Source organism: Aquila chrysaetos, chromosome 1, assembly GCF_900496995.4.
Source record: "Aquila chrysaetos chrysaetos chromosome 1, bAquChr1.4, whole genome shotgun sequence".
NCBI classification, from domain to species: Eukaryota; Metazoa; Chordata; class Aves; order Accipitriformes; family Accipitridae; genus Aquila; species Aquila chrysaetos.
The window spans coordinates 44,632,918-44,777,096 of NC_044004.1; the positions used below are offsets into that span (position 1 = coordinate 44,632,918).

A 144,179-nucleotide genomic window follows, 5' to 3' on the forward strand; every position below is an offset into this window, starting at 1 on the left:
GGTTTCCTTTTTGGAAATAGAATCACATAATTCTAAAAAAATCCTTATGGGAAGGCTTTGAACTTAAAGGAAGGGAACTACATCACCAACCAACCCAAAGACTTGATGGGCCAGTGTAAATCCAACCTAAACAGAAAACAAATACATGCTACTGCAACCATCACCACAGTCTGACTATATGTCTAACTTATAGCAAAGCAAAAAAAGAGAAAATTCACATCAGATTTGTTACGTTTCACATAACAAACTGTAAATAGCAACAAAATGAAAACAAAATTTCAGCTGGAAATTGCAAAGCAGTAATGGGCTGAGATTCAGTAACTGCCACAGAGCCTGAGCTGACACTCCACTGCAAAACAGTTATTTCAGCATTTCAGTCATCCGTGACTTACTAAATACTTCTTAATTTTGATTTATGTTGGGGAATTTGTGATCAAAGAGGGACACGTGCAAGTTTTCATTTTTTATCTCAACAAGTCAGTCATTCTGGAATCAAATCAGTTTACCACTGAAACAAAATTTAATTTTTTATTTTCCTCTTGCTTGAGGAAGCCACTCTGCAGAATTTGCTAGTAAGAACTGTGAAAATTACTTATATGGAAGACTTATGTCTTGAGGCTAAACCAATTACGCTGACCTTTCACTCCTTACCTAATACACATTCTTTATATGTTAAAATAAAATAACATATGGAATGGCTCCTGCTTTCTTCCAACACTTGGAACTGTGCAGTACCTTATAAAGCATGGAAATTATCTGATATATAATATTCTGAGGACATAAGACTATAGCCCCAAAATTATAGAGTGAAACAATATGTCTGCACAAGTTGCCTTGCTTTTCTACACTCAAGTGAAGACTGCTCCTCGCTTGTGTAAAAAAGTTAATTGTATAAAATTAATTGCTTTACTATATTAATCTCTTGCTCTATATGCAGGTGTGAAGCCATCTTTCACCCAAGGCTATTAACCTTATACTTCAAAGGAATCTCTCACTCAGAAACCAAAAGGACAAATGTCTTTGTGTCAAAGTGTCAAATCGAAACATAAATCAAACAATAGATGTTAAAATACATTTTCTAACCAGCTGTGGTTAAAGTACAGGTATTTTTAATATATATTTAATAGGCTTTAAAAATCTGTATTTTTAACTTGCTGACAATATGACATAATAAAATGTCTCAAGTATGTAAGATGCCCCATGGTATGTGTGGCATTAGGAATGGAGACATTTATGCTGTGACCCCTCCAGCAATTAAAAGCACCAAAAGGATTTCATGGAGAATTTTCAACTGACTTTTATCTAAGGCCATACTACCCGGTTAGGGAAGGCATTTTCCATAAATTAATGACTTAATTCTGGTTTCACTTTTGCTTTCTGTTTCACTTTAAAAGAAAACCCTGAGGCTAGCAATACTGCAGTACAATGCAAACCCATGCTGGTTTGTAATAGAGGGCTGTGTTCAAGGATAGCTCCACTGTTGACCTCAATGGCAAGAGCAGGTTCTTGCTAGAAAAGAGGCTAAGGAAGGAAGCATAGTGCAGGAGCTTTCATCACATTAGAAGACAAGAAGGAAGAGGTACAGTCAGGATAAATACATGACAGCAATTAGTCATTGAAATGCAGTGTTAAGCATTCCTAATTAATTGATCTTATGACAGGGTCAAAGCATGGGTATAAAGAAATAGTAATACCAAACCAGCCAGGAGAAAACAAATCTAACTATTTCTGTTAATTCTCTGCAAGCCAATGTATATGCTCCTCTTCCCTGTGAGTATGTTCTACACAGAAGCCAGGCGGGAGGAAGGAAAAGGTAGCTGAAAAAAGCAGATGGGTGGACAGTACGGAAATAATAAACAGAGAGAGAGAGGGACTGCTCTAGTGGGGGAAATACTAGAAGAATTAATTGGGAGGTAGAAAATGAAGACCTGAGAAACAAAGTTGAGCAGCTATATGGGATGTAGAAAGATATTTGACAGGGTGGGTTCTTGAGGAACATGTAGCATTACTGGTTACCGCTGCTCTTCATACCTAGACCCCAGAAATACTGAAGAATACCATCTGGAGCGTCCCACTAATCCTTCATTGACTAAAAACAAAAATGAGAATTTCACTAACTAAGGAGCATTTCATTCTGATTACACAATAAAGAAAGCTGCGAGGGGGATGAATTGAATCAAAACTTAGATTAAAAGTTCAACATGGTATAACTGCAATATTAAATTTTTGGTTTATAATTCAAAAGCTTCAATGCAGTGATTTCCCCGTTTGATTCTTGATGACAGCAGCACTAAGAAAGAATTAATTAGAACCTCTGCTATAACTCAGGACAGCAGATCTTCCTTAAATTTTATTTGAATAGTATACGAAACAAATAAATAGTAATATTTTTAAAAAACCAAGACAGTAGAGGAAAAAGCTTCTCAGAATATTACGCAACCTTACTGAACATTCAGATGTATTAAACCTTTTTATACTGGCTATATTTGAATGAGACAATCACCTAAACCTATGAAAAAGTAAAGTACAGTACAGTGTATGTTAAATCAAATATTATCACAGGCTTATCTATGCCTGGGCTAAATCCAGAAAGCCACAGCAAAGCCTGAGAAAGAGGTGGACCAGAAATATACATGCAATAGAGCTTCCTTGTGTCCCAGAAACATTATTGAGCTATTACACAGGCTTTTGCTCATCGGAAAAAGAGGAAATGAAAAGGGAACATCTGCAATGTCTAAAGTATTCTAAAGGGAATATACAGGAAGGATGTTTCAAAGCTATTTGAGCTAGTGTCAAACAGGGATAAGAGATGCAAAACCTCATGAAGGACATTAAATTACATACTAGCAGAGTCTACCTTATGAAATAATTATTAAGCTGTGTGATAAATATGTACACAGTTCTGAAAATTATTAAACAAATGGGAACAAGCAAGAATCAAACTCAGTGGACCTCTACTGATCTAAACTGGTCCTGTGTTTTTCCCTTGTGCTAGAATATTTGATCACAATAAGAGTAAAACAGTTGAGGTAAAGCTATTACTTTGCAAGAGCTTGTAGTACCTACCTGAAAGCACTTTTTGTTGAACTCAGTGGTAACCTCTTTATGCAGGTATTACATTGCCATCTAGTGTATGCAGTATATATTGTAAAACCCAAGAAACAGACTCATGGAATTACATTGCATAAAGCAGCTGAATTTTCCCATTAGCTGGCTTTCCTCAATGCGTCTTATCTTGCAGAAAGACAGATTTCCTCCAGGCTACTCAATCCCAAGAAACATACGACCGGTGCTCCTGAGAAATTCGGCACCGTAAAGAAAGCACTACTCTAGAAGCAGCCACTCTGATGAATACCACCAGTCTGTTGCATTTAGCGGGTACGTCCGCTGACAGTTTTAGGCATCTCTACTGTTCTCATGCAGCAAAGCGTGCTTTGGATTCAACGGTCCTCCCCTGGAGGGGACGTGAGCCCTCAGCCCAGACAGCAACACAACCACCCCGCTCTGGAGTGACACGGGGTTGAGGAGAGGGGAACGATCCCAGTCTTTCTCATGCCACTTTCTATAACTAATCGAACTGTTATCAAGAAAAGGACAGTGCCTAAGCTGCACTGACAAGTTCCCGGGTGGCAAGGAGGCACAGTCCTCCTTGTGCCGGCAAAAGACCGATTGCTCCACGCAGGAGCCGCGGAGTGTTCCCACCCTGCTCCCCGAGCCCTGAGCCCCCACCCCAGACACCCACGTGGGAGCCTCCCAATCCTGTTCCAAGAGGGTAGGTTTGGGAGACTGGGGTTTCCCCCAAGCATGCCACCCCGAGCGGACTGCTAGCAGTTACGTGTCCCACCCCTGAGAGCTATCCTTCCCCGCCTTACTTGGTAAGAGTCCCCAAATTCACTAGCTGCGAACACTGCTAGAGGCACGGCAGGCCCAAGTTAAGAACAGGAGATATTTGGGCACTTGCAAAAGTGGACCTCGGCCATTTTGATGTCTCGCAACACCGAGAGCTGAGCAATGCCCTACCACGCGTTTAAACACACAGGCCTCACTCCAGTTTACGAATTTGAGCTTTTAAACCAAGACCTCTGAAGCACCTGTTTCTCCAATCTTTATGGTAAGATTTATCTTTTTTTGGAAGAGTCCTTTCAAAACACAAATGGGCCCATATCCAGAATGCAAAGGTTCACTTACAACATAGCTAAGGCTACAAAGGAACAAGTAAACGCACTAGCACTGTATTCGAGAGGCCCTGGCCACGAGGTTCACAGAGAGGCCACTCTGGCACTGAGCACTCCCACCTTCCCACCCAGTCCTTCCTCGGGCTCCCGTGTGCTGCAGTGAACGCCGACTGAAAGAGAAAAAAAATGGTTTCCTACTCACCCCATCTGCCAGTTCACCTGAGAGAGGAACAGGCTCTCCACTGGAAAGGGAGAACAGGGAAGAATCCTTACTATGATCAGAAAGGGAAATGGTACCTCAAAAACATGCCTCTGCTTTCAAAATCCAGCTTCCCAGTTATGGAACTGAAGAAGCTCCTTTAAGCCCCAACATCAGTTACAAATACCATGTTTTACAAGAACTGGTTACAGCTGTTCTTTTCAGTGCCTCACCATTTTAACAATATATCAAGGGCCTAATGTTATGCATACCCAGCAGATTTTACCTTCTTTTTGCTAGCTGTTGGGGCTTGAATTACTGGTTGTCCTTGTTAACGCATTTGCTTACTTTACTGTTCTTATCATATGATAGATTGCATAGGGTGTAGTAACAATAAATGTATTTAATAGCCTGTAGCCTTTTATTTAGCCACTACATTACATACATGTATCTGTTATTACTACAATTAATATTCAAAATACATCCTTTATCAAATTCAGTCTTGGTTTGTTATTGACCTGCATATATTACTTACATTGTGCTTCAGGACGCAAACACACGTGCAGCCCATAAACAGCTGAGCTAGAGGAGGAGGCTAGCTAGTGCCGTAATTAATTTCAGTCTAAAAGAGCCAAGTTAGCAAAAAACAACTATTTAAGTTAACCAATGTCGTCTTAAATGAAACACTACACTGGCTCTGTCAGCAGATCAGAGAGGCCAGTCCCTTCCAGCAGGGAGGGAGGTGAAGGACAATTAGGGCTGGTAACTTCTCTCGTTAGTGCAGCTGTTGGGCATTATGCCAAGAGAAAAGGTAGCAAGTGTAAACAGAGTTCCAGGGTGATTATAATTCCTTTTTTTCTAAATATGTTGAACACTAATTCAGCAAGATACCGATACACGTACCTACCACCAATCATGTAAATATTCCCATTCCCTTTAATAGGACAGCAACTCAGATACGAAAGTGAAGCAAGTACTTAAGCAGCTTGCTGAATTAAGTCTTTAATGTAGTAATCTACAGATACAGAACTAGTGAGGGATTTAGTATACCTCTTCCATCCCCTCCTGTGGATGTCTCCCTCATTCTGTCACTATCCTTAAACTTCTTCCAGCCTTAAATTCACAACTTTTCAGAGGCAGACACAGCATCATCTAAGCTAGTTCAGGTATATCTGTAGCCTTTTGGCATGTAGTCAGAAAAAGCTGCCATTGCTGTAACTGGAGCTTGGTACTTTCCCATTTACTAATATAAAAGCACTTACAAATTATTACCTGATCACCAGTTTACTACATGATTAGTTAATAGAATAAATTAATGTTTTCTTCAGAGAGCAAGATATAAAAAGAAAGTAATTCTCTCTGTAAGTGGAAGCATCTGCCTTGTTTTTCTAAAAGAAAAATGATTTTTTTGTGAAATAAAGAAAAAACTGTTCCAAACAGAAGAGATTATATGTAACTGGATCCTTTTCTAATGCTTTTTAATGGGTTGGGGTTTTTTTTAATCCAAAGTGGAAATAGCAAGATGTTTACAGTAAAATTCAGAGGAGAAAGAACTCCTCTGGTTAGATGCCTAATAACACAGAGATTTCAACAGCATCCTATTAATGAGCCTCAGTTTGTTTGCTAGCTCTAGCAAGGCTATTCAGCATTTGAGTTAGCAGCCAGTCTTTCATTTGAACTCTACTAGCATGGGAAAGACGTTTTTCTAAGGAAGTAGAAGAGGGCCAAGAAACTTCTGAAGACACTCTCCTATTAATTCTTAAGCTAGAGCAGAAGATGAAGCTTGTACTAAGCGCACTTCTGTGTGCCAGTTTGATGTCAAGCATCAGTAGCTGCCTGAAATCAAACAAGAGATTTCTCAAGCTGTTCACACTACAACTTTACAAGAAAATGTTTGCTGATCATATGGTGACACACAATTTTTCAAAGCAAAAGTATACGGAAAAACATGATTGCTAGCCATTCAGCTACAGAACTGTTTCCCAAAGGCCATAGCCTGTTACTGAGCATTCACCACAGTGGATGGCAAAAGTTACACTGAATTTAGCTGTGAGAGATGAATGTCCTCACCTGGAAGAAGAGGATTTTACATTCTTGTCCTAAGAAGTGACATCTTCCACTTAAGCTGCTGCAGTGTTTTGCATGGTTACTATAATATTTCTTTGTTAAAAAAGGAAGGAGTAAAATAGTGGAGGCAAAATTATAATATTGAAGGGGAAATCTTAGTGGAATTTCCTATGGTAGTGTGAGGATTTTATTCACAAAAAGGGCAGCCATCTCTAATCTAATAACCAGATGTGTCCAGAACTCAGTGCTTCCAAATATTTCAGGTATGTGAGGTTTCAGAACATGACACGTTATGCCAAAAATGCACACAGGAGAGGAAACAGGTAATTGGGAGGGAAATGTGCAGTAGTAGCACATGCCAAACTGCCCTTGCTCAACGTGTGAAAGCTGGGAAAGAGGATCTTTGTGGTGGAAAGAAAAGGGACACAAGGTCATTTTCTAGTCCCAAGGATGGCATTTGTAATCCAGAGTAATTCCACTGAAGTCAATGGTTTTAAATATAGAGTGGAAAATAGACTCTGGCTGTTATCCCTTTTTAAACACAACGGGAGGTGGAGAGTCAGTTCAGCACATCTTTACACCTAGGAAAAGGTACCTAAATACCTGGATTTGCTTACTCACAAAAAGTGTTGGATTAGGGGGTGATACAGATGGTCACCTCATCAGCCAAAATTTGTTTGTCCCATCTCTCTAACAGAGGATGCTACCCAGCAGCAGGGATGGTTTGAGTCACAACGCATTTCCCACCTCACATAATTTCAAGGTGGAAACAATAATGTAGTCTTGGCAGGAATAGGTAGCATAGATGTCCAGATCCTGTTTTAAGTTTGGGTCATCAAGTAATAATTAAAGTGTATTTAGGGCATTTACATAGTTCTTAATTTTATGCTTAGATTTTCCAGATACTTAGAATCCAAGGTTTTTGTAGCTTTTTTTTTTTAGCTTTTCCAAGCAAGTTTTCCAAATATTAAAGACTTTGGGGGAAAAAAAAGCTGCAACAGGAAATGTTTGCACAACTTGATTTTTATCTTTTGGTTATTTTGATCTGCAATTTTCTAAAGGGAAAACATTCTTTGGACAAGTATGACATGGGGATTTTTTTTCCCCCATTTTAAGTTTCTGAGTGCATTCTAGACACACACACACACACACACACACAAAAGAGAGAGTTTATATTTAAGTATCTATTGATTCCTCAGATAAATAACCATGTTGTAGCTTTCCTGTCATTTTTTTGTCCCAGATTGCTGTTTTGTTCTTTTTCCATCCCCTAGGTAGAAAGACAAAATATTTGAATAGCTAAAGAAAACTACAGATTTTACTCTATATGGTCATAGCTTAGACCTCTGTTTATATCTTATTCTGATTCTGCACGTGGGAAATAATTGAGATAAACTCCTTAAATTTACAACACAGATGAGAGTTGCAAGATTGTATGGGAAAGGCTTCCACACAGCTAGTTCCCATCATGTCTCCTCATGTCCCCTCTTTGTAACCTCATTGTAAACAAACCATTGTAGGCATATACATTATGAAGAGGTAGAAAAGACATTGTTGGGATAAGCAAAATGAATGTGAGCTATTGCCTCAAAATATTCCAGCAAGTTACTGCTTGGTTGCACACAGCACAGATTCACTGCTGGTAAATATTGGTACGCCTCCACTAGCTTCCCTGCAGCAATGCCGGTGACAGCCGCTGTGGACCTTCAACCTAACCTCAGCATCCTAAAGTTTCAAGGCATAGTCAAGTTTCAAGGTTTCTAACATAATATCTAGAAGAAATATCTGGGAAACATCAAAGGGAAATATATGCTGATATTGACAGAATCTCAGTAAAGGTAATTGTGACTCTGATGTTAAGAGGAACAATTGCTAAGGAATATTAGTTATTTACCTCATAACAGGGAAGTGTAGAGAAGAAGAGTAAATCAAACAGAATCCCCTTTTTAAGCTTCCCCTCCTCTCCCCCAATAATCTACTTAGGTGTGAAAATCCATAGTGCAATTGTGTGATGCCACGGAAAAGAACTGGTTTAAAATTAAAAGTGTGGTGGTGCGACTTTGTTATTTTCTTTCATTGTACATTCAGCACTGGGTGTGCTCCTGGATGTTTGTGCTCTTAGCTGCTTGCCTACCGTTAATGAAGCTCATCCTGATATTTCTTCTCATTGCTAAATGTGGTTTTGATTCTAATACCCAGGTCCTAATCCAAGACTATCAAGCAATAAAACAGCAGCTCAAACTATTTGGATGAAGAAGTTTTTCAAGTATTGAAATTGTTGTGGGAGGGATTAGGATAGGTCAAAGCAAGCCATTTCATGGGCCATCCTCTCTTGGAGGAAAAATATGCCCTGCAAGGCAAAACAAGAAGTAGAATATGAATAAAACCATGAGATAGTCCTGAAGTCTGAGTCACCTACGGCTGACCATAATATGCTAAGGAAAGTTCTGGGCCTTGTGCCCCCCACTAGTTTAGTGAGAGAAAAGGCTGTTAATTTATTATTGGCCAACAAATACAGAGGTCTGACATAACCCCTACTGTTGATGTTTTATGAAAGACTAGGTGAAGAAAATTAAGTGAAGCATTGAAATTCAGAGAAGACTAAATATATGTGTATATTTAAATATATATAGATGTATATAGATGTGTATATATATGTATATGGATATATATAGATGTATAGATGTTTATGTATATAAATAAAACATTCGTAATCTTTGTTTCCTTTTGTGAGTGCTTTTTTATGGTTTGCGCAATATCCACCTAAGTATCCATTTGTCTAAAAGAAAGTGCAAGTTGCCATGGAGTAGTTTGTTCTAATGTAAGAGACTTAATGGTACAAGGAACTGAGAGTAAAAGGAAGCAGAAAAAGAACTGAACTGCAGTTTATGATCACACCTTTCCAGCCCCATCTTCAAGGAGAAGAATTCCTGAGTGAAGATCTGGCAGGACATGAAGTATAAAGACTACTCATTGCCTTCAACAATTTCTCTCCAGAGGCCCAGAATTACAAGGTTGTGCATTAGAAACGATAAAGCAGTGCACGTTCTGTGACTATATGACCTTCTATTACCAGCAGCAGCTTAGTTTCACCTTTTAGATAATAAATTTCATCGTATCGCAATCTCTTTCACATTTACTGGCCTGGAAACCAGCACCTTCTGCAGCGCACAACCCATATCAGGATTTTAGCATGCATCTCGGGGATGTTGGAATGAAAAAGGGAGGTTGTGGAGAAAGAACAATTACAAACTGCTGAAGGGGGGGAGAAAAATTGTATGGCTTTGACATCCCATCCCTCCCCTTGGAAGTAGATGGATTTGAGAGGAATGGAGGCTTGCAATACAAACAATTTTCTTGGATGTTATGGGAGCTGAAGCTGCTGACATTATAAATATCATGCAAGCAAACCAGTCTTTAATTAGTAAATTCTAGGAATAGTGTAATTCCAAGAAAATTCAGAAACATATAAGACTGAAGGTGGAGAGAAAGCCCTTTTAAGCATTTAGATTGATCTTAAAATCAAACGCATTCCTACAACATTTCAGCAGGTTCTGTTATATTTGAAAATTCAGTTCAGAATCAAAGCTAAAAAATCTCAGTTGGCTTCATTCAGAGCACAGATAGTAAGGGAACCAACCCAGAAGCAAACGTGTAAAATCTATACCCAGATATTTGTAATGGCATACAGATACTGCCCACAGAATCCAAGCCTGAATTCTCAGAATCCCGTAATTAATGCATCCAAAAATGCTCTTAGATTGATGAAGCAGAAGCTCAAAGGGGTGTATGATTGTCTAAAGCCTCAGGAAACAATTAAACCAGATGGGACAATCAACTGAAAGGGCGTACCCTTGGTTCAGCCAAGGAACACAAACAGCATTTAAACAGTCTTTCAAAAGGACAACAGTCTTATTTAAAAAAATTTATGTGATGAAAAATCTATTGTACAGCTACGTGAACTATTGCAAAGGTGAATTAGCCTCACTAAGAAAATACTGAACATTAGTTCTGCTTCTGGATTTGCCTAGTTTCAGCTGCCAACTATTTGATCTTGTTCAGTCTTTCTTTGCTAGACTCTGGGTTCAATTATGTGGCTACATTAATAAAAACTATGAAACTAGTAAAAATGCTTTTAAGTATAAGCATTATACCATAAAATATAAAAATCTGAATTGACATTTTTATAAATGAAAGATTCAAGTGGAAGCAGAATAGTGTGTTTTGCAAAATTTTACTGTTTACCTTTCAATAACCCTTTTTTAAAATTATTTTTCAACCTACAGTTTTCAAAGGCACATAAGGCATCGTGAACACATCTCCACGTTTAATTACTTTGCTGAAGCAAAATTCCACTGCGTAGAAATTTCATTCTTCTGTGACACTTGTTCAAGTGTATTATATGTAGTTATTATTTTTTCATTTGGACTTTTTTCCTGGCAACTATTTATCTGAGAATTCTTAACATAATGCTCCAGCAACTTACATAAACCCACAACCAATAGTACTGAATATTTTTCATGTTAATTTGAATTTATCTTGGCATCTTGTAATACCATCCAGTGCATTGGCAAACAAATATTGAATGACTTAACATAGAATGTCCTCCAAATTTTGTTTCTTTTCAGTGGAAATCCCCTGCAAGCTATGTCTAACTTTTGAGACATTACAAAAATGATCAGAAGATTTTGCAGATGTTTAACATCTTGCATATTACCACATACATTAACAGGCATCTGATGTTGAGGTCTGTCAGACATATGTGGAAATAGAGAGCTGAAGACAGAATCTATACTTCTTTGGAAGGGCACGTATCATGTCCTGGTATAACAAAGTTCAGAACCAGTTTCTTTTCATTAGGCTTTCAGTTTCCTGAAGAAGGCACAAGAAAGCATTCCCTTCAGAAGTTTCTTTTGCAAAAGCCCTACTAAAACAGCTAATAATAGGATTTTTAGGTCAAAATGCCTTTTACTAGGATTCAGGTCTACACGCTTCAGCATAGTGCATGAAGGACACCTGGTGCATCAGACGTGATGCAGGGCAGCCTGCATGCTGAGCCAGCAGCCGCCGTTGTCGTTTTGACAGTCACGGGCTACATTAGAGCTGTATGTTACATATTTTAAAATACTCCTGTAAACAGTAACAGGACCTCAGGCTTCCCTGGCCTCTTTGGTAAGGTGCTGCCTGGCCCTCCCCGCTGAGGGGCACCTTCTTTGCCCTCTGGGGGCACCCAGTCCCGTAACAGAAGGGTCTGCCTGGGATCCACTTGTCTCACATAGGCATCTAATTTAGATGTGATTCGTAAAATCAGGAGTTTGTGGTCCCTTTATGGCAAACAGAATAGGTGCCTTCAAAGATTTCTGAGCAATTAAGTGCCTAAAATAGCCTAGAGAAGATGAAGTACATTCTTTCCCTGCTCCTTCTCTCCCACACACATTTATATACGTATGCACACAGTGAATCCAAAAGATAAACTTTGCAGCAAGATCTTTCTGGGGCCTAAGTTTTTATACACTAAACATCTGCAAAAACTGCCTCCCAACAGTTTTTATTACATCTGTTAAATCCTAGTAACACCGGGACTGGAGTGAATGCCCCTCATTTGCCACACAGTAATAAATGCTGTGCAGCACAAGCCAGTTAATGGTGTTTCAGTGTGCTTCTGCCCCCAACGCTGCTTCTCTATTTTACCCAAAACTTCTTTAAACTAAAAAGCATTCCAGCCCCCATAGGAAACACAAAGTAGATGTGCTGATATATGCATATACAGGGATAAATATCACTATCATGATAAACCTTCAAATAAATTACCTGAATCTGAAGGGGAAAGAAAGCGGTATTAGGTTTACCGCTATTCCTTTTCAGACTGAGTTTCTAAGACCATGTCTCAGAAACCATGTCTCAGACCATGTCTAACCTATGGGATCCAGGAGCACTTCCCAGCCTCCAAGTCTTAATGTATGCCGGCCACCCTCTGATGTGGAGTCAGAGGCATAGGCCACATCTTTCCTCCGATACCAGCAGGGAGGTGTAGCAGCTGTCTTCTACCTCCACTGGAAGAAACTTAAGCATGCAGGCCAAAAGCAAGCTACTGGTGGGGTCTCCATTCTGGAACCCTGAAGATTCAGGATGCCAGGCCATGCCAGGGGACCTGCCTCACAGTGCAAGTGCAAATTTAGGATCTTTAAACACAAGAAAGCCCTGTAATCCACTCCTGATGGGTCTTGGCAAAAGTGATCTTTGAGCTGCTCAGGCTGGGCTAGTTTTTGACACACCCAGAAAGAGAACTGGAAGCAGCCAAGGAAAGCAACATGAGCAGATATTTAGTGAGCTGAAGGGAGGTAATTTCGTACTGCTCTTGGCAGCCAAGTCCTCTCTTGAATCTTGTCTATAGTTTCTGAAAGGTGTTTCATCTACCTTTTGTGTGAGAGGTGCTGGAATGCGGATGAGGGATGTTGGTTCTGCACCCTTGGACACCAGCACACGCACCATGGCAGAGCGCAGGACAGATGCTCCTCCGAGTCCATGAACTGGAATCTCACGTTACTGGATGGTATTACAATGCTGTGAACCCCTCTATTGCTGCCATGATGCAGTCAGGTGAGTTCATCTAGCTCTATATTTTGTCTCTAAATTATGGCCCTGACCACATCCTCAGTGGGTGAATGTAACAAAAATGGCACCCTGATTTACCCTCTTATCTTCCACTGAGCAGCAGTTCAGAGGCTCAGTGAGCTGTAGGTTGCCACTGGTCCAGCTAATCTCCATTATTTCTACTTTAGGTCTTGCAATGGCTCTTAACAAGTTCCATGACCAATTCTGCACTTTGTGAAAGTGGATTTCATTTCTTTTTTATTATTTTGCTTCTTTCTCCTGGAAAAGATGAAGAACTATTACTGCTAATGCAAAATGAGCAGCCTTGGCACCAGATAGTCCTGACTACTCAGATTCCAGGCTTGAGGGTCTGATAAAAACCTTAGCGAAACTAATGGGAAACTTTCCAGAGTAGCTTTACCTAAAGTCTAAAGGCATGGACATACTGCACTCCTAGAATCCCATAGGCACATAATCCTATTCATCCCTTTACTAAAGAATGATTAGCAAAAAGGTCTACAAAATCTACTTATTTCACAATTCTAAACTGCTTCCAGTGCATTCCCAGATGTCAAATTCCCTCTACATTCCCAGTGCAGGAGCCAAACTCTTCAGCTTCGCTCTTTGACAATTTCCACTGTGCATAGAGGGATGTGTGATTACAAAAATCTGTGGTGGTTTAACTGAATATGAAAGTAGGACAAAGATAAAATAACATGAAGTATTAACCATTAATTCAGGGAAAATCTAGCACTGTGATAAATGGTGCCTAATCGTGGATGTGTTTAAGTCATTGCTGAAATATCATGCCTGGGGCATGGAGAGGCAAGATAAGGAAGGCTGAAGAAAGATCAGCATTGCAAGGCCATTTAACTCAATTACTATACTCCTATTATCACAGTTAGTAAAAGTAAACAGCAGTTGTTTCTAAATATCTCACTTTTATACTGCCTATTCCAATACTTGCTATACTGCTCAAAACCTTAGCCCCTGGAGGCATAGGATTACATCAACTTCTCAGTTGTCATTTTCTTCTCCCCCTAAAGCAGGCTTTACAAATGCAAACTTGAAGGAAGCTCACGCAAAACCCTCAGAAGCCAGGAGACAAACCAACCCACTGGGTTTTTTTATGCCATGACTTTCAGAAAATCTCCTGAGTGTTTTTGGTTTCTGGGTTTAATTTTAGAAGTCAGAAATACTGGAACAGAGGCTGTGTCAATGCCTGAGCTTATAAGTCAAATTAACAAGCAGTAAATTATTCACAACAGATGTAGCTCTACATAAACAGAAATGTACAGGGGGAATAAAATACCTGCAAGGAGATGATCAGAATGAGCTCTTTGCAAGATTCAGGAAGGCAGAAAGCAAGCACTGCAGCGATGTTTCTGGGTCCTGTGTTTCCAGTGCTAACTACAAGTAGGAAGCAGGGCACTCCTCTGGTGGAGCAGCTTTACTGAGAAGCTCTAGACGGCTGCTCGAACTCTTAGAGAGGCAGTCATTAAACTGCTGCTATTCTACAGCCTCCACAGGCCTGAGTGAATCTAAGCTCAGAGGTGGGAGAGAATCAGGCTCATGGGAACTGCGCCTTCTAACTTTAAATTCCAGCTCCTCTAAACCTACCTGTCATCCTTCTCTGAATCCTATTCCTTTCATGGGCTAGTAATAAAGTGTTTCTAACACACCTGTTAGATCTGTTAAAAAACCTTAGAGAAAGAAACTTGGTAGCAATTCTTTCTCACATACCATCTCAGGTTTAATTTACACTTTAATGTATGTTATTACCAGCTCAGGAATAGCCAGGAGTATATGTGAATTCACATATATCGACGTGACCACCACAACCTAGGAAAAGGGAAACATAATTCAGACGCAGTGATTTTATTTGACTGACTTCGTTATTATAAGCCTGACCATTGTAGTTATAAGGAATGCAGAGTATCACAGGTTTGCAAGCACACAGTGCTTTCTAGTCCTAAGGATTGATATGGAAAAAGAATAGATCTGTAAATACTGTGGAGTGGAAAGATACGCCGAAGTGTATGCCCTGTCCCCACCAACCGTGCATAGATGAAGAGCATCTCATTCTTATCCATGACCTTACTTGAAAACCTGCATGGGAAAAGCGCTCAAAGATGTATATTCCAAAAGGAGGACATACTGGCACAAAATTAAGGGGCTACGGATGGCTTTCAATGGCATAATGGCACTAATCCCAGCCTCATTTCTCTGTTCAAACAGCAAATTAACTGGCACATGCACCTCACTAAGGATGTTTATGGCATACTTTGCAGACATGCACAGCCAAAGAGGTCATGTTTTGAACCTGTAAATTACTCACACATTTTACATTTTAAATAAACCTGTAGATTTATTTTACAATAGTACAGCATGTGCCTTTTTAACCAAAAGCTCAGCATCACACAACACTTTAATCTTCCATTTAAACAATCACAGTCCTACAACACAGCTCAGTTCAGCTAGGAAAGCTACATAATGAATGAATTTATTGAGAGTCCTGCCTACACTGTTCTTAAGGATGTTTACCTACAGCAAGAACAGTGGCAGTGGTTCTGGTGGTGCAGCATTTAATCACTTTAACCTGTTCTCAGCACAATAATAGCAAGCAGTCATCTAGAGCTAAATGAAGAGATCATTTAAGGGACACCACATTTAATTGCAAATGCATGAAACAGTAGACCAGAGGATGTCACACATGTAATACAAGTACGGATTAGAAATCTGTTATGAGATCACTTTGATGTAATGTCTGCACTAACTATGCCACACAATCCACCACACAGGAAGACCTGATGCATGACAGGCATCACATCATGTAGTAATATTGTTTGGACTGAAATTGTTAGGTTTGGAAGGGGCAGAGCAGAGTGTTCTGTACAAATGTACACTTGCCTTATTACATTAGTTTACAGGTCAGAAACACTCCTGTAGCCATTTGCCCACATGCCAGCAGTCTCTTGTTATAACTAATTTTTAGACTGTTTGCTTTGATTTTACCTGGTTCAGCTGAAAACAGTATTGTTACCTCCAGACACAGAGTGTGTTTTGTGCTACATGTCTTAGCCTTTCAAATTGTCATAAACACCCGAGCTGGTGTAACTGAGCATCCTTTATGCATACTCTTGTGCACAGCTAGCCACAAGCTGTTATAAAGACATGTTCAGATAAGATTCTTCGTTTGCCACAGGGGTTCCTCATTGCAATGGAGATTCTAAGTTCATCACCGCATAATGACTTACAGCAAGTGAAGTTCCCCTGAAGTTTGTAGTTAAATATCTACTACCCAAATGAGCTACAGGTTACATAGCAAACTCTTGATCAGAGAGAGAAAGTTTATGCCTTTTTATTGCTGTTCAATTTATCAATGTGTGTCAAACCTTAAGCCTGTTACTTTAAAGGATCAAATGCTATTTTTATTAAAGAATTTCAAATTCTCAGAAAACAGTATTTTCAGCAGATTTTTAAATACCCAAAGGAGGTAAATTTGGGTCCTACACCTGAACATGTGATTTTTCACTTATGGCAGGAGCATGATAGTGCATTGTTGGTTGGTTCTGAACAGTACTGAACTCCTACAGCATCAACTAAAATACTATGTTAATCAAAACACAGACAGTGATACTAATGAAACAGAGGAAGGAAGTCTATATCGAACATCTGATCTTGAATTAAAGTAGACCAGCAATAGTGTGTAAGCTTTCAAACAGATGAGATGCTTAGCTGCTATCAAGTAGCATACCAGCAGTGGTTTCAGAACAATTATACCAAATTGCACACACTATGGTTCATGTATATTGTCTGACTCTGCAAATTTCACTCGTCTTAGACAAAATACTAAAGCAAGCTAATTCAAGTATACTAAAAAAAAAGAGGAGGAAGAAGGATCTTTTTAAATCAAAGTTGCTTTTTGTATCATCTTCAAGTATTTTGAGAAAACTTCACCACACTGAAAAAAATTTCACTTATCTGTCTTGCTTCTACTTTTAGATAAGACTAACCAGCAGAAGAAACAAAGTTGGGAACAAAACCATTCTTGGCTTGTAAGACTAAATGCGCGTCCTCAGTAGACTTCCAGTTCATTGTCTAAACTGTAAAGTTTTGGTAGCTTTCAGTGAACATATGAACTTTTGGCTGATTATCTAGACACCACTGACACATGTAAAGATTGTTGAAAAGGTAGTTATCTAATTAAAATAAACATCACCTGAAATGTTTTTTTTTTCTTGCTGTAAAACAAACACAAGCAGCATATTAACAAGATGCACAAGCTCTTCTTCACCCATTCAGAATTTTTAATTTGCTTAATAAGTAATAAGAAATAATTAAAACCTGATCTTGAAATATCATTAACAGTTTAAGGAATAAAGCTCCCCTATTTCCTGAATTCATTCCATGCCATCTTTAATAAAAGAGCTTACGCAGATTCCTTCTGCTTACTAAAATGAAGTCAGCTTATGTTTCTTACATTTTTAAATAGCCCCAACACCGAAGACATACAAAATGTTATACTGAATTTTAATCCTTGTAAAACATTACACCACACACTGTTATTATAAATCTTTTCAATAACATCCATTATAGAACTCAGTAAAGAGCACTGCCTACTACTATGCACTGTCAAATATTTCTGGCAGTATTGGGAATTGACTACGGCATATTTCTTTTTTAAGATCAAGAGTTAACCTACATATTCTGAACTTGCAAATAATACACAACAGATTGTACTTCCATATAGGCTGCATTCACTCATTTTTTTCTGATTTGTATATAAGAGTAAATTTTCTATAACAATATGAAAGAAAATTAATAACTTATTTATCTAGCTAGGAGGCTAGTAGTTATCTGTAATCATTTTAATCAAAAGATGACTGAAAAATTCAAAGTTAATTATTGTGAAGTGCACAAAATCTAGAATATAGGGACTCTCCACAGTACATTATACTAAGTCAACATATAATAGATTAAAAGCTGTAAAGCCAAAATCTTCATTTAAAAATTTAGTGTTTCTGACATCATCTTCCACCATTCCATCAACTCTTCTTTCTCTTCTTCTTTTCTTTCAGACAGTGACTCCAGTTCAAAATCAACCTGAGTAAGAGACACAATCAAAAACATCAGTAAGACTTGTAGAAAGAGAGAAGTGTAGGCTTTTAACAGTAATTTATTGAAATAAGTTGTTTAACACAGACATGGGGCTTAGGGAGGTACCTTCCATTTTAGGCTAGGTTTATTCCAAACTGTCTTAAAGCTAATTTAAATATGTGCAATACTAGTATATCAGTACAATAAACTTATCTAAAAATGCACATAGGTGAGCAAAATTTCCAAACGAAGCCAGACATATGTCCAGTCTTTGACTTGCCTAAAAATTTGGGCCAATGAAATTTAAATTGAATAATAGCCAGCCACATAAATTATCTAGCATATAATAAAAAGTATAGTCAGCATATTGCTGTCTAACACCCAGCAATGCAGACCCCCAGCATATCAAAACACATATTCAATTTTATGCCATGAATAAGATCCAGGGAGCTTTTCTGACACACAGCTCATTAATGTAGATATGATGTGCTAGTGTTGTATATCCTAGTATATGATACACACTAGAGAAATAAGCATTTATTTAAATTATTAAGAGTGGAATCCACACACCTGTATAGAGGATGAATTAAAAATGCTTCTGAACTCTTAGATGCAGCCTAGGTCTTATTCACCATACCTGCTGGGTATCTACACAAAGAAGCGCTCCATCACTATCTTTCTGCACCGAGCTGAACACTGGATTTAACCTCTGCAGGTAGTCACTTGACAATTTAAATTAAAAGTATCAGGTCTCAATGAAAACCTCAACATCTCTTACTTTTTATGTAGCACTATTTAAAGATATTCTGTAATCTTCTGATTGGCTATTTACACATCAACCAATAAAAAAAAGTTTAAGTATCACAATATCACCCTTCTCTGTGTCTTTTCATTTTAAATAATACCAGCAGGACATGAAATGAGTTTACTATGAGATTACTCTCTGTGGCTTGTGCAGCAAGTACTAGAAAAGTAGATTTCCAGACTGTCTTCTAAATTAGCATATTCTGAAATATTCTGAAAAATCACCTCCTGCTTACATGTATACATGAAGGAAAAAAAGAAAGACACTTTTTTATATATATAATAGACGATAAACTAACACACACGTGGGCACTTACCACAACCGCAGGGCTAAAGGGCACAGCCACTTTTTTAGTTATTGCTAGATAGCCTGGTGCTGAGGCTGTAACTTTGTAATTTCCAGGCACAAGCAATCTCCAGTAATCACCATCCTTGGCTGTAGAGAAGAAGAAAAAAATCCACATAAATATGTATAAAACTAATCACACAGCTAAGTAGAAGGGACCGTATATCTTGTCAGTCTTTTGTATTCCTGTCAGCCCTTTCCTTTTGTCTGTCTGAAAGAATTCTTCTGTAAGGGCTGTACAAATATATTATTACAGATTTTCTTCCCTTCTGGTAACCAAAACACAGATTTAAAATCCGAAGTTGTGCTGTAGTCTCCATGAAAGATTTTGCCTGCTGAGGCTGAAGGCTCTCCTGCACACTGAAGAAAAGGACAATATGGGACATTATTCTACTTTAGAAGCAACCCCTGGCCAATGTACAGCTCCTGTTAAGTGTCTGAGTTTCAGTTTGCAATTCAATGTGAATTTTTAATGTCCCTCAGTATTCTGAAAATCCAAATGTAAATACATTTGATTCTCATCAAATTTAAATAAATAGGACCACCTTTCTCAACTTATCTTGCAGAGAAAGCTATAAATCATCATTTCCTAGAATATTCCATGTGTATCACCCCTGAAGCATCACTATCTAAATGTTTCAGTATCCAGGCAATGTCTGGGTCTTTTTTCTTCTGTTTAGCTAAACAGAGAAATGAAAGTTTGATCCACTCAGGCCAAAGAAAGGCTCCTACTGCACTAAGTGTTACTGCAGATCATCTTTTTCAGTCATAGAATAAAAACACATCATCCTCTTCTCTAGAAATTACCATCTCCCATTTTGACAAAGACTCAGATCCTCCGTCCACCAGCAGTGGGCAATTATCTAATTTGTCACAGGCTAATACTCTGAATTTCTCTATCTCCAGAAAACATTGCAAGGCTGTTCTAAAGGCCAGTTAGCAGTGCCATTTAAAAGACTTGGCCACACTCTTACTGCCAATTCCTTAAATGCTTTTTCAGCCCAACTTCAGCTACACAGCGCACAGAGGGAAACATTACTTAAATGTCTGCAATTCGCATAGTCAGAAAATGTCAGTAGTCAGTCCAGTTGTTCCCAAACTTTTCTCTTCATAAGACAGAAAGGAAAAAAGTACTGCTGCAGAACTATGATAATGATCTATTCTAATTCCTGGCACTGGAACAAAGCTGAATTTTAACTCATGAACAAAGGAGCAGGGGAAAAAAAGCCAAAGAATATTTATCCTTCTTTTTGAATGTGCTAAAATTCAAGTGCTTGCTTTCCTCACTGTTTTGACAATAGATGACTTCCATGCTTATACACACACAATGTGAGAGGAATCATGATTACATGCTTTTTTGTACCGTAGAAGCATGAGCTGTAGTACCGTATGCATCACTCTCTCATACCTCAAAATACCTCTTTGCACGGCTTATTCCCTTTTTATTATCCCTGAAAAATTATTTCCAGCCTCTATACTTTTTCTCTTCTTATATACAGTGAAAGAAGGTGGCTAATGCTATCACAGACTGTTCTGCTTGGGAGAAATACTGGCCTCTTTGCAGGTGATGTGAGAACAAACACAAATCGAAGCCAACTGAAGGGTCTACCGGTCCTGTTTCATAGTATTCTGCACCTCTGTAACAGTATAGTGAGACATATCATTGAGAAAACGACCATAATGTAAGCTCATGCATAAAGCAATGACATTTTACTATTGTTTTTCTAATTAGTATCTTGTGCAAACAAAAAAAAAAATGTCATTCAGAATAAGAAAGCATAGGTCTACAGGGAAGACTGCAAGTTGGCACTGTGCGAGCTACCTTTGAATTCATTCATTTATTCAAAAAGCACAACACCATCGAAGAAGTGACATGCAATTTTCTATGAACACCAACACGATACTTTCCTCTTTTAGAACCGCTCTTCTCAAAAAAGTCACAGAATTGTAAACAGTGGAGAGAATTTATCTTCACAGGAGGAAGTTATGTAAACTGAAAATCTGGCAAGAATCTACATACCAAAAGATATGGTCACATCATAAGCAATATAACACTTTTGGACCACAATTTAGCCTTCAAACTCAAAACAGCACTGCCGACAGGACTTTAAATCCTGGCAGAGCTGTGAAACACTGCTTGCACTGCAAATCAGAAGATAAACTAAGCATGAATAACCAAGACCCACCAGAACCAATTCACGCCAGAGATCCATGAAGTCCCAACAACCAGTCTCCAGCTACTTTGAGAGCAAAACACAAGAGAAAAATTCATGAAATCCTGCAGGCAACAAGGTTCTTGAGGCACAACATGCTTTCCTGGCTTCAAACTTTTGCTCCCTTAAACCTTCAGCTAATAAGATCTGAAATGGCTCCAGGCTGCCAAGCAGAGGGGGAAGCAACGTATTCCAGCACTTCCTGTTTTGCTGAAGTACAACACTCACCTGATGTAATATCATGGCTTATCCCCTCCACAGAAATTGTGGCATTTGCTATTGGATTGCCCTGAAGATCTTTGACAAACCCCTTCACTCCTCGATGAATCTAAAATAAATAAATAAAGTCAGCAACACATGGGAAATCACCGGAAAATTCTTAAGAAAAGATGGCGTTTACGTCAGTGAAATATCTGTTGATATATCTAACAATGCATGTCATGGATCCCACCATCTACATGCTGACAACTATCAAGGATAATTACCAAACAACATAATGGAACAAACAGTGAAGAAGAAAAATAATTCAGCTGGTAGTTATACTAATTTATCTGTGCAGTGCAAGCATTTCTCAGAAATATGCAGCAATTCGTAACATGTGAACACTGACTTGAAAGTCTTTGTCACTGGGGATTAGTGAATGTGCTGAAAAGCTTTGAAAAACAGCCTAAAAAAATCCCCCTTTTTTTTTTTTAAAAAAAAGTTTCATCAACTGTAAGAATTTAGGGCTCATAATGGGCATAACTGCTTAAAAGTGAAACATTAACAAGGTTAATTGCAGCCACTTGGACTTTGATGGGCAATCCCTGTGTGAGATGCTTGAGCTCTCTGTTGTGCACCCAAAACCTCCAGGTCTTTGAGCTGGGACCACACAGAGTTACAACACTCCCCACATGGCCTGTGAGAGAAAGGCGATGGGGGGGTCGTGTCCTAGTTCCTTCTTCCCTCTCAGGCAACATACTCCTGGCAACAGCACCAGCAGTGCCTAATCTGTCTGTTCCCAGCATGTATGAAATTAAAGCACTGATTTGACTGCAGTGTGGTGAAGAGACCAGTCCTGCTGGTACTTCTTGAGCATGGTCTGAAAGCAGACTGAGTTCCTCAGAGGCAGGAGACTGAGGGTCAGCTACCTTTTCACAGCCTGAGATAGGGAGCTCTCAGCGCTGGGGAGAATGGGATGTTTTGAACCTGTGCAGAGATGCATCTCATTGGGAGCCTGGAAATTAAGCGGGGAAGTACTGTGGAGTTCATGCTTCATTCTAATTCTGTGATATTTGAAAAGACTTGTGGATCACAAATTCTGTTTTGAGATTTTGCTGTTCCCCTTTATGTATAAGTGTATAGTGTATTCAGGTGCTATAATTTAATTCACCAGATTCCTCTAACCTACACTGTGGGAGAAGCCTGACACAGATCGGTTTAGAAAAGCAGAAAGCTCATATTTGCACTGTCCTCAGCAATCACGGGGGAGCTGGAGCACAGACCTGGACCTCTTATGCTGTAGGAGGATAAAAACCAGTGCCAGATAGACCATCTGAACTTCAGGGGTAAAGCCAGAAGCCCTGCAGGAGCAAAGGAAGTTGGCAAAATAATCTCTTCCACGTTAGTAACTTTGAAAATGCAGTGACACCATAGTTTTCCATGAGTCAGAGAAAATTAACCCATGTGCAAAGGAGCTGAACAATTTGAGATGGATCCCATAATAAATGGGTAAAAACCTGCAGGGTGGGTACAGCTTTTTCCTCAGCCCACATAGAACTGACTAATAGAATGGTATAACTCAAACATTTGAATTATTCAAATATTTCAGATTTCTGGCTAAGTAAAGCATTTCTGCACAAATAAGATCTTAAAGAAATGAATGTATTAATTGACCAGCTCTGCTAACAAAGTATGTTTCTGACTTTGCAATCCCAGGTGTGCAGCCACTAATGATATCAGATAAATTTCTGATTTTTAACTACAGTATCCAGGTTTCAGAAATTTGATACTCCCACACTGCTTGGAACCACCATTTCAGTGCAGCCTGTTACACTGGCATGAAATGATTAAAAAGCCCCAAAACCAAAAACAAACAGACAAACAAAAACAAAACAAAATAAAAACAAATAAACAAAAAACCACAAACACACACATAGACCTGTTTCAGGAATCTTAACTTCTAGCAACCCATTAGCACAAGATTATCTCAACCCATGACTATGCTTTACACTTTTAACCAGATTTTGTATATTTTTTAATGGAATCATCACACTGACAGCTCTACATTGACTATCAGCAGCTCATGCAATTAGAAAGCAGCGGAGTATCTACAAAACCAGGATTAAAGATGTCCCCCGATGTTACACTGCACTGCCAGGCAGCTACAGTCTAATCCAGCTGTCTAGGCTCCCTGTGCATCCAGAGTGATTCATTCCACATCTGTACACACACTTTCATATCTGTAGAGGGCAATCCATCTCTCTTAGTATACACATCAGCGCTGGAGACATGAATTATACACTCTGGTGATGTGTATTTCTTTTCATTGATTTCTTTTCATTGAGGAAGCCGGCACAATTTCAAATTAAATGTCTGTAACAGCTTAAATTAGGTGAGATGAATTCCATACTATAACATCTTCTTTCTTTTCCCCTCCTCCTCCACATATTTAGAAAGATCACACAGGATTTGCCACCTTAGAGACATACAAGAACTATGGAGCACCAATTGGATTAATATGAAATTTTGAATTCAATGTTCACACAGCACAAAGTTTAGAAGTTTTACGTGCAACAACTAGAGTTTTGCCATCCTCTTTTTTGTTACCTGCTCGATGTAATTGATAAGGGAGTTCTTGTTGTCTTCCCAGTAGCCCTTCAGAGTTTCTTCAGGTGGGAATTTTTCACAGCTAAGCTCCACTGTGATTTCAAAGCAGTTGCTGCTGAGGTAATTAAAATCCTGCATTCCTGCAATGCCAGAAAAGATAGTGATGCATTTTGCGTTGTTCTGAAGTAAATACAGTAAAGGGGGGGCATGTGAGATGCTGGGGCTGTTAAGGAAAGAATAGCTATTAATACAGTTGGTGCAGTTCCATTTCATCAGCTTAGTTCTGAAATCAGAGGCATTAAATCAGAGAAACCAGCAAGACAATTAATTCCCAAAAATATTTTCTTCCCAAGAAAAGTTTAGCAAAGACTTAACACCTGGCCTATATACTTCTACCTGATATTGCACCTGGCCTGTATACTGCTCCTACCTGACATGTGTTTTTCAATAGTTGACATATACTTTTTTTTCTGTTCAGGAACAGAAAATTATTTCCAATTATAGATAAAATATTTTCAGATGAAAGTAAAAGTGATCACTTCGTAAACCAAGAAGAGTGACAACTAATTATAAAGCAAATGAAACATGAAAAAGTGCCTTTGAAAAAGAGGTTTATAAAGACTGGTCAAAAACGTGGTGTTTTTTTCCTGAAATTATAGGGTTTCAACTTAGTAACATTTTACAAGAAAAGCATCTGTTTTCTAAGGAATATTCTTTGTCAAGCTTCTCAGCATAGATTCCAAGTATTTTTGCTTTTCCACCAAAAAAAAAAAAAAAATACAAAAGCAAACTTCCTATCAACTTCATTTACATGGAATTTTTTCCATAGATGGGGTGTTTCCCACCCACTCAATGCCTCTGCAATATCAATAATCAATACATTAAGAGAAATATCATTATTAATACAACTTTAATGATAGGAATTTACAAATATATACAGTGGCATTATCACTAGGAATACAAACTTTATGGGAAATATGTACTCTCTTAGACTTCTGAGCGTCTCCTCCTACTACATGGAAATATTGGCTATTTTCTCAAATCAGTCAACCAATAATCAAAGTGGTTTCCATTTTTGTAACTGGATCAACCAGCTGGAGAGGGACTGTGACTGTCCCCAGGAGGGTTATAAATATATTCTTTACAGAAGCTGATGTAGAATTAGCTCTTGCCTTCCCAGTCTATCTAGCCAGCAAAGTCAGTGGATTCTCAAATGGAGGACTGAAAAGAAAAAGGCTACCAAGCTTTTTGAGCATCCCCATGGAGGTCACCGAGGGATTTAAAAGTGCTTCAAACACAGCTAATTCATTCAGCCCTGTGATCCCCCACACAACCTATACATAGGAGACCTAATGCAGTCTCTTTACCAAAGCACCACTGTTCTGCACCTGTCCAGAAATGTCCAGAGAGCTGGTGTCCCATCCAAAAGGGAATACCAAGGGCAGCAAACAGATTGAGTCAGGTGGGATTTTGCCAACACATTAGGGTGAATCTATTTTCTGCCAACCAGGCAACGAGACTCCTAACTACTGATGGGAACAGGGACTTTTCAGATTCCCAAAGGAACACTTTCATTTCTAAGCCTTTTTTAGATGGCTGAAAGATGAGGACACAGAAGGCAAAGGTCTTCCTGGGAGGGACGGCTCTGATGTCCCACCAGGCAGAATGCAAGATAGACCATTCAGCAGTACACAGCAAGAGAGCAGTGGAGTCATGAGTAAAATGCTGACAGCGGTGCTGACTGCCAGGCATCTGTTCCAGACACTAGATAATGTTGTTTTTCTTGATTTTTGCCTTTCTTCTACAAGAAAGAAAGAATCCATGAAGAGGAGAACTGGGAGCCGAAGGGCATGATGTAATTTTACTGTGGTGCCAACAACTCTTGACCGTTACTGCCCCAATTCTCTGGAAGTTTCTCCCTCCCCGCCACCTCCCAAAGCAAGGTGATACTCAGGATTGCCATAGTTTCTCAAGGACAGAATAAAGAAGCAATATATTTTCCAGTTTTGTGCACAATGTCCATATCCTAGAGTTTGCTTCCCAGCTCCTTGCCTAGGCCACAGTTTATATGTGTGGCTTCTGAAAAAATTCAGCTTGAATCACTGAGCTGCAGGTGATGCTCTGACTTTCTGGGACAGACAATAGGGTGAAGACAGCTTAGATCTAAACTATGGCCTACTACATCTGTAATCTAGAGAGCATCAGGCTGGCTACATACAATTTGCACTATTTACCTGCCTGTTCAATGTGGCAATTAGGTGCAATATCCAAGAAACCAATACATGTCAAAAGATTTATTCAACATTGTGGCGACTTTGCTGCCACTGGTCAAGCTCCCTAACTGCCCTATTCCTTCTTGTTATGCACATGCCATACATCACATGCATGCACACCACCACACTCCCAAAGCCTCTCGTTTTAACAAAGGATAGCACAAAACTAACTTTCCTATACTTTAACACGGACCACTCTCTGAATATTGGAAAGTTTTAGCAGACCTCAGGTATAACTGGGATTTCATGCCCTTCACTGCTGACCATGAGTAGGACTTTTCTTTGAAAATGAGCAACACAAACACTCCTCTGTTGCACTGCTCTACTGTCCTGAAGGACTACAGTGTCTCTATGTTAGTACTCACATAAATAAGCTTAGAATATGGGACAAAATTAATTTCTTTAGCTTTTAAGAAAAGGAACTCCAACCTTCACAAAGAAAGTGGAGTGCAGGGTGTGCCCCTGGAGTCCAGGCATCAGAATTACTTAGTCTTTGAGTTACAAGCTACAGCACTAAGCTAGTTCAGCTTCTACACATATAAAGATGGTAACTTTTAGCAGGACTGGATGAGCTTGAGCCTTGGGTGTAACAGGGAGAACATGTGCCTCCTACACATGTTCTATAAAATCCTAAAAAAATTTACCTAACATTGCTTCCAAAACTGGTAACATGAAAGGTAATTCAAGTTAGGAATGAATGAATGGAGTGCCAAGAATTATTTGAGAGTATCTGAAAATAAAAAGACAGTTAAACAATACCCTAATGGTACAGCAATGTAAGCTGCTTTGAAATGCTATTTTTGTAATGACTCAAATCTGATTAGACTCAGGTGACTTTGTAATGACAGAACAAGCAGAATGGACATGTGGCTAGCTAGTAATTCATTGCTATCTGCTCTTCTCATTTATATTTCCAAATAGAAATTCCACACAAAAGGTACATTAAAAAAACATTATTGATGTTGAAAAGTTATGCATTCAACAGCTAAAAAAATGCCAAAATTAAAGCTGTCTGTGCAAATTTAATTTGGCTTTCTTGAGAATAAGTGAAATTATTAATTACATACTGATAAGGAGAAGTCCAGTGTTCAAAATAGCATGGATTTTGTGTTTTTTCCCCAGGGCCTGGTGGCTAAAAGGCCATTTCCTGAATACAGAACGACCTCTTTGCCTTTGCTTACTGCTCTCTGAAAAACCTACAAGGATCAACTAATTACAGATGACAACTAATACAAAGCAAGGGTAACAGGCATCATGGTCTCAGATTTAGCACAAAGATGCTGTTGGGGGAGCTATTTTCTCTGTGCCCCTGCTCCATAGAAGAAAATAACTACTAAGAAGGTAACAGTGAGAAAAACCTCACAGCAAAGTGTATTAAGTGACAGAAGCAAGTGTCAAATATTCCTGTACATCATCTGCTCTCTCCACCCCAAAACTTGAATGGAGAATTGCCACCTTGCCTGAGGTTAATGAGGAAATCCTGAGGTTTGACAAGAGGGAAGGACAGAACATGAATGCAATGGAGGGTTCATCTTTACTTGCAGTTTGAGACAAGGGCTGCTACCAGACTTTTCAGCCACCAGACGTTCAGCCTTCCAACAGAAAGAACCCAGGTATTCAGAAAAACATATGCAAAAGCAACCCATACTCACAGGAGAGAGCCACCCATGTATTATCCCCGCATACTAAGGAACCAGCCAAGACTGCTGCTGGCCCACCATGTAGTGCTGTCTTTTACAGAAGGTAGAAGTTCCTGTGGGCGAATGATACGGGCAACGAAATTGATGCAGCACAACTGGGGCACCATAATGTGCTCTATAGGGCAACACCAACTTTAGTAATTTATTAGAAAGAAAAATCAGCCCTTCCTAGGTCAGAGCTCTTGGTCTGATGAGGAACTGTCCAAGGCAGCATCTAGGAGAGCACAGCCTCTCTCACTTAGCACAGCTGTCCTCCACTCTCTCCTTTTTCCTTCCCTCACCACTGCTCTGCTAAAGCGATGCACTCCTTTCTACACCAAACACAGCTCCAGTACCCACCCTCACCTATTTTCTCTCTATTCCCAGTCACTTTGCTCCAGTTCTCCTCCTTTCTCCATAAACTTGTGGCAAGTCCTCTTTTATTTTGCCTCCATTCAACCCAGGGAGATCAGACAGGGATGCAAGCCTAACCTCTAGATGCCCACAGGACACCGAGCTACTCTCACACCCCCTCGGAGGACCGAGAACAGCCCGCAGCAACCCAAAGGTGCAAAGGCAGAGAAGCACCACGTTAGCTCCAAACTGGCGCAGATGCCATGCAGACAAGGTCTTGGGAGAGTTTCTCTTGATAAATTCTGAACTCTGGTAAGGATATACAATGCAATACTTTTCCTAAAGCAATACAAATGGCTTTTCAATAGCTTATATCACTGCTAACTTTGAGTGCGTTATCATAGGAATAGCAAAAGATCACTGATACAACAGATAACTTACGTGCCACATTTCAGTTTCCAGACACAGCTTTTCGGACTAAAGCTTCCAAGAAAATTCGCACTTGAACTAAGCAATGTTTAGTTATTTTCCTTAACACTAGACATGGAAACAACAGAACTGTTCTCGCTGAATTATTTTTGTTTTTTTAACTCAGCCTGTGGCAAACATTACCGTGGAGGTTGCGTTCAAAAGTCACAGCTTGCCAGCTGATTTCTACACTTGGAAAAAAAACCAGATTCATGTATGGGCCAAAGTATATTGTCACCTTTCTATTTTTTATTAGTTGTACCATATTAGGATCATAGATCCTGGTTAGAACTAGGATTCCTGTCTACTAACTTCTGTACAAATACATGAGAAAAAGAAAGGGCTCACTTGGGGAATTTGCTGTCTAACTTAAAATAAGATCCAAAAGGAGGAAATAATTCAAACTTTCCAACAAGTTTTTCCAATGGAAAAATGTGCCTTTGGCATGTGCAGTTTAGTCAGAATCAAAGCATTTCATCAAAACAATGGCAAGACTTTTTTTGTAGCATTTTCCTAAGGAAAAAGAAACTGAAGTTAAATTTGTCCATGTTTTTATAGTTAATATTTCATTAAGATAATTTTTGGACTGAATTGAAAGAAAAATTAACTATTGAACCTCTCAATATTTTATTTATATTCAGGTTTTTTCAAATTACGCAAACTCTGTTTTGTCAAGGGTGTTTTAATGGTTCCAATTCAAAGTCTGTGGAAAGCTTCATACAAAGGGAAATTTTTGCTTTTCAGTTATATTCCAAAATGTCAACATTGTACCTTACACCCAGTCTGTGGTACCTGTGGTACCACAGCAGAGGAAACGTGCTGCTCCTGTGAAGATTGGGAATAACAACTCTAAGTTTAAGCAGGTAATCATGGGCTGTGTGAGCGCTACCAGTCATTGTTCTGCTTCTAATTTCTTCACACAAGCTTAATTATTTTCCTTTTCTAGTGTCCTGGTTTCAGCTGGGATAGAGTTAATTGTCTTCCTAGTAGCTGGTATAGTGCTATGTTTTGAGTTCAGTATGAGAAGAATGTTGATAACACTGATGTTTTCAGTTGTTGCTAAGTAGTGTTTAGACTAATGTCAAGGATTTTTCAGCTTCTCATGCCCAGCCAGCGAGAAAGCTGGAGGGGCACAAGAAGTTGGCACAGGACACAGCCAGGGCACCTGACCCAAACTGGCCAACGGGGTATTCCATACCATGGGACGTCCCATCTAGTGTATAAACTGGGGGGAGTGGGGGCGGGGAATCGCCGCCTGGGGACTAACTGGGTGCCGGTCGGCGGGTGGTGAGCAATTGGACTGTGCACCATTTGTACGTTCCAATCCTTTTATTATTGCTGTTGTCATTTTATTAGTGTTATCATTATCATTATTAGTTTCTTCCTTTCTGTTCTATTAAACCATTCTTGTCTCAACCCACGAGTTTCACTTCTTTTCCTGATTTTCTCCCCCATCCCACTGGGTGGGGGGGAGTGAGTGAGCGGCTGCGTGGTGCTTAATTGCTGGCTGGGGTTAAACCACGACATCTAGTACCCCCTTTACTGTAACAGGAGCAGAGTTAGGCTACCACCTAAGCTGTCCTAATGTTTTGAGAGATTCTTACTCATTCCAGGTAAAAATTTAAAATTCATTCAGAGACTCTAATTGAGTATTAAGAGGAAAGCAAACAATAAAACTGGTACGTGTGTTTGAGGTTGTCTGGTACAACTCAACAAAGCCAATGCACAGGCAAATCACTCCAACACAAGCTGAGTTTCTAGCTCAGAAATCCCCAGCTCAGTTTTCACTCCAAAGTTTTGTCTGAGTATAGCAGACGCAGAAGACTCAAAGATTTAGTTATCCCAACACCTTTTTGCCTCAGTTTACAAAGAAAATGACATAAAAATTCTTAGTAAAAACAAACGAAATGTCTCATTTCAGGCTACTCTTATAAGACTTCTCCTGGAAAACTAGCACTGAAGTGGCCGCAGTATCTCTGCTGTTCCTCTCTGCACAGCAGGCTCTACCAAAGTCTAGGGGAACACTACCTGGGCAGGAATCAGGCACTAATTAAGACACAAAGTATGGAGACGGAAGTATCTTCATGGCTGGATTTTGTTCCTGTGGAAATCGAAGGCCAAACTCCCATTGTCAATAACATTGTAAAATCAGGCTTCTCCACTTCTTTCAAGGTTGGATGCTTTCATTACTGAGGTTAAAATGAACAGTCAGTAGCCTGCTGTCTCGCATCAGGGTTTGCTAGGGGATTTTTCTTACTCTTTTTTTAATTAAAAAAACCCCTTAAGCTCTCACGGTAGCATAGCAATCACTCACCCACTGTAGAACTATTGCAAATTTGCAAAGTAAATTTGCAAATCTTGGGTGGAGAAACACTGTATAAAAAGCAATAAAAGAGGAATATTTTAATAGGCATTATGGGATTGTGTAGATGTACTGTGGTGAGTGATCTTTTGCTGATTTAGCCTTAACCACACCAAAAGTTGTGAATAACCTGGTGGTATTCCAGCCTGTAATTAAACCAGTGAAAACCCAAGCTTAAAACAACCACCAGTGACACCAAACCCCCACGCAGTGGGGCTCACCTCCCGGGACGCTGTACCATGCACCGCCATTAGTTGTTCCATCCACAAAGCTGCTGTCATCGTCATTTTTGCGACATGGTGGTCTGTTTGGATCAGACATAGCAGGATTAAAAGAAGAATAACTTCGAGCCAGGCTTTGAAAAATAGCATCATCGGGACAGGAGCTGTATTCGTGAGCACTGCCTAGGGAAGAAAAAGAGTTCAGGAACAAGGATTATTAAAAGGGCAGTCATATTGACTGGTTTACAACCTAGATTACCAGCACTGCACAGCAGGACTGTGCCTGGAAATTCTCTGGACACAGGTAAGTCTCCTACCGCACCACAGACTAATACAGCATTACCTTAATAACATTAACATTTCCCCAATACTTCATCAATTGCCTGTACCAGGTTGCCCCATTATTAAGGTGACTATTTATATCAGTCCTAATATTTGTGAAAATATTAATTTAAAAGTGCACCACAAAACACACAGTACATGGGCAAAAGTGTCTCCCTAGAGAGTTTTATAGTCTGATATTAAAAGTGTTTGCAATTCAAATGTGATCAAGTAGATTGAAGGAAGGCAATCAATCACCAACAATACCATCATCTCATGACCATTTCAGTCATGTGCACATCCTGTACTGGCAGAAAAAACAAACAAATATTGCTGTGTGTTAAATGGTAACATCTCTGCCATCATCTCTGTGATCCTTTTTATATGGGACCAATACTGAGAAAGTGGAAACAATGATAGTTGTTTCTATTAGCACAGTACCGCTTTCAGAAATTCATTTTTTAAAGGTGCAAGTAGAGAAACCTTAGATCATACAGGCAGTCTAGACACATCTCTCTTGCTTCAGTTAACAGGGCACAAACAGCCCCAGCTAATTTAAGTGCTAAGTTGCCTCGATTAAAATATGTGAGGGACCATGATTCCCTCAGGTATTACATCATTTTTATGACATAACTCTACTGAAACAAGCTATCTATTTTCAAAGCTAGAAAACATGGCCATACACTGACTAGCTTTAAATGTCATTAATATGCTAAAATAAGTCATTACAAAGCCATGACATGATGTTTACAGAGTGGATCTTAGGTAGCAGTGAAATAAGTATAGAATGTAATTTATATCTCCTACTATTTCATGTTAACTTCTATTACATACCACTCCGAGTCTCATCATAAGGATAGTTTGCAACAAGGTCTCCTCCATGAAGATTGGCAGAGAGCACAAAGGGAATATCCATAATCCAGTGAATGACACCTTTCGTTTCAGGAGCAAGCTACAACAAATACCATTACCAGCAGTTACAAATTGATAATTCAATGTAGAAACTTATTCAGTTATATATAGTGGGCTTAATTATTCTCACATACATTGACAAGCCATTTAAATGAACAGCAATTTTATTTTGGCTTCAGAGAGAACTGAATCAGTCCTTTACATCAGAACCAGTCTAAATAGATTAATATAAGTCTAAAACTGGTGTAAATTAGTTCAGAATGAGACCACAAATAAAGCAATCTTTTACTTCTTCCCATTACAGCTAAAAAAAAGCCTACCAAATTTAAAACCATGGAAAATAAACTAATTCAGAATAAATGTTGGTAAGATGCAGTCTATTCTCTGCACAGAAAGTAAAATTAATTCATTTAATAATTTGAATTTGAAGACAGAATATGGCTATTAAGGCCAGAACCCTATGGGACTGCAGTCACAACACTATACCTCCTGTGAGCATAAACACAAGAAGACAGAAATCCCTCCAGATATATGTCTGTATATTTAAGGCTTAAGCTTAACAAAAATGCATATGCGAGAATAGCTATCTAGCCAGCAATGTAATTAAGTACAATACACAACTGAATTTGTGTCAATGGTAAAAATGCAGAGTATCTGCAAGAATAGCTTCAAACCAAAGGAGAAGGCTACGCAATCTCTGGCCTTAAAAATAAAACTTGCTTTGAATAAGGAATTGTCTAAGGATTAAGCAATATGGATCAAAAGGGTTTACTACAGCAAGCCATTTTGAGAAGAACTTCAGGAAGCATCAGACAGATAAATACAATAAAATGAACAAAATATTTAGAAGAATGTGAATTGTAAAGACCATACACACAGCTCTTAGAGGTTGCTACAGGTCTGCTTGCGTAAAAGAGAAGAGATGGGCAGGTAAGTGACCTGATATTCAGTCCCTACTTACCTTAGGATTCTGGTCCACAGCTTTTTTCATGTTTTTCAGCAGATGGTTGTTTGGGCCACCTTCTTTCTCATTAACATAGACTATTCTATCAAGATCTGGGAAATTTCGGTTTAGATCTATCCCTTGGGCATTACTTCGACCAACAAACCAGTCTTTAAGTTCACCAGGCTAGATAAGGAAGGGGAACAGAAAGAGAAGGGAGATGGGTAGATTCAGGAGATTACATATCAAGCTTTATATGGATATATTTAGCCACGTAAATTCAAATCATGGGTTTACTTCTCATGTTCTCGAGAATAAGAAGGGATCATGTGGGAGTAAATAATTCTGAAGCACTAAGAGCTGAGTCACCCCTATTTCTTCCTAGAGCTCTGTTGGAGCAAAACCAACCTCTACTTCACTGAGGGTCTTGGAGGAGAGGATCATTCTCATAGTGGCACATCTGGACTAAGGATGGGCAAAATTACCAGCAGCATCAGATTTTTCAGTGCCTGCTGAGTCTTCCCCCGAGACCCGGCTTTTCCCCGTTGCCTCATGCCCATGGTCGTGAATTACAGACCTCATTTTAGTGAGCCTCAGAGCAGCTGTAGATTTATCAGCCAGCCACAAGGAACGTTTGCACTTGTTTCAAAGTTCCTCTGAATAGCTTCAGGGTAAAGAAGGACCTTAATCCTTATTTACCTGAGATTTTTATTTTTATGGTGTCTGTCAGCTTTGTTCACTGAAAAGGTAGCACTGAATAAAGACGCAATGAGGATTTTTGCAAAATCTTTTCTTTAAGCTGAGTCTCTAAAATACGTTTTGGGTTGCATTAAGGAAATGCCTTCAGAGCGCATAGTTTTCCCTAGCTTGTCTCTGTAACCTTTCAGTACTCTTTAAAGTAGGTTTAGTTTGATTACTGGCTTTAATCTTGGGGTATAGTGAATCTGTCACACGGGCTGCGTACAGAATCAAGATACTTGTAAATTAGAATAACAGTGGCACTAAAGCAACTTGTATTATAAATCATATGTAAGTTGTACGGCAACCATGTAAAAGCAAGTGTACTTTGACTAAAAAGCAAAAGTTTCAAATAATGTTATTACAGAATCTCTACAGAGAGAGATTTCAGAGAAAAATACTGCACCAATTTGAGGACAGCTTCTGCTTCATTGCCACGAGAGGGAGACATACTACCGAATATGATTTAAAAGAGGTCTGTGGTTTGGGGGGGGGGTTTATAGCCTTCATGAGAATCAGTTTAATGAAGATCTTAATGAGGTTTGACTTATTTAATCATAAATAAATAGTCACATAAAAAGATTCAACATTTCCATGTTCATTTAAAAATAAATACACCTTGTAAAACAAGAAAATTCTTATTTTTGTTTAGAACATAATACACACGAGAAGCTGTATATAACACGGTCCTATTTGCCTTCTGCTAATTATGCATTAACACATTACATGTTTCTTGACTGAGTCATCATCCTAAAATACATGCTAAATTATCTTGACTAATAGCTTAATTAAAGTACCTCATGCCTGAAATTTAGAATCAAAGTTATTCATATTAAAGAGATGGCTCACAAAGTTTACTTGTTTTGGGATAAAGCTCTGATGAATGTGAATAATTCATGTAAGAGCACTTACATGAGAATATTCTTAAAGGAAACCTCAAGTTTCCCTTTTCTAACACTTTTGAAACATCATGTTTCACTAGAAGTTACTTGTTTAGGAAACAGTTTGGTCAGTGAACTTAGATGAAAGAACGTGCATAAACCATAAACATCATTATATTTTAAAATACAGTAAACTCACTTACAAGAGAGACAGCTATTTGTTGAAAACCCAAGCATAAAATCCACTTTGTTAAACAGAACAAGCCTACTGTACTATTAGGAAATACTTCAGTTATGTTGTTCCATTCAACAATCACCACCAAGAGTTCATGTGTCTGTAAAACTGCTAGTCCAAATGTCATTATATTCCTAAGGTTGATACAGAAATTGATAACTATTCTTATACACATAGCCTTACAAACCTGGGATGCTGCCTTCTCAAAGCCATCTGGGTTCAAAGATGGCATGATATGGATACGCGTGCTATGGATCAAGTTGATAATAGTTTCATTTCCTTTCTGGTATTCGTTACACAAGTACTGAGCCAAGAAGATGAGCAACTCCCTTCCAACAGCTTCATTTCCATGCATATTCCCAACATATTTAAATTCCGGTTCTCCTGCAAGAAAAAGGAAGAACATGTCTTAGACCAACATATAAAAATCACTCATGGACTGGATCACACAGCCCACCTGAGATGCGGGTATCACTATTACTACAACTGGTCACAGTATCCCCAGGAAGCTACGAGCCTCCTTCAGAAAAGTGGATTTAGGTTTTTTTCTAAACTCTGGCTAAACAAATAGTAATTCATATTCAGCTGTTTGCCAAAGGCAGAGAAAGAAAACTGGAGGACAACACAGTAATGCCAAAATAAATGCTAAGCACTGCCATTAACATTGCTACTGTTGAGATCTAATACAATTGATGCCTCAATACTACAAAAGAGTGTCTTGATTAAGTAGTTTTTAAATATATATACTGACACTAACAGAGCTTCTTATCTTTAATGTTCTCTCCAAGATTAGGTTAAGCTTATCGCACTACACAGGCATTAAACTGCAATTCTTCTACCAAAGCATTGCCAGTGAACAGCTGTTGATCCTAGTGATCTGAAAAATCTTATGCAGCAGATGCTTTGGATATTCAGCTCAGACTTTATGAAGCAAGTGTAATAACCTAACTCATAAAATGAATCATTCCCATTTAACATTCCAATAAACAGTCCAGTATTAAATATATGCTTAAACATTCCATATATATATTCATTAATATGTATGGAATGTTTATGTACATATTTAATGATGATTTAATATATATTGTATAGTCATATATAATATTCAATGTGTAATATGTATTCAGTATATATTCTCTATATATAGAATACATATAAATAAGACGTCCAATATTCCCAATTGCTCATTAGTCTCATTCTCATGACTGTAGACATAAAACCCATGCAAGATATGTCTTACAGAGCTCTGAAGGATTTACCTTTTAAAAGACTACATGTTGGGCCCTGATTCCAGAGATTTTTTAGTATGTATGTAAATACCTGAATGAGATTAAAAGGATTGTCCTGGAACTAAAATGAAGAATATGCTGTTTTCTGAGTTGAAGCCCCTTTTTCCTTATCCTTTTCCTTTTTAAATGCAGTTCCTCTGTTGTAACAGTTTTAATTGAACATTCTGCTGATTATATGCTCTGAGTAGTCTTTGAGCATACTTTGTGATAGCCTTTAGCACTATCCCAGGGGCAAATTCAAGCCAGGAAGAGTGTTACACAAAGGAGGTCTAAATAATTGCTAATCAAGCACACAGTCCTATCTACTTATGACTCTTCAGTCTGTGCTTGTTAACCTTAATCCAGTGAGTGATAAGATCCTAGCAGACACAGTGCTATTAATACCGTGACTTCTTTCCTTCCAGCTAACATGGTTTTGTACATACGGATTTGTCCCTGAAATTTTTTGCCAGGTAGGTTATGAAGTTTTCTAGTTTCAGTGAAATAGCTTCATTTTATCTCATAGACACAATGCCATGACTGTGACTAAAAACCTCCATTTTCTCTTTTGGCACTGAGCTGCTATTTACGGTTTCTTCCTACCTGTTAATACCAGGCAATGCAAGAGGTCTAATCATCAAGAGTAATCAGACCGTGCAATCAACTGGATCCCATTAAAACAGATGGCTACTATTTAATAAAATACACAGCACTGCACATCACATATACTCAGAATACTCATGCACATGTATATTGGCATGTTACTTATGGGAAGAGTGCTTCACAAGCTAAGAGGTGAATTTGTTACTGTGGTAAATATGAACACGGTTGCATTTTGCATTTGTGGTTTTCCCTAGGACATCACTAAAGAAGCCTGAAAGAGAAATATTTTCTCCCAATTCCCAGCCCTGTGCATTAATCACCTACCTTTCTCTCCTACTTGAATTTTACAGGCCTGGTTCAAATGAAGAAACAGAAACATATATTTCCCATAGGATACTGCTTGGCCCCCTCCCCAGAGAATTGTTAACAGTGTTTAGAAGGGTTCGTGAAAACAGTCATGGGGTCTATAGTGAACCAAGAGTACAGCCTCATCTACAGTGTGTCTTCAGTGGTAATGACCTATCTCAAATGAGCATTAAAAGCTAAAAGGAGTTCAGGAAGAGGTAGAGTCATTGGAAATATGGAAAGTCTTTCCTATGAAAAGTGATTGCAGATATCAGCCCCACTTTCCCTAGGAAGAATAATAAGGGACAGTCAAATATACCAAACGTTATGGCATGGAGGAATCGGTCTGGAAAGCAGCAGTTCCCTACACCACAAAACAAGAGACAGTGATTTTCAGTGAAAGGGAACAATGACCATTTTTAGATGGATAAAGAAAACATTACTTATAATACAAAGTGTGAAACCAGTATTCAAAGAATCCTGTTGGCAGCGAGATGTCAGCAGATCTCCAAGTTTTGCTAACAAACCAAGACTTAAAAAAATGATCTAAATGCAAATGCAAAAGAATGAAAAGGGAGAGAGAACAGTGAGATGAATAACAGCCCTGTTTCAAAACTTAACTTTGTGTTCATATATTACCTCCCCTGGGCATTTTCTTACACCTTTCTCTGAAGCAAAGAAATCCATCTCCTATCGATCCTCTGGCTGCGGAGAACAAGGCAGCGCAGTCCACACGCATGGGAACTGTTCTCTGCCAGCCTCCAGCCCTGCCCGTTTTCTTACTTCTGGGCACAGCAACCAAAGAAATACTGGGTTTCTGCTCAATATCAGAATACATTGAATGTCAGACTGTATCTGACAATCTTAGGAAAACTTGTCATCATTTCAACAGCGTAATTTACATCTAAATGAACAATGAAAAGAATGGGTCTTTCTCATACCTAAACTTTGCAGCTGCTCCAAGGGAAACAAACTCGATTTTTACTGTTTATTTCAGCAGAAACAAATTAATGCTACAAGCTGGCTGTGGGGAAATTAGCAGTTCGTTCATTAGTTGTCCAAGCCATCATGGGCAAAGTCAGGGAGTCCATTCTAGAAAAAGGGACAATGCTGCTAAAGTCATTAGTTATCATCACAGTGCCCAAAAAGCCGAGGGAGCTTCCACAAGCTACGATCTGCTGATACAACTTTGCAGTTAATGAAGCCCTTAATTTGCATTTGCATTTCTGCCTTTCTTGTTAGAGTAAAAACTGCAACTCAGGGTGTACTTCCTGGAAACCTTTTTTTTTTTTTTTTTTTTTTTTTTTTTGAGTCACTTTTACCTAAATTCTTTCCTAATTGTCTTTTTCTCTAGGTCAGTGAACTCCAAGCTGGAGGGCAGACTGCTAGCTGAGGCCAACAAAAAACCACCCATCACTCTGTTGGCTGAGTTAAGCAAGCTCAGCTGCCCGAGTTTTAGTGAATGACTCTGCGATGCAGCCAGCATCCCAGGCCCACTATGGCTCCGGAAGGAACCAGCTCCTTCTTCTCCACTGCATGGGCTGACACAGATACCTCAAACGCTGAGGATGCCAGCCATCTGGTCCTTAAGCCTTAATGCTTCATGGGTTCCCTGGTCTATTTGTTGAATATGTCCTGCCACACCATTTCTACACGCTCGAGGCTTCTCTGGAAAACAGCCCAAACCATGGGGAAAACAGCCTTCGGTCACTTGTTGCTAGCATGCTACTTAGCTAGAGGAAGAGCTGCCCTTCCCATTAATCCTTCATGACCCATTTAATGCAGACCTTAATCACCCTTCATAGGATTCTGTAACTGTAATTGCCTCACAGAATTTTTTTTTTTTTATTAAAAGACTCTAAATGTCAATTTGATGAAGAACTTCTAAACGGTTTCTTCAAACCAGTAGAAACACTTCTGTTCCACAGCCGAATGGGAAGTAGCTTTAAGGGAGAAGAAACTTGAAGAAATATAACTGGCTTTTCTCATTTACTTCACCCCCGCAAAAAAGTAAAATTGTTTTAATGGATTCCCGTGGTCCAAGATATGATAAACACAAAGGAACATTTCTGTTGGTTGAATATTTAAAATACTTATTTAATGAATTTTATTAATTTTCTGATTATATATCTTGACAAATTATAATCTCTCATTCACAATAGCAAAGGTATATCTATCTTGTGTAACAATGTGAGTATGACATTTATAAATGCTTACATGTAATTTCAGCTCAGATACGGAGGTTTGTGGTAATGAATGAATGAGTGGATACTAACATCTTTCAGGGCAAGTCATAAGAAATGAAATGCAGCAATCAAGTTTATAAATATCTTCGTATCTCTGGTGAAACCTAAGCCATCACATCATTATGGCTTTTAGAAGGCTTTTACATCCCTCTTAGACTGACTGCATGGTACATTACAACCTGATAAACGATTGAGGAAAAAGTATTTTAAAATGTCGTGCCTTTCTGGTGCCTGACAAACATTGTGAAATGTCACCATTCGTTTCTGTAGTTACTGTCAGCTAAGGTCTTCTGCAGTTTCCTAGGAACAGCATGCACATCGTTAATATTAGACAGATCGTCCAATTAAAGATGACTAACCACTGCCATGTTCAGGTCAGGCTGTATTTGTACAGTATAGACAGTAATTTTCTAAAATGTAGGGACAAAAAGTCTAGCACCTACTAATTATATATCCTATGAGTCAAGGTAATGTCATGCCACTAGTCATGGTCTAATGTCAAGCAGTCAACTTTAAAATGTACAGTATTTCACTCATGAAAGTGCAAGCCATATGGAAGAAAAAAAATTAACTACTGGAAAGTTTAAGTGCTTAATGAACTGTTTTGCAAATCAGCCTCAAATACCCTTAAAAACTAGAGTCCTTCTTATGCTTTCCTGTATTTCTTATGGAAAAGCCAGCAACGTTCCTGAAATAACAGACTTAGTGTTTTTGATTACTTACAGTTGCTTGTCATTTTTAATATGGCAACCAGTAGACTTTTCTTGTAGATAAATGGCATGGAAAATCTCAGAACCCCTGCTGGCAAGAAATTCATTCATTAAATGTGATTGAAGACTTTCTTATGCTCCACATTTTTGTCAGTAGTTTAAAGAGAAAGAAATTCTCTGGAGATCAGATAAATGGAAAACTGAAGATTATAAAATGTGTGTCTCCTTTGAATATGAAAAAGTAAGAGAGGGAAAGAAGACAATAAATGAGGAGGTGAGATAGGAAAGTGAAAGAATTATAAAATCTAGTTTTCTAACACCCTGTTAACTGTCTGCAGCATGCCTCGACAGCATTTCAATAGAAATGTTGATCTCCACAACTTATGTGAAAACGACATTGAAAGATAGAACCACAATGCAGTATTAGTTTCTAAATCATTGTATAGGCCTTATATAGCTGTAGGGCAACATTTACTAAGATGTAACATTGGTCTAACCTTGCTGAAAGAGAAACTACTGGAAGATTCACAGGTGGCTTACATGAAAACAGAAACAGATCAACACTGAAGGCCTTTGAAAAATCCAATCTTTCACCCTCTTGCCATTAGCTGCTAGAAAATACACTGAGAAGAAAACAAGGGGAAAAAAAAATCAAGGATCTTTTGGCAATCTTCTGCTTTGAAAAAATGCATGCATTTTTTTAACAGCTATGATTCAAGAGTGGTCCCAAGCCCTTCCTGGAAATTTTCATAATTGTTTGAACACTACTGCTTAAAATTAAAGTTAACAACAAAGTCTGTACAGCACATTAAACTCAGAGTGAAAGCTCACAAAGAACAGCCATGTTTCTGCTGGCCTTGACACGTGCAAATTAAGATGCGATCTCCGTTCTACTGAGTACAAAGTCTGTCAGTAGGGCTTCAAACTAGGATCTTACATGTCTTTGCGTTGGAAATTAAATTCTCCAGACAGATTACCACATGCTCAAGACAGTTATTTCCACCAAAAAGGTTCTGCGTGACTCGATGCTTTCTCCAGGTTTCCAACAGCCCACTCTCACCCCTGCAGCTATGGGACTTGGCACAGCCTCCCACAAGAAGTGGGCAGAGCATCTGCTCGGCTCCTGCAGTCCCCACCTACAGCTCTTTGCTGGCACAACCCTATGGTGATCTTTCCATAACACCCTGCGCTTACACTGAAGTTCAGTATTCAGTTCAAGCCCACTTGCTTTACCAGAGAGTAGAACAGGTTTTGCCTACTAGATTTGTGTTGCTGCCCATGAACTGATGGTGCTATCCAATAGAATTGATTCTTTAAATCATAAATCATTTGTAAAGCAAAACAAGTTTACTTATTTAATCAAAACTTTTAACTTCATAAGAAACACTGAAATGTGATATGCACAAAACCCTTGTTTTGTGTAAATGTGTTAAAAAGCCCTCACTTGAAGTTCAAAGCAGATTTAAAAAATCACCAGCATTTTAGAAGTAACAAGTAACCATCTATATATACAACAAATTAACCAGATTAGTTTTACAAACAATTGAATTTTTCATGCTCTAGGAAAACTGAATAGGACTTTGCATTTACAGAATTAATTACAGTGTTACAGCAGCAAGTATCATTAGCTCGGCATTGAAGATGAGGTTCCTAAGAAACCAAACATGAAATGAACTCTCCTGAACCACCCTTACCAGTCTGTGGCACAGTATGAGACAGGTACAGTTTTTTCACCTCCCAGTTTTTGCTCTCACTGCTAGGAAAAAACCTGGACCAAAACATACGCTGGGGTTTGTGAAGAACACTGGCAGTATGCAGATGTCATGAGTAACTCCCTCTCTGTCCGCTGTGATGCTGGCTGTGGAATATAACAGATTCAATTCATCTTTTCCACTGTGCTCAGTAAGAGGGGGGGCTTTTCCATTTATAACTATGTGTGACCAAGTGAATTTTCATTTCAAAGGCACTCGCTGTATCCCTCAAGTTTTGGTTGGCACATAGAGCAAAGATATTTTTTTTTTAATCCATCAATTCATCATCAAAATAGACCTTCTGATGAAGAGAAAGTTGATACATAATTTAAACGTATATTTATGGTGGTTCCTCATCAAGTTCACTTAACAAGCTTTCTCTCTTCAGCAAACTCTAGAATTGGCTTTTTCACTTCAACTACGAAAGTACTTGCCAGCCATCAGAGCACTTCAAAAGGACTGAGCTCGTCTATCTCATTCCTTTTGCATGCAAAAAATATATGGGAAATTTCAAAGCTAAACTAGTTCAAACGCCTGCTGCCAGCAGGAGATACATTTGGGCTCTGCTTTTCCTCATCCTCATTTCATGAAGAGAAGAAATAAAAGTCGGAAACAACCCATTTATATCCAGATCCCAGACTCTAAAGTCAAAGAGGTAGGCAGAAATGCTGGACAAATAAGCTGAAGAAACAAAGGCTCTCCCCTTTTACTGGCAACAAAAAGTCAATGAAAAGATGTACATAATTCTTTTTTAATAAGTTATACAGGCCCAATTCAACATTGCCATGTGGCTTCCCTCTCCCAAATGGGTGGCCAAAAACATGGAAGTGCAGACACGAGCTCGCTCGGATGCTATTTCCAGGCTGGAAATGACGGGCGCTGTGATTTCCCCAGCAGCGTCCAGAGCAGAAAGCAAATCTGAAGAGGGCTGAGAGAGTGAAGTCAGGCCAGGGTTCCTCCTCTGTAGCATCGAGTCCCAGTACTCGCTGCAAGGCCATGTTTCAGGAGGAAAGCAAGCTAGGGCAGCTTTCGGGGCTGCGCTACCTTGGGGCGCGGGCTGCACCAGCGTGTGCAAGGGAAGCGCACTCACAGAGTTCATCTTCACCGAGCAAAACTCTTTGCACTTTTCTCTCCGTAGGGGAGAGCTATTTCTGACTGAAAAGGATTACAATTCCCACCAAGAGGACATTCTGGGTCCTTGGGAAATACACTTTCTGTGCTTAAGGTAAGCCCTCAGTCTTCCTCCCTTGATTTCCAGGAGCATTTCTGAGGCATCGCAATGGCACTTGTTACTCCACCAAGGCTACACATACTGGATGATCCTTCTTTATTGGTAACTGGAACATTATTTTATTCCACTGCTGTTTTGTCACAGTCTAACACTGTGTGAAAAACCTGTGGGCTGCAGATCTGTGATTCAGACAGATCATGATGAAGTGCATTGGTCATTGCTAACAGATGGAGAGGGATAAAATATCCCCATAAATGCACATCTGTAACAACTCCTTCGGGTAGACAGCATGTTACAGAATAAGAGTTTATTTTGCGCTGGCATATTTATTTAGCTTCCCTTGCTTAGATGAGCCCTAATATTTATTGACCATAGCTTCTGTGATTATTGGCCATGGAGTTTACAGAAAGAGTTATAAAGCACCCTTTTAAAATAAATTACAGTAAGAAAGACATAGGCAAACTGCAAAAGCTAATTATGCTGTTACCTTGCTCCTTTGTGGAAAAAAAATATGGAAGATTGACCCGTGATGACTAACAGAGGACACCATTTACATCAGAACATAAACAACCTGACTTATGTTAATATCCTCAGAAACCAACAAATACCCAGGTAGCTTCTTTTAGTCCTAACACTGTTTTAGCATCACCCTTTTGGTATAAATAATTTTAAAAAACAGAATTCCATCATTTTAGAAGTTAGGGGGTTTTTTGCCCAAAAAACTACAGCTGCATTGTGGGCTTAAAAACCTGGCAAGCTGTCTGAAACCCTGATGAAAAGGTGGCTTACTGAGATCTGTTCTGCTGCTGTACTTCACCTCCAGCCTGATTTTAGCAGCTAATACTCTCTCAAGTTTCTGCATTTAAGGTATGAATGCTATGTGTTAACCAGCAGTAAATCTTGATTGTATTTGTTCTTGAGATAGCAATGATTAAATCAGGTCAGTATGAAGCAGAAGAAAATAAAGGTTAAGTGGGTAGAGAGTGATCAAGATTGGTAGTGCAACACTACCTCTCCAAACATTGCAACACTTGGCTTCAGAATTTTTCAATGGTATGTAAAATTTTATTTAAAATTGGTATTGTACCTTAATGATTTATTTATAGCCAGTTTAGGTAGAAATGCAAACCTGGATGCTTGGAGGGGGTCTATCTCTTCACACTCACATATGTTTGAAATATAGATACCCTTTAGAAAATGCCCCCCATATCACCTTAAACATTAAAAAAAATGAAAAAAGGTGATGATCCCTAGCAAGACAGTATAAGGAGAGGAAGCTAAACTGGTGCAGAGGCTAATAAAATCAAGCTTGGTGCGTAAGAGGAAGAAGTGAATCATATAACAGCTTGTTGACTCAAGAATAATGATGGAGATGATTGAACCAGACAAATCCTTTGTTTCAATAGCAGATGGGAGTGGATCCAGAAGGCTTTCAAGAGATTTTTGCCTTTAGATGAGGGAGCTTCAGACAAAAAATCCCCTATGGATACTGACCCTGACACTGCAAGCCAGAGCACAGCTGTATAGCTGCGAGACACAGAACACCCTTCATAAGATAGAAACAAATGCTTAACAAAAAAATCTGTAATGGCTTTTAGGTCTGTTCAGGGGCACACATGCTAGTTTCCTAAAAACAGATTTTTTTCCTCATTTAGGGAACAAACTTGAAAGCTAGGTACCTTCTCAGCTTTCCTCAGAGCTTCCACTGGGTTTTCACTCCAAAGAGTAATAAGACAGTTCTGCGCTAAGAGAAAGGAGAGAGGGATACCTGTTGTCCATATGATCTATAGTCAAGGACAACAGAAATCGCAATCCTGTCCTTGAATAGCACCTATAAGTGCAGAAAGTTAACTGGTGGCTAAGCAACTAGCTATTTCATAATGAGCTCTATGTATGGCAATAGAGCTTTGCGCAATTTGATATAAAAACCTACCTAGGGTTTATTCTAAGTGCAAGCAGAAAGGTTAGTTCAAAGCAACAAGGCATGTTCCTCGCAAAAGGGCGAATAATTGCCATTTCCTACAATTATACCCACTATGCCTCCAATATGCCAAGCACATTAAAGTGCAATGACCAGCAGGATCAGAACCCAAGTAGCTCTTCCTAGCACTGTCTAATTATTGTTTCCTCTGAGCAATACAAAAAGCTACAGCAAAACCATCTTTTGTGGTTCTTTTCATCTCACGTGAAACTTTCTGTCTCTTTTATGCTACTACCAGTACATCAGAGAGGCTCCTTCCTGCCAATGCAGGAGGAAATGTCATATTAGTGAAAATGTATCTGTTATCCAAGGGCAAATTCCTTTACTAATAAGAGTCCAAAGGGCTTTTGTTACTTTTATCAGTGGTATCTGGTATGGTCTGAGTGTATTCACCACAATTCCTGTGTAGTCATTTATATTTTTTAGTAAGTGTAATAAAACTGAATAGGAGCTGAAATATTTTGCCATACTTCTGTAATTCAGACTAATATTAAAGCAGTGAAAGTGAGAGGAAAACTGTGTCCTACCTTCCCGATTTATTGCATTTTATTTCAATTTTATGCAGGTGTAGAAGGCTGGTGAGGTATAATGAAAAGGTGTAATAAAGTCTGGCACTTTTTAAAAGCTGATTTCATGCATTTTGTACCTTTATTTATTAACAAACATTCTGAGACTGCTGAAATTACTTTTCTCATACATACTGTCATTCTTCATGGCTAAAGACCCCATGAAGTAGCTAACTAGCCAGCCCACAGAGGAGAGCACAATACAGCCAAAAGGCACCTGCTGAGAAGCCCTACAGCAATAGTGTCACTTTGAGGTTTCAGGCATCTGAGGCTTTTTGAGAAGAAAAAGTTCTCTAACGAAGAGAAAAGGGAATTTAGGAAGTAATGATTCCAATCGGATAGGGAGAAGATGTGGTACCTGATCCAATATGCGTTTGACAAGCTTTTAATTCAACAAACAACAGGGGAACAGTACCGAGTAGTGTGGATGCAAAATCTTTTCTGACTGTATACAAGCACTTCTCTACTGTTGTGTGTGTATGTGGACATGTACATCTTACAGACACGCACTAACGTCCCTCATCGAGAGACTCAGGCATCAAGGAGGTCATCCCCAGGTCATGAACATATTTTTCATGTTTCTGTTTGCCAACATCTTCTTAGATCTAAAGCACACTTCTAATTTTAACTAAAGAAATTGCATTTGCAGATATTCAAAATCATATGAAAAGACAGATTTGGCACAGTTCACAAACAAAATCAAAAACACATGACTCCAAGGGAGAAAGAAACTGAACCCTTTAGGAAGCGACCCAGTATTCCCTGTCTTTATTAACCCTCTTACAACTTATGATTCAGTAGTTCATTCTTATTTAATCAAACAATATGAAAGAAAAGTATTTTCTTATAAAATGATTATATTTTTGCATTAAAAGATAAACTTAAAGCTGCTTGGATTGTTTCATAAACTATTAGCTATCCAGTCTTTGCCATATTTTCTACTTCTCTTTTTTTATATGGATTTTACTTAACTTTCTCTTTCAGCCTGGGTTTAACTTTTATGATCACAGTGTGATGACTGCCAAAGGCATGTTTCAGTATGTTTTTTCCAGAGGTCTGCTAAGCTATAAAGAAAAAAAAAAATACTTACAAAATGTAAAATAATCTAAAAAATTGTGTTCAGATTATAGGAACACAGAAATGGAAAGGCAAAGAGATTGAAGATTACCACATTGTCCATTAAAGACTGCACCTAATGAAAGACAACAAATTTGGGAAAGAGCAGCCAGTGCATAAAACTCACCAAGACACGCTACTAACCCAGCAGGTAGGAACAATACTTTTCTCTAAAATACATCCCAGTGATATTTGACCTGATACGGCTCTTCTTCTAACCATAAAGACTTCTATATTTATATAATAAAGAATTTTCCCTTTTAACTTTGCTAGCAGCAAAAACTACCATTGAAATATGCATTGAGAGCTCAGTTTTATCGTCTGTTCCCTTCATTTAAGACTTGAACCAGTGAACACATAAAACATATGCTTACCTTCAGCATATTAGCATCAGAGGGGTTAGTCTGGAACACCAAATCAAGCACATGCTCAGGATTTTGCCAGAATAAGGCATTACGGTCTCATGCAAAAGCAAAAACTTTGAGATTTTCCAGTGACTGCTGTAAATTCTGGATCAAGTCTTTATTTCTGAAAAACTTCTTTCTGGATGCAATTTTTCCATATTTGGTTTCTGTCCACACTTAACTACTTTTTTTTTTTTTTTTTAAGCAAAAGCTTTTCACCTATTTATAAATTAGCTGGGGGTAAAAAAATATAGGCGCTATTAAGACAACATTTTTTTGCAAAGATATTTTCTTTGCACTTGTGTAACCCAGGAAACAATTTAATTTTTCATGTTAAAATTCTCCAGGTGGCTTGTTTTCACTCAGACCTTCCCTTCAAACCAGGCATGAACCAATAGATTTATAAAAGCTTGAAAACTCCATCTTGCAGTAGGCAATATGAAATTTAGAATCATGACACTATCTGAACAGCTACTAGAAAAGGTACATGTAAAGTATCATTGCTAGGCACACAGTTGTAGTGGGGTGTTGATGCTTAACTGCCTACTGTGCAGACTCCAACTGTAGAAAAGCACACTGAGATTAGTACAACATTAAGCCTTTTTTCTCTTACTTTGCTTTAAAAGGGAGACAGAACGTAAAATTACATCTATATTTTACTATTGCTATGCTAAGACAACTATTTCAAACCCTTCAGTGTTAGAGAATGACACTTTTTTGCAGAAGGAAAACAAAGCAGCCGTTAGTGATAGAGCTATGCTGGGAAAAACATGTGCTAGGCTCTCAGGGTAATCTTTATTTCCCACATTGGACATGGTAGTCCACTACTGTAACCCCATGAAAGCGACAAATTCAAAACCGAGGTTTGCTCATAAAATATTTCACATTGGGAACACTGCCATTATCACATCTCGCTCTATTCAGAAGGCCCCATCAGATTCAAATAATCAACTCAACGTGTCAAAGGAAGCAGGATACGAGGGCAAGCCTGTCTTTCATGGCAAGAAGAAAAAAAAACAGCAGGAAAAAAAAAAAACAACCCCCAAAAAACAAGAGAGAATTTCAGGAACTGTAAGAGTTTCCTGACTAGGAACAGCTCCAAGACTTCCATCAAGATGTTGTTCTGTCACAGCTACATAACTTACAAACTACCTAGGTAAAACCGAACACTGTGCAATGTAGGAAGTCAGAATTTATCAGGCTTTCTGAGCTATGTGTTATACATGCCTGTTATGAGCAGTTCATGCTTTGGCTTACAGCTCTTTCCAACCAAGCAAAAATAGTCTAACCATGACATTTTTTCCCAGAAAAAGAAAGACTCCTATTTTAGATTGCTTGTCAATGGTGAGTGGCTTGAGTCGTGTATCGAAAAACAAAAAAAAATCTATATAGTTTACTGTATTGATCACTAAACAGCAGGCTTTTTTTTTTTTAAAAAAACCCATCGGTCAGAGCCAACAGCCCTCTTTCCCAACACGTATGCAAGCACGATTACAAGGGATAGTCACAGTGCAGAAAGCCACGAGGGAACCTTAACCGTGGGTTACTCAAAGCTGCCACTCCAACAGTGCGAGACTTTCCATACAAGTATTAATACTATTGTCACAAAACCTTAACAGTCTCCACGGCAGGAGAGACATCACTGTGCTGTCACTGGACAAACAAAGATTGTACCTGCTCTCAGAGCATTTGCTATCTAAGCAAAAGAAGAAAAGAGAATAGAAGCATATGGCAAACACAGGGTGGGCGATGATCTTACCGTAGATCTCATTAACCCCTTTTCCTCCCTTACCTTCAGGAACTGCTGTGACAAAAGTAAATATTACAGAGAGATCTGAAGAAGGGCATCAGATCATGGCCTCTGATGCTGGTGTGGGGAAGTTGTTTGCTACCACAGATGTCACCACAGGATTGCTCCTGTGGTGACAAGTGCAAGGAAGGTGGTTTGAAAATTTGCTCAGTGGACAACAGAAGTGATCATTAATGGCTCAGAAGTACAAATTAATATTTTAATGTTTACTAATATTTTGGCAGTTAATGTCTCAACAGCTACAAAATCAAGTACCAATCCTAAATGATGCTCCAAGCCTTTGGACTCAAAGAAACCTCCAAAATAGGCACAATAAGCAACATTTAGCTCAAATAGACAACTGAATATGAGTACATTTTTTCTTAAGGAACAGTTTACTTTCCTATGTAATGAAAAAAATGAAACAGACAAGTTTGTGTAAGAAAAGCAAGAGTGTACAAAATGAAAATCAGTTCACTGCTCAATTAGTATAAAAGAAAGTGAATACTAGCGGAGGAAAAAAATACATAGCACTCATTTCTCATTACATTGCAATTGTTCCTGAGTACATTGTTAATATGTTTCCACTAAACAAAAATTCAAGGGTGGTGGTATAACATTTTTGAAAGTCTGGACAGCTGTACTGCAGAGCTCTTTCTTCATGGATTTTCACTACAGAAATACCCTAACAGATGTCATTTCAGTATCACATCGATGCGCATGAGAGAAGGCAGGATGACGTGTGATGTTCAGCTGTTATTTGCTTATCATTGGGCTTTAGAGCTATATGTTTCTATTTAAATGAAGGAAGGAAATGTGCTATCTTATGGTTTTATCTTAGGATTGATGAATTGGGATTACACCCACACAAATCCACCTACAAAGGAAAACGCAAGGTTTGTGAAAAGAAATGTCACACCTGGTGAATATAACATTTTTCAGGTAAATTAGACAAAACTAGGGAAGAGACCATGTTTTTGTTATGCCCTTCATGTGTAGTTTCATTTAAATCCCATGAATATTCTAAAACTCAACATACAAGAGTGAAAGACAACTATTTTTTTTTTTTTTAACCAGGTAAGTGAAGAAGCCAGAGAAGCTGGCAAGGTCTACAGGGATATTGTGTATTCTCTGTCTGCCAGATTTTGCTCTAAAGCATCCTTTATTTACCTATTTATTTTTAAATAACTAGCTCCTGGCACCCTTTGTAGACTATTCCCCAGTCTGATGAACCTTCCAGGAAATTTTTCTTTATCACTTTGACCACTATAACAATTCCTTGGACTGAGCTACTTGATACTCCTGTCAGTTGATGTAGGTTTCTCACTTCCATTTTCTTTTACTTCTCCTTTAAGTCATAATCTGCAAAACATCTTCCAGTTCTACAGAAGCACCCCGTCTTGGGGGAAAAAAGGGGGACACGAGAGCATGAAAACGACGTCTGCACTGCCTTTCAGCACTGACTCCAAGCATGAACCAAGGTTTCACGATGAGGCTGTTTGAGCCAGGAATGGCCACGTCGCTCAAAGGGGCACCACTCAAGTGTGACACTACAGACAGCCTGAATTAGCTGTCCTGCCCCAGAGGGGTCTCAGAAAGGCGGCAATCACAAACAGGTGAAATTCTGCAGCTGGACAACACAGCACCATCAGCAGAAAAAAGTGGACTTGCTGTTCACAGTCTCCCCCTGTGGTTTATATGGATTGAAACCCTCCTCCCACACAGGGTTTTTAGGCCTTTTCCCTCAACTCCATCTGTCTTACGGAGTGGAAATCCTAGCTAGAACTAGAGTAAGTCTCTTTTTCCTATGAGTGAACGATTTAAGAGACTGCAAGCATCCTAGAGAGCCAGTATCCAAGCACCTGTCAAAGGAAAAGGTCCATGCCGCAACAGTTTTATTTTTAAACCAAATCTGCCTGTTAAATTAATCAGTAAGAGAGTAAATGCTGATATTCAAATTTATTGCAGTCACATCTTTCTTAATATGGAAATTAGAGTCTGTTATGGTTACTGTTTGAGTCTGCAAACTCAAAAAGCAGTTCTGGCTTTTTTGAAGGGATGGAAACATTAATTCATGAAAAAAATTAACATTCTACAGAATATGCAAGTGTTTTAGCACATCTGAGATTTGACAAAACAGTGTCAAACCAGGTTACTTCAAATCCTGTGCTAAATTATCTATTAATTAAAGAAGGATCATTGCCTGAAGTAATTAGACTTCCGTTCAATACCGCACTTAAACCTGTTTCTGATAGTGAGTAGAAAAAGTAGCCCAAACTAAGTTTAGAGAAGAGCTGTCATAGAAATCACCATACTGGTTCACAATACTGATTTATTTAGTTTGTTTGTTTGTTTGTTTTTTCAGTGCCCACTTTTTAATAAAAGGAAGGCCCAGATATTTGAAAGTGCAAAACCTCTACCTTTCAAATGTATAAGCACATATATAAGAAGTATGGGGGTAAGACCTGGTTAAGTAACATTTCCCATTTTTTAATGTGGTTTTTTTTCATTACATGTGGTGCTAGCTGTATTATTTCATATAGAAAGCGGATTTTGTTCTTTGTAAGTTTGCCATGCTGGACTTTTTGTTATGGTTTAGTTTGGTGGTTTTACTCTTTCAGTTTTGTGGTATGGGCTTGCTCTATTACTCCGAGATCTGAATGCAACTTGTTGTCAGTTATAAAGGAATAACAGACCTAAAGATGATGGACACGGCTGAATATGGGTGGCAGCAAACCACAGAAGTAGCGCGCTACTGGTCTAATGAGCCCCCATGTAACACAGATGTGACTTCTGTAAATAATTCACTCTGAAGATACACTGTTTTCAGTGACACTGTACATTTCAGAGCACTAAAGAGGCAAGACAGATTCTGCTCAGAACACATTTTCTATGTTAGATGTATTTTTCTGTCAAATACAGGAAATTTAGATTTTACTTTGGCATCAATATTCTATGCCTGGGGATACTGGATACTGAACCTGCCACACTTTGCTGGCACAAACTCCTAATGCTATTTCTTTCTTACACAATCCCTGATGTAGGTAATTTCACTGAATTATTCTGGAAGCAGAATACTTGGTAGCAGACCAAGCTAAACTCCACTTCTTCTTAAGAAGGCCTGTTCAATGCAAGTTGCTACACTGTCATACTAGCAACAGGCATTTAAGGATCCTGACAGTTTGTCCCCCTACTATGCAGGGGAGGCTAGCTATGGGATTTGGGATCTATTCTAATCTCCATTACATGGTGCCCTTCAATTGCCTTCGAGAGGAATTGCACTATACCTTCATTTTTTAGGGTAACGAACACTGACATACAGCAGAGAGAAGACAGAATTTATTCATATATACCCTATAGCATATATGGTTATGTCCCAGAAAAGCAAAGATCTAGACACTAGGAAGAGAATCTATGACTTGTTATCACCATGCCTAATGTACTACGCCTAATTTGCTCTCAAATCTCTCCACTAGATCTATATGTTGCAGAAACTACCCACAAAGCGGTGAAGCAAGTATGAGACAGTTCAGCAAGCCCAAAGCATCCTATCAAGGTTTACATTGTAGCTATAAATCCTACTTTACATGGCAGTGCACACAAACTTCATTTCACATATAATGGGCTTGAAGCAGGTATAGAAAAATATGCTTTTTCTTTTTTAAAAATTGTAAGGCTATGGTATTATAATTATTTTCATCAACCATTTCAGATATATATATGGTGTTGCATTAGACAAAGTATGTTTCTTCCAAGAACTTCCAAGCACTCATCTTCCTTCAGAAACACTTGTGGGTTTTTAATTTACCTTACCCTTTACAGAATGCTAGAAATGGAAGAGAAAGAGGCATATTTAAACTGCTAACCTGGAGGAGAAGCAAAGAACGCACTGATAAGAAATTCTTAAAACAAAGAAAATATTTAATATATGCTAAGATTTTTCTCTGGAAATCACTGTGGAAATACCAATGCTGCTGTGCTCCTGTAGCACTTGCACGTCCTTCATTTTGGGGAACAGGAGGGTGGGATTTCCTGAGCTTAAAATACAATGCAGAAGATCATCACACTGGACTTTTTCCACCAAGTCAAAATATTTCAGAAGTTATTGTGGACTTCAGGGAGAGTTAAGCTAAGCTGCCATAAGAGGTCGATTAATAAAGGCAATTATAGTGAAGAATACAAGACCAGGATAAGCTAACCCCTGCAGACAATAAGATGAAATCAGAAATAACATACCATGTCAGCCTCTGAAAGTCGTGAGTTCAATTCTGCTGCAAGGCTTGTAAGCGAACAAAGGGAGTAGTCTCACAGCATCACAGCGGCTGGAAAACAGCACTTTGAAATTCAGTCACTTACCCAGAAGGCTATTCCATGATTCAAGCTGATGTTTTTGAGAACAGCAAAGGAATCCTTTGAAGAAATTGGAGGTCCTCTGAAGTAAAGGGGGAGGGAGAAGGAAGTTACCCTGCATGGGACCCAAAAAGAGGGAGGACAACAGGCAGAAGGTGCAAACCCGAGAGCCTGCGCTCAAACAGGGGTCTCTTCTGAAGCCAGAGAAATAGAGGTGCCAGGTGCTGAGCGACCCGGGCGCAGGGCCCTCAGACGAGCGGTGCCTCAGCGTCCCACGCTCCTGGAGATGGTACGCTGGCCGGCCCTGGCTGAGTCCCGCGCTCAGGCTCAGCGACAGGCTGCACCGGGCCACAAAGTTAATGTTTCCATCACCTCGTTATAACCTAGTGACCACAGCACCGGCTTTCCATCATCATTCACCCTGTGAGGTCACACCAGCCGGAGCACCCTGCTGCTTTCACATCATCTAAAATTGCAAAGAACTGTTATGCTGGTAATCAGAAGGAAAAAAAAGGGGGGCAAAAAAAAAGTCTTTGTTGGCTTCTCATGCCACAGACCTAACAAGACCAACAGGCACTGCCCTTAGAACAAACGGGGAGGGAACACTTCTGGGAATTTGCTCATATTTGTTTTCATAATTTAATTTCCTATCTTGAGTATTACTAGATGTTTTTCCCATCTTTTTTTACACGACTATTTTCTTAATTCATGTTTTTACCTTTTTCTCACAAACCGTCTCCTCACTACTAAGTTTACACAGTTTATTACTTTCTCTCTGATGAGGTATTCCACACTGAAAAGTAGTTTCTGTATGTGACCTCACCACTGCTTAATCCTAATCCTTACCCTTTGGTTTCTGTCCATCCACCCTGAAAAATATTCCATTTGGCACAGTAATTAGCATCTATTCACTGGAGACCTGTTGGACACCCGGGACAGCAGCAGCTAAATCTCCCAAGCGTTACTGCCAAACTAATGTATTTGCATTTATTCACTTGATGGCCTTGGCAAGTGGTAAAGTAAAACTAGGGCTTAGCCTCCCAGAGGACCATAATGTTAGGTTTTTTTCAAGCGCTAGGAACTGATGGAACACCACGTGCATTGAGACAATGATGGGACATGCATTGTCCCAGTTTACGTGTCAAAAGGTGAAATTATTCTAGCTGCTACCTCTACAGGCTTAGTGCTTTAAAATTACACACTGTTCTTTCTGAACCATTTTAAACCTTCCTCTCCTACATTTTTACATTATATCCATCATCACAGTATTCCCACCCCTGAAAAAAATCTTGCAACCAATTTCTACTTCCACTTAAGTAGCTGTGCAGTGTGTAACTGTTTGTACAAAAGCCAGCTCATTTTTCCACTGTTGTGTTGACTTTACTACCCAGGAACAACGCGCCCATCTTTGTTATGAGTAGAATAAATGCCAATTAAGGAAAAAGTATCCTTAATAGTGATGTTTTGGTCCACAATATGGACCAAAACTATATTTCAGTTACAGATCACTCTCAAAAGTGAAATTAATCAAAAAATCATATATACTGTGATTTCACTTTTACTACGGTTATGAAGAGTTTTGCACAGTTCTTTCTCTTCTGATCATTCTAAAGAAGACAATGCTTAATAGTTAACTAAAAACACTTCTTAATTCATTGTTTGCATTCCACTTATCAGTGAAATATAATTCCACAGAATGTATCTACAAACACTGCTTATGATTCCCGGTTCCTGAGGAAATCCTACAGAGACACAGGTTTGAAACCATAGTCATGACATTGTGACAACTTTATGAGTTGACAAGTCAAATGCAGTTCAGCACTTACATGGGAAAAATCAAAAGGTCAGGAATTTCCTTCCAGAGTTCTGATTAAAAAAAAAAACATAATAACAATGTAAAGAAGGAAGGAACAGAGAAAAACCTTTAAACTTACAGTTAAGTTTTACACTAATTGCCAAAGTTTTCTTTGAAGAAAGAAAATGTGAACTAAACCATAATAAGTATAATTATATTCAATTTGACTACTTTAATAAATTATATTTATTTTAATTATCAGCAAAATGTGAAAAAATCCATTTTAAGATGTTTAATAATGTAGCGGCATCAACAAGACAATGAGAACATTCAACACCATCTTTGTCATATCAGCTGGGGACATTACTTCACACAAAAATATCAAGGAAAAACCTAATAACAACGATGTTATCGGCATTGACAAAGCAAGACATTTCAACAAAGACGACTTCTTGCCTTGCCTATTTTCACAGAATACCTGGATATTACAATATCTCCAATCCCATTGGAAATTAATGCCTCACATTGTTAAAGATCACCTCTTTCTGAGGGTATCAACCTCCAGGTTATTAGGAAATATAATAAATTCATATCTGTCCTCGTTAAAAATTCTGTGACACTTCCTTAATGAATGGGTTGCTCATCCTGGTCCTCCCTCCAGATTTCAATTTCAACAACCATCCTGCATGAGGAAACCTTGTAAATGAAGGTGTGACAGCAGCACGGACAAGTTTAACCTACCTAAGTCGGTGACCACAGTGATGAAGATGCAGGTTTAAGCACAGGCTAGCAATAGAGTAAGCACCCCAAAATCTCAGTCAGCTCAAAACACCCTCAGGAAAAGCTTATTAACATACAGGAAAACCTCTATCAGCATATTTTCATCAATACCATTGGATTCAGCCACTTGAAAAAGTATAAGTATACTTTCTAGTACAACTGCACTTTTATTTATTTGGTAGATGCCCCACAAAGTGATGGGTTTGTGCATCTCTCTTCTGAATAAATTTGACCTCCACACATAAATATTACCCATATATCAATAATTAAAAATAATGAAATTGTCCTTGAATGTCTTCTTAACTCTTCAGCAATTTTAGAGTCTGTTTGAGTCTTGGTAAATAGGCTTGCCGTGATTCTTCAGAGTAAACATAACTGAACAAATCTCACAACATGGACAGATCTTTTTAACTGGCATCAAAACACTTCTTTCCCTTTTGATATAGCCCACACAAAATCCTTCCTAGAATAGTGGGCTCTCAGTAAACATTTTCTGCTACTGCATTATAATTGTTCACATAGCAACACACTAACACTCTTGGGAGAATTTTGTTTCTTTTTATCTAAAGAGCTTTCACAGACTTTAACATTAGGTAGATTCTTTTATTTCTTTTCTCAATTTGTAGAGAAATAAATAAAACAGTTATTCAAGATGCACCATATGCCTCTAACCTATCTGCTCTTACCCCTTCAATACATGAGAAAGTTTTAGAAAGTTACCTTTGATATTTTTGTTCCCATTCTCTAAGACCACTTCCTTTCTAAAGTTATTTATGTTTTTCCCCTTTGAAATCACTGAATTGCAAACAAAGCAAGCTCTTGACTTGAGCACAGTTTAGGCTTAGGAGATCTTAAAGGCTTTTGAGCCCACTGTGAACATTTGAAATTCTGTTTTCTGGGGATATCTTTCATTCTGCCACCTACCAATGGTATTCTGGTTTGCCTTGATCCCCTGGTGAGACAGGACTACTGTGTCTGCAGTGTTACAGACACTGGCCTCACTCTTGCAAGTCGAGCAAGCACGCTGACCTGAGAAACCTCCCCCGAGTACACTGTAACATTTACAGAGTTGCCACAAAGTTCAAAAGATCTTTTTCTACAACATATAATAATGCTTGAAGTTCTGAAAGATGGGTCAACATATGCCAGGAAATCACCTGCAAAAAGAATAAACAACTGGAGAATTTTGATGCACTATGCAAGCATGGCAAACTGAGACTTGAATTTCAACTGTACCTTCATGCTTCAAACTCTGATTCATAGTTGGGTAATTTTACATGTTTATTCATTTTTATTAAAACCTATTTAACCAAACTGTATTAGGAAAAAAAAAAAAATCTCTTTCTTCAAGGTGGAACCTTGCCACTGGAGAATTACGACCACTCCAGGAAAGACCACTCCACAGAGTCTCGACTGATCCAGGAAATCAAGGAATACAAATAAAGACACAAGACTTGTGATTTTTGACATTTCAAAATCCAAAATAATTTTTTTTAAAAAAACCCACAAGACTGTCATGATTTTTATGTGGATAATATTATTCCTCTTTTCCTCTTCTGGTAATTTTTCACACAGCAAAATCCAAAGGAATTAAAAAAAAATACATTTTTGTTTTGTGAGGCTTTAAAAATAAAAAGTAGCTTTGGAAAGAGTGTCTTGTTTGGTTGGTTTTGGTGTTTGGGATTTTTGGATTTGGTTTTTTTTAATTCCCCCAAGAGCTTAGTGAAAAAGACTGGTTTTTGAAGTAATCTAAAATAATAATTGCTACTAGGGATAGTCAAGCAAACAGGAAAGAAAAATCAATCAATGTTGCACACACTGAAGACACGAAAGCTTTGCTAATAACATCAGGAAAGGCAGAACGTCACAAATTAGCTATGTAACTGACTAGAAACAAGGGAAGAGCATGAGCTTCATGTATTGTATCTGTTGTTAAACCTTTGACTGTGCACACTGTTAGCAATATATAAACCAACTTACAACACAAGATCAGGCATAATTGTGTGTTAATTTGTACCTGCATATTATCTTTGGATGATCCGGGATTCATTTGCTTATTGAACAGAAGAATTAACAAAATCTCAAAACCACTGGCTGCTTCTCGGCTTGCCCTGCCCATAATAATTCAGAAGTCTCCATGAGACTTCCCTGCTGTGGCCAATGAATGTCATCAGTGCTATTTTACTAATGTTGAAATAGAACATTTGCCATGCTTCTTTTCGCATTTTCATATCATCACTTTATGAAAAGGTAATTGCAGCATGAATATGAACGGCTGGAAAGTTTACCAAGTATCCAGTTTTTAATGTGGAATCCTATTTAGGATAAGGACTTGTGTAAGTTTTTCCAGTCTTTTAAATTTACTTTCTCGTGAGTACTCAATGAGCTTTAAAGATCAGCTCAGCAATTACCCCACTGATCAGTGCACCTTCACTTCCACATTGATAAGCTCCCGCTACAGCTCCCAGGAAACAGATCCTCTACACAGCCAACGGTTGAGAGATCTGATTTTTCCTTTCTACAAGGACCTTTTGGGAGATTTTTGATATAAAATGTATAGATACCCATGAATATTCACATGCAATCATGTATGATTTTAAGCTATTATAAGTTATTTTGTATTATTAGTAATGGCTTATGAAGACACATACAGCCCACCCTCTCGTCTCGCTTCCATAGTACTTAATGGTATAGGTAATACATTAAATTCTGGATCCCTTGATGTCACTGGCAAAGCTTCAGTGGACTTCATTGTGTGCAGAACTGAAACCCATACAGATTTTCATGCTATTTAATTTTGACTGCTTTCCTGGAAGATGCATTCATCACTGTAAACCAGTTAATGGGAAAGCTGGAAGAAATAACGTTCGACATACACTTCTTGAAACACACTTAGTGCACTTCTGACAAACTCTTTCAAAAATTAAATGTGTGCCACTAAATTTGCCAAGTAAACACAAAGAGAAATTATGCTGAATTAATCTCAATGTATTTTTAAACAACAGAGAATAACACAAGGGCAACCAAAGGGAAAATAACAGAAAAGCAGGAAGACTGCATTGAAATCAACCTCTCTCACACCTAAAGCAATCAGAGGGAAAAGTTTGATCCACACTCCTGTTGACTCTGCACGTGAAAATCTCAATAACCAATTCAGTATTTTGCTGTAAAAATATTAATGGGGAAATTATCACAATATTTTGCTTGCTTGCTTCCACTCCTGTACAATAGGTAAGACCCTGTACACTTACTGCCTCTTGCACTCCCGTGCTCTTATGCTCAGAGGTTTCTATTCAGACACTAACTGCAATGACAGATCCCAGTTTATTACGGACTGCAGCAATCATCTCATCATCAGCTGAACCACTGATGTCATTATTTGCCTATTCCTTTTATGTATCTAAATGTAAATGTGATTTCTATCTCCGTTCAAAGCTTTGAAAAGGACATTTAATGACAGAGCTATAAATGGCAGAGGAGGATCCCTGCCTGTGGTTTCTCCCTGGCATTTTTAATATACATTTCCTTTTACAGCCGCAGCTGCTTCAGTTTTCCTGAGATTCTGCTGAAGATCCTCCTACAGAAAGGGCAAGTTCTGCTGTAAACCACAATGTTATAAACAGATTGCTGACTAAGATGCCATGTTCTTGTTGTAAATTACAGCTACAGCTTCCTTCTAGATAGTACAATCTTGATACACCCTAATGCAGCCTTAAGGCTGGAGAAAACTGAAAGTCTACAAAATCTGTAGCAAAACCACATTTTCTTTAGTCTTTTCTGTTTCTTCTCCTCTATTTCACCTTTGCTGTATTTTGAGAAGCTGCTTTAAAAAAACAACTGCAGCGATTTTTAAAAAAAAAGAATTGGGGAAAAAAAGGATAGGAATAGTGAAAAGAAAGGAGGAGGAAGAAAGGAAAGAGAAAAATGTTTTAAATGAATCCTTGTATCAAAAAAATATATGCTATTCACAGCTTTCCAGGGTGCAATGAGTTTAAATTACAACTGGGAGCTCATAAAGGTTTCAACCTACATTCTTTATGCCAGCAGTAGTGTAAGGTCTATGTAACTCAATGTTCATACAATTAATTTTAACAGAAATAATCTGGGAAGTGCTCCCAGATGACAGGCACCAGTAATAAGCAAACTGTAAGTTGTTCGGCTCTGGATGAGCACTTGTCCTTTGCTAAATACAGCTCTCTTCCTAACTCTGGTTAGTAGTGTGGTGCTCAAGGTTCTGCCTTACACCACTCTATTTTATGTTGGAAAAAAAACCAAGAGATCTATGATATATATTTAAAGCAATTTAACGTAAATTTTGCTACCGAGTGAATAAAGAACTCATAGAGACACCATGCTGGGGGCTAGCCAGAGCTTACATAGCAGATGAATAAGAGCAGAAGACAATGCAACTAGTCATTAGAGAGGACACTAAAGAACCCTTAAGCGGGCCCTGCAACAGGAGACTCCACCTCCTTTGGCCATGTCAAATCTTTTTTTGGTTTAGATTATCCTAATACTTTCAGTTCCTAGGAATGAGAAAATGAAAACTGCATTGGACTGCACTAATCAATATCTCCAGTTTCTGTGGTGTTTGGGCAACACAGACATCAGAGGATTCCCTCTCACAGATTCCCGCAAGCTGTGCAAGCACTATTGCTCCAGGGTCCCAAAGGGTGAACTGAGGCCCAGGCAGAACAAATAACCTTCTCAAAGTTGCAGAGGAGGTCAGAGGTATAGATGGGCACTAAATCTTTGTCAAGTCTTAAATACCAAAGCGCTCCAGAGTGACCTTATATAGTGATTTCACTGGGATTACAGGAATAGCACTGGAATGCCATCCAAAGGTGCAATTTACCTGGGACAAAGCTTAGGAAGCATAAATCTAATAGCAGCTCTGTTTACATTTAAACAGAGCATTTCTGGAGCCCTTTATTGATTCTTTGCACAGGAGACATTTCCTCTTCTCATGATTCAGCTGTTTCTAACTATAGGTTCCTGAAATTTCCCCCATAATACGAAATTATATTAATTAATCCACTGAATGTAGAAAATGTATTGTTATAATGGATCAATTGGGTCTACAGAACTATTGTAACAGTATTGTGAGATGAACTTGTCATTAGCCATTTATGGCTTGTTGTTTCAAAAGCATATTTCCATAACATTAGTTTTCGGGGCTACCAGTAAAATAGATCACAAAATATATGATAAATTCATCTATGTTCATTCCACTTCACATTAGCAATAAATTTAAAGAATTGTGTTGGACACTCCAGACAAGAAAGCCTAGTTGCAACTATTTCCATTTCAGACACTCCAGGTCACCAGACTTTGCAACTCAGTATGATGTTATGGAGCCCAACCACTATTCCAGATGTTATTGTTTCTCAATTCTATCATCTTTCCTCACAATGAAATAATCCGTGAATAGTTTAATCAGCTGCAGTAGGCTCCATTAAGTGCTATGGAAATGCAGCAAGAATGGAAATGGCATTCCATCCTTGGAAATGAATGGAATGAAGAACAGAAAAGCTCATTCCCAGACTATAAATATTGGTATGTCAAATTTCAGTATCTGGAGAACTGAAACAAACCAAATACTGCGAAGGAATGAAGTAGTATCTGGCCAAAATCAGTGGCTTCAGAAATTAAGCTTTTAAGTTAAGTACAAGTAATTTTCAAGAAACTATAACTTCTGATCATAAAACTGGAAACCAACAATTATGGCTATGCCTACATTGCTAAGGACACCCAGGAGACCCCTCGTGCCAAGGGGTGTAGGTGGCTTACACCCTCGGTCCTCAGGGCCAGTCCCTCCTGATCATCCCCACGGTTGGACAGGGCTACGGTGGGCCCCACAGGGTGTCTTTAAGAAGTAATTACTTGTGGGTTTGTCTAGTTCAAAGTGCCTGCAATCATGCGAGGGCTGTGTCACAGCCTCTCAGGCTGATTTTAGTAACACAACACTGTGAAAGCATGTGGCATACCCTGGGTGTGTTGTGAGAGTAGGTAGATGTGTGTGATGCTGTGAGACATGACGAGGTAACACTGCTAGACTGCTCACGGAAAACAGCAGAAAGCAGTCCTGCGGCAGTCCTGACCGTACCACCCTGAGGTAGGTCTTGGGGTGAACTGATCCCCAAAACTGCACCCAAGCTTTGTCTCAGGGAGAATTGGATGACCAGATTCAAAAAGAAAAAAAAAAAACCAGCGAGCAAACTGACTTGCAAACAAGGAACTGGGGGTTGGGAGTGGGCTGGGGAGTTATTTGTCTTTCTTTATGTGCCCTATATTCATTCTGACAGAGTTAAAACAGAACTAAGCTGTAAAAATATTAAGCTTCGAATATCATCATTCTAAAGCTATTTAAAGGAGCTGGGACATCCATGGCTATGTATTTCTTGGGTCTTGCATTTGACGTGAAATTATATGAAGAATTTATTTTGGCATCAAAGTCAGAGCTCCAGAATAACAGCTTAAAACCTAAAGATTTGTGAAATAGATCCCCAGTCCTTGTTTCATTTTATTATTGTACTAGACAGTACACCTTCAATATCCAATGAACATCATATCAATATCTGTGGACAAGTGTTACACAGCTGCAGAACACCATTACGAATGCTTTCCATCAGTAACTTCAGAACATCGGTAACTTGAGAATGTAAAAATGCTTCCATTCCTATGCTTTCATAGTGTTCATTATCAAGATTTAACTTAAAATTCAGTTTGGTTTTAAGTCTGTCCAGGAAAACAAAGCCTTCAGCTAGTTTTCCCTCCAGCCACTTTTCCTATCGTGCTCAGCCCACAGACAGACCTCTCCACTGGAACTCTTAAGCTCAGACAGGAACATTTTCTGGCTAGTATTTGGTCACTCTTTAATCATCCATCTCTGTCTGGGGAAAAACTCTTGAGAAAAATTAAGTATCATGATAATAATTATCAAAGAAAAAATAGTGAAAATTTACAAGCATCTGAGGAATGTCAGCACTGTCATATAAGCTCCTTTGGAAGATAACTCCCAGTTCAGAGTGGTATTAAGGAAAGCAGATGAAGACTCACAGCTATAAATAGATCAAAGATAAACCTTATCTTAGTCTCTACAACCTGTCTTTCTTATCAAATACTTTGCTACAAAATATGTTTTCAATGGTATATAGTCAAACTAAAAGAAAATATTTCTTCTTGAAAGCATGGACTCTGAAGTAACCTAGACAGGCTCTGTTTACTTAGACCTTATTTTGTTCATTTAACTCTACAACATACTTTTCCTTAATACACAACACGATAAGCAATATGATCTCGTGCTTGTTCAAGGTGGTGGAGCTGTAGCTCCCAAGCAGCTTCGCAGCGTACAGTGAAAAGGCTTATTTTTGAAAAAGGAAACATGGCTGCCTCCACAAACACACCTGAAGAAACATGCGAAAGTGCGTATTTGTGCAGTGAATACTTTAAATGTGCGCTGACTGAGTATAAAACACACTTCTGAAATTCCCCATGCCGCTTCCCAAAGCCCCACTTCATCCCTGTACGTGCTGTGACTTTTTGGAATATTTTTAGTGCATGAGGCAGCTTTTCAAAGACCTCTTAACTCTTGTAACTCATCTTACAAGCATAAATCAAACGATGTTGGCCAACTCTTTCCATAACAGAACTGCACCTTTAAATACCACTAATGCCAGATGGTCTTAGCATATAAAGCAGCATGAGACAACATATTAATGCTACTCAAACAAGCAACTTGTGCTAGCAGCAGACCAATGAAATCAGTCTCAGGCTGCTAATCCTCTCTGTCTCCATGGCAACATCTATTTCAGACAATTCTTCAATTTTCAAGTCAGATGAGCTTGTTGGCCCTTAAACTTCTCTATTCAGGGGGTCTTCCGTTGTCAGGTACTTTTTCATTTTGTATTGGCTACTGTTATAATACAGAATTTATTTTTATCAGCTGCTCCATGGAGTATCAAGGAACAGATGCTCCTCTGTTTCTGTTTATTTTTAGACTTTTCCACTAAAGATTTGCACTATAAGATTTCCACTAAAGATTTGTACTATTTATTTCCACTATGGATTTGTTCCCCTAACTGTAACATATGGAAACCTTGCAAATATAGATGTCTCTCTTGACTCTACCTACCAGCACTGGAAGAAAAGGAAGAACTGGTACCTTCTTCATACTCCTCTGCTATCAAGGCAGATTTTTAAACAAAAACAAAAAAGTGTATCTGCAGCAGGTGAACAGGGAGAGAAACTCTTGACTCTTTACCATGTCTGTTAGCATAGCTGAGTCAGCACAAATACTGGGGCTATTTGCTACTAGGAAAAATCTGACAGGAAGCAGGTAGCAACTGCATCTTAAAGGTAGATCAAATGCTGAACCACATGCTATCTATCAAGTACCTATATACTGGGTACATGGCATAGCCACACACTAACCTGCAGCATGGAAGATGAGAACCTAAGCACATAGATGAGAAGCTGAGGCACAGGGAGAGGATGTTCTTATCCGAAAAGATGAAAAATACACAGCAGAGCCAGGAAAGAAGCCAGACATCCTTTATCACAAAACCACTTTTCCTCTCTGTGAAACAACTTCCTACAATGACGATGTTTAAAGTTTAAACACGTGATAGTCCTGCTCCCAACCCCACAGCTTTGTTCTTCTCTCCATTCCACTATGTACTGATGTCACCACATTTCATTCAGAAAGACATAAACTTTGATCACTCTCTCATTAAGTGCAGGCTATTACAGAATCAAAGTCACATTTAGCCTTCTTTCTTAAGGGCACACACACAACTTGGCTTGAACATTAGGATTTACAAACCTCCTGCTTATAATGAAGATTCAGATGTACAGCTCCCACTGACTTCAGTTTGATTTGTGGATGCTCAGCAGCTGGATGGGAGGAGAAATTAAAATACTGCCTAGTCTATATAAGGTGAAGATCTGACATGGAGAGTCAGACCATAGTCATAAAGCTCCCTTTGAAGTAACGATTTTTTACATGTGTAAAAAGTGTATATTTAGGTCTTAGACTTACCATAATTTCCCTTACAGTTCTGGAACTGTGCTTTTGTGCAATAAGCCAAAATGCAGAGCCAGCCAAAACCACAAAACATTCAGTTTAGCATAGGAAAAAAAGGTTAATTTTGAATGATAAATGTGCAAGGAATACATAGTTCATAACACTGAAGGACAGTAACGTGTAACAGAAGGACAGTCATACTGTGGGTTCCCTTTACTTTTGAGGGACACAAAAATAAAAGGACATGTCTTGCAGCTAGAAATCTCAGGGGAAAAACATGCAGTAACTCACACACACATTTTATCTAGTTATTTCTAATGTGATGGTATAGGAAACACAACTACGCAAAAAGTTTTGATCTTTGAAATGTCTCACTGTCCTTTCACTTTCTTTGTATCTTTCAACTATTAGTTGTATTTCTCATAGCAAAGTACTGCATAATTTGTCTTTTGTTTGGAGAACTAATATGGCAAAAGTCAGGGTCATACTTCCCAGATAACCCAAAAATTCTACCAGATCATTAGACTGGTATACTAGCAAGGATATCTTTGCCAAGAAACCAGCTCATTAAACCTTGGCCAATCAGATGTCCCACCTGATCAAACAATTCTTTTCACTTGGCTTTAAGGCAGACCCATACCTAAGGATAAGTACTCAGAATGGCATACGATGGCTGGTCTTGCTGTAGGCAGTATCTTTCTTTGGTGGTAAATCAGGCAGCTCACGCTCCACAGCCATGAACAGCTCCAAACAAAGAATGACTAACTCAGCTTGCTCCATGGGACTTAATTTGTGAGTAAACAAGGATGTCGGGTTTTGCTCATAATTCAATATGGACAACTACCAGGAAGCAGCTACTAGCTTGTACAGTTATAAATGTCTGGTTTCAGAAAAAAAAACTAATTAAAATCAAATGTTTACCGCTTCGAACTGCCAACCACGGGTTTATGATTCAAGATTCTCTTACCTGGCCACTGTAGCTACATAGACACATTTCTGACATATGCCTTTGTATTGACCCAAACCCCACAGCCCTCTTGACAATCACACTGTTACCTGCTGCTGTCACGGGAAAATGCTGCCGGTGCCCACTCAGCTAGCACAACGTTAGCACACTGCAAGAAACCTCCATTTCAAAGGGAAGGTGTTGCATTAAAGGGTAAAGGAATTTGGCAGAAGATAAACCCTCTTGCGTTCCAGCTTATCCTCAGATGTCAGAGGGGCTGGGGCAGCTAGGCTTAGTTTCTGAGTAATGTCCAATTCGGCGCTATAAGTCCGGTCACGTCACCATGACAGATGTACTTATAGCACACTGCACTCTCAGCTTAGCCGCATTCAACGCATGATAATTACCAGACTTAGGGAGTTTCGTTGCGTTAACGAACTATCACGACTAGATTAATGAGCAGCGCAGTTTATTAAAGCAACAGTACAGGTTCTTTTGGATTGCCGGTGATAGATACACTGTCTGCAAAGCACGTGCAAGTGGTAATACAGTTGACTACGAGCGCATTAAATTATGAAAGAAAAGAGCTCTAAAGAATTCCAAGTTTCCTGGGGAAGTACTCGGTACAGCCGAGTGTTTGAATCTCACCCAATAGGCATCCCTATGCGGGGGGGAAGAGAGTTTCAGCCCATCGACTTATCTCAACTTGTCTATGATGGTATCTTCCTCAATCGTCTTCCTCTTTTGGGGTCTTTTTATCCCATTTTTCCTTTCAGGTGGAGCTTGAGTGACTCTAGTCATACATACCTTTACTTTGATTGGTATAAAGTTCTCTTGCTTTGCCTTTAGAGGTATATGCTAGAAAAAATTCATAGCGCATGCTCCATGAGGGTGTGGTTGCACCTTGAAGGTGGGTAACTTTTGGGATGGAGGTGTGTTTCGGTATTATAATGATATTATAATGAACAAAGTTTACCCAAAGGACGTGGTGTTGCATGTCAGTACCCCAGAACTGGGCATGTGTGATAAAAATCAGTAGTAGGGCATTAGGTCGTCAGAACCCCCGTTATTTTACCTCCTTGCTTCAGTGGATTCAATGCAGGGACCAACTGTTCTTGTTCCTATCATTCCAGTTCCCTATCCCTGCAATCACAGAGCCTGGCCACGGCGACTCCACTCCACTCCACCCTCCATGTTACTTTTCAGGGTCAGCATACCAAGCTCCCCTGGTGCTGCTAACATCTAAAGTTGCAGGTTATGTTGCTTAGGGAACTACCATGGAACCAATTCTTTACAAGTCCACTGCATTCCACTCTGGAGGTTCACCTTCCTTTGGGGGGGGGGGATATGTCATATCAGTAAGTCACCTCCAGCAATCATTCCACAGAAGGGCACTATGGACCCAGACCGCACTTTTAGCCTGGTGTCCTCATCCCCAACAGTGCCATGAAAGGAGTAAGCGAGGTGACAACTTCAGTGCCACAGGGCAGCTATCACATCATGGCACGTACGGTCATTTCTTCATTATATGGCAGAACTCTGATTCCAAAATCCCAAACCCCAGCAAGTCAAGCTGCTTTTTCCAGCACTGCTGTCCTGCAGAGCTCCTAACCCACTCCCAATACAGCACCAGCTTTCAACCTTAAACCCAAGATAATACATGCAGATCTATGGCAGCCAGAAGAGCTAAGATTCATGTCACACGGCAAATTAAACCTGCCCACTCTGCTACCATTTTATTGACAAGGATATTTTTTTCACCCTTTTAACTACAAAGACCCTTAGTGTCTTCATTTAGCCTCAGCGTATCAGAAAGTAAGCTTCAAATATAACATCCCAATCATACTGAATTCACTGAACCCTGGTTTTTGATGTGCAACTTACTCCAAAATGAAGTATATCAAGTATACGCCCTTTACTCCGCTGCTCCTAACTCTACCCATCATTTTCATTAACTGACCCAGAAGCCTTAAAGTACACACTGCAGTTTTTACTTTTCCTTGATTCCACAAAATTGTAAGAGAATTCAGCTACAAGCCTTCTTTCCAGTTTAATTCCCAACTCAATGGAAAAAAAAATAAGCAAGAGTCTGTGGTAATACATGCATGAGACTTTTGTTTAAAAAGAAAATGTAGACCAAAAAAAGATGCGACACAGAACTTTTTTTTTTTTTTAGGTAGAACATGAATTAAAATAGGTATGAAGACTTAACAATATAAATTAATCTGCTGAGAAAAGATCAGACAGGGTTCATAAATAGTGTGTTTCACAAAGCAAGCATGTAAAGCACAACAAGGTACCTTTGATGATGACACACGAAGGCTGGGATTCATCAGGTCTTCACCATAAGCTCTTGCACACGTTCCTAAGTTAGAAGCCTGCCCAATGTCAGCTCCTTTTACAGTCAGTAGAGAAAACAGACGTTTTTAGAGGGCACTGCAGCCCAACCAAGAGGTCTACCTGCTAACCAGCAAAGGGAGATTATAGTATGAATATGCATGCACAGCATGTAAGCTTCTAAGTCATGTACCTTTGAAAACAAAAATTAGGTCGAATGAACACAGAACTATTTCTAAATTAGTTTTTGTACTAAATTATTGGCTGACCCTAGTAGCAACTTCATTGTTACAACCAAAAATTTGTGTTTATTCTGACATAGAACGACCTGTCTTGCACTTTTCACCCTCTGTGTGATTTAAAGCTTGAGATATTGATCACTAAATAATAGAAAAATAAACAGTTTCTCCTGAATAAAGTAAATCAAGAATTAATATACTAATGAGGTCACATTTTGATAAATCACACAATTACAATTTACTGCCTTTAACAAAATGTCTCACAAAAGCTTAGGAAATCCCTGTGCTTTATAGGCTGCTCATTAATTCTCTGGAGTTTTTGTTAATGTCACCATAATAAAACATCCCTTTAATCCAAACCAACAGCAAAACAGGCTCACCTCCTGTTTTCATTGGGAACTGTAAAGGCATTCTGCAGGTGTGGGAGGTGATGACAACTCTTCTCTTTAAAAGAAATTAAAGTAATCGACTCTTTCAAAAGGAGCGGGGTTGTCAAAACCAGCCTGGGTCAGATCAACAAACTCTGAATGCTCTGCATACTCAGACTAATTTTAAGCCTGAAAAATAAAACAGTTGCCTTCTATGGAGTCATGTTTATTCCTAATGATTACAGCCCTTTTCACTACAGCTTGCTTGCCCTTTGTGTTATTCCAGCAAATAAAAGAGAAACTTCTGAGATGCAGTAGCTGGGATCTACAGTGTTTTTGCAGGTAGCACACAGCCTCTCTTAACCCTTTTTTAAATCATCTAAAAAAAAAGGGAAGTCTTTCAATACCTCAACCAGTGAAGCAATTTGGAGTAAAGGTATTGTATCTCCAGGAAACACTGCAGAGACTGCCTAGCACAGCTGCCTAACCACACTTACTGTGAATTTCCATTGACTTCAGTGGGAACATGAATGGCATTAACAACTAGCTGTGAATGTGATCTGTAAACATGCCTACCTCTCCTTGATTTTGACCAGAGTTTTGTGAGCACATTTTTCTCTTGGTATTCTACACCTTTATTTTTAGCTGAACATCAAAACTGAGATAGGATGAAATCAGAAATATTAAGGAAATATTATTTATTTAAGAAAGAAAATACTAAGGAAGAAAAATCTATTTTCAAAAAAACGCGTGTTATGAAGTACATTCTAAAAAAATATAAAGTTATTCAAGGCTCTTAACAATAAAACAGATGCTTCTAAAAAACTCGCTCAGCACGTACAGCCAGCCATCTTATTGCCAGCAAATCCTACAGCCCTCCAGAGACCTGCGCAACCTACACAGTCTGCGAAGGACACTGGACACGCCACTCCGAACGCAGGCAGCATTAAAATCGTGCTACCAGAGACTACTCCAGGCCAAATCCTGCCTGGGAGACTCCAGGGGGACTACCCTAAGTGGCACTACAGCCCATAAGGGATTTTGCTGGAAAGTTAATTACAGCCCCTCTGTCTTCTGCGGAACGAGCGAGGTACGACCAGCCTCAGATTAGCACTCCCAGAAGACGAGTCGGTAGCGTGTCCCCTGCGATGTTTGATGGGAAAGCCAGAATGTCCTCACAAGCTCTGAAAGAAAATCTGTCCCCTGGTGCTCGAAGGAAAGAAAAAATCCAAATGTAGAAGGCTACATGTATAAGAGGTTCAACCACGTTTTAGTCTGCATTTTATTTTATACATCCCTGCCGAGACACCAGCAGCTGCCCCGCTCGCGCTCTCGGTTTGGCGCCGAGGGTCCTCTTGTTACCCTGCTGCCCGAAGAGCAGCTCGCCTTAAAGAGGATTGCAAACGTAAGCCATGCAAGAAGGACAGAAGCTGAACCACAGCTGACCAAAAAATGCGACAGCATAACGTGGTCAGCACACGCAGCATCTCCTGTACTCCTGATACAAAGTGGTTTGCTTATATCCACCTATTTACAGCCCCTACCTTTATGCGATGCAGCTGGATGAATATGAACTTGGCACACTCGCATTTAGCAACGACTAGCCCCATATCCTTCAACACCTCCCTTCAGAAAGGGAATGCTAAACGAGTGGCCATTGATAAAAACTGGACTTTGCTTAAACCTCGAGCATGCAAAAATTAGGTCTGCTCTCTAATATCTAGATTTAATAACAAGCTCTTGCCATATACAATTTGTATTAATGCTGTGCAAAATTGGGAAATATTAACAGGGGCCATCAAAGAGCTCACAAGATTTTTACTTGCAAATCCCAAGCGTAAGGAAGAGAAGCTTTAGAAAATCAAGTGCAATTAATCGTAAGTGATAAAATTGGAACGGCTGCATCTGATGACATCACTGTAACCAAGAGACGAGCTGCATGCTTTCTGACATCACCACTGCTAAAACACCCTGCTGCCAACCCGAGCGCTGCATTCGCCCATCTGAAGCGGGGCTGCCCATGAGACCCACAGGTGATACCGAGTGGTCTCCCCCCTCCTGGGCTCCCATGCTAAGGCAGCACAGCAGATTCCTGCCCACGCTGGGCTGAAATCACGGCAGCCTCCCGCGTGTTTATTTCTTCTTGCTGCTGCTGTTTCTCTTTTTCAAAGAGCAGCACTTGCTCGCGGTTCTCTGGAATGGCTGCAGAGTCATTTAAATTACAATCATTTTAAAAATATTTAAAAATGGGGTTTGTGCAGCAGGGGAATACAAACATTACGACCAACGATTTTTTTCCCTGTGAATTTGTCAGCTTTACTTATCACAATTTCTTATCACAGAAAATATTAGCACACATGGCTGGTGCCACAGTTGTATGAGGCAGCACTTCAATGACAGAAAAAACCCTAGGTACAGTTTCTGTACTAGCAGACAGATCTTGGATTTCCCCATTCATTAATATACAGTAGAGGCATGTTTTTCACTTCTTTTTTAGTCACCCTTTAATTATGTTTTTGCAGGAGGAAACAGCTCCAGCACTGCAGGGCTGGAGTCTGAGAAACCGAGAGCCTAATGTTGGGCGACTTTGGGGAGGCCAGTACAGGAGCTGCAATTTGGGAAGTCAAGCAGCTGATTTAGGCTCAGTGCCAGCACTGACCCACCCAGCCCATTTCCTCACTGTGCCAAGCGGGGTCTTTGATAAAGTGACGGGTCCAAGGATTAATGTAGCTGAGCTGCACCTCATAAAATTGACTGAAGTCACACCCGCAGGGTCCTGCAAATGCTCCGAGTCACAACTGTGCTGCTCACCTCATGTGCAGTGTGCTCCTGCCTCACCAGCTCACAACGTTTTGGTGTTGTCTGAAACTTGAAAAGCCCAAAGTATGTCATTTTCTAGAAAATCAGATGTTTCACTCAACTACAAATAAACCTTTTCCTTCTGTTCGAAGTATTTTTAAAGTTGCTTGTGGGGAGAAGGATGAACAATAAAATCATTAACATTGAAAAAAACCTTCTAAATTAAATGCTGCTTTGAAAAAACATGAAATATTTTGTTTCCAAACCACCATTCTGATATTTTCAGGACTTCTGTTTCCTTTTCGCTAGTACGAACAATTTGATGAAAATGTCACTAATTTACAGATCATTTTGTTGCCACAAAATCTGTATTTTTATCCATCCTCTCTCCCCTCCATTTGATGCAAAAGTAATGTTCAGAGCTTGTACCTGTAACACATGTAGCCAGTCAATTAATAAGCCTTACGTTGAGGATTTCTTCACAAAACTAAACACTGAAAAATAACCACTATAAAAATCTTAGTAATTTATTAAAAAAAGCAGGAGTTGAGAGAAATTTTTGTCTGCAATTGTTTCAAGTAAACAGAAAAAAGACAACTTAGGAATCTTGAAATTATCAGAATGTTTCATTTTCGCGTTCAAAATGAAGCAGTAATGGAGGGGACTGATCTCGCACCACCGAAATCAATGGTACAAATGAGTCAGAAGTGGCAGCATGCCTAAACAAGTGGCTGAACATTAATGGTGGAGGAACTGTTTTTGGCATTAATCAATTCTAAATATATTTCATTGCTATTAAAGAATACAAATACATTATGCTCAAAATGAGGTTAGTTATGGTATTAAAAAAAGCCTCAAGAAACCAGCATCCATTGGGTGTTTGTTCAACAGAACATCAGACATCCAAAGCAAGAGCCTACTTCCTCTCTCAGGAGTAGTCAGTATTCTCCTGCACCTGAATCAAGGCAAAATGTTGTTTAGTTTGTCCCAGAAATAATCTGCGCTTTACTATCAACTGTCCTCTGTTTTCCCTTGGTGCATCATCAACTTCCCACAATCTCTTTCTCCTCGCTTTATCTCACCTTGCCATCCACCATCTTCTGTCAACTTTGCCAATTTTTGGCAAGCACAGGGACAAAATTGTATTTTCTCAGGTTATCAAAGCTACTGCAAAACATTTTGATCACTAACAGTCTAGGTTCATACAACACCTTCTACACCTAACCACTGACATACTTTCATTCAAGTATTCCTCTGCCTTAACCATCTAGTCCCCACCAACTCAAAGTGAGGTTATCTGCACGGAACAGCTGCCTCAGTATAAAACTGTTCAAGTTCAAATATCTTCATCTCCGGGTTTTGCTTCTCCTTATTCAAGGGTTTCTTTTCCATCAGCGATTGCAGGTTCTAATCTCCCATACGGGTGCAGTATCAGCCTAAAGAAATTGCTGCCACAAAAAACCAAAATTGTGACATATTAGACCAAACTCTGTTTGCCATGAACCACAGGGGAAGCACAGGTAGCGTGGTGTTCAAGTTTGCAGAGAAGATGGCACATTCTCTGAGTATTTAATGTAGGCTCAGAAACTTTAGGCAGTCTCACGCTTCTGGCATTTAGCACGTCCCTGGGAAGAGCTCAGTGAAGGCTCAGTTCACATCTTCCAAGTGACTAATCCGGGTGTCCAAGATCTGCCAAGACACTTTGTGTGCTTATGCAAGAAACCAGAGTGGCTCATATGGAGTCATTCTGGCTTCCAACGTAGTATCAGGACTTCAAAAAAAAATCCTCGTAAAGTATATTTACCCCAGCAAAAGATGACGCCTTAACAATTCCTTCCAGTTGCTTAGTTCACTAAGGATTTGTTCCAGTTGCTTTGGAAATCTAAAGCACATTTCTAAAATTTTCCTATTTCTCTCATGCATTTTTTTCAAGTATTGCACATATAACAGAGATTCATTTTCAAAAATAGCTGATATTCTAAAATTAAAGTTGATTTATATGCTTGCCTACGATCAAATGCATTCACACAGCACTGCACAGCCATGCAATATGCATGATTATGCAATTTATGCATGTATGTGCAGTATTCAATTTACTCAGTACAAAGCCTCTTTACTCAGTACAGTCTTTACTGATGCTCTGCTGACACTCTCCTGATTTATTTTGTTACCAACTTGCTTACTAAGTGAACAGAAACATTCTTTTTGTTTTTGCAGCGGCTCACTAGATAATTCAGGTATCATCGCTGCATGTTCACCAGGCTTCTAGAAGCATGAGCTCTCTCTCTGTGGGGCATAAATGTATGAGCCACAGCATATATTTCATTTATACTTATATATATTTAAAAATAAACCCCATGACACTCAGGATATCTTGTAAGAAGAGATTACGTTCAGGAATAACAACTTCTTAGCCTGTTGTGAAAAAGGAAAAAATAACTATATGTATGTGTGTGTCTGTGAATCTCTGTATCATTTTTTAATAATACATGATGATAAATCAGGTCCTGATCCTGCAAGCGTTAATCACACAAAATATCCTTATTCCCGTTGTTGGCCTGGGAACCAAGCGTGGATGCTCAGAGTGAGTGAGGATCCCCCCTCAGGTACGAGCTGTTGGATCAGCCTCATATTATTTCCTGCCAAGGCTGGTACAAGGCTCCACTTCTTTTACTTCACAGCTTAAAAAAGCTCACATAGAAATATAAACAGTGCTACCTTTTACTACACAGTAGAAGAAAGGGCACGTTACTAAGAAGAAAACACCTCTAATGCAACCATTAGCATAATATGTAGGTGCTTAGCCTCTGTAACAAAGAAGCAGGGATGTTATCAGCGCCTTTACAATTATTTCAAAGGAGCACAACCATAACTAGGCACAGCGTCTGGCTGGCTCGTTGCCCTTCCTAAAAAGACCCTGAGTTTCTCTCATGTGCCACTGCAGACAGCGAAAGCTGCAGTAGCTCTCCACTTTTGGAGAAAAGCTCAGCAACTCACAGAATGAAACTGAGGATTGAAATAAAACAATGAATTTGCTTGGGTTCAAACCCTGGTTAATCCTCTGCAAAAACCCAGCATTTTCAGCATCCCCCACTAAAGATTGCCAGGACTCATCACATTCCCTGACATGTGATTTGGACATTACAACATGTGGCATTTTCATCTATAGGGCTCCCTTTGTGAGGGACAGAGCACATTCTAGGAAATGCTTGACATTCGCTGTAGCTTATACGTGGATGCAATCCATAGGAAATTTTCTTTCCTGCAGTTTGTTACCTGTCATTGATATACAGTTGGATTCTCTTTTGCTTGGGCCCAATGATAAACCCTTTCTCACATCACTGACACCAACAGGAGAAGCAGCGTGTCTCTAGGAAGAGCCACAGCCCCATCTCAGACTACACAGAGTGCACTTTTTGTCCCTGTTTCAGCTGGCTTGACAGAGGTGCCAAATAAATAAGCTGTAGCAACTGTCCCCGACAGTAACAGAAAGTCACAATAATAATTGCCTATCATTCTAGCGTGCAAATCACGTAGTGGCAATAGATTAATTCTTAGCTTCAGGATCACCCCTCATATTGAGATGGCAACATACCGCAAAGAAATTTTTCAAATTTCTCTAAAATTCCTATACTTTTCATTTCAAGACAATGCTTTGCCACCCTGCCTTCCTCTTCTGTCTTCCTTATGTCCAGTATCCTATAATCTCTAAGTTTTATCAGTAGCCCTAACGCAGGCAGTAAAAACCTAAGTCCCTTGAGGATGTGAAACAAGGTTATGTTCAGATCATAAAGCAGAACACTAAGCACTAACTGTACAGACCAAATCCCCAGAGACCCACAGAAGCCACATCTCCACCTAAAAATCACAGACTTGCAGACCTGGGCTGTGACCCACCGAGGGAAATGTGAAGACATGACTGCAGGTAGCTTATGGTTGGGCCTCAGGTACTGAGCAGCTTTCAAGATGAAGCCTTTTCACATCTAGACATAAGTGATACCGTCCATTCTGAAATGGGAAACGATGAAAAATGCACGCTCGTAGGCACGAAACAAATGCACGGCGTCAATAACATCCCCTTTTATAAAAAAAGGGGTCTCAAACCCCAGCTACACATAACCACATCTCCCGAGACATCTGTGCAAAGGCCGGTAGCGTGCGGCGGTCACACGGTTTCCGCAGGCAGCCCGGCCACGTTACACAGCTGGCACAGGCACATTCATACCTACTGCTTTTTTCCCCCGACAGTTTGGTTCGTGCCAGGGAAGCGGGGAGGCCAACGCCTTCCCTTTCAGCACATCTGCACCAGGTGCTTGCCTGCAGAGCAGATGGGAGCGTGTTCGTTCCCGGCGGCGGCTGCTGCTGCATCTTCCGATGCTTTACGGGGAACGCAGCGCGTCCCTCTCTTTAACAGGGCGCTAAACCCCGCGACGGAGCCGTACAGACGCGTTAGCGCTGAGCGCGGCCGATCGCCGACAGCCGCTGCCGCAGCGAATATTTTAGGGACGGCGTCTGCCCGCTGCCGCCGGACCCCGGGCCCAGAGCAGCGGCTCCGCACCGCTCCGCCCCGCCGCTACCTGCCGCCAGGTGCGGGCACCGCCGGGGGCCGCCGGCCGCCGCCCCCGCTTCTTACCGGGCTCATGCTCGCCGGGGCGGTCGGAGACCTCGATGACCAAGAGCTCTCGGCCCTCGGCGCTGCGCCCCACCGTGTAGATCCTGCTGATGGCGGGGCACTGCAGCCACACGGCCACCAGCGCCTCCCGCAGCTCGGCGTAGCGGTGGTACTCGAAGGAGATGCCCTCCTCGGCGCTCAGCCGCCGCCGCCGGCTGGCGACCCCGACCCCCGCCCCCGGTCCCGGCTCCGCCGCCCGGCAGGCGGCCAGCACCCCGCAGAGCGCCAGCAGCACCCGCACCCGCACCGCCATCCCGCCTGCCCGCCGCCGCGCAGCTGCCGCCGGCCCCGGCGGGAGAGAGGGAGGGAGCGGGGGGCGGGCGGAGGCGAGGGGAGGGACCGGGAGGGACCGGGAGGGACCGGGAGGGACCGGCCGCTCCGCCCGTCTCCGCGGGCCGCGGCGGGAGGAGCGAGAGCTCCCCGCGGAGGGCGGAGGCGTGTGCGCGGCCCCGCCGTGCCGGAGCCGCAAGGTGCGGGCGAAAGGCACTGAAGCTGTTTTCATCAACCAGTATGCAGTTGGGGGGGGGGGGACGGGACGACAAAAAAAAGCACGTTTTCTACATTGCGTCTTTATCTTGCTCGGTGAAATCCTTTCATCCTGCGCGGCATTCACGCAGTCCCACCGAGGGCACCGCCCGCTGTCAAAAACCTAAATGAGCAGACAGGGCGCTCCGTGAAAGATTCCAATAGTACTATCGCGGAACAACACAAACGTATTTCATTGACCTCACAAGGAGAGCTATAAAAAAATCATCTACAGGGTTGCTGCGCTCATCAGCTATAAGGTAGTTTTGCTGCATCACAGAAAGCGAAGGATAAAGCAAGACTTACTTTCTGATACTGAGAATACTTAGAGAGCACATCCCATTACGTTCAATGGGAATGCTCTTGTGAGGAACCATTCGCAATATAATAATAAATCACAGTCTCTGCTACAGGACTTCTGAAGCCATCTGTTTTTTCAAGCTGTTTTTATAAACATAGGTGTTTAGACTGCATCAAAACAGCCTGTCAGGGACAACTGATAAAAGCAAAAGGCTAAATGCTAAAGAGCAACTTCCACGTCAGGGTTTTTTTATTATTTTTAAAGGACACAAAGCCTCACTGGGAAATTTTGAGAGGTTCAAAATATTGAAAAGTTTGAAAATCACACATCCAATTCATCCTTCTACAAATAGAATCTTGTCCTCAATAATTTAATACGTATTTTACCCTGCTCTTCTGATCTAAAAGGGTGAGCCTGTATAACATCCCCTTCAATCACCAATTTATACTGAATCTGTTTTCAGGAAGATTTGTTAATAATTCTTTGTGATCCTATGGATATTTTCCTAAATTATTGATTGTCTAGTTCAGACCAAGAAGAAAATGGAAATAATGTCTTCTAGGAGAACATCTGCATTGATGCTTGGTGATATACCAACTCGGAAACTCATCCAGCATCTGAAACTCAGACCTGAAAATGCAGCTACTATATACAAACACTTATATATTCACCTATACTTGCTAACTTTCAGTGTCCTCTACTGACAGTCCTGGATTATTTGACGCATTTCTTCATAGCAAGAACCAAAGGCCAGCTCACCCAGTCCTTACCATCCTTCAAAGCCAACTGGGTTCAGAAGCTTCTCTGCCCAGTTTAATTCCAAGGTTACAGGAATGCAACCATGCGCAAAGGCACCTTCAGAGCACTTCTTGGAGCCTTCAACTCTCTGTTCTTACTGCTAGAAAACTTTGGGAGACGCCTATCATATCATGTCACATTAGCTCTGGGGTTGTGACAACGCAAATGCAAATTTGCTCTAAGCATTTTGCGAGACTTGGATGTACAGAGGCTCCCTGATACATTGTTTTCTCTTACCAAGATCACTGTTCACATTTAGGATCACAGAAGTGCCATCCCTCTGACTTCTTTCCTCCCTAACAGCATGAATTGTATTACAAATTTGTTTATGACTTCACACCACTTTAGAATTACGTGGAATATGTGCAACGCTCTCAGAGCTCCAAAATGAACTGCAAATAAAGGTAGCTGATGTAGCATTCAAGATTCACGTTCTTTATCAGTTTTGTTGGCTACATTCATCACAGGCTAAATATTCCTTGTTTTCTTCATCACTTTCCCTTGCACCTTATACACAAAGGAAACAAATCTGCTGATGTTGTGAACTGAGACTTACAGTATCATTTTCTGGGAGAATTTTCTGATCAGTCAAAAAAACCCTTGTGCAGTGTAGCAACTCTCATTGCCTTCCCTTCAAATTTACTTACCCAAAATACAATGTCACTGAAAGATACAAGTAGGCTCAGAAATAATCTATTTCTTTTAATCTCTTCAAGCAGTGGATTATTATTCCACTACACAAAATTAGTCTCACAACTAGGTCTGAATGCATTTACATTAATTTCCATACTTATTAACCCCCTACCCCTTAAAAAATTAAGAGAAGGAGTACTTATAAAAACACATGCATATACACATCTTGTGTAAAACAGGACATTTTCTATATTACCAAATATTTCATTTTGAGTTCATATGTACTAATTTCTTTCTAATAAGGTATTAAGAAACAGTGATTAGATTCTCAGAGAGCATAGAAGCATTCGCAGAACTGAGCAGGAGGAATAAATTGATGAGTTCCTTTGTATCCAATCCCTCCTCCTATTCTCCATAGTTCAGAGATGACGATTATCATCACAGGCAAAGGCCAAACTTCCCTGTAATATGGAAAAAGGTTTGGCACTTGCCTTAGTCTCAGAGGAATTACTCTAACCCCAAGGGCACCCCCAGCCTATACACATAACCAGGATCCAGGGTATGGCCTTGTAAGCTAATAATACTTATTAGAGCAGGGAGTAGAGCTCAAGAGCCCCCTGTCCAGAAAAGTGTCCTGATCAGCAGATTTCAAATCTGGTTTACCTCTCTCTTATGTCTGTATATGACACCGAATAGTAGATTATATTTCGCTAACAGATGCAGTCTAAATAATTTGGTAGTGGTGAAGAAAACTTCATTTACGTTCCCAAAAATACTTATTTATAGACAAATATATATATACACACACACATACATATAAATAATATTCATATATATTTACATATCACTCTATTCTTTTGGCCAAAACAATTTGCTAAATGTGATTCAAATTTTCAAATACTTCTGACTTGCCTGAATCTGTCTTTTTCAGCAAATCATGATTCACCAGCAAGTATATAAATAAATCTTCCAGAAAACCCTCACAGTCAGAGAGTTCTGCTTACAAGACTTGAGTAACTAACTTTTTTCATTTGTGTGGCAAGACAAGCAGGCTGAGGCAACTACTTTCTTCTATAACCCAAAATGAGAACGCTAATGCTATGTCCATTAGAAACAATAGAAGTACATTAGGAACAACAGAAATCCTAAAAACAATCTATGATGGAGATCAGATATTTATGTTATTAATAACAAAGTACTGTTAATAATCGTGCCATGGAAATACTCAATAAACTTCTCTAGTTTGTATTTGAAAGAAGTGAGAGGGTGTACTATCCTGCAGGAGGAAGAGAGTGTTTTCTAACATACAAATAAGCAAGTAGGATGCTGAACATAATGCATAAGGGAGAAGCGTGTTGAGATCAGCAAGGCTAAATCACTAGTTGGTCTTTAAGCCCCCCTCTGAGGAGGGCTGTCTTTGGCCTGCTAATATCCAGTTATATTGCATTTTCAAGCGTTGGAAAAATTCTGAAATACTAATCAGGGTATTAACACAGCACAACTAGAAAAACCAGAAAAAACACAGAAAAAACAGCTACAGACCATATATGTCCTAAAAGACCAGGTAAAATCTGGTAAGGGTTTCAATTAAGAAATTAATGATAGGAATAGAATAGCTCCAATCTAATTAGAAAAGAGAACAGCTGATCTCAGTGTTGACAAATTACTGAGCAAGTAGGTAGAGAGAACTTGTGAGCTCTTAGAAGCTTTTACAAAACTTCTCTCAGTGCTGATTACATACGCATACTAAACCTGAAGCTATGTCTTCAAGACAGAAGATTCTATTACCAGCCTCCAAAATGTCTTGCACAACTCAGTGGCTCTGTTTCTTGGATGCTTGCTAAAGAGGGCTGATATAGAAAGTTGAAGCTTTTCCAGTAGCTTGAGAACAGGCTTAACATAAGGCAGGTCAAAGAAAATACAAAGAAAGAAAGAATGAATTTTTAAAAATCCAAATACAGACAGGGCAGTTACACAGGAGGTTACAGGAAGGGAATAGAAAAAAACACTCCTTCCAGTTATGTACTGCAAGACTGAATCTTTTATTATCTCCACCTGTTAGGTGACACCCATGTTACTGAAACTCAACCCTACCCAGTATTTAAGAGCTTACTGTGTTCTTGCTGGGGTAGGGTGGTGAACATCCTATACATGCAACAATTCTGCGTAGAGCCTCTTTATAGACTGAAACTTAAGTTTCATGGAATTATAGAATCATAGAATCGTTTAGGTTGGAAAAGACTTTTAAGATCATTGAGTCCAACCGTTAACCTAGCACTGCCAATTCCACCACTAAACCATGTCCTTAAGCACCACGTCTTTTAAATACCTCCAGGGATGGTGACTCAACTACTTTCCTGGGGAGCCTGTTGCAATGCTTGACAACCCTTTTGGTGAAGAAATTTTTCCTAACATCCAAACTAAACCTCCCCTGGTGCAACTTGAGGCCATTTCATCCCATCCTATCACTTGTTACTTGGGAAAAGAGACTGACAGCCACCTCGCTACAACCTCCTTTCAGGTAGTTGTAGGGAGTGATAAGGTCTCCCCTCAGCCTCCTTTTCTCCAGACTAAACAGCCCCAGCTCCCTCAGCCGCTCCTCATAAGACTCGTGCTCCAGGCCCCTCACCAACTTGGTTGCCCTTCTCTGGACACGCTCCAGCAACTCAATGTCTTTCCTGTAGTGAGGGGCCCAAAACTGAACACAGTACTCAAGGTGCAGCCTCACCAGTGCCCAGTACAGGGAAACAACCACCTCCCTGCTCCTGCTGGCCACACTATTTCTGATTCAGGCCAGGATGCTGTTGGCCTTCTTGGCCACCTGGGCACGCTGCTGGCTCATGTTCAGCCGGCTGTCAACCAGCACCCCCAGGTCTTTCTCTGCCGGGCAGCTTTCCAGCCACTCTTCCCCAAGCCTGTAGCGCTGCATGGGGTTGTTGTGACCCAAGTGCAGGACCCGGCACTTGGCCTTGTTGAACCTCATACAATTGGCCTCAGCCCATCGATCCAGCCTGTCTAGATCCCTCTGTAGACCCTTCCTACCCTCGAGCAGATCAACACTCCCACCCAAAATTTCACAGAAAACGTACCCGACATTCGCACTTACACACTGCAAGCCTACACAAATGGCCGTGGCTTATTGCGGCCCCTTGCTTCAGTTTGCAGGAGTAATCACTGCTCCTGGCGTGACACTAGGTCCTGGACACTGACCTGCAATGCTGTTTCTGAGAAGTGGTGTGGCCATAGCACCAAACACTCAGAAAGAAACACACAGAGAAACTACCATGCAGGATCATTGTGAGAGTTCGCAAAAGTGGCTGGCAGGGGTTTTTTTTTAAGTGGTGAGTCATTATCTAACAGGAACATTCTTCTGGTCTTCCACAGGGACTGGTATTTCAAGTCTGGGGGCTAATTTATTCAGTGATGACATAAATGTGAATCAAAACTGATTAAAATTTGTGGGTGACAAAGAATGGTGAATAATAAGGAACACTGGAATGTGATTTAGATTACTTGGTAAGTCAAGCACATTTAACTATTTCAGAGCAGCAAATTGCAAGTTACACTTAAAAGCAAGAAATATAAAACACGCTTGTAATGGCCTGGCAAGCAGCATGGCTAGAAGCATCGAGAGATCACAACAGATGGGTAACTTGGCTATATTTTCCAGTGCAATGCTGCAGAACAGCTAATTTTATCTTTGAATGTTTAGACAGAAGGACAATGATTAAGAGGATGGATGTGATTATACCACCAAGGTGGTATTAGAGACAATGATCTGGACATGCAATTCTGGTATCTACAGCTGAAACAAGACATCAGAAATTCAGAGACAAGCCACAGAAGCGATTTGAGAAACAGAGGAAAAGCCTTACTGCGGACAACATGATACAATCTGGTTAGCTGGTGAAAAATACAAATGAAAAGCGATTTGACTACTGTGTTTATTACCTTCACAGATAGAAAGTTATAGCCAGAACCAATGGCAAAAAGTTGCCTTCTCCCTGGACCTGCCAGTTACAGGTTTCAATGGCTGAGATTTACCAGAAGGCTGCAGCTGACAGAGAGAGGGAGCAGTAACGGGATGGAGATTTGGAGGCAATGAACCAGACACTGTTGCCAGCAGTAACTATCTATAGTTTCAACAATATCATTTTTCAATAAAAATGAATGTTAAAAATCTAGAAACACAGCACATTTTTCTTTAAAATTATCTTAAACACTCAGCAGTCATTTATTATAAACTCAGTGAGGAAAATAAATGAAGTCATATAATCTACAAATATAATCATAGTATCAATCACTATTAACATTTTCTGGCAAACTGTGCTGTAGTGTAATATAAACCTCCTTATTTAGTATTCCACATCAGGAGCCAAAAGCAGTTGATTATTTTGCAATCCTAATCTTAACAATTTATTATACTTTTTGAGTTTTCATGGGTTTTTGACACAAAACCCAAGAAATTAATTCATGGCTTTCATGGGACTTAATTATTGTCATATCCTAAGGGACAGTGCAAGCTGCTGTTTCCCACAGATGAGCCTTACTTAAACTAAACTGGACTTTCAGGAAAAGATTAAGTTGTGGAAAATGTTGCTCCCCCACTTATTCCCCTCTACCTACCACTTTTAAGAGTTAAATCTGTCTCCTTGCTAAAGAGGATAAAGGACAACAGATTGTGTAAGGTTTTGTTGTGCCTTGCGAAGAGCCAAAAACCATTACCCGTATTGCTCTCATTTTTTTTCTATTGCACAAAACCCTCTTATTTTCAGAACTCCACATACTCATAGCCTCTCTCACTGAACATGGGAAAAAAACCCCAGTGAAGTCTTATTTAATAAAGGTCTAAAACTTCAAAAATGTAATTGCCTCGCAGTTTTTGATATGCATAAACGATACATAGTAACAAGGTAGGTCATTTACTAGGGAGCACAGTGTTCAGTAATAAATACAAGGTTCTGCTTTTGAAAACGTGGTGGGGCGGTGGCAGAATGCAGGTCTGAGTCCTGCAGCAAAACAAGCCTGTCATTTTCAAATGCAAGTTCCTGTGTTAAGAGAGGTCCAGTGGGCACATTTTTTCAGCAAAAAAAATAAATTTATAAAGCACAGCTTGCATAATTCTCTAGGGATTTGTTAAAGAAAGAGAATCAAAAGCAATAATGTGATCACATTGTACACTAAAGATGTACATAAAATAGCCCCAAAAACCTGAAACAGCAACAGCTGTCAGAAAAATATGGATTCAAGTAATGAGCAAAGAACAAAAAAAACCCCATGCACACTACCTAAAAAGATGGCATAAGTAATGTGTTAAAATTACATTCCTTATTTTCAAAACCTCTTGAAGAACGGAACATACATTGTAACTTTGTAAGTCATCCTATCAAGCTTGTAGTGGTCCGATTGAGCTCTCCAATAGCTGAGGAGGCGCCAAGCTTTTACAGATACTTTACTGAAGTATTTAAGCAATTGGCTCACAGTTGTACACAATTTTGCAACCGTGTGTGTATAGGCACAAGCCAGCGGGCTGAGAACCAGTGAATAGAATCATGTACACAGGGAAAATCTGAAGCACTGAAAGCTCCTTGTATTTTTAGGCTGGGGCTTCAGTAAAATGAAGCTAAGTATAACTGCAGCTGCAGGATGAGAGTGGGAGTTGACAAAGCAAAGAGGATAACGGCCATCTTTGAAATCTGATTAAAGAGGTCACTTCCACCATGGAGAGTTCAGGCTGGCAGTGCGTATGGATTCAGGAAGTCTTAAGTACAAGTCCCTGCTAAAAACTGAACAATACAGGGATTTCAGCTTCCATTCACCTGCCACAGTCAAGTATTTTACTTCCTTTTAGAGGGAAGGGGAAGAACACCAAATTTCAACAGGGATACAGATAGAGAAGTAAAAGCTTCTACAAAACACATGCAGAGGAGGAATCTGAACCACTCCCACATCTCAAGTAATATTTGAATCACTCTGAATGTCATTAACGCCTTGGTTTTTTGTTAGAAGCCTGATCTCATCTGCACTTTCACAGGAGTGCCTGTTTTGAGTATTACATCAGACTGCATGTGAAGAAGCATGAAAATTCACGTGGTCTCAAGTAAGCAAAACACTGTGAGCATCTCTAAAGGACTTACAGGGTAGATGAAGTGGTATCTGAAGTCTGAAGAGCAGCTGACATTAAAATACAAAGTGCAAGATCTTTCTAAGAGTTTAAGCCCTTCTTAAATGCTTCCACTGTTATTTCTTGTGCAACAGACAAATATTTAGAGTAGATTCAACAATATTAGACTACTGCTTTTTCTACTAGTACAACTCAAGTAGTAGATTTTGAGATTCTACTTTGTGAAAGCTGTAGCTTAACTTGAGAATGCACTTGGCCCAAAAGTTTTCGCTACACTGAGTAGCTACGTATCCAAGTCCTTCAAAACACAAACCAGCAGAATTTACAAGATGTTCTCCGTTTCCATTTCTTACTGCTGCCTCTGTAAGTAGTTTAATAGATGGAGCTGTTGTAGACCATACTAACAGAAATAATGCTTCTTCATTAGAGAGATGAACAGAGTAAGATGCTATATCCTACATGTTTTTTATCACAGGTTTGTATTAAAAAGCATATGAAAGGTATAATACACGCATCAAACCAAGCCACATTTATTTCATCAGTCACAAGTGCAAATATAGCAACAAGTCAGTTCAGCAAATTACAACACACAGAGAGGAATGTAATGTAAATGCTAAGTACACTGACAGACCAACTTCAAAAGAGCAGCAAAACCCAGTTTCTTCAAATAAAAACTTCTATTCTTTTTACCTGTTATCTAAAATAACATAATAAGTCTAGATCAGGAATGTCTCTGCTAACTCATGTTTAGCCGGGTATTCTGTTATCAACAGTTCGCATTATCCAATGTGCAAAAGGCCTCTCCAAGCTTCCTATTAACAGATATTTTGGTTTTAAGCAACTTTTACCCAATATTTAAATAATACAGTGCCGATACTACTTAATATGTTCTGCTATTTGATATTACAAATTTATGAATATATATTTTAAAAAAACTAAGTCCAGTTTCAGTGTACATATACAATTCTACCTGGATCCAAAGTGGGCAACGTTAAGGATAAAACTGAATTTTATCTTTTTTCCACAAAAAAAAAAAAAAAAGGATAGACACAAGTCATCTCCATTTTTTTGCATCATCTTTAAATCTGTAGTTAAAATATATGCAGTACTTACGTATAAAATAGAAAGCATTCCCATTAGGAAGATACTGCAGTGTAATTAGCCATTTTTCCCTACCACTTAGTAGCCAAGGAACAAGATTTATGCTTAACACCCAATCACTATTTTGCTTTATAGAAAAGCAAAAGTTGACTACCAGTATTAGCATCAGAATTTTTACACTGGAAATTTAGTTAGCCTTCTTCTTCATTATGAGTTGCTGCTTCTTCTCTTTTTCTTTATAGGCAATGAATTGAGAGTCTGTACCAAAGATTCTGTCCCACCATGTGAAGGTTGAAGCGTAATTGCCAATAAAGTTCATGTGATGGAAATCATGAAAACGGGCCCCAGCATAGAAAGGCACCAAATGAAGAGGGTTCAGCGGAACATCATAGCCACTACAGGGGAGAGACAAAAAAAAAAAAACAAACAACAAACAACTATAATAAGGATTTTTCCCAGACATAAACCACAAAATATGGACACTAACTTTCTTTTTATTTCGTAGAAATGACTTTTTTGGTATTATAAGGCCCTGAGGTAATCACTGTAATCCTGGCTTAATAGGAAAACAAGATCCCTCCTCTCCTAGCCAAATGCTTCTGTAAACTATCCATCAATGGCTTTGGCACTTGCTGACCTTTTCAGCTCAGTTTACTAGGCAATACAAAAGAATTTAAGCAAGTCACCTAAAAAAATCACAGTGGCTGACTTCCTGCTGGCTTAGCACCTTTAACTGACTTCAGAGTGATGTTAGGAAGGAGGAATAAGAAATAACACTATGTTTTAGTGACAAGCTATGAACATCAGCTCAGCTGCTCATCAAATGGCATCTCAAATCAGCTACAACTGTAGTATTTCTACTCTTATTTTCAGCTTACTGCAAGTTCTTCAAATGTTTAAAATTCAAAATATACGATTAAAGTAATATTAAAACCAGAAGAGTTTGCTTTAGAGGGATTTCAAATCTTTTGGTTAGTGGTACTGGAAAGCATCTTACCACCACCTAGTGGGGAGAGCACAAGGTAATTTGTTATGAATGCCTCATGTGGACAACAAACTAAAATGATAATTATTAAAGGAGATTCATACTTTGCATCAATTACTTTATGATATGTCACAACACATACTTCTCAGTCTACAAGCAATATATAACTAAACCAGCAATGACTTGTATGATATGTTCATTAGTAGCTCATGTTCCACTAAAGCACTTGACACTCAGCTTACAATAATACACTGTATGCTTCATAATATATTACAGATACAAGGTCAAGTGTAATACTAGCATTTAAAAAATGAACTCCTACTGTCCCCTTCCTCTTGAACACAGGAAAGAAAAACTCATTCATTTGCAGATGAACCCAACTAAGACTACTGGAATTTGCACTAGCATTTTGGAGCCAAATTTGAAAGAAGTCAGTTTTACTACAGAGACCAGAAGTCTTGTCCTTTGTATCTACAATAAACAAACAAACAAACAAACAAATAAAAGCTATTTATGTGTTTATTTTAAAGACAGGCAGTGGCTGTATAGCCTAAAGTTTCTCTTGTCCAGGAAAACTGTCTGACAAACTATTAAATGGAAAGACCTCTTGGCTGGCATATTGCTTTTTGTAATTGATTTTTGGTGTTCTAATATGCGTAAGCTCATTTGTACACCAAATATCAAGAGCCAGACATCCTAATGAGGCACCTAGCTGCTGAAACCCTCCTTGAGATGCTCTAGCTGATAGTCTACACTCTTTTAATCAGCAAGATTTGCTATTAACAGTACCTCAAAACAGAAAACAATTATAACTGTTCAGGTTGTGTCATCCTTTGTAAGACACATAAAAGTATTTCAGTGAAAAATAAACAGTAAATCTCAGGGAAAGAGACAGGTAAGTTTGAGACAGACTTAGGGAGAAGAGAAAAAGCAATTATTAAAAAGCAATGAGGAATTCACCTGTGTACGTCAATGGTTTCCATCAAGCGACATATCACCCATGCCCACAGAAGAATCACATGGTTACAGAAAACAACAATTCCAATAAAAAAGCCAGTTCCAAGGATAAGTGTTTCCAGAGGATGCGCATATTCTGCTTGCATTCCAAATGGAGACTAGAAAGAGATAACAGACAGGAAAACAGTCATCATTTTCAATTTTACATACCCCCAAATCAGAATCACCATTTTGTGGTACTCTCCCCTTCCCACTACCCCAAAGACTACAACAGGACAAATGGAATGATGTTGTGGGTAAAGAAAACAGTGTGATTGAGCAAGGGCCTTAACATAGGTGTTCAGCTCCTCGTTGGGAAAACAGAAAACTGTATTCCAAGGTCATAAGGATTATCATTCCATTAGTGATTCCAAACACTTTACTACTAGCTGAAAAGTTGAAAACTTTTATTTAGGCTTACCATTACCCCAGGCCAAAGCGTTATTTCAGGAATATTAAAGTGTTTGGCAAGCTCCTATCACCTTTGCTATACATCCAGTCTTGGAAGCAGAAGAAAAAAGGAAGCCAAAATATTCTGAGAATCAGGATTCACTTAGAAATTTATTTTAAAAATAAAAATAAAGCCCCCTCATCTTTGAAGACTTTTTAAAATAAATTCATACCATTCAGAAATAAAACATTTTCTCTCCTTTATATACACACACACACCAGTCATTCCTACATTTGGTTTACCAGAAAAGACATTCCATAGAGTTTTCAAAAGTAGAACACCACACAAAGATAACAGTTTAAAAAAATTTAACCTAATGCTGAAAGTTTTAAGTTTTATTGTCAGAAAAAAATAAAGTCCACTTTGGCTTAAGGGTAATTTTAAAATCATCACCTTTTACTATCAGGGAAAGTTTTTTAGTGAAACAGGCATCAGCCTACAGATCACTTCCGTGTGAACTGCTAACCACTCTCAAGAATAATGGCCAGAAGCTGCTCCTGCTAGAGACCTGAGGGGCTGCCAAGAACAAGAGGAAAACAGCAGCTGCTGCTGCTGCAGATGTACATACATATGCATGCATCAATCAATATCAAGCTTCTCTACTATTAGCAGCCTGTATAAACCACCCCCAACCCAGTAGCTTGCAGTTTACCTTACGCACAGTATAGGTTATACACTGAAACACAGCAGTACACAAACACAGTAGCACTGACTTCTGTGATCCAGAGACAGTGCTATCTAAACACAGCTATGCTAATTATAAGGTGTAAGCACTGCTGGACCCTACCTGGCTCAGAACAGTGCCACCTCCAGTCAAGCATGGCTCATTACCTTGTGCTCAATGACAGCTCCAACACCACTAAATGCGGAACCACCCAAAATATCCCTGTACTGCACTGTGCTCTGGATGCAGGATCACCAACTGGTTATACTGCTTCCAGAGGCACATAAGCAAAGCTGTAATCCTTCTCTGAACCAAGTATGCTTCACATATGATTCAAAGATGCAGGCCGTGCAGGAGCTGCCTGTCTGGATCGTGTTCTGGGGATTAGTATGGTCTGGATAACAACCTACGTAGCTGCAGAACTGACAAACAATCAAAACCTGAAACCTACAGTTTCCCCTCCCCTAACAATGAGACCTATAAATACACTTTTACAAGCCTACTTCACCTAGCTCAACAGATATGATCAAACTTTAGCAAGAGTCCTATCTTTCACTCCCATTAAATGAACTAAAATTACAGAAGGTGTTTTCAGAAACAAAATGGATGACTGTTCCTGACAATGAGCTCAAGACAAGACATCTATCCCACTGTCAGAGGGATAAAAAATTCTTCAGTCTTTCAAATAAGACATTTAAATAAGTTGTATGAAACCATATATACTAAAAACTATTTAAAAAATCAAGTAATACATACAACAAACTCATGGTGAACCTTATGGATATACTTGTATATTCTCTTGTGATGAAGCAATCTATGCAGGAAATAGTGCCAGGCATCCTCAATCACTGCACATCCAAAACACTGGGCAACCAGAACATACCTTTAAAAAGCAGAAGAGCTATTAGTTATAGAATATAGCAGCAGGTGTACAATCTTAAAAGAGGAAATAGTTTATATGCTAGTAAGGGTGGGAAATGTTTATGCCTATTACTGAGTAACAGACAACACCTTTTTAACATACTAAAAGTATTCATTACCAGGTAGAAGGGCTATTGTGCTTGTCAGCTCATCTGTTGATATGCTGAAGTGAGTTAGCATGCAGTATAACAAGCTGTCGTTTCAATGTTACACAGTCTATAGAGGACACCCATAGACTGTGTAAGACCTAGATATAGAAACATAGAGCTACATCAGCTACCTAAACCAGACAGAAAATAGCTTTCCAGGAAAGATGACCTTCTGTTGTAAAGAACTGCTACAGGTGTGGGGGTTCTGGAGAAGGCGGCATTTGTAACTAATTCAGCTTTGTTTAAAAGTGTATCAGTTTAGTGCAAAAAAAGGAGAATGGGAAGCAGGTGGTACATTCTCTCCCTTGAGGAACACACTGCTGCTATGATATAAAACAAGGTGGATAGAAGAAACACTTAGGAGGAATAAAAAAATTTTGGATAAAAAAACCCCTAGGAAGTCCAATATTTAACCCATGCTATCATGAATCTTGCTTCGCTTCCATAAACTCCCCCCTAATCCCCCTTCTTCTGGCTATCAGAACAATTTGGGGCCATTTAAAAAAAAAAATCTAGAAAGCTCTAATTAGCTCTTATAGCAGTTAAGTATCAACAGAAGCAAGATAAGCAAACACAGTTTACATCGCCAAAAAATTATTGCTTATTAGAGTTGACGACACTATTTGTTAAATATTCTGCCTCCAACTGTATGTAACTCAGCATCCATGTAATGAGAAAAATCTACCTACCATCTAGGCATCTCTTCCCACTCGTATGGGATGTTAAAATACTCTGTGAAGTAATAGGTGCCACAAATCATAGGAAGCTGAATGAAAAAGTGATTGAAGAGGAGTGTTTTGAAACACTTCCACTGTTTTTCCCATGTTTCTGGTTTATCCTGAGAAGAAGCAAAAAGAGTCAGTTGTGTTACATATTTCTATTGCACATAACAGAAGCGCTGCAAAAATTACTTTGGAGGCAGTTTCGTTTCACCTTGGAAGACAGATAGCATGTCCTCCAATAATACAAATTAACTCAGGCAATACAAATTACATAGGATTGGATTCAGTTTCATTAAAACCTCTTGATTTTCTAAGGTAGCTTTCTATAAAATCTAAAGCAAGCCTCTCTTAACAGAAGTCATCTTTGCCAGTTGCCCCAAACTATTCTTCTTATGTTTATGATTAGCAGGAACACTTCATATTCAACAGTTTAACACAAATCTAAGCTTGCTTTTCTTCTTCACACCAGAGAATGTATTTCCACAGCTAAAATAATACAAAGAGAAGCTGAAGATATACGCTTGTGAAGAAATAAGTTGTCTTGAAAACATCTAGCTTTTGCAGGGAGACATTTTACCAATTACTGTAGTAATTTCCAAAGCTATTATTAATAGGTATTATTAATTTCCAATTCATATTACAATGAACTGGGGGAAAACAATCATCTTCAGATACTGGATATGCCCCTACTACCAATTAGGAGCATGCTTTCTACACTGTTAAAATAGTTCAAAATCCTTTCAAGAGGGTGTGCACACAGGTACTTTGAAAGAGACACTTGCTATTAAATAAGCACACCATGTAATTCTTTTACAATACTAAGACACACCTTTACTACCAGATGCTATCATTCTATTACACCTTTCTCTGGTGACGTATAAACTATAAATATAACTTTGGTAACATGAAGAGTGACATACCCTTTTTTCCCTATACCACTATAGTGGAAACGATACCCTCCCTCAGAAAAAACTCCTTTCCTTCCCCCAAATCCCCTTCTCTTTCTCTCCTCACACTGTAATTTTGCTCTGTCACTTCGAGGATGTCCGAGTGATAGAGGAAATGGGGTCATATAAATTGGAAAGTAGGATACTGCAGTTATATGTTCTACTTCACGTGTTCAAAGACAAATCACAAAGTGTGTAGTTCACAACTTTGTCTTACCTGCTGAATTTTATACTTTTGCATGTACGGTATAAACTGAAAGACAAATCCAGGTACACAGAGCAAGAAATATGAAACTTCATGAACTATAAGTGATCCCCAAGTTGCAATCTGGAACTTTGTGTAGTTATCCAGCATGTAATTCCAGGCATTTTTAAATGGTTGCTGCAGGGGATTGTCAGGCAAGAAAGAGTCTATATATTCCACTGCCAGGTAAGCAGAGTTCAAGATATTAACGCTGTCGTTCATTGCCATCGTTCAAACATAAAACATCACAATTACAGTTCTTCTACAGTTGTCGCTAAGTAACCTGCAAATTTTGAGAAAAATTGAATAAATAGCAGTTAATCTCAAGAAAAAAAAACATTACCCATGTTAGTTGTTACCTAGTTTTAAAGTACAAACAGGGAAAGGAAGGGAAAGACAGACTCTCTTTCTACAGAAGAGTGTAAAAGAACAAAGCTTAAGATCGGTTTGAGAGGCAAACAGCTCTCCAGTTTCAAGATTAGGTTAAAGGAGCAAAAGGATAAAGAAATATTAACTATCACCCAATTTTATTTCCAGTTTTTTGCAGGATAATTGTATTCTATACTAAAAGAGCACAGAAAGGTGCAATCCAGATTTAGAAATTAAATTAACCATGATCTCTTGATTATCCAGCCTCATTCTTCTCATAGCGGTGAGCCAGGACCCACGCAAACTACATCAACACAGCAGACTGCCTTTAGACTGCAGGTGGCTTGAGGCAATCCACCTTTCCATAAGTAATGGAGTTTTCATCACAACTCCCAAAAGCATAGAGACAGTGTTCCCACAGGTGCCCCAAACTTTGGCCATTTCCACAGAGTAGGCTGCTTGTTGGTGTGGGTTGGAAGGGACCTTTAAAGGTCATCTAGTCCAGCCCCTTGGGATGGGCAGGGACATTTTTCGCTAGATCAGATTGCTCAAAGCCCCATCTAACCTGGCCTTGAACACTTCTGGGGATGGGGCATCCACAACTTCTCTGGGCAACCTGTTCCAGTGTCTCACCGCTCTCGTAATAAAATGTCATCCTTACGCCCAGTCTAAACCTACCCTTTTTTAGTTTAAAACCACTGCCCCTTGTCTTGTCGCTACAGGCCTTGGCAAAAAGTCTTTCTCCATCTTTCTTATAAGCCCCCTTTATATACTGAAAGCGTCCCTGGGGCCTTCTCTTCTCCAGGCTGAACAACTCCAACTCTCTCAGCCTCTCTCCATAGGGGATGCGTCCTCCGATCATTTTCATGGCCCTGCTCTGGACACCCTCCAACAGGTCCATCTTCCACTCTAAAACACGCGTGCAATCCACAGGCCCGAGGACACTGGTTGGTGCCAAGCTGATACACTCAGACTAGGTCCAACATCAACAACGCACCCAGCTCACTATCCAACAACGTTAGTTATCGTTTTTCTTTCTTACAACAGCATCGAGATGCTGCCGTTTCTTATTAACGGCAAACGCACCTTAGCAGATGCCGTTTTATTATCCGTAACTACATCACAGCAGGCGCCAAGGAAGCTTACAGCCCGAGCTCCCGAACCGATGGGCACGCAAGGCCGCTTACCCTCCCGAAGAAGCAGCCGGCTAGCCGAGGGACCAGAGGCCAGGCTGCGCCTGGATCAGGCTCGTCCGGACCGTCCGAGGACCCTGCGAGGAAGCGGACAGACCCTGCCACAGGCCGCCCACGCGCGGGGGGGAACGACGACGACGGCGGCGGCGGCAGCGGCGACGAGGGGAACGGCCCGGCCCGGCCCGGAGCAACGCCGCGGGCAGCCCCGCGTTAGGCCGCGCCCGCCCGCCTTCCCCCGCGCTCGGCCTCCCCCGGCGGCGGCGCCCGCGCGCCCCCTCACCTGGGTGACAGCGGCGGCCCCTCGCGCCGCGGCGGAAGCGGCAGCGCCCGCGCCCCTCGCAGGAGTAACAGCCGCCTGCGCCGCCGGCTCTTCAAGTGCGCCCTCCCATTGGCGGCGCGGCAACGGCCGGCGCGGCCCCCATTGGCTGGCGGGCGGCAGCGGCGGAGAGTCAGGCGTGAGGAGGGCCGGGACGGAGCTGCGGGTCCCGCGCACCGATTGGCTGAAGGGGTGGAGTGAGGATAGTGAGACCTCGGCGCGCGGCCAATGAGGCGGGAGGGAGGCCGGGTGACGTCAACAGACGTGATGAGGCGGGGAGCGGCACCTCAGGTGGGCAGAGGCGGGCGGGGCGGTGGCGGGCGCCGCCCTTCCCTTGCCCCGGGGCCCCTGCGCGGGGCCCCCGCCCGGCCCTCGCCGCCGGTCTCCGCACGGCCGACCCGGGCGTGACCGGCCGCAGAAGCTGCCGAGAGGAGGAGGGGAGCCGGAGCGAGGCCCCCGGGGCGGCGGCGGCCGCCGGTACGGGGGGAACGATCGTTGCCGGGGGGAACGATCGTTGCCGAGGGGAGCCCCCCCCTGCCCGTTACCTCCATCACCCAGGTAAAATTCTACAAATACAAACCTACAATTCAAATAAAAGGTTTATAGCGAAACCTGCTACCTCAACCCACAGTGCGTCGCGCAACACCAACAGTAAAATGCAGTCATCCATTTATGTTAGCTCTCAGCTGTTACACTAATTTCACAGCTCAAACAGTTTCCCTGGAACTTAGAGGTGGCCACTACCTTGACTAATTGAAAACCAAAGCTTTCAGAAACAGACCCTGCAGCAAACCAGTGATATTTACATGACCAGTTCCTTAAACCTTAATAATTCTTTTCAATTTGCTTGCATTCAGCTCTTAAGAACACCAGCTTCCTCCCCCCCCCCCCCCCCCTTCACTGTTGTCAAGATTATTTTGTTTGAGACTTGTATTGAGAAACAGTTTTAAGCAACTTGTTGGCATTAGGAAACAATATACAAACTTTTATTTGAAGAAAATGTCTCAAATATGACAATAACTTTGGTCATGTTAAAAGGAGGCCATCCAAGGATGAATAAAAATGAGCTGCTTTATAAGCATGGCCACATACAGTATATTCAGATATTAGCTAGTAGAACCTAAGGTTACACGCATAAATAGGCCTTAGTACCATGCAAGTTCAATGCAATTTCATACATTCATTATAAATTTTCAGTTATTTTCATGCCAAATCACCTTTTGGATAAAAAGCTAAGAAAGAAGTAACATCTAAATGTGACCAAAATTGAACAGAAAAAAAAAATCATAAGTACAGACAACATTTTTATTAAAAAGATCTTGAAATTACACCTGTTCAAGAAGTGTTATACTATCTCTGGTCTCCTTCAGTGGGAATTAGTAGTGTTAAGCATTGTTACATATCAAAAAATACAACTCTGTTTTACAACATAGTACTGACATATTCAAAGTACTGTGCCAAATTATAAATAGTAAAATCAGGTTTTGAAGAATTCCAATAGAAAGCAACTTATGCTCACACAAACATATGCACATAGTATAGTTACGTAACAAAAGTTTTATAAAAGGAAAGAAATTTACCCCATGCCAGCTTGAATTACTGAGGTGGGATTCAATACCTACTATGAAGACTGACGGTTCATTTCTTTAAATATATTTATTAGTCTCTGGAAAAAATAAGACAAAAATTTACTTTCACCAGAATACACACCATTCTTCACTGACAATCTCTTTCTCAGTCATGACTGACGTAAGTCGGTCCTTATGAAAGTGGCTTTTTTTTTTTTAAGACCTTGCAATAAAAAAAAATGGTCCACTAGACTTCAAAAGTTCAATCAGCTTCTGCTCAACTGCAGAATAATCCTACGCATTGCTTCTACCTAGAGTAATCTTCATCATCCGTCATCTGTAATTGTAGACAGTCACATCTTCCACTGTGACTCAAGGTGCAGCTACAAGTAGAGAAGTGCTTAGATACTCAGTCACTTCAAATACACTTGAAGACTGCTTCTAGTGCATAATCAAGTTGAAAATCCTTTTACTGATCATAATGGTTTGTCAATAACTGTAACACCTGGAGTGAAGAAAAAAAAGGCATAAATCTTCACGTAGTATTTTAAAAAATTCAAGAATATGAAAATAAAGTTTTAATATAATACCTTGTAGCTAGCATAACATCATAAAACTGTGCACCAGCATCAGTGTTCGTATTTTCCCCAATTTCTCTGACAAAGTTGTCTGAATCAGTGCAAAGTTCTGAAAGTTTCTGTGACTTGAAAAAACTTGCCATTACTCAAACTTACTTTAATTTTGTTATCAGTGAAATATATCCTTAACATTCACTTACATAACTCATTTGAGAAACTACAATTATTGAAGGAAAAGATTCCTGAAAGAGCTCTTGTTTTCTAAATATCAAATCCCAAAGAACTTCTGAATTGGACCCCCGTAGATTGAGATGCAAATCTCTTGTTAAAAAAAGGACTGGTCATATCAGAATCATCTTTCTGACTCACCACTTACATGTTAAATCCCTCTTGAGTACAGTTTAATACCATTTTTTTCCTTGTAGTGAATACTTGAAGTCATCATTCAAAATGTACCATCAGATTCTTCATACCCATTCTAGTATCTTAGGTTTTACCTTAGACAGGACTTTGTTTGGATGCTTTGTCAAATTTCTTATCCTAGCTGTTATAGTGTAAAAAGTCTGTTAAAAAAAAAAAAAATTATACACATTACCTGCATAGCTCCTTCCTGTACTCATACAAGATGACACAACTGTCCATTTATCAGTTGTTGGATTATAATATTCCACTGTTGATAAATTACAGGAACCATCATCTCCTCCAACTACATACAAGAGACCATTTACAGCACAAACACCTAAAAAAAGACAGGAAACCAGTATGAAAATTAGCAAGGGGCTTGTTCACCCCATAAAAGCATGGTTTCTATTCTGCGACATCATGATAGCAGCGGAAATCCAGGAACATGCCATTTACACCAAATGGTATTACCACTATTTTAAAGTAATTTTTGCATATACCTGCATTCCTTCTGCACATGTTCATGTCTGCAACCTGCTTCCACGTACTGGCGACGGGATCAAACACTTCAACACTTTTTCTTACCAAAGGACCATCATGACCACCTACCGCATACAATAAATTGTTTAACACACCAACACCTGTGAACATATGAAAATACTCAAAATTAACCAGAGAATGGTTTGACTGACACAAAGGAAAAACAACAAATATTATGTCCACTAACATAAATTCTTCATCCAGTCAATGTTAGGAACTATTTCAGAATGCATTAAAGCAAAAAGACAGTAACTACAGCAAGATACTGATAAAATGTCTTGCGTGCCCATCTACCATATTGCAGCATACAAAGACCAGAGCTGTTCTGCAACAGAAGATATAGAAAATTCTGGACAAAAAACGATGTGCGGGAAAATGAGGATTGTTGAAATTTAGGACTAATTAGAAGTGACAGTAAATGAGACAGTGTGCTCAGCCAGCATAACAGAAATCTGACAAGATGATAAAGCGTTAAGTGAATTTTTAGAAAGTAAAAACTGCAGTACAGAGGATAAAAGCTGAATGGATAGACATTATATAATAGGGATGCTTCCACTGAAGTGTTGAAATACCTTGTAAACATACATATGAAACAAAAGTAAACAGTTCGATTGAGCACCTTCCTCCTCCAGGATTTGGAGAACACCACCGAGCTTCCTTGAACCAAGCTTCAGTTATCAAAATATCCAAAAGGATATTAAAGGGTCTTCTTTACTCCTAGGGTGTCCTTTACTTTACAACAAAAGTTTATCAATCTGTAAGCTTGGGATGAAGGAATAAATAAAACTAGTCTATACCTACTTGCTAGTTGGGCTGCACACATTGAAAAGATGGTAATAGGGAAAGCAGAAAGGGAGGCCTGTTTATTTATTGCTCACTTTATAATGCACTATTAGAACCCAAACATAATAGCTTTCAGAAATGTAGGGTTTTGGTTTTTTTTATTAAAACTTGTGAGTGATGGACCATGAAGACAACTGAAAAAACACTACTATGAAAGTACATTGGGAAATCTAATATATGTCACATTTAAGATTATGAAACTCAAAGCTGAGATACAGATTTGCAAATACAGTTCTTGAAGGGTTCCATGAAAAGGGCACAGCTTAAAATCTTTATTAAAAGGGAAACAGCAAGCATGAATGCAAAAGATCAGTTAAGTCCTTCAGGAAAAAAAAAAAATACTGGGTTAAAAAAAAAAAAAAAAAAGAAAGAGAACCCGGAGACATTAATAGCCAGCTGAAATATCTTTGAAAACATATCACTAATATTGTATGTAAGAGCCATTCCTATACCAGGAGAGAAACGACTCCTGCTGAAATAACTGAATTTTCTTTAAAAGACAGATTTTAATAATTAAAGGAAGAGAGGAAGGAAACATGGAAGAGTTAATTGGTGCTGCAAATCTGAAAAATAGGACACTGGTTTATAAATCATGCTATCTAATGCTTTATCAGTGATATTCACTACTAACATTTCCCCATATCCTTCCCAGTTAATTTAATTCCTCTTTTATTGCTATTATTTCTAGCTATCATGTCACAGTACAGTGTGACAGCTTTTCTTTCTCCCACTCTGATCACACTTTATTAGACAGGATAATACAACATTCATCTTTTGTAGGATTAAACATTACAGAGCTAGAAGGAGGGCTAAGATTTTTAGTTTAAATATGTGATGAGATATAAATCCCCCCACCCAGGCTTTCTGTATAGTTACCGACCTTCCTATTCAGTGTGTAAAGTTTTCCCTCTGCCACATTGCCATTTTTTCTTTGATAGCTCCTTATTTTTAATAATGTCCTCCGTTCCTCTTTGGTGCTTCATTTTCCCTTAATCCCACACCCAGTTTCCAAGTCCTACCTTATTTCTTGCTCCTTCCGTCTGTATCCTCTTGTTGCCGTCTTCTGACTTCTCCTTTCTTTGTTATTTTTCTTTCCTGCCCATTTTTCAGGACCCTGTCTTATATCTCTCATCCCTCCCAAATGGCCTATATCTGGATCTGAAGTTCCTCATCCCAATATGTTGCTGGAAACAGATCTGTCCCCGTATTGATCAACTGAGAAGCAGTTGGTACTAAAGAAGAGTAACTGAGGGTTAACCTCTGAAGTTGCTTTTGAATGAAGCTGAAGCAGTAGGAACAGAAGAGACAGGCTTAAGTTCCTTGAGATGACCAGAGATCCAAAGGTTTAATACAGGAACAAAATTCTCTTTAGTTAGCACCCATACCACCACCAGGACTGATCACCAGTTGAAACAGTTCTGGTGGTTTTGGATATTTGGCCGCTACAGCCAAGCTCAATCAATAGTCATGATTTTCACATTACCACCCACTCCTCCCCCCGACACAAATATAATTTTCCATGTATTTAACAGAATGGCACAGAAGAATGTTTATTATTTTACTCAATTTTATGAATCTGAAATAACTGACTACATTTACTTTTCCTCTCCGTGTTTGTTTTTTTTTTAATCAGAGGACAAGGTAAAAGGCAGCAGAGAGTTGAGTAAACACAGTCCTGAACTCTGGGACAAGGGGAGGGAGGAGAGGGGCAGAAAGATCCCGGTAGTTAGTGTGTCTAAGGCACTAAATTTCAGAGTTATAGAAGTGCTTCAACATTTTTAAAAAAAGATCTGAAAATATCTAGTGTATAAATAGGCTATAAGCACAACGATAGTTTGCAAAAACAGTGTTTAAAAAAAACCTGCTGAGATAAAATGGGTGTGCAGGCAGATTGCAAAATGAAGCTTTGTCACAACCCACCAACACTATTTGTCTTTATAATGATACTTGTAATTTGCCCATTTTATGTAAATATTTTCCTCAAAACTTGCCAATATTAGACAGGAGTATTTAATGGTACCCTTAGTGCAACTCTGGCCAGTTTTTAATCCAGAATTTACTTCCAGGGTGCACAGACTGAGTAACTGGAAGTTTCACAAGACAACTATGTTTGCTTGAGATACAGTGTATCATGTTTCCTTCATTAACATCATCCTTTTAGTTTAGAAACACAGTCAAAACATTACTTTTAGCAATAAGAGACATATCAACTTGCTGTTTTTCAGAGGGTATAATGGAAGTATCACAAACTAAGTATCTTCATTTTAGTAATGATTTTAATACTTCTGTATATTCTTTTGAAATAATTTGGACTTAATTTAAACACCATTATACAGATTAAAGACTGTTCAGAGTTAATAAAGAATAATGGAAGGCAAGATGAAAAGTTGGGATAACTATTAATCATCTACTGAGCATACTAGAAGTCCATCCAGTTTTATTTGTAGCAACATCTCTTCCAATTATGAAGCACATTAATGCAATCACCAGTAGATATTTGAGGGGTGTTGCTAAAAAGCACCATTGAGTACTTGGCAGAAAAGTGACTTAAGCAACTAAAAAAACAAACATAGAAAAATAATATCATGCAATTTGACTTGAAAAAGTCCATGGGAACGCATCTAGAGAAATAAAACAACTTCTGCGAGTTGAAAAAACCTGAAATACCAAAAGACAAATAGAGGACAGTGAACAGTAAATGAGATTTGAGTCCATAATACAAATAGATAATGAAAATGCTAAAGTCAATTTGGAGCTGTGGAAGCATCATTTCATTAAACAAAAGCAGAATACCACAGGCACTTTGATGTCTTTAAAGAGAAATATACATACTCAGAATCACAAGAAGGAAAAAAAAGTCCACAAAAAAATAAAGAAGGGATTTTTAAGATTATAAAGAAATAAATGGATGTACCTTGGCTAAATGATAAGGAAGGATAACATGTAGTAGCCTATACATATCCAAAGGATGTAAACACCAGGTGATGAGAAGAATTACTGAAGATGAAACAAAGGGTACATAAGTGGAAGTAATAGGATGAAACCAGTAATATAAACTTAAGAATGAAAAAGGACAAAATTTCCTGCAGTGAATCAGAATGCAGAACACATCCTCCAAAGAGGTGGAAATCTAGTCACAGTTCACAGGTAAAGTCAACCTGAAAATGCTATTAGAAAAATCCCTACACTGGCAAAGAGACATCTTTGAAGAAATGACATTTTTTCATCCTGGCCATGTAGACTTTGATACTTCAGTATTTAGGTGATGTTAAATTGATTGTCACAATCCATGCATATTAATCTGGGTGTTAAAAACATCAGAAGTTACGGGAAGAAGAGGAATATGAAAAGTGTGAAAAATCAAGGAAAGATATTTACTATTAACAGACTGAATCTTACTCTGTAGGACAGTTCTGTATTTATAACCCACAATATATCAGGCATTAAGACTAACACATTTCATAAGACTCAGACTTTAGCTTACCTTTTATATTTTTAGATACATTTTAAAACCATAAATTTGTTTCAGTTTTACAAGGATAGCTGATTCTTGTCCACTCACCTGCTCCACTCCGTCTAGTGCTCATTTCTGCAACATAGGTCCACTCATTTGTATTAGCATCATAGCATTCTACTGAACTAAGGCACTGACGTGACGCCCCATCGTAGCCACCAACAGCATACAGTTTACCTAGAAGGGTAACCAACAGAAACCTACATATTTCTAATGCACACAGACTATACTGCTACACGGGCTGAGGAGAAGTCATCGTTCTCTCAATTAGCTAGTAATCAGTACCTGTCGTCAATCAGTTATTGAGTTTCTATTTTGTAAATAGTTTAATATAGTACACTATAGTTCTTGTCATTTTTAGGATGTAAAAGGCAGCCAGTATCTAACAAGAACAATGTGAGTCAAAAGGTTTTGAATTGCCTCGCTGAAATACAAAGGTACTTTACTGTGTTTTTAATTAAGAATTGTTCAAAAGCAAGCTAATTCAAGTATGTCCAGCATTGGAAGGTCACAAATAGGCTTCCTTTCTAGGTGTCAAAAATATCTAAAATTCAGATGAAAATTACTTGTACAGTATGCATTTTCTGATCAGAAACAGCAGTGGTTCCTATGCAGTTAAAACACATGCCCCGAACTTTTAAGATCCAAGAGCCAGCCCAGGTCTGCATTGTGCAATCGACGTCCAGGCTATTCACCACAAAGCTGACTTGAAAGTCATCAGTTTTCCTGGCACTGTCCTTGAGATTATCCCCAGCATACAACCAGCAGTCAGCCACAGATAATAGTTGACAATACTGCAGTGCTACATCACTAAAGACCAATATGTAAGGTCATCACTTCAGTAATTTGGCTCTCCAGCTTTGCTGACATGCGTAACCTAGAGCATGCATGCTTAGCGAGCTTTTCCTCAGTTGGCCTCAGACACAGTTGAAGCTCTGAAAAAAAATTTAAAACAACCATGCTAAAAGCTGGTCAAAACCAAGTAGAACGATTATGGATTGTTCATACCATTTGAATTACAAGGTTGAGCAAAAACATAAATCTGAAGTATATTTTCAAAAGTGAGAAAAGGTAGTAGTGTAAATGATTGCATTTCCCCCCCTCTTCTTTTTAGTATCATTTGTCAACTTACCTCCAACAACACCTACACCAACACTACTTCTTCTTGTGTTCATTGGAGCTACGTGAAACCACTCATTAGTCTTTAAGTTGTAAACTTCAACTGATGATAAACCTATGAAGACAATATAGCATTATTTTCTCTATAAATCTAGGTGCAACGTACTGTCTACCTTCTGAAACGTACCTGTCTGAAAATTCAAATTACGTCATTTTAAGGACTGTTAATTACTGTGCAAAAGGCACAACTGATGTCCTTTAGATAGCCAATCACAGTCAACCCATTCTTAGTGTCTGAAAATGGGCAAATTAATAAAAGCTTTTGTGGAACTCTGAAAAATTCTTCCCTTGATTTTTTTTTCTTTCTTTTTAATTAAGTCACAATGCTGTCTCCTACATACACTTCAGTAATAGTTATTAAGGAAAAGAATCATCTGTGCACAAATTGTTTAATGCATCTGTGAAGAGAATGAACAGTGTATGTCCAAAGCCTTCTCACAGGTCAGAGAAAGCTGTTTGTAATCCTATTTACGGTACATGAAAATGCAGAGGTATATTTCATATGCAAACAGGAAAAAAGGTACCAGGTAATTTTTCTGCTCAGATCTTCCATGAGTTAAGGACTCTGTCTATAGAAGGAATACTGAAAGGGAACTTGTCAAACATTCACTAGTCATTAAGACTAAACTCTTAGATGGAGCAAACAGTCCATTGTTCAGGTAGAAGGATGTGACCACTAAAGCACATTCCACACCACAAGATGCCAGGGTATCCTCATGCTTGGTTTCATCGCAGCTTCCAGGAAAGAGACATTCAAATTTGATACAATTATGTCAAGAGTAGTCAAAGCTAATCAGCAGAGTATAAAGGCAAAAATACCTGTACTCCCATCAAATCCTCCCACAGCGTAAAGAAGACCATTTAATACAGCTGCTCCCAGTGTGCTTCTCCTGTCTTGCATATTGGCAACGCTTGTCCACTGGTCCTTCACCGGATCGTAGGAATCTACTGTGCGAACTCTCAAAGAACCATTGAAACCACCAACAGCATAAACCATGCCTCCCATGTACACCATTCCTAGAGCAGGGAAACAGGGAGGAAAGGTGCTTTAGTCTTGTAGTCAATTAATGGTATTCTGTAGTGTCCTAGGTATGCAGATACTTGACACAATTTACAGTACTCGCTACACTTATCAGGCTTTTGACAGTGTCTTAGAGCCACACTTCATTCAGATTAAATACTAGAAGTTCTGACACTTTTTGTTACTAATAGCTCATACTTCTGAATATCATGCCTGCTGAATTTCTTCTTGCTTAGATATCTCAGCTGCTTTAAGGTCACATTTTCATATCTTTAATATCAGTTGGTCACTTCTTCACATTCTTCATCTCATTTAATAATAATTAGGTATTTTAATAGTAAAATTAGTCGTTATTATAATGCAGTAATATTTAAATTTATTTATCTTCTGTATCTATGGGAGGTAATAAAGCAGTTTATTCTAGAGATTACAAACTGAAGCACAAATTAAGATCAAGTTATCAAACTTGTATTGTTCCAGATTAGGAAGTAATTCAAATTTTAAGGATGATCACTGAAGTCAAGGCTTAGCCTTGTCAGATAAATATAAATACCATTCCAAAGAACATACAATGCTTTATACAGATGCCTTAATTCTGAAGCATTACCAACCGCAATAAAAAATTAGGCATCATTTACCCGCTCTACATCTTCTGGAAGGCAATTCAGCCACCTGATGCCAGCGTTCTTCTTTAAAATCATAGCATTCAACACTGCGAATTGCCTTTGGTGCCTGTCCTCCAACTACCATCATCAACTAAAAGGGAGATAATAATATTTATTAATTATTTCATATATGAGAGCACCTGAAAGATCAAAAAAGTGTTAAAACAAGCTTCTGTACAAGCAGTAATTAAAGGACGGTTCTCCTAAATAAGAAATCCAAGTCTCACAAACCAGGCAAAATTCATTTTTTAAAAAACACATGCAATTTGTAATCATTGTGTCCAGAGGAAACATCTGAGATAGAAAAGCAGGAAGCAATTAGAGTCTAGGTAGAGCTTCCAGGAACAGGACAGATCCTGCTGTATCTTCACATCCTACTCTGACCTCAGGTATGAGAATTCAGCATCTATGATGTTCAATGGAACTGTGACCATCCATCACAGAACAGCCTTCTCTGGTTCCTTTGAGAGAAATGTGCTAAATCTGCTGAATGGAATCTCCTATTCCATTATTGCACTTGCCATAACAGTACTATGAGAAAACATCTTTACTTCATTGGAAAGAAGATAATATCTGATGTTTGTTCTGTTTTCTTCTTCTAAAATGAAAAGCCTGTATTTAGTTAAAAATGGAATAAATGCCCCAACTCAGAAGCATCAGTCTCTGTTAGGGTTGGGGTTTTTTGTTGTTTGGTTTGTTTTTTCTGAGGGGTTTTTGGTTTTGTTTTTTGGGGTTTTTTTGTTTTTTTTTTTTTTTAAAGAAGCAGGCTTATTTCTCTAACACCAGGCCTATAATTGTATATTTTCCAAATGCTGAAGAACTTACTAAAAAAATTTTTTTTTTTGGGGGGGGGGGGGGGGGGGGGGCTGGCAGATTGTGAGCATAGGGGTTAGGTGGGAGACTAAAATATCTATATCAGAAGTAGTATGGAGTATAAAGCTAATCACTGGTTATAGTTTTGTGATAAATCACAAGTAGTATGGAGTATAAAGCTAATCACTTGTTATAGTTTTGTGATAAATAGTTCTGGTATGAAAATTTTTATTGGAATACCCCAAGTGATGGTCATGTTCTCATGAAATCTGTTACAATGGCGTTTGAAGAAATAAGTACATTGGAAAAATAAGGGTCTTACTTTTGGAAGGCTAGCAGGTGTTCTCAATTTCGTTCGAGTGCTTTTCATCAATGCTCGTTGCTCCGTTGGTAGCAAGTGATACTTCATAGCTTCAATGAGGTAATCTTTACAAGCACTGCTGTTCTTAACCAATATTTCTTCTTCAACTCTCTGTTTATTAATAGAAGTTTAACAAGGTCTGAGCACAATAAGGAAGTAAAACACAAATAATCTGAAATGTAATAAAGCCTGCGTTATATCACACAAATGCAGATTATTCTGATTTTTTAGATTGTAGTTTAACCAGTTAGACACGAATTTATGTGATGGCAATATGCAGTCACTGAAAAAAAAAATGTTGATTCTCTTACTAGTTAAGTAGAAGAAACAGTGTTAGGCAAGGTAAATCACTTCCTCACAAGCACATTTCTTAACTTTTCAAATACAGAGAATACAGAACACTTCAAGGGGGAGGTGGGGGAGAAGAATTTAACAAACTAGTAAACCACCCCACAACAGTAAGAAACCACAACAGCAAAATGAAACATAAAAACCCACAAAAGCAAAACAAACCACAAAAAACGCCCCAAAACAAACCACAAAAAGTGGAGGAAATTCATATCACAAAATCAGAATTTCTAAAATAAACACCTACCAACCTGCTACTACACCTACTAACCAATGCTAATAGTGAACTGGTATTTTCAACCTTAAATATTTGACCTGACACCTAAATATTCAAAATGATCTTATAAAATTTGAAAAAAAGTATTATATCTGAACCAGGTAAAGAAATGTTTCCTTTATCAGCAAGTCCTAACCAATTTAAACAATAGATTCAATTTTGAAATTTAAAATTCACTTATGAAGTGTTATATCAAATATCATATTAAAAATGAAAGCTAACCTGATCTTAGCTAATTAAATCATTCAGATTACTACTGTAGAATGACAAGTAGTCAGCCAAACAGATAAATTACTTATATATGATATCCTCTATGTGGCAATCCCTCATTTGACTGTGTGTGTGCGTGCACGTGCATATGTAATGGTGGCTGTCTATTTTAACTATCAGTAACACACTACCTTACTCTGTTGTTTAAATTTAAAATTATCCATCTGGCATTAAAAAAGTAAACTGAAACGTTCACATGCAGAAGAATTAGTATTCCTTTTTGCTTACCTGAACTAAATATTCGCGGGAAAGCAAAGGCAGCCGAACATGCTCCATCAGGCGTGCCATTAGCTCCTGCCTTACATCTTTGTCATGGTTTACCCACGCTATCACTGCTTCAAATACCTTCCAGGAAACAAACAAATGCAAGTCCCTTGACTTACAAATTCAGTAGCATGAAAATATCAGTGTGCCTCCAAAACCAGTTTTTGCTTATACTAAAATTCCTAACATGAGAATAGATGAGAGCAGTTACAGCTCCCATTATTTCCATAAGTTACCCACTACAAAATTCTGAAGATGTAGTAGCCAGTCTCTTTTCTGTCACTTCTCTACTGGTGTTTCAAGGATAGCTGCACTACATTGACAAAATGCACACAATAATTTCATTGATACTGAAAATCCAATAAAACTAGGTAAACAAACAACACAGCAGCAGTGATATTACAATCCTAATACTTCCTTTCTTGGAAAACTGACCTGCCACATCATCACTCAAATGACTTATCATCACTGAGTCTTACTAGAAGAAGTGATCCCAGGCCTAGTTTCTCCTCTATTGCACAGCAGTTCATCATACACTAGAGCATTAAAACCTTAATTATGCTCCACAGAAGCAGCATCACGTATATCAAAATCAAAGTGATAAAACCAGACCTTCAGGGTATTATGGGAACAGGAACATAACCTTGCTAGTTGTAGTTTAAGCAAATAGTTGAGATTCAAAGTTTCAAAAAGGTTTTAACACGAAACACTACCTAGCCATACAAATCAGTATTCAAACATGCTTTTGAACACAATTTAGCCTCATTTGAACAGAGGTGTTAGTACAACTATATACTCTTTGGAAAAAAGAAAACCAATATATTTTAAATTGATCACAACTGGATTCAAAAGTGAATACTTCTACAACCTGAAAACCATTAGAGGTTCAAAGAGATGCACTGGGTTCACTGAAGATCACAGTTTCAAAAATGGCTTTAAAAGAATGAGATCTAGCTAAAAGTGAGCCAACACATACTTAAACTCAAGTTTGGTTATACCAAGCTACCTAGCCATCTCCTTTGCAACTCACATTTGTTCAGTTGGGCTAAACAGTCCACATACATATACATACAGAGTTTTAATACCTATGTGGGCCTGCTGATGTTAAAGTTAGTAGATGGCGTATGCTTGCTCTTCAAACTACTATTTTTGAGTTAGTTACACCTTGGTAAACCAAACTCCTGTATATGTGATTCACAGCATGTGTTCTGTTTGTTCTGCCTGAAGATGAGAAGGAATTTCCATTTAATTTAGTTTCCATTTTTTTCCAAAGAACAAAGGATTATGTGATTTAATACAGTTTTAGGATTTTTAAGAATTGAGGTTAATTTTCAACATCACTTTTGGGAAAAATCCTTAACACTTTGGGGAAAAATCCTTTAAACATCAGCACAATACACGCCTAATTTCACTGAGGAAAGAAAGAACACATCCAAACAAGTGTGCAAGAGCAGTAAGAGCGAGCTTGCACTCTCACCCAAAAGGATAAAAAGAATACTGGAATACAGATGGTCTTACCTTCTCTTCTGAGGCAATTGTGAGCTTGTCACTGGATATAAGACTGCACACCTGCTCTACACCAAGGTTGAGGTATTCTTCACTAAGTACGACATCAGAAAAGTGCTGTTCTGTTTGGAGGAAAAGTAGTACTCTAACATACAGTGCTAAGTGCATCCCACAACAAGCATTAAAGCAGCAGAGAAAAAATAGAGGAAAACAAGTAGAAATACATGCCAATTTGTCATATCTAGAAGCAATACCTTAACTTAAAACATTTTATATAGGTTAAAGCTTGGTCTCACAAACAGCTTTTATAAAAAATGATTGAAATATTAAAACACATTATACTAAAAGTAGCAATCATAGCAATTTAACATTTTCAGCATTCCTTCATCTGAGTACTTGTCCTTGACAATTACTTAAATCCCGTTTTGCTAACTTTGTACACACAAATACAGCAAAAAAGATTCCAGAAAAAGAATATGCCCTCTATGCTGTTGACAAACATGTTTTGAACCTGCAGTTCAACACAAACAATGGCTGATTCATTAGAACTAACCAGCAGTTTTGCAGTCTAATGTAGATCAAATCAAACAACAGGTCTGGATCCTGTTGCATCTCTCGGAGCTTCTCCAACGTCATAAAAATATTACATACCACAATCTCTACAATGTGTAGTTTTTCCTCTTTTTTTTTTTTAATGCCTCAACTTAAAGTAAATAAAACAGGCAAAATTCAGCATTTTAGTTGTAGAACCAGACATTTTCTTTTAACATAGAGCATGTATCTTTATCAAGTTGTTGTTCAGTTATTCAGTTGTCCTCTCCCTTCCTTAAAATTGCTTTTTAAGCCATTCAGCTGCTTTAAAAGTAGCTCCATCCAGTTAGCTGTTATTTTTCCCCTCTTCAGCTATTCTTAACAGAAGTTAGAAGGGACAACTGTTACCGGGAATTTAAGAATTCACTCGGAATAAGTAAAAAAAGGTCATCAAACATATTCAAACTAAAGAACTTTTTAAAGCCTTTTCTAACACTCCACTAGTGCTACTATACTTAAGACTCCATGCTTACATGCTTGGCAAACTGTCTTAAGCTGTTAAAAAAAAAAAAAGTTAAATGCTGAATTCTTCCAGATCAAGAAGTGTAAATTTTTCAGGTCAACTTTGCAGGGTACAACAGCTTTTGCACTGTACTAAAGACTAGAGAGCATAAAAAGACAAATCTAACAGTATAATTCTTGTCCTTTATCTAGTTTAGCATCCTGTTCCTTGGAACAGGCAGTACAAATTGTTTCAGACAAAAGTCCAAGAATATATATTAAAAGTATGACAATAAAACCTCCTCTCATAAAAGTCTCACTATAACCACGAGAGGTTAGAGAATGGTAGCCGGAAGGATATTTTACCTTAACCACATTTTACTAAACAATGAGTTTAGTAAGATGCAGTCCAGTCCCGTTAAGTCCCGTTAAATTCTTGACTTTAATACTTTCTTGTAGTAATAATCCCACAGTCTCATTGAACAAAAAGCCCAACATCTAAATTTAACACCCAGTTTACCATTAATCAGTTTTCAGTTAATATCCCCATGTTCTAATGCTGAATATGATGACAGGGAAAGCTGCATCCTGTCACTCAAAATCATTCATTATTCTATATTCCTTTTTAGCCTTCATCTCTAAAGTAGACAGTCCTCGCCTTTTCAGTCCCTCATTCTACCAGCCTTTTCATTCATGCAATCATTATCACTACAAGTCCCTCCAAATCTGCAGCATTCTTTTATTATGGGCAGGTAGTATTTTCTGCAGTATTTCAGGCATTGGGAGAGAAAGGATAAGGAGAAATACTATCCATTTTTATAACACCACCATTACTTTTCCACTCCTTACAAATCTTCATGTCTGTTTGCTTTTCAGACTACAAATATGCAGTTTTGTAAGCTGAAGTAGAATTTTCTGAGGTACGCTTATTGAAATAATATATTTAGAAATATACTATAAATACTTTATAATATAATTAATACATTAGTTTTATGATAAACTCCAAATTTCAAGTGACAGTACTACAAAACAGCATGCCTGACTACTCAGAAGCTGAGTTAGGAAGCAAGCAGAAAGGGGAAGCAATGCTCATCCAAATCTCAAACAAATCTGAGGTTTAGAAGCCTTGTTCATCTTCCCTTGAGAAAGCCGATCCAACAGTGGATCACATCCAACAGGATGCACTTCATAAACTGGAAATACCTAGTTGATTTTATAGACTCATATATAAAAGCCTTGCTTTTTAGAGCATGTCATAAATCTAAATCAACTTTTAAAAAGGAAGAGATCCAGCCTCTAAACCAGAAGAGCAGAAGTTGAGAATTTTCAAAGTAATACAATGAAAGTGAGGCTGTCTCCTGTATTCATGCTAGAAAGAGAACTGTAGAATAAAATCTGAAAAAAATAGACAGTACTTGAACAAAAATTAAGACTATTTTACTGGATGTCAGCCTCTGTGCTTAAAGCATAAAACAAGGCATAGCCAAGAGAAGAAAGAAGAGTGAAAAAAAAGAGAAATTAAAAGAAACTGCTTGGTCAATAGCTACAGGCTCAGGTTCTCAAGCAACACCTGGAAACAAATCCTCAGCTGAAGGAATTACAGAAAAAAAAAAAAAGAGAAATACGAGAGTAGATTGCTGTATAAGTTTTAGTCATCAAAAAAAGAGGTAAGGTGAAATCACTTGTCTCTTAAGAACCAGATCTCTTGTTGTCAAGGAGACCATCTTAACTGATTGATAGATAACCTTTTGGCAGAAGCCAACTGAAATTACAGCTAAATGGATTATTCAAAATAATTAGAAACTGAAAAAGAACAAGGAAATGCAAAAAAACCAATAAAATGTGCCAAGAGCAATTTATCTAAAGCTGTTCAAGTGTTGAAGACAGAAGGCATTATTTTATTATATATAAAAATAATGCTTGTAAAATTCAACCTTTTTGCCTCCTTTAACAAGGAGGATATCAGCATCTTTGAATTAATATGATTCAGTACCAAGAGTTCCAAAAATCCCGCTTAGATCCTCTTTTTCCAATAATGATGAACGAAAAATAATATTGGGGGTATGTGTGTATTTTTTTGCCTTCTGGGTTAGGATTTGTATTATCCCATATTATTGCTCACATCCTGAAAGCTTCAATAATCTAGAGATATTAACATCAAACATCATGAAACTTATGATGACGATTAAATATTTCATGCATCTGTCCCCTGCAAAATCTCAAATTAGCTTGGTTTTTATTTGTTGCATTAGCTAACATACTTATTTCTTCATGAACATCTCCTAGATAAGCAAACAGATAGAACTATCTGGCTGGAAGTTTTCATGAGAGAATAAAATACTTACTTTTTTCCAAATCAGAATTTTCCACACAGTGTGCAACTTTGACAAATTCGTATTGGAATCCTGCCCCACTTCTTGACACTTTACCCAGACATTGAAGCCAGCTGGCTCCAGAGTCAGGCAGCCTGGAAACAAGCTGGCTTAGGAGCTGCCGAGGCTTGGCTCCCAAATTCCCACTTCCTAAGCAAGTAGAATCCTACTTCTTTATTATCAAAACTAAAATCTGCCTTTAAAAAAAAAATTCCCTTCCATTTTAGGACATTTCTAAAATATCTGTTCCAATTGCATATGAAAAACAGATTTTCACATTTTTGCAACCAATAGAGACAGTTTCTATCTGAATAGCTGAAGATCTGTCCTTGTCTGCTCTGTACCAGTAGGATGGGACTTCAGCTTCAGGGACAAACTAAAAGGACAAAAAGGAAGTTCTTAAGAACATGAAAGGGGCTAGTAACAAAATCTTTGGAACTACAATAAACGATGCCAGCGTGGAGAGCACAGGAAGATAATAAGAGCTGTGAATGCTTTTTTTACCCACTTTTTGAATATTTTTCATTATGAGTCTAGAGATGTGTATTATGCACGCACGCAGAAGCAGTAAGCACTTGACCTACCTCTTCTATCCAAAAGGCACATAGTCTTGCTGGCCATAAAGATATTGACACTAACTTTATATTTTTCAATTACACAGGAAGGAAAGCTACATCTGAAATCTGCACAGGACATTTTATGCTATAAACGTTTCTGGATTAATTCACAAACACTATTTCACTCATTTATATACCTACAGTCAGACCTTCTCTGGCTTAATTGCCTTTTCTAAATGGAATAAACAAATACAGAAGTAAAGGTCTGCTGAAGTTCCCCCAGATTAAAAACCTTTCAGAGAATCATGGTGGCCAAAAATAAAAGCCTGTAAGCCATCTTCTCCTTTTTGTTTTATGACAGTGGCTGTTGTCAATGTTTGTCTCTGTGTATGACATTGTTGAAGACTGCCTAAATTTCTGTTCCATCATTAACAGGCTTCTGTCATTTTCTAACATTTTTCTGAGGTGTTCCAGCAGCTGATGACTCTTAATATCCATTTCCAGAAATCTTTTTAACATTTTGTACGCTTTCAGAAATCTTCTCCCAAAGATCTTCCAAAGCCACATTAACACATATGAAAAACACGGCCAGAGCTTATCACTGCCAGAGGCTGCAGCTGGAAGAAAAGGAAAAACCCCTCATATTCCCTAGATCTTTGCATGACAGTAATCCAATGTATATTAGTGTGTGAAACAAAATATCACAATCAAATATATTGAGTCTCGTAAGTGTCTTTCGTCTGGTTGAGGCCAATTATTTCCATTCAACAAAACAGATGTTATTTGTTATAAACTAAATAGAGTACCTCCATCTTTCTGATGTGATAATGCTATGAAACCAGCTGGAACTTTCCAGAAACATAGCTTCTTTCTGAACTGATAACCTCTTGTTTTAAAGCAATGCAGAGCATGGGAGCTTGGAAAGATCTAAGCCTTACGTTCACTTAAAAGAACAAAGAATTTCTCAAGCAGATGAAACAAAAATATTTAGCAAGAACTAGTTTTTTAAATTATTTTTTCAATTCACAATGTCACATTGTGATTTTTTTGACTTGGGACAAAGGGTCTTTGCTAGTGCCCTAACACAAGGCACTGGTCAAGCAGGAACCCCAGTCTTATTACAGAAGGATAGATACAAGCTCTGCCAGTTGGAGAACCAGCAGCAGCTAATCACTGCAGAATTATATTTTTTAAAAAGTCTGATTTACTTGTCAATTTTATGCTTAAATAACTGCTTTTGAGAACACCATGAAATTCACAGCAGCCAAGGTAACAGAAGCGTAGCAACAGACATTGCTACTCAGAATAGAATCATAAGAACGATTCTGCTAACTACGCCCTTTCAATCTCATGCATACAAATGTACACAAGAATAGTCTACGGAAGACAGGCATGCTTCCAAGTCTAGTCAGGGCTCAAAGTTTTAGACTCAGAGCACCAGAATCAAGAACACTGTATCCCACAGTTAAGTACAACACAGCAATTCTTGCTTCGCAACACATGCTAAGATTCCCCAACAAAAGTTTCTTCAACATCTCCTCAGCACGATGCTAAAAGCCAAGAAAGTTTGCTGTGTAAAGCTGGTCCTCAAAAGACGCTTCTTCCACAGGCAATCCAATGTTTCCAAACCCCATACCGGCCTATGCGGTAAGTGGAAGTACATTATTATTCTTTAGTTATAACTAAGAAATATGATTTTCAGATCTCTCTATAGGCATCGTAGATGCATATAGATGACTCTCAAATTATAAAAATCTCACACTCTGCTACAGGAGAGCCAACTCCACCATAGGATTATGAAGCTCCAATTTTAATGAAAGTTGGGTTTTTACTCCCGCTGGAAGGAAGTTCCAGAGTTTCACTTTTCTAATAACTTCTGATCTACATCGGTATCCATTTGTTTTTATGCTATCATTGTCTATTAGCAGAAATATCTCCCTGCCTCTCTTTCCTAAATATAAAATAGAAGTATAACAAAGACTGGGAGAAGTTAAACATCCAAATGCTTTTCATTTTCTCTAGCAGGGAAATATTTTCACTGCTTTTTCAATCTAATAATCCTCTTCTGTACTCATTCTAGTTTCTGGAGCCTTAATCCCGAAATATCTGCTCCTGGGAGTTCAGCTGTCTGTGATACAAGGCCTAATTCTGAAATGGCACAGCCACATATCTTTGGCTCAGACTTTTGAGAAAAAATTTTCAGTTGTAAGAAAAAGCCTTGACAAAGTACAAAGAGCCATTTGAGATAAGAACAGGGGGAAAAAGAAGCTATGATGGCCAAGATACAGGCAGTAAGAAGCTTGAAAATTCAAGAGGAAAAACATTGACCTGAAAAGGTATAAAACTGTACAGAAGAAAAATAGGAAGTCAGCAGACAGAAATCCAGCAAGACTAATGATCAGCCCATTCCAACGAGAAATGAAGGCCAATCCTTCCTCCCTGGATGCTTTTACCAGGAGTACTGAGCATGCCGGTGCTCAGCCTAGTAGCTTGCAAGTCCCAGGAGGACCAACAAATAGCTTCCTTCTCCTTTTCACTTGCCTGTGTCCTGCTTGCAGAGTCTCTCCGAGCACAGCAAAGAATGCCTGAACCAAACGACCCAGAGAGGGAGGGTTACAAGTTAGACTCAGCTCCTGTGCTCTCAAACACATTTAAGCAATATTGCACTCAAGGTCTTGCCAGGGTCTTAGATTTTATATTGCTAGAAAGTAATCTACATAAATATTAGCTTCAACTACTAAATTGAACAAAAATTGTTTAGAAGTAACTGAAGTAGTTTAGAAGTTACTAAGGCATAATCAGAACAGAAGTTAGAAAAAAAAAAATCAAAATTAAGCAACAGCTATATCAAAATGTGTTCCCTAAAACACTAAATATCTGAACAGTAACTCTAGTTAATAAGTATACACCTTGCTTCCTATTGCATAAAAGGTCAAAAATGTAATGGCTTTTTGGATTTGGCATTATATTACTAAAAGACAAAAAGATTTAATTAGAACTTTTTTGCATAATAGTTTAAATACAATTATCACAAAGTCATTCAGTCACGTACACATTACAACTTCGAGTAAGTTAAGTATTACAAAAGCTAGTACTTTCAAAAACAACCTGAATAGCTTTTGAATTTTTTTTTAAATTTTTTTTAAATGATACATAAATAATTTGAATACAATTTCACTAGACTAAAAACTTCTGAGTATGGCTGATTTGTATACCTCAGTTTAAGACAGCAACCAAGGATTCTGTTGACAGACACCTAATCGTATGAGTTTGCTGCACTTCTGTTTTTTCCTGAAACATCCATTCCCAATAGAAATACTATAATCTCCTGGAAGTGGCGGGGGGCGGGAGGGGACGACACCTATACCAGAAAACAGATTTTCTAGGAATTAAGGCAACTTGAAAGCATTCATCAAAATCCTTCTTTTTATGAGGTCTAAAATTACTCAAGGCAATAAAAAACCTATTATTTGGACCTAGACATGTGAAATGAAGCACTTAGCGCTCTATTTCAGGAAAATCTTCAGTTTTAAGTCTGTACTAACTATTAATGATGCTAATCAGTCACTGTACATTTTAGAAAAGTTATGAAAAGCAATACAATCATATGAACTTTTTCTGCAGCCTTATCAGGATATTTCATTTTTAATTCTCTTTTCTGTATTGCTCTCATACTAAGCCTGCCAGAGTGCTAGGGATTAAGGAAGGCAGTGCAGAGAGTGCAATGCAATGAAGTAGCTCACACCCTGACTATGCACAGCATATTTATCTCAAGAGTAAGAACAGAGAGTGCATTGCTTTAAAATTCACCACAGAGATACAGCAAAAACACAGTAGGAGTTGAGCTGGCAGCTCATGGTATGGGCCAGCAGGACTCCAAGAATATGATGACAAAAAGGGAAGCATAGATGACAAAAGTGCTTTCTGGAGGAATTTGACAGAAATGGAAGATTGTTTGATTACAGAGGAAAGAGGAGGTTAGTTCCAAGCACAAAAGTAGTAAAGAGAGATATGAAATAAAAGACTCAAGTGAGAGTAATTCTGCTGAACTGGAAAAGCCAAGGATGAGAAGTTGGAATTTGATCCAGGGCGAAAAGAAATATTGCAAAAGTAGTAAAATGACCTTAGCAAACAGAGAGGAAGTTATGGCAGAGATGGATTTACATTGCAGCAAAAGGGAAACATGATGTAGAGCAGATCTGGTAGGGAGGGAAGAAAAAAATAGAGGAACACACAGCTCAGTAGCTGAGAGAAAATGGCAGAGGAGAGTTAAAGTTGTCAAGTTTACAAACCTGAATGACTGGGAGAACACTGAAGTCACCAGTGACAGAGGAAGACAGGGAGAAGGGAAAGGTGTTTAGATGGAAAGCAATTTGGTTTTGCTGAACCTGAAGTAGAAATGAAACATCCAAGAGAGACTGAAAAGACAGGAAAAGATCTGTGACTGGGCAGATAGTGCAAACTGCATGTAAGGAGGCATGCCTGAGAGTCACTCAACCTCTGACAACCCCTGACTTCTGAATTTCCAAACAAATTTGTCCTACTCTCTGAATATTCACTGCCAAAGCTCTAATCAAAATATACTACTTCGCTGGCTAGTAAGTTAAACCCTGTAAAAGAGGGGGTTTTGTTCACTACAAAAAGCTTCCATTAGAAAGTAATTCCTCAGTGCAACGTCTTCAGTCTTGACTCAAACATCAAGACCTCAAGGCACTCTACACACAAAAGAACAGTAACATCATTGCTACCTAAACAAATTAAAAGCCTTAGTTTTGGTCATAGTGTTACACTACAAACTTACAAGCTTACACAATGTTTTGCTTACTTTTTAGTCATCTACATTTCATAACCTTTTTTGGCATCAAGAACAGTCAAACAAGGTTTTAATCCATTATGTTAAAAATTACCGATTTAGTAATACACTCTCTAAAACTACATGTGTATCAGTTTCCAACAGCAGAAAATGTATTTGGAATATAAAGAAAAAAAAAAAAAAAAAAAAAGGATTTTAGCCTTCGCAGAATAGTAGAAATGTAAGCTAGAAAGAACTTCAAATCAGCTGGTTTTGCACACAGACATGATTTAGATCAACCTAAATCAAAAGTTAGTCTTATCAGGTTTTTTACAGCTGCCTAACAGTGGAAAGTCCATAACTTCCACAGACAGCTTGCCTGACCTGTGTTAGTTAGATTTTTCCTTAACATCTGAAATGACTTTAAAAATACCTCACAAGTTAAGCTTACTCATTCTCAGTCATTTTTACGCACAGGAAGATTTGCATTCCTTCTCATCCTCCTAGCCTTTTAGTTTCTTGACTGAAAGGACTCTCTTCTCTCAGTCTTTGTCATAGGTCAGTCTGTTTTCTTAATATGTTCATGTTAGACTTCCTTGGATTCACTTCAGCCTGTTGGCATCTATCAATTCAGCATTCTTCTATCTGAGGCCTCACCAGCATCAAGAAAAAAGGAATAATTGTTCTCCCTTGTCCCCCCCATACAACACTACTGTTACTTCATCACAGAATCAGAATTGCTTTTTTATTCACAACAGCAATCAAAACAAGAACCTAATTTTCAAAAATGTCAAGATTTGACATGATCCAGTCCTCTTACAGATATGAATAACACAGTCTTTAAGATGACCATGACAATGTACTTTTAGTAATAAAATTAAGAATTGCATGAACGTTTTTTTCAGAAAAAAATGTGAAACAATCCAATGGCAAGTGGTCTTTACAAGGAAAGTAGAATTTTGTTGGCTGAGCTATACCGTTAGTTAGAAGATGCACCTCTATCTACTTGGTGTCAAGGTAGAAGAATGAGACTACAGGTACCCTATATAGTAGGAAATTTCAAGTCTTGGGCTAGATGAGTAGCATTTTCAGAAGTTGATAACACAATACTCATGGTATGTTCCTTGCTTCTTAGCCAGTGCAGTACAGGGGCTACAGATAGCCCCCTTGCATGCCCTCGTCTTCTTTCTTCCCCCATGTACTTCCTACAGACTTCGGCTTGTGGCAGTTGCCAGAACTTTAATTCTTCTTTCCTGATTTCCTCCCCTAAGTGATGGTGCAAAATTTTAAACAGCAAGCTAGCTTCTTTCTGGATTACAAATTGCTTGGACCCTGTATGGCCCTGATAGGCTGTGAAGATGCTGCCCCTTTGTGCTTATAACTATGTTCCAGCCAGGAGACTTCATTTCTCTTAGACATTCATATCAAGTGCACTCTTTGTCAGAAGATACATGTCTGCAATATCCTGGATCAAATTCGGTTTCCTCTGGGTGGGGTTGGGTGGGCATGGAACCCATGTGTGTGTACCTGCATGCACAGATATCAAGCTATATGCTATACTAATGGTAACTTGCCTGCATATGTGTTGGCCTTGTTCAAGAGATCTGTGCATGCATGCATGTCAGCAAAAGCACGAATCCCCAAGCAGTTGATAGGATGAAGCTGGGATTCCAAAAATTCACAGCAAGTCCTTTTCACATCCTGCAGTTGCAAGAGACCAGCTGCTGGGAGCAGTACCTGTAAGAAGCAACAGGTGATCAATATCCCAATTCACTTCTGATCTTACACAAGACTATTCTCAATATTAATAAACAAAACAAAATAATCCATTAAAAAATTAAGGCTAAAACAGAGAGGAAAATTTCAGCATTATGTGACTGAAGAACTTAAAACCCAACATTAAGGTGACTTTACCTCCCTGCAAATACCATTTAAGATTTAAAATAACAAGCAACATCTCTACCACCGTGTTCACTGGCAAATCATTCCATAAATTATAATTCTCACACTTCATGTAAACTCTTCCCAATAGTCATTCACAAGTTCCGTTCTTACTGTTCCCAACGCTCCATAATTACATCTCATTTCCAAACCTTTGATTTAAAAAAATATCTAATGCCAAAGTTTTCTAGACCATGATAGAATATGTAAATCTTGTTTGCATGCAAGCACTGGACACTGTACCACTTTTTAGCATCAATAATAAGCTTTTTTATGCCACTGATTCTAGTAAGGACTCCAGCTTCCAAAGAAGTCTGTGACCTTCTTGGAAGAACAACAATTAAGGCATTTAAAAGCCTGAGAACTTAAAATATTCTGTAACTCATTAAAAATTCGTATCAGTAAGGAAATAGTGTAAATGACATATTTGTCCTTCAACTTCCACAAAGCAAGCAAAAAGTAAAGAAGAATTTAAAAAACTGTATAACATACACTTTATTTGCCCACTAAAACTTAAACATGAGATTTAGGTGAACTATAATTGTGCCTTTGAGCAAAATTCCATACTGCTATCTACAATTTCTTCTTCACAATATTTTCATTTTCTCTGCCTTTAACAGTAACTTTAATGAGACTTCTATTTTAGAACATTCAAGTCTGAAATTAATGTTAGCTTGCATCTTCAGTGGATGACAACAGGCAAGATTTTAACATGTAAATCTTGAAACTGTTCACTTACATATAGAGAAAACATATACTATAGGCCTGCATCAATAATAAGCAAGCAAAAAACACACCAAAGACAATGGCTGTACTACTCCTGTTAATGTTTGCTTTTAATTTAAACAATTACTTGGGTAGAATTAAAGAGAGTCAAACAGGAAGAAAACTGGAAGAATAAAAAGAGAGCTGGAAGAGCAGAATAAAATGATTTAGAAACCTTACACAGGTGTGTTACATATACTTCCTACATGAAAGCTGCAGAATATACTTCTACTTTATTGCTCTTTGGAAGAAGTTTTAGTCTTAGTAACTGTCTGTAGAATCAAATATTTACCATCATGTCTGTAAGCATCTACCTACTTGGCTTCTAAAGAGCTACTGTTATTGTTTACTCTTTATACTTTTTTCTTGAAATAAAACTAAGAATTACAACCCAAACTAAAACAAAAAACACTTCAGGTGATACAACCTTGTAAAGCTAATGTCTGCTTTAAATTTCATTTTTGGGTCCCGCTTCTACTATTTATGGCTGTTCCTCTCCCTTGAGCTTGCCATATATGAAAGCCTGCTTGAAAGCCATCTTTCTGTTCCTCATGGTATTAATCTCTAATTTGAAGCAATAATCCACTATAGCATCTGTTTTACATATTTGGCTATCAATGTAGACAGTAAGAAGGAAAGATCATACATTTAACAAGAGTTTGCTCTGAATATCAGCTGCTAATGAAAGAGAAATGAAGGAAAAACACAAATGCGTTTGCACTGAGGTACACAGACTGCTGCTAAGCAAAATAACTAAAAACTAGTTTAAATCTTAGATAATCCTTGAAAATATCAAATAAGTCTAACAAAATAAGTGGATAAGATCTGTATGTAATAGGCACAAGTGTCACAAAGTCACACAATTCAAAACAAATTTAGTAAGCTTAAAGGTTACTAATGACAAGGTTAAAACAGTACAGTGACTCATTTTATTTTAGCATACGTTTATGAAAATGTGAAGATAATATTAGTAATACAATTTCCATTACTAGAACTACAGTATTATTAGTTATTAACAGCGAGTAGATAACTCATTTGATAGTGAATTCTAGGATAAGATATGATCATGAAATTACATACCAAAAATCAAGGCTAGAAATCCAGTACAAGTATCTATTTACACAACTTGTCCTAATGAAGCAAACATTTCACACCTGCTTAAAAATTCAGTAACTAATTCAGAGTCCTAGATAATTTTAGGTATGTTATCAGTATAGTTGAGCAAATAACTCTGAGAACAATCCTTGACTGCTTAAATGGATTCAGTAGAAAAATATGTAAACCGTCAAATCAGTGAACAAAATGGAAAGGTGAAATTTGAGAACAGTATGCAAAAAAGAATTTAAGATTTGTATGCACAGGCACACTGAGACACTTGCTCGTTCACATGAACAGTAAAGCAATGTTACAAGAACTACAGGATCACTCTTCATTTTGGGAAATTTACATCAGTTCTTAAATCACTGTAATTGAATTCGTAAAGGTACAGATTTCAATACATTTTAGTTATCACACAATAAGACATTTAAATATAAATATATTTACGTGTATTCAGCTACTAAAAACAAAAAGAGGCAAGTGCATCAGATTTATCCCATTGAAATTATACATTGGGCTTTGGTTACTAGGCAACAAAAGCTCTGATAACATCTAGCTATTTCCATTTGTACCTATAGAACTGTTAGCCTAAAAGCTGTAACAACCTGTATTTAAAAATACAGTTTCATCACAGGCAGATTCACTCTGCTGAAGCCAGGGACAGAACGACATAGCAGGGGGGAAAAACCCTAAACTCCTCTCAAACCCATAAAAAAAAAAAAAAGACTACATTAAAATTGCTGTACAGATTAAGTTTAACTACTGCTGACTCCAAACTGGTAGGCTGTAGCTCAGATTTATTTCCAAAAATAGCCAGTAGAGGGTATCCTAACTTTCCTTTAAAGATCAAAAATACTTTAATATGCATACCACTTTGTACTGCAAGAAATGCAGAGGGGGAAAAAAAAAAATCATCTCCAATTGCTTATTCTGTGAAAACATATCCTCATCACAGCGGTTGTTGTTTTTATAATCAAAGAAACTGAACAGATTATTATTACAGATGGCAAGTAAGAAATTACGTATTCTCTTTTTTGTGTCAAAGTCATGGTGATGAATCTTGGAATGACTGCTATATTTCCTAGAGCAGATCATTTAACCCTTAGAAGTCTTTGAAGACTACTCCCTGGTTATCTCCTCCTGGTTCTCCTTCCTGCAGTGACACTCCTATTCCCAAAGCTGTGTGCACCTGCCATACCAAACACACCTTTCCAACCACACTGAGACAAAAAGGACTGTGACCAGGTACAAGTATTTGTTCTAAAACCCACCTGCAGGGTCACCTGCATAGTAAGGAAGGATCCACTTGAGGCCCTAAACTTGGGTCCCTGTTTTCACTAGAGTAGATTCAAGCCCTTCAAAATAACCCAGCTACATCATCAACCTGTATCTGAGGCTGCTGCCGTCTCCTGTGGCCCTACAGCTTTTCGCCCTCTTTTTTTCCAGACAGCATCGTGACTCCATTCACCCTTGCGCAGCTGGACGTATTTACCTCATGTGACCAAAATGCACAGGTATTGAACTCTGAGGCGAGGAGCAGCCAGTACAGGCAAGCACCTCGCCAGTTACACGTGACCCATCAGTTCACAAGGAACATGTTTACAACAGTCTCGGAGCTTACCGACCAACAAACCCCTACAATGGAAGAAGGCTCAGAGGACTTGGGCAAGGGTGATGAACTCAGGGAAGAAATGTAAGGAATGAGCACCAAGTGGCGTAAAGCACTCTGAACTTATCTCAACACAAGAGGGACTAGAGGGTAACCTTTGTTTTAGATATATGGCTGTACCAGTGAGTCAATAGGTTGTGTAAACAGCCTTCTCCAAGATAATTAGTAGAGTGTAATGTCTTCCTCAGCTAGCAAGACCTCGGGGGGGGGGGGGGGGAGGGGGGGGGGCAGGGCGTGCTATATATACAGCTTAGCCCAACATAAAATATAAAAACTGAACAACCAACAGAAGGAGCTCTGAAGAGAGAAATAGGCTCGAGATGGCTTTGGCTCACATATTCCTTCCTGGTGAACTGGGGATGCCCAACATCCTGATAGTAGGCATACAGAGACCAGTAATGGGAATCACTTTTGCATGGTGGTCCAAATGTATATTGCAATTGCTGTACCATGCTTGCATTGTCATTTCAGTATATTGCTGTATCTCTCTGCTGAATCAAAACACAGGACTATGTAGCACCAAGTGTCTTCAAATCAGTAAATTTTATATCAACCATTAAACCCTCCTCATGGACTATCCAGAAGCAGCTAGTCAGAGAAGCTGCCCTGGAGTGCCTCTACACCAGACAAGGGAGTTCATCCTACCCAAAGGCTGCTAGATGACCTAATGGGCATCCCTTCACAGCATATTTGCTTCACAAAGTTCAGTGCTACACTCCCCTTCACACAGCCCCTTGCTCCCACAAGTCAGTACCACTTTATGCAACACATAAGCTTTTAGTAACTGTCCTGCTAGTTGAGAATGGAGGAACAAGTCCAGTGGAAGGGGCCATCAAGATGATCAGAGGGCTGAAGCATGTGATATTACAAGGAGAGGCTAAGAAAACTGAATTTGTTCAGCCATAAAAGAGAAGACAAAGGGGAGATCTTATTACTGTCCACAACTATCTAGTGGGAGGGTAGAGAAGACTGAGCCAGACTGTTCTTCAAGATGCACAGCAGTGGGACAAGAAGCAAGTAGGAACGCAGGAAAATCTGATTGGAAAAAAGGAGTTAGGTTGGTTTTTGTTATTTTGTGTTAGTTGTGGGTTGGTTTTTTTTAAACCATGAGGGTGGTTAAGACCTGGAACAGGTTGCCTCAAGAAGTTGCAGAATCTTCGTGCTTGGAGATACTAAAAATTGAGTGGACAGGCCCCTGAACCTGCTTTAACTGGACCTGCTTTTAAAAAAGCTCAATGCAAAGTAAAATTTAAATTGATTAAAGCTTTCTGCCTGCTGATTTAAATCAATTTGATTCAGTAATCTTATATCAATCCATGCTATCATCTTTGCACTCCTCTTTGTACTGACAGATTCTCCTAGCCAGAACACATTGTGCTACCTGCAGCATGAAGATACTTAAGGCAATATTTTCATTTCCACTATTTTTAAATTTCCTGGAATTTACTTAAGATTTCTGTCATGAATTCTTGCCCAAATTCAAATTGGTACCCACCAACAACGCATTAAGATCAGTATAATCCCAATACGAAAATAATGAAAGAACCTATTGGAGGTTTTGGGAACAAGATCCCACAGCATAAAACAAACGCAAAATTTCTCAGAACCTTAAAGTATTCTGCAAGCAAATAAGCCAATAAAAATCAAAGCAGTGTATGCCAAGACAACTGAATAATATGCTGTCTCAAATAGAAAAACTTCATTCTTTATCACATGGAGAGGAAAGAAAACATCTGTAACATTAGGAAAGAGACTAACCTAGGAAAGCAGATGTGTGAGAATCCAAACACAGTACAATGCAAAGCAGAAGCACACAGGAGAGCAAGTTACATCCTTGCTAATTGCAGATATTCCATATTTTCAGTTACAACATTAAAATGAAATCAATTTCAGAGAGCAGCAGTTATGTTAATGCCTGTCATAAATCAAATCTTGAGGAAATACAGTAAAGTTTAACCTCTTATTTCTAAGGTTTAAATAACCATTTCAGCAAACTAAACTCCTTCACTTGCTGTTTATACTATCATGGCATAAGGAAGATGAAAATAATGGTCAAAGATCATCCAAATTATCTTATTTTTTTTATTCTCATCTACATGCATCTGTGCTGTAATCAAAACTGTGGTTTGTAACTGAAGTGTAGTCTAAGTTCTAGTGAAATCATTCAGCACTGCATTGAAATTATGCTATTTGGGAGTATGCATACAAACACACTAAAGTAGATACAAATATTTTAACACTTGCATCTATGGAATAAAGTGTAGAAGTTCCAGTTTTGGAAAATTCAACCCTGCTAGCATTTCTATATGAACAACATGTACAAGTCAAGTGCACTGTTCCAGTGTTAAAATACACAAACAAGATGCTGCACTAGGTTTAAAGATGTGCATGAGCTGCAAGTTTAAAACATGGTACAATGTATCTTATAAAATATACCTTCTGAGTACCTTAACAACCTTGACTTTATAGGCTATTGCACAGTAAAGACTTGGATGTATAAATTTATCCTTTAGCTTAATGCGTCCCAACCAATTAAAAGTCAGGTGCAGGTGGCAGTTTTATAGTATCAGAGGAAGGAATCAGACTGCTAATCAAGATACAGTCCTATTCCTTCACATTCCCTTAGTACTACACACAAATTGGTAGAGCACCGTTTCAGCTGAAAAGCAGCAAATAATCATGATAATGTAATATTTTGAATGACTGACATGATCTACAACATACTAAGCAGCTCCCAACTTGGAAAGCAGTGTGACAGATTAAAATGGAGTGTAAGGAAAAAGTAACTGGTTTACATACTTGCATTTTAACCAGCATCATAATCTGTACTTAAGAGTCCACTTCAGTTAGTGACATGCAATTTATAGGAAGTAACTGATTTGCTCAAAAATTGGCTTTAGAAGAGATACCACCTTAGAAGATTACTCTGAATGAACTACTAATTACAACATTTGGGGTGGAGGTAGGGTTTTTTGTTGTTTTCTTGGGTTTTTTTGAAAGAGGTAGTTGTGGAAGTTTGGGGAGGGATTTGGGATGCAGTTAGGGGTTGCTGAAGTGCAGAAACAAGATTCATGAAGCAAGTAACAGAAGGGTCACTTTAATCAAGTAATACACTATAATTAATGGTGTCCATCTGGTCTACAAAGGAGAACCATGCAGTCGTTTGGCTTGAGGGTTCTCCTACATCTTCTCTACCAGAACAGTGCCCTAACTACCACGTAACAGCACATTTTGGCTTAAGCCTCCACACAAGTGAGACAGATTGATTTTCTATTCTGATGATTATTTTTGTTAACAGTCATGAGCTTAGCCTTTCATATCCTCTTCTTCTGTTAAAAGATACTGGAAATAGAAATGAAACATTGTCTCACTTGGAGTGAAACATTCTTGAACCTAAAATAATTTTAGTTAGAATCTTAGATTTTTCTTTGAGTGAAAAAAAAATCATAGACATCTTGATTTGATAGAAACAGAGGTTTTGATTTGAAGTTTGGTCACTGAATTTAAGTATATGTACAGTAAGTCATCTAAAGTGAAAGCTCGGAATCCTTCATCATACTGTAATTCAGTGCTTAAAAGATTATACAGCTGCATAAAAATACCTTCATATTTTCTTAGGGACAGGATAATTTAGACAAGACTAACTAGAGTCTGAACAAAGCCACTTGCTGATACTGTGTCATTCAGAAACTGGACAATTTATTCTTTTAACTACGGGAGCTGAAGTGCTAGCCAGTCAAATAATATACAAAGCTCCCCTGCAGAAGGATTAAAAGAAGCTGAAAACATTAAGTAGGCAGGATAACATAACTCACACTACGTGGTCTTCGATCTTTCTGTAAAGGCTGACCCATGTAAAGAACTGCTGTATCAGCTGATGCTTTTAGCTAGTGTACTTCAGCTATAGGATTTACCCGAAACATCTGACACCTTCAGTACCAGACCACCCTCAGTGCCAGACCCTGCTGACAGATACACTGAGTTTGGTTATGCCCAAGATTACTGTGATAGAAACATTTTTTAAATATTCCTTAAAACTAAAGACATAAAAGGCTGACAAAAGAATCAAAACGTTCACATGCTATGTTTCCTAGAGTATAAAAGACAACTTGCGGGGAACTGAGAGGGAGGGCATTGAGGAAGGAATTGTTTGTTGGCTTGTTGGGGGTTTCTTCTACATTACAGACTGACTGACTTGTAACAAACAAGGCGTGTTCTCCTGGTATAACTGCATATTTTCTGGCAATCTTAAAGAGAGGGATTGAAACACCATTTGTAAAACCCTAAAGCCTTTGCTGGAAACAAATAGCAGCATAACTGGGGTAGTAGATTGTGAACCTCTTATTTCTCTATTATCCCATTCTCTAGTACAGAAGATGCATCCATACTACTGAGTTTTATAGTAATACAAACCCAAGAACTAAGTACAACAGAAATAGCATGAAATAGAAATGCTTTGTGTGCATGGTACTTATCTTCAATACAAAAAACTGTGTTAAGATTAACATCTAATGTGCAATAAATGGCCCTTCAGTGGACATTTGATTACTCTAAGCTTTTAGCATTACAGTTATGTTTTTATATTTTATTGAGACAATCTTTTACTTATCATTCAGTTTCCTACAGCAGACCATACTTATATTCTCCTAGAGACGTCACACGGGAAATACCTCCTCAAAAAAAAAAAAAGGCATTAGGCTTAGTGACAAATTTCATAATCACTTTAATTTAGATGTTGTGCTTATAAAATTCTGCTATGTAGGGACAGAATCCCCAAAGCAAATGGCATCTCTAACCTCCCATCTGAAATTTTTTTCAGATGAAGGTTTAATACATACGTTTCATGATTTAAAGCATGACCAATATCCAGAAAACAGAAACATTTTCAAGATAGCCTTTATTCAGCTTCCAGAAATTTCATCTTATGTGTAGCAACATATTGCTGAACCTACGTGTCAGTAAGAGAGGTCAAACATGGAGTCTCTTCTTTAAGTGGCTTAATTTACTCATAATAAGCACCTTGAATTTTACAGGGAGGTGGACAGGCACACATGCTTTCATTTGCATAGAACACTTAAAATGAGCAAATGACCTCTGTGCTTAAAGTTGGCAAGGGCTGTCTTTCAGGTTTTTCCACAGGTAGCTTTATGGTCATACACAGAAATAGATACATGGATGCCTACAGTAAAGGTCATAGCTGAGACGAAAGTAGCTGCTTTCATCTGACTTGACAGAGAAGAGTCTCTAACACAGCCTGGCAGCATGATGATTTTAAAGATCACAGACTCAGAAAAGTTGCACAAGCTGTTCAGTCTGAGAAGGCAGTTTACATACAAAAGTTCTTATTCATTTAATGTCTAGTTAAAGGGCAACCACATCCTAGTGAGGCAGGATGAAGGCACCAGGTTTTAAAATCAGAAAACTTGTGATCTCAGTCCTGATTACTTCTGACCTACCCATTGGTCATCATATCTGTTTCCCCTTTTTATTTGTTTTTTTTTTTTTTTAATAGTCTACTCAAGTCTGTAAATTCTTTTGGGCCACACCATACTTAGAGCTTGTTGCTGTAATACCTCTCATAATGGAATCCCAATCCAAGCTAGCCCATAAAACAAAGAGTTAAAAATCTTTTCCAGGCTAGCCTAGAACTTTACAGTTTTTCAGCTAAAAGTCTGTTCAAATAATGGGTAAAATCCCTTTCTTCCAAGAAAAAACAATGCATGCTTCCCTAGTCAACTGCATGAAAAAAATAATCTCTGAGTTTCCTTCTGCATGCTCTTCCATTTGCATGTTCTTCCCACCCTATTTTTAGAAGGCAAACACCCTTCTGGTGTAGAAGCTGAGCACTTCCAAACAGTTCCAAGTCCAACCTTAAGTCATGCTAATAATGAAAATACAGGGATAACTACATATTAGACCAAACCAATAGTCTATTCACCCCAGGTAGTCCAGGAACATCCACCTTCATCTGCTATCAGAGTGCATGAAACCCCACAGTCTGCAGTAAATCAGTCACAACAGAGAATGTTTCCTTGAATCATAAGGAATAGCTTTCTCTTGAAGCACAAGGATACATCTTACTTTTTAGAACAGCATTTTTAGTTAAAACCAAACTTCACTTGAGAAAAAGTGGCAGTGTCCAGTGCTTCACAGGTAAATAAATGTAAGCCTGCAACAGGACAAAAGCCTGGTCTTCCAGGTTTGAAAGGGGACAGTAAGAGATTGTGGTGGTGGCTATGATTCTGGTTGGTGGGTCAGGGATGCAGGCTTCTTTTGCAGTAGGACAGGGGTAGAAGATAAAGAGGAAAAAATGGCAAAAATTTTGCCCTTAGACCTGTTTTAGCCTAGCTCTGCTGCAACCAGCCAGGGATCTCCTCCACACTCTCAGCCACACTGGAAGCAAGTTTGGCAGCTGGCTTGAGACAGAATCTATTATGTCCTCCTCCCTTCCCCAATATGTGCTTAAACCCAGTATTTACTGAAATTAAGCTTCACAGCACCGCTCTGCTTCCATCAGCACCATCCCTTCCTCTGTCTTCCCCCTTCCAAGGAAAAGGGGAAGAGGAAACCTAGGATCAAGGAAAATGGAACAGGTGAACCCAACCCAGACCTGGACCTCATATGCTCTCACCTAATTAGGGAGGTAAACCTTACAGGGTGAAAATACCTGCTTTGAAACACAGCCTATCTAATGGTAACCCAAGATTCACAGGTAATCATTTCCAAACCAACCAGCGCAGCGAAAAAACCACACTGCTCACCTTCTGCATCCTAGGCAGCTCCTCTCACGTGTTTTGCAGCAACAGGCTCTATTCATTAGGCGCCCACTGTTTAAGTGTAATAACAACAATAATATGTACGCACATGTATGTTTTTGTGCACTCCTCTCTCTAGGTATCCTAAAGAAAAGCTTATTTTTCTTTCAGTATAAGTAAATAAATTGCTCTTTGACCCTTAAAAAGGGTATGTGGAGTCTTTGAAACGAATAGATATTGGAAGAAAAATAGAGTCCTTTTTTAGTCATCTCACAGTCAACTTAAAAAAGGCCTGAATTCTCTCCCTCTCTTAAATGATAGCTTTTCCATGCCTCTAACAGCTTTAAGCCTTTCCCCAAAGCATGCTATTCCTGTCATATTTTAGACCATCCAGCAGAGTGTTACAGGTGAGAACACAGATTTATACAAGGACATACAGATGCTGCTGTGCCATTTTTTACACTCCTTTTTAAAGCCACTATTTCACAATGAACAGAAGTTTTTCTAAGGTGACTACAGTATGTTATTCTATTCTCGGAAAAGCTGTTAATGTAAAACATAGCAATACGTAGGAGTAATTCAAATTTTTCTTTCCATGCATTACTTTACACTTTCCAACATTAAATTTGGTCTGCAAACATGCTAGCCCAACATCTAGCTTAGCTAGAAAGCAGTAGAATTTTCTATTTTTGTCTGGTCTTGAAAAAAAATAAATCCTTAAACCAGTTTATCACCTACATCTTTTGCTACCTACTTTTCAAAACTAAAGAAAATCCGTCCTTCTTTGGAAGCTCGTGACACATTACAACCATTTTGATACAGTGAAAACCAACTATTTATTCCTATTTGTTCCTGAGCTCCCTAGGGATTTTTGCTCTATTTATTGCTCATCATGTGACAATTTAGGAGGGACTATAACTAACTTGACTTTCAAAAGCCTTTGATATGGTTATTTCTGGACCACTCAAAGAATTACAGGAGGTTTTTAGGAGCTACGCACAACTCAAATAGAACTCTAAAACATACGGAAAGTTTGAACTTCCCTTATGTTACCTGACACTAACAAAAAAAATCCTTGATAGTCTCTCCAGTGCTCAGGATCACTAGTGACATTGTACTGATTTACTAAAATGTGAGCTGAAACTGCAAGGAATAGCCAGCTACAGAATATAACATTTTTATACAGTCTCAGCCACCTCACTTTCAAAATTTCTTCTCCGGGGGTATGCAAGGGTTATTTTTACATATATGTCTATAAAATCCTATTTTCCCTAGTGATCTGATATTCTTATTCACTTGCTTTGGTACCTCATCTTTTGACCCCTTCTCTAATCCTACACTTGTCTGTAAGGGGGTGCACCTTGCACAGACCGTTGGCGTAACTGTGACTTTCAACCTTAATTAGTTTTTGGCACCTTGCTCATGCGTGGCTCTGGCAGCCTACACGCTCTCCTAAATCAGTCATTAAAGAAACAATATGCAGGAAACGAACAGCTGTTATATTTAGAGCTGCAGTGCTGAGTAAAAGTGGTTTATTCTTTTTATCATTTAAATTAAACATGCCTGTTTAAATCCCTCAGTGACTTCCCATTCACCTCCCACAGTAATCAGAATCACATGCTTCCGAAGTGCAGGATTACAGATCAGTATCTCTTCTATAATGTACTCCTGCCTCAACCCCACTTCTGTCTCACCCCATCACCTCCTCCATGAGTTTCTGATTCATTCCTTGGCTCTTACTTAGACCATGCTGACACAGCCAAGCTACAAACCTCTTCACTGCCTTTGCCCAGAAGTCTCTCTTCCAAATAAGCAGAAACAAGTGGTTTTTACCACCCCCCCCCCCCCCCCCCCCCAACACCTTCTGAAGGAGCAAAGATTCCAAGACAGGGAAAATCTGTGATTCAGTCCATAAAACCTCAGTCTCTCTCTGGAAGAAGTTCAAGACTCTCTGCCTCCCACACACACCGGCATTTGATAGTCCAAGACAGTCTTTTGCAGCCTCGGGGCAATTTTAATTCACTCCTCATACCTTTTGATCCACATTTTAGATTCATCTTTATCTCTTGTGCTCATTCTTGGTTCTGTTTCTCCCTTATGTATTTCTCTTTAGCAACTACAAGCTGGTGTACAACAGCTAAAATTTCTATTCAGGTATCTTTTCATTCTAACAAGGCTCATACCCTTCTGCCTACCCAATTTTCTTTATGAACAAAGTTCTGGGATCTCCCATTCAGCAAGACCATAGCAAAAAAACAGATGTTATAGAAAGATTCATAGGCTGGAAAATGCCAGCAATATGTGAATAAAGCATCACTTGGAGGACAGAGGGAAATAGCAGCAAGGTATCTTCAGAAAAGAAAAACAAAAAGGCAGGAATGTAAGAACATGAATACCTCAGTAAAGAGTAGTTGCCATATCTGTGCAACATCTGCTTCTCCTGGTTCTGATGGTCCTGCCACCATTTTTCTCTCTGCCTTAACCAAAGCTACAGGTGTACAGAAACAGCAGTTGCCTTCTCTGCAAACTCCTTTTGCTACCTACCTCCTGGAAATTCACCATACCATTTATAACCAAGGGGAGAGAATAGTAAAGAATTTTATCCCTAAATGAAGAAGTATGAATTGTATTTATTCAGCTTGCCTTAAAACATTATTTGGGAAGGTCTGTTCTAGGTCTAGCACCACAACACAAAAGATGGTGTTGAACAGACACGTCCAAGAGACTTTTTAGGAAGACAGCCCAGCTCAAGACGGAATCGAGACAACAGCTGAGCGTTTCTGTCTGCATTGATCTGTGTGGCTGGCTGTGCGTACATGTGCTATATACATGTGATTGTGTACGTACCTACTGGAAATGCATTCTCAGCCTCACTACCAGCTGGAGCTTGGGGACATGGAGCTGCAGCCACCTTGCTGTTAACAGGCACCAGATTCAGCAACCCTTAACACTTTCCTCATGTTAAGCACATGGTGTGATTTCCTTCTGTCACATGTCCAAGTAAGCCAAATCAGAAAAGGAAATCCTTTAGTAGGGCATCAAATATCCATCAGCCAGGTGTGAGGCTTTGGAACACACCTTCAACCAAAGCAAAACCCCCAGTTTCTCAGTCTTAAAAATAAACATAGAAAGGGGAGTGACAATGTAGTAACCGTATCTGTTCTGCAGTGCACATAATATTGTGCCCCCAAAACCAGGCAGTTTCTGCTTTGCATAGACATAATAGCTAAAGTCACAAAAGTTATGCTACGGAAAAAAAATTAGATAAAAATACATATTATTCAATATACATTTTAAAACTGACAGAGAGCAAAATATTAAGTTTCCCCACAAAGTTGTTTGCTTAGGATTTTGGTCAGCAGCTCTTTTATGCGAAGCTTACTCATTTAAAGTGCAAATTAATGAAGCTTGTATTCGCAATAAAATATGGCTGTAGAAAGATCACACTCCTCTTTTCCCTTCCCTCCTACACTCACTCTCCTGACAGGCAGGCATGTATAAGCAAATGAAGAATGCATAGTAGGATTATTTCACTGGAAAAATTAGATCATTTACTGTTACCTGACATGTCTTACAATGCATATAAATTCAAGAAGTGTGCCACTGTCTGTCCTCCAGCTAAGCCACATATTAGTTGTGCCCTTGCATTATTAAAATCCTCAAAGCTGTTGTCACAAATACAAAAAAAAAAAAAAAAAAAAAAAAGGGTCAAAAGAGGTAGCCAGATGGTTGCTTAAGGCCTAATGTATAAAATACATACAATAGCAAAACACAGTGGTACTCCACTGGTACACTTTCAGCACACAATCAAACAGTATACTATAAGGCTGTTTAGTCCAACATTAAATTCTTGCCCAGTAAGACTTAAACGTGTTTCTATGAATAGGGTTAGTAATGACACTCATGTCAGCTTGGATTTAAGTACCTCTCTGCAGTGTCAGCAAGCCCCTGATATTATTAGAACTGTGCTGGCATAAAAGAATAAAAGTAAAAGTTTGGATTACCATATAAAGAGTGGTTTCAACACACATCAGGATTAACTGATTCTTCTTAATTCAGTTTTAATCATGAAGTCATTAGGATGAGCCAGTTTTATAAAACATTTTAACTGAAATGACTCTGAATAGAACTTCAGAATTTGCAAGAACTTCCAGAATTTAGTAGCTATGCCACTGCAGCCATGATGGAGATGAGCAGAAAGACAAAAGGCTCGTTTATTTTTAAAGCTCTATACGATGATCCAATAAAGAACTCCATCTCCTCCTAAAGCTTTCATAATATCTGCGTCAGGGAAAAAAGATCACCAACTGCCAATAGCTTTTGACACTCAATAGCTCTATTACATAAAACACTTTCTGTAAAGAAACATGCTTTCAAGAATTAGTGCAGTTGCCTGAAACCTATTAGCAAAGAAAAAAGTGAGTTTATGGACAGAAGGTTTTAGGTGTCCACGAAGGCCACATAAAAAGTGATGGTAAGCTGAAATATGATGGTGGAAATAACGATGGTTTCAAAATGAAGCTGAGTCCAGCAAACACCCATTGGTGGAGGATATGGAAGATGAGGGAGCCGAAGATCATGATAAATATTTTAATTCCCTCAGAAAGAAGCAGGACTGTAACCTGTCACCTCAGGTTTCAATAATTAGCACCTTACTTGTCATATATTGAAGGCAGGGAGGGGCTGTCTGGAAATATTTTACAAGAATTCTCACATAAAAGATCATTAAAGGAACACTAAAACTGTCACATCAATTAGAAAGTTGAAAGCATCAGTTGAGATACCCTGTCCTTAAGATCTCTACATATAGCGCTGTCTTTCAACCTTTCTCCTTCCTCCCTTCCCAAAACATTCTCACAAGGGCATAACCCATGAACCAGTGGAGAAAATCACCAGTGAAACTGCATGGCTCTGCAAGCTGGGATGCACCACGTAGTCTTCAAACGCCTTGGCACTCTTAAGACAGAGAAGCAGCATTTTGTATTAGCATTCCTGAATTTTACCCCTGATTCCAAGTGCCAGGTCCAATACTTAAAGCAGCAGTTACAGACAACAGTGTTAGTTACTCCTTTTTGACAACTGTATTTCATCTAAAAATTAATACAGCTGACAATTTTGGCTGTAACTGCATAACCTGCTTTTACCTGATGAGAAATTATGGACCTGTACCTCATTTGTAAAAGTCATATCTTGACAAATTATCCCCTACTTACAGAAACTCACAGAAGTAATAAAAGAGCTGAGGTATATGGTTTAACACTTGACCCTTCAGCTAAAAAAATTTTGAAACACATGTACTTGCTGCAGGGGGAGGTACGACAAGTTATTGTGGCATGCAAGATGATTATCAAGTCCTAACAGGTCACAACATCTAAACAAGATTTCATTTGTGCCCATTTGAGGCATCAGAACACAGTGCAAAGACTATTTTCATTTGAATGGTGCTGAAAAATTATGCAGTATGACAATTTAACATTTCATGTTATTTAACATTATATGGAGAGAAAAATCCATTTTTGAGCAACTGCATCAATCGTCATCAGCCAAATCTGTCCAAAACGTTAAGCTTACAGAGATTATTTGGGTATCAGAATTCAATATCAGCTCAGAAAAATAAAAATATATGAACAGCTTGAAAGATAGCTGTACAGTTGTAACGAAGACTTGGCCTAACAGTCTGTCTAAAAAACTATGTGCTGTATCAGGAGACTTTGCTGAGAGTTTCTGGCAAGTTATATTTAAGTCACAGGAAATACAGATTCACAGATTTCAGCTCTAAAGATGCTGTCAACGATATTTATAAACTTTAATGTAAAGTCAGGACTATTTTCATTAAAAAAAAATCTACTGCAGCTATTGACAGAGAAATCAGTGCAATATTGCTCCACTTTTTTATGGACAGTAAGAGAACAACTTAAAACTCATTCACTCAAAAGAGATCTCTAGAAGGGAAAAAAAAAAAAAAAGAAAAAAAAGAAGTATCACTTATCTTCAATAGCGTTGGTATTGTCTGACCTAACTTGATTCTTCTTTAGGAGCATGCAGAGTTAAGCACGAAACCGGCTCAGAAGGATATTCACATGGCCCAGTATTCTGTCTCCAGCACCAAACGTGCAAGTGGACATGTATTGCAGGAAAGACTTTGGAAGCTAAACCAAGATGAAAAAGTTGTAAGAAGTGGCTGTCCCGTTACTGCGGAGATGCAAGAGGATAGTGTACAAAGAACTGTGGGTGGGGAAAAAACTCACTGGCTTAAAACATACATCTAGGAACTCAAAACTGTATTCAATTAATAACCAGGCAATTGTGGTCAGTAGAGACAAATAAAAGTAAACAAAAGGCCTTTATCAACAACCAGCCTGCAAACTTAACGGATGCCGAATTTAACCTGTGGTACAGCAGTAATAGTTTTATTAAGTTACCTGCATCTGCTAGAAGATTGTGACTGCTTCCAGCCAGAAAAATTGCTATCACTACCCACACTGTCATCACCAAACTGCACTGTCTAGCATAATAGTCTATTTGAAAACCATTCAGTGATTGCTGTTAATTCAGGATAAACTCTTCTTAATGAGCCCTGCATTTCAGTAGAGTGCACAACTGGGGAGGTACTGGACCTATATTAATTATCTGTTGGTCTCTCGGTGACATGCAAGCTGTTAATCATGACCAATAGGGCTGTAATTGCCTAGATCCAGCCTACCCAGCACTCCCTCTTTTCAAGATATACTTTCACTTAAGCTGGTTCACTTTCCCTGATTATCAAAAAGTCCTTAAAGAAGAGGTGGCTACAGAGGCACATCTGCAAATTCATCACGATCAAACTTATTCCCTTCCTGCCCTTTTAGGTTCCTAAATCAAGTGTAGCATTTTTTTCCAGGCATCTATTTCATAGGCTCTGTGAAGAAGAACAGCCAAGTTCCAGTGGAAGCAATTTCAGCATTACTTTGTCTCAAAGCAGTTATATATATATAAAGTATATATATAATATTTAAACCAGGACCTACTGTATGATAAGATCCAGTGAAAGTTTCACAGCATTCAGTTCAGTTGAATAAATATTTTTTTTATCTGTCCCACCCACTTACACAGCAGCAGGCATACTTCCAGGACACAGAACACATGTCTGTTCAAGTACTGAAATGAACTCTCTCCTCTTACCATGCCCAATCACACATTTGTAAAGGACAGTCAGCCTTTAGTTCTAAAAAGGAAAAGTCTACCCCATTTAAACCAGAAAATTTCCTATGTTCATAAAGAAAACTGAATATACCCCTTTGAAAGGTAAGGTACATCTTTTGATCCAATAAAGGAAAGGAGATGCTCTTTAGTGTTCAAAGGTATAATTTATTGGTAGTCTTTAGAAACTTGAAAAACATTCCAAGTTAGGTATCTGAAATGAAACTAGTTTCAAAAAAACATGCTTTATGTTCTTTACACATCACAGTGCTGCTAACTTGTACGAAGACTGTTAGTTTAGTCATCAGTTCGTATACACAAAATACATCTCTTGAGGATAAAGCTTGACAAGCATCAAAATATTCCTAGGAGTATTTTGACTCTCAGCTCAGATACAAAGACAGTATGGCTCTGAAGATTACTGGAATTTAAGCTATAGTAATTTGATCATATAAGTGCTCAAAGACTGTGGCAAATACTAAGTAAAGTAATGAGTCTTACAAACTGGCCTATACTTAGTAATTTTACATTTTCTTCAGGCTAAAAGCATATACAAACAGCTGCTATTGTTCAGCTGATGTGCAGTAGTAACTTGTTAAACCGGTAATCGTGGAACTGTCATGATCCTGAACACCCTTAATCTCCTGTAAAATGATGTACCTGTCCCTTAGTGGAAAGGGTACTGAAGGAAGGTATCTGAAACCATCATGAGACCGGGCACAAGGGAAAAACAAACAACAACAAAAAAACTTTGTTACCAAATCTGATACTCTGGTAATACAAGTTTCAGAAGAAACTAGTAGCCCCTAAACAGAGATCACTTCACAAGTCCCACCCACATAAAACTGCACGTGATGCATCATAAGCAGACCACTTCTAAATATAATACAATTTACTCCGAATATTTTGATCTGAGTTTATCCTAGTGCTCAGCAGAACAACAAATAAGGAACGTTACATGCTGCGCAGAATTTTATTTTTGCCTTTAAATTAGTATCCAGTAAAGATTAGGCATGGTAAATGTAGACCCTATGTTTAAGTGGACTTCATATTACTGATGGCACATATTTTTACTATATTTTATTAGAACTAATATCTACTCCTTGGTGGTTTGTTGGGGTTTTTTGTCCTCCTCAACAGAAACAAGTCTGGATTATTCATTCTTCTCCATTCTATTCCGTGTAATGGTCTTTTCAAAAGATATTCTACATTTTTCTTTCAAACATTTTTAAAATTACTTGTATGCATCGTTATTCTCCTCCCCTGCCCTCCCATCCCCAAATCAGATGCAAGTTTACAAGATTTTCAGTAGGCCATTCTTTTCTGTTATTGCTGAGTTTTAAAAGATAATTGAACATTTCTCCAAATAATTCTTTTATTGAAACCAGTTTTCACGTGGCTGTACTCTAAAAACAGACTCGCAAATTGGCACCTCTTCATAACAGATAGTTTCCAGTGTGAAACTTAAGTCTTGCCCACTAAACTTATTGAAAGATACTCTACTCCTATAAACCAGATAATGACTTCTGCTGGTTCTGGTTTTGGTTTATTAGAAGTATGATGCTAAAAAGCATAAATATTTACAACAACAAATCACTCAAATTGGCATTATAAGAGGTACCACAAGTTCCTTATCCCACTGCATGATGATCACTTTCATGTTCTCATGTCCAAAGTGAAGCTACGTGCAATGTTTTCCCCTGGCAGCAGGGAAATGTCCACTCCAAACACAAGTGTATGTTCCCACACTTCAATACACTAACCCAAAGTATTGTGTGAACGCAACAACCAGCAGGCCCATGTTATAAACCAGATCCTCAAAGTGATCCAAGTTAAGAATAACAGGAAAAAAAAAAAAAAAAAAAAAAAAAAAAAAAAAAATGCCAGGGGGTGTGGGGCAGGAAGGAGTGTTGTGTTGTTGGGTTTTTTTATGTAAGTTCAGTGATTCAGTTTATAAAGCAGTCCAGTAAACAGCTGTATCAGCACAGCTACAGGAACAGACTACTGTAGCAGGGAATTGGAAAGGAACACAACCAACACTATCCCATGTTTACCCTAATCACATCCCACTCACCCTGTATCAGGCTGACCTCTAAAGCCCATAACAAATCCACAGTCAGCAAACAACTGCAGGAATTTCTTCTCCAATATATTTGTGCTCAGTAGAGGCCCTAGGTATATGGCTGACTAAATACGTGCTGAAATGCATATGCAGAGTGTGGGAGAGTTACTCATGCATGATCTTCTTATAGTAACTAGCTCTCCCACATTGTGCACTGTGTAGTTAATACCTGTATGGAAATTGAAAAAATTTGATGTGCAAGAAAGTTGATTTGCCTTCTGAAAACATTAACTTTAATGTTCCCTTCTTAAAACATGAAAAATGTGATATTGCATTAAGTCTGACATTTAATTTAATTTCAGAAAAAAAAAGAAAAAAATAAGAGCAGAGAGTTGAGAATGCATGAAAACGTGACATAATATGTAAATATGACAAACACTGGTAAAGCATTATGCGAAGTGAATGCCATTAGAGATGAATGATAAAATAACTCATTCTAAATGAAGGACAAATACTAGAAGAAAACTAAGAATGTACACATTCATATACCAGCTATCTTACTGTTGGGGGCTGGGGGGAACATATTGAACCAAGAACTGGAGAAAAGAACAAATGTTCTTTTGTATTTAACTAATGTAGTGATAACAACCAGTGCTGAGGGCCTCCCGTGTTGATAGTTTATGCACTAAATGAATGTGTTTTTCTCCTCAATCATTGATTACACCTGACTTTTCTACCCTCCCGCCCCCCCCACCAAAACATACAAGAGAGAACACGACAGTGGGGAGCAGAAATGAACAGCTCTTACTCAGAAGTTGCAAAGGCACAGCGAGGATGCAATCTCCTGTCTGCATCTAGATCAAGTAAGATACTAATGAAAGAAGCTCATAGTAAAGCTACCCCCTGAGAAAGACCAGTAAGCTTGGCTATACTATTAAGTATTTGTTTATAATTAGTTTTCATAAATACACAACGTAGCTATTTTAATACCAAAGAGTACTAAGCAATTCTACATTACTTAAGCACGATCCCTTTTCAAACATTGTATCACATATTAGAAATTAATTCAATACCTATTCTTACTATGTATAACCTGAAGAGACAGAATAATGCACTTGAAATCCCATCAAGGGTATCAGAATAAGAATCATAACCAGCTACCTGGAAACTGAAGCTCCAGTTTAGCACATTAGTCCAAATATAAAAAAAGTTGAGACAATATTACATGGCATGTTACGTTTTCATGGTTCTGTATTCCTACAAGATAAATTCTTAACCACTACTGAAATTTCACAATACCTTCTAGCAATACTTATTCCTGTCATATAGACAAGATACTGAGAGCTAGAATTAATCTCAAGAGCATGCAACATGTTTATAGAGAGAATAAAGTTTTAACCGAGGCCTGAGAGTCTGTGCTACATTTCTTAGTTTCCAGAAATTCACAGTAACAATTTTCCTACCCTGGCTTTCAGATTTAAGGAAAAGGACTTCCATCAGTGTATTCATTTTTATCCATAGCATTTGGTTCTGCCATAATGCAAATAAACACTACATATCTAGTAGTAATAATGCAAAAAGGATGAAAGTGATAAAGAATAGCTTTACATTCATTACCAGTCATATTACAAGTATATTCAGTATCAACATTAAAGTGCAACTATATTGCAATAAATTGAGCTCCACTTAAAAGCTCAACTGTCTTCTCAGTAGTCAAGTAACCACAAACTTGTAATATCACTCACCAGGCCACATTATTTATATTACCATCCCCAACATCATCAGATATATCTTCAGATAGGTAATCTGGAGCTGTGAAAATGAAAGCCCTATCAGACTCAGGAGCTTTAAACCTGGAGAATTGTGGCCTTTAATGAGTATGAGGAATAAACATAACACTGACTTTTCCTCCCCATAAACACAGACGAGTCAGCATTGCCAACGATGGGCTAAAATGCATCTTCCTAGGCAGCACCTACAGCCAAAACACAGTAGGCTGCCTGTTAAGTCCAGTCTAATATTATGGATTAAAAATACAAGATTAAGGTCATTAAGGTGTGTCAGCAAGACACCCCTGCTTTAAGGATGAAAAGCCAGCAGGATCAAGTAAGAAGTCTATTAGGGAATCTCTGACACCTCTGGATGTTGCCCAAAGTCTTGCACAGTGATGCAGAGATTTGTGCAACCACCAGATTGGCAAGATATAACATAATTTCAGACAGTTTTTTCACTACCTACACCCATCATCAGAGCAGCAGTAAACAATTCCTTAAGTAGGTGACAAGAAATTAATCTTGCAGAATTAAAAGACTTATGGTATGACCTAAGATATGGAAGGTTTAGTAGTAGGATATATTGTTTTAAGTTGGTAATATTTCTCATTTCTAGGCCTTTGATCAAGCATAGCTAAAACTAGCAGTGACGCCATTGGATTCACCAGCCAATAAAAAGCTATTAATTTCCGCCTAATGCCCAATAAAAGCAATTAATTTCAGAATACGCAATTGCAGCAGAAATTTTCAATGCCAAATAAAGCACCATGGTTTTGTCCCCTGCAAACGCAGCAAAATAACTGCTAGTAATCTGGCACTGGGCAAGAGCAGAAACAAAGGCATAGCAGCAAGAAGAAAAACCATGAGAATTAAATATACCACCTGACATGCAACTAGTTTTAAACTTGCCAAACATCTATGCTAAATCTCAAAAGATAGTGGAAGGAAAATCTACTCTGTCCATCTTCAGGATTTGTGGTTAGAAAACATTAAAGGCAGGAAGCTATGTTTTCTAAGCTTGTGTTTATTTTACTCTAATTGAAGTTTCAGTTAAGGTACAGCCGATGAGGAAAACTTATTAGCTCTGTGTGGGATGGGCAAAACCTTCATGCTAGATATTGGTTGATTTAAAAAAAAAAAAAAAATCCAAAAAACCTAGCAGTAGCTAAAAAATTCTGCACAACTGGCCACTGGCAAGGTACAGAGACTGAGCAGGAGAAAGTACTTTATTCTGCAAGCTAGCAGAAAAAAAAAATATATTAAAACAAATATAATAGCTTAGTTGGAGAATACGGTTTCACACTTAGGAGCAAATCTACTTTGTTTATATAAACTGCACTAAAGTATCAGAGAGGGGGTGGTACAGAGGTGGTTCACAGCATTAATTTTAGGCAGAGTAGACCATCTATTTTACTGTATTACATAAGGTTTGGCTGCAAAGCCCATTAAAGTCAACTGACTCTTCATTTACTTTGAATTTGAATTTGACCCAGAATTTAAACAGCATGACTACTTGCTTTGTAAGCACAAGGTCTGAAAAAATTCCAGTTTGCAGATGAGATTTCCCATGTCAGAGTTGAACCACACTGACAAAATAAATGACTCTGCATATTACATCTCTTTTGTTGCAGAAAACATTCTCACTCTTACCTGCACATTTTCTTCTGTAACTTGAATTTCAGCAGTGTAAATATAATCAATAAGTATCCTTAGAGTCCAGCCATCGACTTCCTTGATTCGAACTCTCTTTGCTCGGCTTTCACTCATCTCACCTACAAATACAGTTTATTAGTCAAGTAAGTTACATATAAATAAAGCACAAATGTAGAAGTTTAATAGCAGCAGAACTTTTTGTATATGATCAGTTGTGACAGTAAAACAACTTTAATAATAATAATAATTCAATTTGTTTCCTTCCTTTCTTCCTCTCTCCAATAGGAAAGGAAGACTTTGTTGTTACCATCATGCGAATGCTAGCTGGGTTAACACTTTTACTGCAGGTGACCTATTTTCTCCAGTGTACAATATCAGAAAAAATAGTGTTATCAGACCTAAATAAGACTCTTCAAATGCATACAAAGACATTTTGCTGGCAAAGTAAGCTATTAAAATACTCTAGCTTTATTAACTTCTTAATTGAAGGAGCATAACAAATGCAGTCTGGAGTCATTTTATTTAAATAAGAAAAATTATATCCCCACAGAAGAATTAACATACGTATTTCTTTGCTTGCCTACTTATTATTCCCTTAGCAATTTCACCTCTGTTACAGATCTGATGTAAGAGTTAAAACTCAAACTAAAATAAAATGGTAAGCAAGGGAAAACTTGTTGGATCTCATTTTGTGGAGGCTGACATATTGGCCCTATGCCACAACTGATCTTCATAGAAAGGCCTGCAAAATAGCTTCCGCCGTCCAAAATATGATGTTTCTCAAAATGCAACATATTGTTTATATCTGAAATAATTGCCAAAAAATACATTTTGAAGTAATGATTATAACCTTCTTCAGGACTACCAACTACACATTTGGTCATCTCAGACCTTTAACCCTTTTTGCATTGACTTGCACTGGGAAGCGAAACATGAACTACACCATTTATGTTGGTAGATAAATAAACTTGGACCTTGGAAGAGTATATCCCAGGCTCTGGATAGATCAATTTCTTATTTTTCTATATTGGATGTACTCTTATTTCTTTCCCCTAGGCATCTAGAGATAAGGGTATTGATGAGGTAACAAATTTAATGTATACAACAACAGAAGCAGACAGGATGGGGAAGTGAACAAGAAGATGCTGATCATCACTGATATTTCCTTATGAATTACATACACATTTTCACTGGTTTTTACCCTGTGGTCTCTAGGGTTGGTGCCAAACAATGCATTTTACCCAGTGCTTTTGGCAAAGGGATCATCACTGAGAAATTTGTTACCATTATTCATGCCTTTTTTTGAGCTGAAGGGTAAGGAATGGCATTTTAAATCAACCCTTTAAGTGGTAGGAAGTGCAGAAGACCATCTACAGCAACGTACTACTACTACTACTACATGGCAGCACAGGTTGCTAGCATTCTAGAAAACACTGATGAAGAACCACATCAAAACCAGCAAAATCCAGCCCCTGCCGAACTTTCTCTTTTCATCGGCTCTTCTGAAACATTTCCCTACACCTTTGAAGGATGACTGCAGCATGTTCTCTGTAGGGCCCTGTATTGCAAGTTCTTACTTCTAGTTTGACACAGATTAAACCTATTGATCTTCAGAGCATGTATGCTGCAAGTTATTTATTATGCAAGCTGCTGTGGAGGTGGTCCTTTGGGAAAATTGCGTGTGTGGGAGAGCAGAGTTTGATATTCTGCAAGCACATTAGGTTTGTTTTCAGATTTTATGTCAAGGCTTCTAGAGCCATGGTTAGGCACCTTCTCTGTTTAACAACAGAGCCCAGAATATACCCAAAAAAACCAAACCAAAAACCCCAACAAAAACTAAAGACTTGCTTCTACCTTTCACGCTAAACAGACATGCAGTCTTACTATGATTCTAGAACAGTCCTCTTGTGATCCAGACTTGTTTGACAGA

At 38.8% G+C, this 144,179-nt stretch overlaps 3 protein-coding genes across 10 annotated transcripts in view; all 3 read right to left on the minus strand.

Moving 5' to 3' along the window:
* Window positions 1-15,376: 15,376 nt before the first annotated feature.
* Window positions 15,377-77,288, minus strand: CPE (carboxypeptidase E). The gene is made up of 9 exons (XM_030026008.1): window positions 76,976-77,288; window positions 35,881-36,077; window positions 33,858-34,025; window positions 32,819-32,936; window positions 31,664-31,846; window positions 24,307-24,446; window positions 21,727-21,826; window positions 19,257-19,375; window positions 15,377-18,141 (listed from the first exon to the last, which is right to left on the minus strand). The coding sequence occupies exons 1-9, from the start codon at window positions 77,265-77,267 to the stop codon at window positions 18,043-18,045; spliced, it is 1,416 nt and encodes a 471-aa protein (XP_029881868.1). The 5' UTR covers window positions 77,268-77,288; the 3' UTR covers window positions 15,377-18,042.
* Window positions 77,289-85,909: 8,621 nt separating this feature from the next.
* MSMO1 (methylsterol monooxygenase 1) lies at window positions 85,910-94,547 on the minus strand. Of its 2 annotated transcripts, XM_030026126.2 has the most exons (7): window positions 94,418-94,547; window positions 94,132-94,214; window positions 92,549-92,858; window positions 91,352-91,500; window positions 90,349-90,475; window positions 88,442-88,596; window positions 85,910-86,891 (listed from the first exon to the last, which is right to left on the minus strand). In XM_030026126.2, the coding sequence occupies exons 3-7, from the start codon at window positions 92,801-92,803 to the stop codon at window positions 86,684-86,686; spliced, it is 894 nt and encodes a 297-aa protein (XP_029881986.1). In that variant the 5' UTR covers window positions 92,804-92,858; window positions 94,132-94,214; window positions 94,418-94,547; the 3' UTR covers window positions 85,910-86,683. The 2 variants fall into 2 exon arrangements, with proteins under 2 accessions (XP_029881986.1, XP_029882068.1); XM_030026208.2 differs by lacking the exon at window positions 94,132-94,214 and having other exon boundaries at window positions 94,418-94,545.
* An 870-nt stretch (window positions 94,548-95,417) lies between these two features.
* The window catches only part of KLHL2 (kelch like family member 2), a 59,412-nt gene continuing 10,650 nt past the window's right edge, over window positions 95,418-144,179 (minus strand). For 3 of the 7 annotated variants that reach the window (XM_030007392.2, XM_041123071.1, XM_030007709.2), the window contains 12 exons: window positions 142,247-142,368; window positions 118,930-119,092; window positions 108,615-108,724; window positions 107,061-107,177; window positions 105,899-106,048; window positions 104,737-104,854; window positions 103,897-104,094; window positions 103,031-103,132; window positions 101,947-102,075; window positions 97,502-97,642; window positions 97,195-97,338; window positions 95,418-96,526 (listed from right to left, as the gene is read on the minus strand). In XM_030007392.2, the coding sequence (XP_029863252.1) occupies window positions 96,498-96,526; window positions 97,195-97,338; window positions 97,502-97,642; window positions 101,947-102,075; window positions 103,031-103,132; window positions 103,897-104,094; window positions 104,737-104,854; window positions 105,899-106,048; window positions 107,061-107,177; window positions 108,615-108,724; window positions 118,930-119,092; window positions 142,247-142,368 (1,523 nt within the window). In that variant the 3' untranslated portion in view covers window positions 95,418-96,497. Of the gene's footprint in view, window positions 96,527-97,194; window positions 97,339-97,501; window positions 97,643-99,994; window positions 101,043-101,298; window positions 101,382-101,946; window positions 102,076-103,030; window positions 103,133-103,896; window positions 104,095-104,736; window positions 104,855-105,898; window positions 106,049-107,060; window positions 107,178-108,614; window positions 108,725-118,929; window positions 119,093-127,464; window positions 127,484-142,246; window positions 142,369-144,179 lie in introns of those variants that run through there. The other 4 variants (XM_030007787.2, XM_030007537.2, XM_030007625.2 and 1 more) reach the window with 4 other exon arrangements.

Coding starts and splice junctions, on each gene's coding strand:
- CPE (XM_030026008.1), bottom strand. CDS start 77,267: ATGGCGGTGCGGGTGCGGGTGCTGCTGGCGCTCTGCGGGGTGCTGGCC. Junction 32,937..33,857: donor CTGTGGACCAGAATCCTAAG/GTAAGTAGGGAC, acceptor TATTTGTTGTAG/CTTGCTCCTGAAACGAAAGG. Junction 18,142..19,256: donor CCTTTAGCCCTGCGGTTGTG/GTAAGTGCCCAC, acceptor TCTCTTACTCAG/GTTGATTTTGAACTGGAGTC.
- MSMO1 (XM_030026126.2), bottom strand. CDS start 92,803: ATGGCAATGAACGACAGCGTTAATATCTTGAACTCTGCTTACCTGGCA. Junction 91,501..92,548: donor AAAAGTATAAAATTCAGCAG/GTAAGACAAAGT, acceptor GCTTCTTCTCAG/GATAAACCAGAAACATGGGA. Junction 88,597..90,348: donor AGGTTCACCATGAGTTTGTT/GTATGTATTACT, acceptor ATCTCTTTCTAG/TCTCCATTTGGAATGCAAGC.